Raw genomic sequence first — 102,066 nt, forward strand, 5'->3', positions numbered from 1 at the left:
ACAGATCAAATCCAGATGGTAGAGAAAAATCTTACAAGCAGCACATCTGTAAACAATGATTCCATTTATGCCAAGTGTACAAAAGGAAGATTTCACTCTCAGAATCATTGGATTGTGTGCGGCCATGAAAGAGACTGAGTGATAACATTCACATAGTGAAGTGTTATTGTTTCACTGAAAGATCACGTGACAGCGGCAGCCCAGGAACACAGGAAGCAAGAGCTGAATAGGTGTGTAGTTACTTGGGCAGAGTTCCTGTTACCAGATTTAAGAAAGCGCTAAACGAACCAAGGTGTACAGCAATGGCCTCTCTCAGCATTGTTTAAAATAACTATCACTAACGTGAAAAACAGGGCACTTAAATTTTTAATGAACATATATGTACATGTTTAGTAGTGCTAAAAATTGAAACATGCCCTAGAATAAATCATTATTTCTTTTTGTCAAGCTTTTTTTTTTTTTTTGTCAAGCGTTTTTTAAGCTGGGTCTAGTTGTACATTGGAGGCCAGAGGATTCAGCGTTACTCTGTCATAAAAAAGCAAAAAGGTGCTGGAGTGGTTAAGAGCAATTGTTGCTCTTCTAGAAGACTCGAATTTGATTCCCAAACTTGTGTTGAGCAGCTTAAAACCTTCTGAAACTCCAGATTCGGGCTCTCTGATGCCCTCTTCTAGCTTCTGCAAGCATCACTCCAGCCTCATGCAAATACACAAATAGAAAGCAACAAAAGAGCTAGGGATACAGCTCAGTGGTTAGCCTTGCAAGGCCTTTGGTCCAATCCCCAGTACTTACAAAAAGGAAAAAAATAAAAGGAAATATTACTGTAGGCTTAGATGTTTTCATGAATAGAACCACAATACTATGTCAAAATTCCTGAAGGAATGAATTTTAGACAGCATTTTCCAGTGAAGAGCTAAGTTTGTGGCAATAAACTTTTCAAGGAATCTAACCTTAATACCAAGTCCACAGACCAATGGGTATATGTAGACTATTGTGTTTTATATCCAGTCAGACAAGATAGAAACTTTCAGTTATAAGAGGATGATATATGATGTTAATGACAGGAATGCTCATAAATGAACTCAAGTGGATCAATATTAAACATTTTTTTGGGCTTTGTGGTTTTTGTAGAGTTTGTTTTCCAGATAAAGTCTTCTTGTGTGGAGTAGGTTGACCTTAGACTCACTCTAGAGCTGCCACTAACCTTGAGCTCCTAGTCTTTTTTATTCTACTCCCAAATGGTAATATTCCAGGTGTGTCTTAACATGCCTGGCTAAAGTGAAGATATTAAATTTTCAGATACAATCATTAGAGGTAACAGTTTCTAAAATTAAACCAAGCCAGGAATTCAATACTTTAAAGAGTTAAAGAAAATTCCAATTTGCATTATAAGCATTCTTTCCCTTGTCAAGTTTAAATGCAAACCTCAAAATTGCTCATCTAGTCTTCAAACCAGCTTTGCTATTTCATATAAAGAATACTTCCTTGGGAGTTTAGTGTGCACATCAAGCTATGACAAGGCAGATCAAGAGGATAGTATTTTTCACATTGTGATAAAATAATTTCCTTCAGGCTGAAAAGTTTTTACTGTGGCTCCAGACAATTTAGCACTTTCATATCCTGTAGTTCACATTCTGGTACCTGAAGAAATCTAGTTTGAGAGTATTATTTTTAGAAAACCTGGCAAAAATTTTTCTTGTGGTTCTGCAGCCTGAATACAGATGATTTGGGAACTGGAAATCTGCAGGTCTTTAGTTTCTATGTGACTGTCTAGAACATGCTGCATTATGCCAGTCTGAAAGGAAGCAAAAAATAGCTTAGGAAAGAAGAATTTAGTGTGGTTAGAGGAAAAGAGCAGAATATAAGTAAATGTTAGAGGTTGGCAAAGCACCCTATGGCAAAGGTGGCCCTTGGCAGATTTAATTTACAGAGTTGGCATTTAGGGTGTGAATAGTACAGACACTGACCAAAGCTGCATCAGCTGGGCATCCTTGCATAAGAACATCAACTGTTTTTCAACAACTAAAAGTCTGCAGTAGCCATACTTTCTCCCAGCTAACACATGTGCCATTTACTTGGCAATCATTGGAGGACACTGAATAAGGAAAAATGAGTGGAAAAACCTCTGGAAAATTAAAAAATGTAAAGAAAGGTCTCCTATCATGAATTTCTTTCTTGTAAGACATAGTCTCATTGCGTAGCCCTGACTGGCTTGAAGCTCACACTGATCTACCTATCACTACCTCCCAAGTGCTGGGATTATTGATTCCTCATGATCTCTCTCTCAAAAGGGTTTTTCTGTGTAATAGCCCTGGCTCTCCTGTACTCTGGCCAAGGCTGGCCTTAAACTCAGAGATCTTCCTGCCTCTGCCTGTTCTGTGATTAAAGGCATGAGCCACACACCTGATGAATTCTTTGTTTGTTTGTTTGTTTGTTTGTTTTTGAGACAGGGTTTTTCTGTGTAGCCTTGGCTGTCCTGGACTTGCTTTGTAGACCAGGCTGGCCTTGAACTCAAGACCAGCCTGGTCTACAAAGTGAGTCCAGGACAGCCAAGGCTACACAAAGAAACCCAGTCTTATAAAACCAAAAAAGTAAATATAGTATAGGGATAAGAGCTAGGCATGGAGGTCTGTGCCTCTAATCTCAGTGTTTGGGGCAGGAGGATCATAGGATGACTCTACTGGAAAGTCAGATCTGCAATTTTCTGTAAAAAGGCTTGCTTGCGAAGAAGATGAATGTTTTTATTGCTTTAAATGAATGTGCAAACTCAGTAATTTGTTCCCATGTCACTGAGTCAGTTATCACTCATTAAAAAAAACTACTCTTGTCAGTAATATAGACATGGGCTATTAACTCTTAGGAGAAATGCACGACTCTAACAAATGAAAATTAGTAAAGAATTGGTAGTAGTTGGCTGGTAAGTCCAACATAAACCTCCATTTGCTTGATTTCATTCTGTAATCTCATTGTCTGATACCAGATATTATTGCTCAGGGTTAGTTTCCTACCAAGCAACAGTGCAGGCGCCAAACATCCTATATCTACACAAAGTATTAACACAAAATGTACTCAGTGTTTATTAAATGTCTGCCATGTGCCAAGTAACGTTAAGCACAAGGAAATTAATACAGCATGGAATGTAAGAGATAGTAAGTGTGGAAAATGATTAGCACAATATGATAAATGTCATCAGAGAGGCAGATGTGCGCACAGCACAGCAGAATACAGTGGACAGAGTGCTCTGTTAGAAGTCAGGAAAGCTGAGGAAATGCTAAGGATGCAAGGAGTAAGTAGTGTAGAAAGAGAATATCCTGAGCGAAAGAAACTGGATCAAAATCTATGGAGGCCTCAGAAAGTGGGGCTTACATGCTGGAAATCATGAACTTCAAATGGCTAGAAGGGCGACAAGGTAGAGCTGGGCACAATCTTAGTGCATTTTAAATAGCTTGCCGAAGAGTCTGGACTTTATCTGGAAGTTAATGGCGTCATCGGAAGATTTTGAGTAATAGGGAGAGATCAGATATTTTTAGAATACCACTAAATCAACGAAGTAACTAAATCAAACTGTTGCAATTTTAACTTAGTAAACATGGAAGGAGAGGGAGCAGGACATTCAAGGTGCACTTTCCACCTTCTGAGCACTGGATTAAAGGCCGGTGCTACCTACCCTGCTGTGCTGGCTTTGGGTTGCTTTTATTCAGGGGATGGAGAGTTGCTTCCTGGAGAGCTAGTTTAGCATTTACAAGTCTAGGTTGGATCTCCAGCACTTCAAACAACTTACAACCTGTAACAGCCTCAGTAGGGCCAGGTGTGGTAGACCATAACCTTTAATGCTAGCACTCAGAATGCAGAGGCAAGCAGAGCTCTAGGAGTCCTGGGCTAACCAGTAGCTACATAGTTACACCTTGTCTTAAAAACAAACAAACTCAAAGGAGTGCAACATCATCCGATTTTAGCAGGAAGAAAAAGCATTCCATCCAAGTGTCCAGAGAAAAGTATCCCTTTCAGTTGAAAAGTCCTCAGTAGGAATGTACCTTGCTTCTCCACGCAACTCAAGTAACTTCCTTTTTACTATCTGATCACATTTTACTGACACTATCAGGATTGCAACAAATTGTTATCACAATGTATAAAAGGACAGGTGGGAAGAAACCCACTGAAACGAGCCAGTCAAAACTAAAAACTGCTTTCTTAGACTCATTTTTCTTTTTAAAACATTGGGGTCTGCAGAGTGCGAGATAAGCACTCAGATCTCTAGGATGGTTTTATGTTCAGGATGGTGCCTGAGATGCTATGGCTCCCAGACACTGTTTGAAGGACACATCACTGAAGGCAGCATGACGATGGCCTGTATGATGCCTTTGCAATACAGAGTGGGCGTGCCACACAGGGAGATAGAACCTTGTTTCTAGTGCAGAGAGTGCATAAACTCTTTTTGGGGGGAGTTCCAGGAACTATGATTGCATCAGTAGCAAAAGCAGCAATAGAAATGCTTCTGGTAGCACAGTTTCCATAGCTTTTATCAAAATGGAAAACTAGGTAAGATGGCTCAGTGGGTGAGAGCATTTACGAAAGAGCCTGTTAACCTGAGTTCTCTCCCTAGGATCCACATGATGGAAGAGAAAACAAACTCTGAGAGTCTCTCTCTGACCTCCACACACATGCTATTGTATGTGCATGCGTGCGTGCATGCACACTTACCCTTAAAAGACTTGAAGAGATGAGGGTGAGAGCCCTAGGCAGTAATTCAGATGCTCTCCAAATATTTTGAATTGTATTAAAATTTTAAAATATTTTAAATTACTTCATGATACTAGCGATTGAATCAAAGGCAGAGGCAAGCAGATCTTTAAAGTTTGAGGCCAGCCTTGTCTGCATAGTGGATTCTACGCTGGCTAAGTTTACACTGTGAGACCCTATCTCTAAAAAACAAACAAGAAAATGATTGGGATGTCCAGGCATGAGTAAGACTGTCCCCAAATACAATGCAAATGTACATAAGTAAAATATCTACTGACAAGGTATAATATCAATAGAATGTTTTCTTTGTGTGCCATTGGAACCCTGCACAGGGGAGTGAGGTCAAGATAATCTAACAAAGGACCAGACTCTAAAGAGTGTAAAAATTTCCCATCTCTGAGACAGACATTCCCAGTATTATAATGGAATGAAAAGAATAAAATTCTTTTCATGTGCTTTGACATTTTCAAGAGAGATCAGAAACTTGAGAAGAATAGAAAAAGATTCTCCCATAATGAAGTGTACTTTAAAAAAAAAAAAAAGGACTGAAGAACTGAATTGTAACTAAATACACTCCTGGTGAGAACTGTAAAGTATTTTTATTGCTTTGCTGAGAGCAGTCAAAGCATCTGTTAATTTGAATATTTGTGCTTTTAGTCTTTTCATTTAAAAAATATATAAAGCATTAAGTAGAAAAAAAGGGAAAGAAATGTCTATGTCATTTTCTAGTTTGGTAATGGAGTTTCCTATTATGCGTATAAGCTTATTGAAATAAGACCAGACCACTAATTTGGATGCTCTGCTAGGAGCCTTTCCTACTTTGTTTTCAGCAACTATAGCAATTACTTCTTAAATGACCCAAATCAAGTTAACTGTTTCCCATTACAGCTGCAGCCCCATGCTGGCCAATAGTTAAGCAGAGTTGTGTTCAGCACCATTTCTTCAATGCTTTCAGTCTCTATACATTTTCAACATGTTTTAACTTCTCTGTCCTTGTATACAAAAATACCAAATTCCACTTTCCTCCCGACCTCAATCAGAGATGATGCAGTACTTTCCTAGTAAATTACAGGGTCCCCAGATGTCACTCTTTGAGGACCCAAGTTCTAGAATATTTGCTGACTTCCAGGGAAGATTGACAAGCCTAGCTCTATTGAGACACTAAAATAGTTACACCATGTAACAGGATTCTAAGCCAGCTTTAATTACTCTCTCTTGGGTGACAACTCTATTTTTAGTCCACCCTTGCAAATGTTTATAAGGAAACACTGTGACCTTTGGCCTTCACTCTTGAGCAGACCCAGAGAGACCCAAACTGTGTGAGAATTATTCAGTCACCACAAAAATCAGTCACCAATGATGTCTTGTTACTTTATGATCTTAGAATACATGTTTTGAAAACCACATTTTAACCTTATGTTGAAAGTAGATCTGCGGTTTCATCAGGTTACATCATTAAGTGATAGGAAAGAGTTCTTGGGAACTTGTAGATTTGGAAAAATTTTGAATTTGAACAGTATGTATACTGACAAAGTCTGAATTTAACCAACATATGTAGCTATACCTTCTCATGTTTTGCAAATTATAGAACTGGTTAAATACAATTCTGGTGCACTCAGGATGACTCCTATGCAACTATTTACACCACAATTTCCAAGAACACTGATTTATGGCCTTAGAGACTAGCATAACAAAGACAAAAGATGCAAACTCTGTGAACTGAGCCGAGTCTATGTATCCCAGAATCCAAGCAGGTAATTTACCCATACAAATCCTCTGAGCTCTACCTGTATCTGTATGAAGTGAAAACACACCACCACACACAACCAGAAAAATTTTGAATAGAAAATGAAGTCTAGCCAGGCTATCCAGGACTACATAGTGGGACATTGCCACAAACAAAATGCAATAAAATAAAAAAGGTTGAGTGTTAGTGGCAAATGCTTTTAAACTCAGCACTCAAGAGGATCTTCTCAAGCTTAATGACAGCCTGTAATAGACTATCCAGGGCTGCATGATAAAACCTTGACTCCAGAAATCAATAACACTACATATTTTACTGGAATAAGGTAAAAAGTTAACAAAAAATGAAAAATGAAACACAAACAAATACTTTTTAAAATTAAATATTAGCTGGACAGGGTAGCCCATGCCTGTAATTCCAGCACTCAGGGAGACAGAGGCAGGCAGATCTCTGTGAGTTTGAGGCCAGCCTGGTGTACAAAGCAAGTCCAGGACAGCCAAGGCTACACAGAGAAACCCTGCCTCAAAACAAACAAGTGACTATTATTTAAAAGTAAATGTATATATAGTTGAATATTCAAGACCTTGGAAAGAGCTGTTTCACAGTTTCTAAGTCCTGCAATTTAAGATACTCTTTTGGCTATTTGGGGCCAGTTGGAATGGTTCACTCACCTCTCTGTGAAGGCCTTCTTTCTGCAGATTGGAGAAGAGAACCCTTTTCTGTACTGGCAGTTCCTCTCAGCTCTCCTAAATGATGTTCAGATCTCTTTCCAGCTCCTTTTATACTCCCAAGGACCTCCCCTGCCTGGGTAATCTTATTATCTCTGATAATTAAATCATCACAAATAGTTATAATCCATGAAGAGAAGCTGTACCAAAGAAAGCAATGTTTGGGACCTATGATACAGATGCCAAAAGAAAACACTGGATAGTTCATTATGATCCCCACTAATTAGAAAGTCTCATTTTAAAAAGTTTCTAAATCTTGTAAACAGTTCACCTCCCTTAACATAATTAAATCATTTTTTTTTAGACAGCGTTTCTCTGTGTAGCCTTGGCTGTCTTTGTACACCAGGCTGGCTCTGTAGTCTCAGAGATCCTCCTGCTTCTGCCTCCCAGGGATTAAAGGTGTGTACTATCACCTTTTTTTTTTATGTGCTATCACACCATATTTTTTTTTTATGGTTTTGTTTTTGCTTGTTTTTGTTTTGTTTTGGAGATAGCAATTCTTGGTATAGCATGGCTGTCCTGGAACTATCTCTGTAGAACAGAGCTGGCTCTCAACTCAGAGATCTGCCTGCCTTTGCATCCCAAGTGCTGGGATTAAAAGTTTTGATGACTCAATAAACCATTTCTCAATGTCTCCCATTACATTGGAAAACAACAACAACAAAATCAAAACCAAAAACCAGTCTCAACAACAAATAGGAAACCAGAGTAACCTGTAGAGTGACATCACAAATTGTGTGTTTATTGCTGGGCATCTAGAACAGGGCTGCCTTTTTGCTAAGCAAGTACTCTGACACTGATACACATTTGGAGCCCATTCTAAGGTTCCCCTCAAATACTTTCCTGGAGCAATGGAACAGTTTGTTTGTTTCTGTTTTTTTCCTTTGAGACTTTGTTACAGTAAGTAGCCTAGAACTTGATATGTAAACCAGGCTGGCCTCAGAATCACAGAGATTTCCTTGACTCCATCTACTGTATTAAGCTAAATTCATATGCTGCTACACCCAGCTCAGAGACATATTTTTGAAAGAAGTATGCTTATTTTCTAAATGAAAATCAGCTATCATCACTATCAGGGTTCTCTACAGAAACAGAACTTAGAGAATGAATATATATATATATCTACATATATATATATAAAGGGGACTTATTAGAATGATTTACAGGCTGCAGTCCAGCTAATCCAATGGTTTGCTATAACTACAAGAATCTGGAATTTTTCAGTTCACAGGCTGGGTGTCTTGGCTGGTCTTTCATAGAGAAGCTGGGATCCCAGTGAAGGAATGGACTTGCTAGCACTGCAAGGGTAAGCAAAGGGCAAAAGCTTCCTTCTTCCATGTCCTTGCTTCTAACAGAAGGTGGGACCTAGATTAGAGGTAGGTCTTCCTGCCTCAAGATATGGGATTAGAAGTAGAGATTTCTATGTCAGACTAAGCAAAAATTTCAAACATGTGCCTTTAATTTTTAGATTTTTGTTAATTTTAGATGTAATCAAGTTGACAACCAAGAATAGCCATCACAATCACTTTACTTCTTTTTTTTCTCCTGTTTGTTTTAAGAACTGGAGAGAGTTTCATTTTGGTCTCAAATTTCTGGGCTAAATGATTATACTGTCTCAGCTTCCAAAATGTTTGCTTGTTCTGTGTTTGAGGCGGTCTTCACTGTGTACCCAGGTGGCCTGGAACTTAGCCGTGTAGACCAAGTTTACATGGATCACTCAGAGATCTTCTCTCACCTCTGAAGATTTATGATGCTGGAGTTAAAGGTGCGTGTCACCATGCTCAACCTGTGGCCTTCAGAATAGCCGGGCATGTGGGCACATAGTAATGTATCTAGTAATTGAAACATAGAAATGTATTAATCTTTTTAAATTTTATTTTTGAGAGTTTTTTTTTTTCTTGATACAGGGTCTTACGATGTAGCTCTTGTTGACCTCAAACTCACCAAGATCTACCTGCCTTTTCCTTTTGACTGCTGAGATTAAAAGTTGGCACAACCATCAATCATACTCTGCCTTATTCTTAATATATATATGTATACATATATATATATATATATATACATACATACACACACGCACACACACACACACACACATACACACACATTTTACCCTCAAGACAAGGTTTCTCTGTGAAGCCCTGGCTGTCTTGGAATCTGATTTGTAGACAGTGCTATCCTCAACATTCAGAGTTCTGCCTGCCTTCTGAGGGCTGGCTGGTATTAAAGGCATAGACTACCATGACTGGCTGGGTATTTATATAATCTTAAAGTACTATCCCAGAGTCAATTATTAATGACAAAGAAAAAATAATTTTAGAGAATAAAGATTTGGTAGTTAAAGCCGGGCATGGTGGTGCTTAAATGCTCAGATCCCAGCTGTAACTTACTTGCATCTGGTTAAGTGAGCGTGACAGTGTATCGTATATAAATAGAGGTACGTGAAACCTGTCACTGGAAGCTAATAGCAGGGGAATCTAGGTGGAAAGTAGGTGGGAATCTTTTGTACTTTTCTTGCAACATAAATCTAAAATATCAATAATTCTTAAAACAACAACAACAACAACAACAAAATCCCCTTAAACAAGCCTATTGACATTGGACTTGGGATGGAAACAATTTCAATACCTTTTCATTTAAGTGGCTTAGGGTGTATAACACTTAGAGGATTCTTTTTTTTTGTGAAGTAGCTGGAGATTTCCAAGTAGTAGTAGTGGTGATTGGGAGGCTGGCAGGTTTCTGGGGAAGAGACTAGATAATTGAAATACAATAATAATAATAATAATAATAATAATAATAATAATAATATAAAAAGTAAAATAATAATAATTTAAACTCTAGACTTTTATTTTCACGTGTAAAGGACTTAACTTAGTCATCTAAAAAGTGGGTAACAAAGGACTGTTGCTGCCTGTGTATAAAAACAACATGGAGAGTGAAATGGGATCTACCTTGCTTGAGTATTTCAAAGAAGTCTGCTTTGTTTAGAACGCTGAGTGGTGCGAGAAATTAAGCGAGGTGGAGCCAGGCAGGAGAATGTAATTATTAGTCTCATTTTACTGGCAGCCATTGCCTGGCTCCCTGACATCTCTTGGGAAAGCTTTGGGGTCTTTTCCGTGTAAGTCTTGGGCTCTTGCTGGGGGGACCAGCCCACTGAGCAGGCACAGCGAGTAACATCTTTCTCAGGTTCCTAGGTCAAAACTGGCCTTTGTTGAATGGGCTGCTATTGTTGTTCCTGGCAGGTCCCGTTCACGGTGTGAGGTACATGGTGAATATGGTAGATAAGGTCGTTTATCATAGAGTTGATTTTTAGTGGGAAGATTAGACTGGAAACAAGGACCCAATTACTCTAATATGAAAATTCTGTCATCTAACAAATTCCAAGAAGTAAACACAGTATGACGGGGTCGGGGTGCAATCTGCAGTAGGAGCCCTATTTACTTTTAACATGCAAGTGGTCCGAAAAGAGAGTGGGACTGAGGGGTTCTCTGAGGGGTGAAACTTGCACTTCATATGCAGGATGTTCAGGCTAATGGAAACTAGCTACCACAGCAGATGAACGGTTCTCTCACTAATTTATGCTAGGGTAGGCTGGCCTTTAGCTTTCCATGTAGCCAAGAGTAACATCCTGATTCTTCTGCATTCACATCCCCATTGCTGGGATTGTAGGCATGTGCCATTGTGTTTGTTTTTAATGAGTTTCTGAGGACTGAACCCAGGGAGGTAAAGGCGGGAGAATCAGAGTCATTCTTAACTCCATTGAGAATTTGGTAAGGAATGGTAGCATGTCAGAGCAACAGGAAATAACCATCAAGTATTTGACTTTATATGTTACTTAAATTTGAAGGTAAAAGGAATTACTAAGAGATGCCTTTCTAGGGGACCCACATGGAGACTGTGCTGGCTATTGGCTACATCTGAGTAGGGGATCTAGGTCCTCTCCACGCATGGTCCTTGACTGGTGCATCAGTCTCTGCAGGCCTCTCTGAGCCCAGATTTGTTGGCTTTGTTGGTCTCCTGGTGCAGGCAGTCCTAATGAGATTTGATAGGCTGGGATCAGATGATAGGAGAGGAGGGCTCCCCCTTTCTGAGGAATAGGGGAGAGGGAAATAGAGGGGAGAGGGAGGAAGAGGGGGACTGGGAGGAGATGGGGAGAGGGCTACAGTCAGGATGCAAAGTGAATAAATTATAAAAAAATAAATTTGAATTTTAAAAAGGGGGAGATGCCTCTCTGATGGTGTCTAGCTGCTCAGTGTCAATTCAATAACTACAAGGTGCCGTGTAAGAAGAGGCTAGAAATACACACCCTGACATTTTGGCCTCGCCATCACTTGCGCTGGGTTCCTTTGTGTCTTGGATTTGAATCCACCAGTACAAATCAAAGGTTTGCAAAAGACTGCAAAAATTGCAAATCTGGAAAACTGTCAAAAGAAAATTTGATCAGTAAGTATTTCTGGGATACAGAGATGGGAGACAGGGATACGGATGGATGGAGAGCTGCCATGAAGGTGGCCGCAGTGTAGGATGTGCTATAGATTATTTTAAATGATATGGACTCAGGTGGGCTTTCTTGCACTCAGGCTGTGGCACGCTGTTCATCCATCTTTGACTGGTTTCTTTTTTGTTCTTTTTTTTATGTTCCTATTTCAAAACTTCCATTGCTTAATACTTTGCATAGTTGGTGTATATTGTAATTTGGAATACATTTTTGAAATTATACAAATGGTATTATGATAGGAGGCTTGTTTTGTATTTATTTATTTATTTATTTTTAAAGATAGGGTCTCTCTATTATGTAACTCTGGCTGTCCTAGAACTTGCTAAATAGACAAGGCTGGCTTCAAATCCTCAGAGAGCCACCTGCCTATGTCTTCCAAGTGCTGGACTTTAAAAGAATTTTAATTCTGAACATGGCTGCTCTGGCAAGAGATCATATTCAAAGACCTTCCAGATCTGTGTGATCCAGCTGGAATACAGACACACCTTTAATCCAGGAGACAGAGGCTAGGCTGTAATAGAACAAGTTTCAGGTAAAGAAAAGCTTAGGTCCAGGTGTGGTGGCATGCACCTTTAATCCCAAACAATGAAGGTAATGAAGGTAAAATTAGTTTATAGAAGGAAGCACCCATGCTTGAAAGTGATAATTAATTGAGTGGCAGAAAAAGTGATGAATCAGGGAAAGACTTGACAGAATAGGGTACGGTCAACTCTCACTGAGAACAGAGGAAAGTAAAGCTTTAAGGAAGTAACACAGAACGGGAGAGAGGTTAAGAGGACAAGCCAGACACAGGTGAAAACAGAACAAGCCTGAGAATGAGAAGGAGCCAGAAGATTAGAGCAGATTGCTGGAGTTAATTTGAGGCCAAGCAGATCAATTCAGAAGCCAAGAGAAAAGCCAGATTGAATAAGTCAGCTGGGAAAGGAGTTTGAGGCAGAAAAGCTGAGTTGAACCAGCCATCCCTGAGCTCAGAACCATAAAGTTTGGATTTATTCAGTAGTAAGTCTCAGAGGCTGTAAACATTCTAGGCCTAGATTAGATTGTATTGAGGCTAGAAGCTTCCAGGACTAGGCCTAGGTTAGCAGACAGAGGCATTAATCCTCCCAACAACTGAAACAGGTGAATAAAAGTTTCTTTTGTAGGTGAGTATTTCAGAACCATGACTGGATTTAAAAGGGGGGGGAAGAGGGACTGCCTCTGACATAATCTGATTGGCCTGCTCTTTGATCACCTCCCCCTGAGGGGGGAGCAGCCCTACCAGGCCACAGAAGATGACAATGCAACCACTCCTATGAGATCTGATAGACTAAGATCAGAAGGAAGGAGAGGAGGACCTCCCCTATCAGTGGACTTGGGGAGGGGCATACGTGAAGAAGGGGATGGGAGGATGGGATTGGGAGGGGAGGAGGGAGGGGCTTATGGGGGAATACAAAGTGAATAAAGTGTAATTAATAAAAATAAAAAAGGGGGGGTAAAAAGTCTTATGTTTTTGTATGAGTCTTGTTTCCTGCTTCCAACTGCTTGCCAGCTGGTAGCTCATCCATATTTTACTCATCCACTCACTAGTCATGGACATAAAATTTCTCTAACTTTCACTGTCATCTTCAAGAAAATAAAAAGTTGTGTGTGAAGGTGCATACTTTTATTCCAGCGCTTGAAAGGCAGAGTCAAGAGGATCTCTGTGAATTTGACTTAGCCTGCTGTACATAGTCAGTTGTAGGACAGTCATGTTTCATACAGAGACCTTGTCTCAAAACAAAATGAAACAAAACACAAAAAGCCCAACACCCACCTCCAAAAGAAAAATCCTTACAAATCACATTAAGCAAACACGGATTCAATGTCGGTGAAACATTTTTTTTTTGGGGGGGAGAACAGGACAACAATCTATAGCTATATCTACTTGAACAAGAAACTCTAGGTTTCTCTCTCTTTCTCTCTCTCTTTCTTTCTTTTCTTGTTTTTTGAGACAGAGTTTCCCTGTGTAGCCTTGGCTGTCCTGGACTTGCTTTGTAGACCAGGCTGGCCTCAAACTCGCAGAGATCTGTCTTCCTCTGCCTTCCTGAGTGCTGGGAGTAAAGGCCTTCTCCACGGAGCTAGGCTTCTAGGTTGTTTTCTAGAAGGTTGTGTAAATGGATCCTTCTACCAACAGGTGTGAATGTTCTGTAGCTTCCTTCTCCAACACTTGGCATTATACAACACCTCAACTGTTTACCACCCACACCTATAAAAACTTGTCCCTGTGATTACCAGGAAGTTTGAACATTCCTTCACGTAATATATTTGCTGACTCTTTGAATGTCTTTAGAACATTTCCTAGTTAGTCCTTTGACTACTATCTTTGAGATTTCCTGGTTCTTGTTCCTTGTAAATGCCAGAGCAGGGTAGAGATCATACATAAAAAAAAAAAAAAAAAAAAAAAAAAAAGACAGTGATTGCCACAGTTGTGGTTGGAAAAGGAGCTAAATCCCGAAAGGACATATAGGTGGCTACAAGCTCATTGGGACATGAAACTCTTCAAGTTAGGTAGTGAGTCAGTGGTATTCACGGAATTGTTCCTTGTTTTGTTGTAAATCTTATTAATTCTTTAATTTCAAATAGATTCTACATGCTAGAATATGCTCAGTCCTCTAAATCTGTTCTCACAGAGATGTTCACATAGTCTGGACACTAGCTTCTCAGGGAACTCGTGGCAAAATAATGTCTTCAGATGTCTGAGTTCATAGCTGTGGAAGAGGGAGTCTGGAGTCTGGTGTATTTAGCTTCTCAGACAACTCTGGCCAGCAAACATTTTTGAATTATTGTAGGAAAATATTCTTTAGCATATTTTCATTGTATCTAAAAATAATATTGTTGAACTGCCTTCCAAATACGTTCTCCATCTTTTGTTTTTTAATTGTGTTTGTTAGATACAGAGTTTCACATAGCCTAGCTGGCCTCTCACTGTGTACCTGAGAGTGACCTTGAGTCACTGTTCCTTCTGCTGGGCTCAAAGGTGTGTTCCGCCACAACAGCTCTTCATTTTTCACCCCACGCTGTGTCTTGTTTTCTGCAAGTATTTTATCTGTTTGGACCAAATTTCCAAATCCTATAAATTATTTGGTGTTGATACAAAACTGCCCTTAAATACTAGCACATGTAGTTTTACTGCTAAATTTCTTCAACTGAAGGTTTAATTTAACTTCTATTGCATTTTAATGGATATCCATCTTTTCTAATTCAGTTCCAATATTATTCAGCTTCATTTTTTTTCCCTTCATTTCTGTCCTTTTATTTTCATGGTGACTAGAAACCAATTAACAGTATTTGAGGGGTTTTGAAACAATTTATTGAAACCTTGAAGCTAAAGGAAGTGCAGGAACAGCTCTCCATTTTCCTCACTGATTTGGGCCTCTGACAGGAAACCTGGAAAACACCCTCTTTTTCCAGGAAACCTGGAAAACAACCTGCCTGACTAGCAGGGAACACCTCAGCTCAAATTCTGAAGAACTCTAAAGGTGATGATTAAGTGCTTGAAAATTTGCATGTGTATTTGTCAGCAAACATAAAAGTTTCCCTACTATTTTGCAAAATTATTCCGGAGATAATTTACATTTCTGTTTTACTGATCTCTATTTAGCTGAATAAGGTTAGTCCTGATGGAAGTGATATATGTTTATGACATAATTTTTGCCTTCCCTTTTTACAGTCCTTGTCTGGGCCTGCCTATATTCCAATGGTGGGGCTGGCCCACCCTCTCCTTCCTGCAGTTAAGATTCTCAGATTCTTTTTGACTACTGAAGTGTCCTCAAAGTGCAGAAAGTGCCCCTTCTTCCTCTTTTCTAAACAACCAGTAGTGAGGGTCTTTATTCCTTCAGGGGTTTAATCCATAGACAGAGCTATTAATGGACTTTAGTAGAATTAATTAACCTTCACTTTTGACTGAAAAAGAAATGAACTCCATCAGATTTAAAGGTGAGGGTGAATTAGCTTTGGAGCACAGCCAGTTGGCGTTCTTCTTTGGAGGTCCTCTAAGACAGTGGCTTTCCCCTGGAGATCACAGAAAACAGTATGTCAAGATGCCATTCCCCTGAGATTCTGATCGAATGGGCCTGAGCCTGGGAGTCATCGTCTTCCCCATGGTTGTCCTTGTCACCACCAAGTAAAATAATGGGTAGGCATTAGTTAGCGCAAGATACTAGCTTATTCATTCAAAAAACATTTACAAAGAGAAGTACTGCAGAGGAAAAACAAGGGCCATGGAAGCACTTCCTAGTAGGTAGAACCCATGACTCTGTGTGCGGGGCTCAGGAGAGACTTTCAGGTCTGGGTTGGGTTAGGGGGAATTTCATGTTACAATGAAGCTCTCAGATGTTAAGACTGTCAAGTAGTTGTATAAACACTGGCTGTTTCCTGAGGGAAACTGGATCTAGGGTTCCCTCAGATACCAAAGTCCGGATGTGCAAGGCTCATTATAAGTGGTGTATTTGTGTAGAACCTTCACAGATCCTATGCACTTTACCTTTAGCATTCTGAATCCAATGTAAATGCTTTGTAAATAGTTGCTATGCTGATGATTTAGGGAATAGAGACAAGGACAATGTTTTTATGTTTCAGTCCAGTTGTATGCAATTTTGATTCCATGATCGCAGGATCCTTCCATGGAAGGTTGACTGAGAACTCACAAACAGTAAATAACAACTAGGCTAGCCTTTCCCTATAGTGGGGCTTCCTTTCTGTAAAGTAGGAGTTGCTCCTGAGCATGTGTTATCCTTGAGATTAAAACTCAGTTAACACTAATGTTATAAAGGAGACTATAAATCAACCATTCACCTCTAGTCTGGATTAAATTATAGATAAAATGAGGAGGGCTCATTTTGTAAGAGGTCTGTGGGGTCAGATTTTTTTTAACATGATAGTTTTAATTCAGTCTTTTTATATAATGTACTCTTTGTGACATTAGTAAGATGTCCTTAAACCTTTGCGACTAGCTTTCAAGTGCCAGCAAAATGGAGTGATAACATGCCCCATGCCCCAAATAAACACGGTTATTGACTGTTAACTAGTCCAAATGTTCTGAGAGGCTGTCAGCTTTCTGATCTTTGATATACATGGGCACACTCCCTGTGACTAATTCATTTCAGGCTATTATGTTTTTGGGTTCCTCTAGGACTCATTTCTTAAAAAAACATTTCTATTTTGTTTGTATTACATTCAGTTTACCTTATAATTTCAACTGTGAAGAAATAATGGCATATACACAAGTGAAAAATGGCACTAATATTATAAATATAATTTCCTTACCCTTTAAGACAATAAGAAAATCACATTATTGTTCTGGTTTAAATACTACCAAGCCCTCCTTTACTCACAAGGACTATGTCTATATATCTTATTGCCTGAAAATTCTTTCTTTCTTTCTTTCTTTCTTTCTTTCTTTCTTTCTTTCTTTCTTTCTTCTTTTTCTTTTTGATTTCTGATTTCTGAGACAAGGTTTCTCTATATTGCCTTGGCTATCCTAGACTTGCTTTGTAGACCAGGCTGGCCTCAAACTCACAGAGATCTGCCTGCCTCTGCCTCTCTGAGGGCTGGAATTAAAGATGTGTGCCACCATGCCTGGCTTAAAAACTAGTTTCAATGTTACACATATAACTTAATACTTTAAAAAAATTTTTGAGATAAGTTCTTACTTGTAGCTTTGGCTAGCCTGGAACTTCTTATGTAGACTAGACTGGCCTTAAATACATAGATATTTACCTGTCTTTGCCTGCATAGTTCTGGGATTAAGAGCATATGCCATCACACCCAACTGTATATAAAAATGTTTTATTAGTACTGTGTGTATTGACTTTAACCAATCCCAGTTTCAAGATTGTGCATGTGTTAGGGTAGCTTCATTTATTTCCATTGCATGGAGATCTTTCTTAGATCTAGAAGCTCAGGGCCAGATGCCCTCTGAAGACCACTTTCTTCCGGCTCTGACCCTTGGCTTGGAAGAGACTGCTCAGCAGCATGGATACAGATTGTCTCCTCTGCATTTTCATTTCCATTGTCATCACCTCAGTTACAAACTGTAGCTTTTACCTCAGTTTACAAACTGTAGCTACAGTTTGTGCGGTTTACAAAACCCAATTGTGGTCCCCCTATACATTTATCAATAGAGTTGCTCTTCAGTCTGTTTAGGACAGGTCTTCCAGCTGTACAAGGTCCTTTACAATTTGAATCCAGCTCTAGAATGTAAGGCTCAGTTATTCTCCCTTGTTGTGCTTTGTAAACCATGCACTCCAGTCCATTAATCACACAAATGATAGAACTAGGAAACAGCCTCATAGCTAAGAAGAAACAACAAATTCCATAGTTTTGTTAGCACTCTCCTTGGGGAGGGGGGAACCCAGCATGAGACAAGGACATATTAGTGCCAAAATATGTATTTTCCTGTTTTCTTTTAATCGATAAAGTCATTTAAAGCAGAAAATTAATGACAATTATTTTGATGTCTCTTTCTTTTCTTCACCCTCTTCCTTCTCCCACCCTTTTCCCCTCCTTTTTCCTTTCTTTGTTTCCTTCCATGGCCTCACACTGTGATCCTTCTACCTACATCTCCTGATCTCTCTGTTATGGGCATAAGCCACCATATCTGTTTCACTAAGTCAGTTGGTCATTCAGTAGTTCTATAAAGACAGCATTGGTGATTTCTTTCATTAGTGCTTTGACACTCCCTGGTTCCACAGGAGATAGAAGGCACATACTAGACATACAATATACTAATTAATAGCAAACTATAGTTTCATCCTTCAAGGAAAAAAAATCTTATTTTACATTATCATATTCCCCCCCACCCCCCGAGAATTTGCTTTGGAGATAGAGGCTTGCTATGTAGGACAAGCTGGCCTTGACTTAGAGATGCTCCTCTCTTAGGCACCCAAGTGCTGGGGTCATAGGCATATGCCATCAATACTGGTTCCAGCTCCACTCAAGGATGTCTTTTTTAAAAAAAAAAAACAAATTTCAGGAATTACGATGTAAATATCTTTAATTTGTGGAAATCAGTGTGAGTCCTAGTGATCCAACTCAACTCATCAAACTTGGCCACAGGTGTGTTACTTTAGCAAGCAGACATTTGGGTCCAGGTGCGGGAGGCTTACAAGCTACCTGGAGCATCCGGGACTGTCCAGCTAAACTATAGACTTGGAAACAAAAGGCAGGCACACCTTTCCTGGATGTCTTCCAGGATCACTCTGTGAGTTCAATATTGAGCTTCTGGGCCTGTCTCTCAGGCTTGCTTTGTCTGTAGCTATGTCCCACGGTTCTCCTCTGACAAGGCTCCACTGCTACCTTTTCTTCACCTTGGGATAATTTGCTGACTCCGGTAGATGAAAAAGCATGTTAAGTAATTAACCTCGTGGCTGCTTTAATGATTGTGTTTCATCATTACATCATTTTGCATGGCTCCAGTGTGACTTCTCTCTGCCAGTTGTTTGGATTGATTTTTTTTTCCAATTTTTAGAAATCCATACTGTTATATTTGTGGAATCTCAAGAAACAGTTAATCTTCATGATGCTAATTTTCTTTTTTTTGTCAAAAAAATAAAACATTGCTCATAGTCCTATAAAAGGTACCAAAATTATAGTGAACTGCCAGATTACATAATAATTTAGACTAGCAAAATATCCCACCTCTCTAATGTGAAATACTGACTGCCGATGCCTCCCTTTTTATCTTTTTATCTCATCATGTAAGCCGTGGAACTTGCAGCAATTCTCCTGTCTCAGCCTCCTAAGTACTAGGTTTATAGGCACGAGCCAGGATGCCTGCTTTATATTTACAGTCAATTAATGTTTGGGCCTTTAGCAGTTCCAGCTCCTAATAAGTGTGTTTTTCTGACTTGAGATGGGGGTGGGTGGGAAGCAGCTCAGAAAAATTGAACCGAATATTCTGTTGTTAGAGTGACCTTGGGAAGCAACAAAATGGGTGACTCTTTCAGCCTCGGTTCACTAGAAATCTCATTTTCCGATTGTTTTTATTTTATGCAAACAGGTTAGGCTGTTCAAACAAAGCTTAGTAACTGAGGCAGCAAACGAATGACTTCGTCAAATTCTTCTCCACAAAGGGAAAGAAGGGGAGGAGAACTGGAGGAGAGAGGGGCAGAAAGGGAAGCTCAGATTGTCAACAAAAAGGTGGAAGAGAGGTGAAATAGGAAGGGGCTCAGTGGGGGAAGACAGGAAATGATTTGGCCAGTACTTTGGTTAAAAGTTTGGGCAATAACATTAACTTTAACTGATGAAGGAACTGCTTATTTATATCTTCGTTCTAATCCAGTATTTGTCTTGTAATCAGATGTCTTTTATGTATCATACAGCAAGAAGAAAGAGGTGAGAGATTATTATTTATCATCCCCAAAATTCAACCCAGGGCCTCACCAATGCTAGGCAAGTGCTCTACCATGCATCTCCAGCCTTCCTTTTTTTTTTTTTTTTTGAGTTTTGAGACAGGATCTCAGTAAGTTGCCCAGGTTACCCTTGGACTTGAAATCCTTCTGTCTCACTTTTTTTTTTTTAGCTGTGATTTACTACAGACCTGTAAGCCACAAAGCTTAATACTATCATTTAAACCCTAGAAAAAAAACCTCGATATCTGAAGTATATGAATGTTCTATAAAGTTGTTAATTTTTTTTAAATTATTATTATGAGCCATAGTCTGGGCCATAAATCATCTGTAGAGAGTGCCAGTAACACGGGTGTTTTCAGGGTGGGAGGAAGGGGAAGGGAGTGAGCCCCACCTACCTCTCACTTGCAGTCCTTCCTCCTCTGGTAGCCATGCTCCTGTTTGGGAAGAAGGGTGGGGAGAGATGCTTCAAGAGCCACAGTCCAAGCAACAGCCTTCAGGCTTGTTGTTTCCCTTTGTGACCCTTAGATCCTGTTCTAAATCCAGCCGACATCTGACTCCCTAGCGTGATCATCACACTCATGGCCAGAACTGCTGCACACAAGCTGGCACTGCCGCTGGGAATTGTGAGTCACCCCTTCGGGTTCTTCCTGGTGTGGAAGTGAGTCTCCGAAGGAGAAAAAGAGCAGTCTGTCAGGTGAGCTCATCTTTGTCATCATCACCAACTTCCCGAGAAGACCGTGCAGTGTCCGTGAAAAGAGCACCTGTCAGACTCCTGGAAAATCACTGTCTCACCATGTGACCGTGAGGTTAGTGAAGTTCTTAGAGCCTCAGTTTTGTCAGGGAAAGGTAAAAGTTATTCCCGAGGTAGCACTGGGATGCGCAACCTATAGGCAACGTTAGGCAGTGAGTGGTTAATTTGAAAACTCGACGTCCCCACAGCCCCATGAGTTAAATGCCTTAACCCTGAACTGGTTGTACTCTGAAACTATTTATTCGCTGAGAGGGGGTCTCCATCTGCCACTGCTTTGCAGGCGAGTGCTGGGATAAAGGCAGCTCGCCGCCATGCCGGGCTTCTGGCAGTGCTTTTGGGGGTTTGTGGAAACTTTAGGAGGCGGGGTTTTAGTTGGAGGGAATAAATCCATGGGGACATGCTGTGGAAGTCTGACTCTTACCTTCCCTCTTCCTTGTCTTCCGTTCCTGTTTCCTGTGGGATGAGAGCCTACGCATGTCCCGCCACTGTCATCTTCTTCCCGAGTGCGTAAGAGCAAGAAGCTGAACAGAAGCTGAAGCCCTGAGCTAAAAGCAGTGCCTGTCTAAGCTGTTTGCTGCTCAGCCTGCCATACGTTCTGCACATGGGATCAAGACAAAGTAAAAAATATTATTCGACACACTGTTTCCATCACAGAAGGCATTTTAGATGCTTATAGACCGTGTTTGTAGAAATGTTGGGCATAGCTACACCCTAACAAAAAGAAGGAACAGCTCAGGAAATAGATGTCCATTCATTGGGCCGTTTACCCACTCTCAAAAGTGAGTTAGTTGCAGTTCTATGAAAGTTCTGTGAGAAATAAAGGGGAGATGGCAGGATATGTGAGACACATAGTGTGTCCTCAAAGAGTTTATGACCCAGAAGGAAAGACTGTACCCAGGCAACGTTTAATGTAATATGTGTGCACAGAAGAAGTGCCATGGCCACTCGGAAGAGACTGGTCCTGCGGGTGGCCTAGGAGAGGGCAAGGCAAGCCAGTTCCAGGGTATATTGGGTCCCCAATGTGAGGCTGCTCTAGATATTTGCATATTCAACAAGGATCTGCAGACAGAAGAGGATGAGTCAAAGCAAAGAGGCGGGAGCTGGCTGATAAAGTGTGGATGGAAATAAACACTTCAAGTGTGAAAGAAGACGGGAGTCATTTTCAAGAAGTGCATAAGACAGGAGAGAATTCTACCACTGAACCACCAACGCTACCTGTAGCTAGGCCACAGAGGAGGACATGGCAGCCAGTCCTGAAGAGACCTGATAAGCGGGGGTCAGATGGAAAGGGAGGAGGACCTCCCCTATCAGTGGACTTAGAGAGGGGCAGGGAGGAGATGAGGGAGGAGGTTGGGATTGGGAGGGAATGAGGATGGGGGCTACAGCTGGGATACAAAGGAAATAAACTGTAATTAACATAAAAAAATAAAAATTTAATAAAAAAAGTGGGTAAGGATACCAATCATGGGTATTCTTATGTATAAAGCCAAAGCTCAATTCTTTTTCTCTTGCAGATAATTCATGCACTACATTCCATGGAAATCTTTAAGATGAACAAAAGTTTTTTTGAGGATTGTTTTCTTTGTTCTAAGTCTCATACATGAATTCTTTCTAAAAATGAGACTAGTTTTCTTTTAACCTCAAAACAAAACATAGAAACTTTCATTTTCTTTTTTTTCTCCATCTTCTTTCTTCATCTGTCATTTTCAACAATAAAATTTTAAACTTTGTAACAAGCTCATTTGGAACCTGAAGCTTTTAGAAAAACTTTAATGTCATAAAACACAGTGTTTGATGTTACAGCATCACACTTATTCACTGGTACCAAAGTACGAATTTGAACAATTGATAACTGAGGGAGACCATAGGGAAGTGTATCCCCAATCTCCCAAGCCACCAGCACTCAAAGAATTAGTTTCTGTCGTGTGTGTGTGTGTGTGTCTGTGTCTGTTACATCAATGATCTCAACACAGGGTTTACACGGAGGGTTAGTTATATATCTATGGGAGAACTGAAAGGGCACAGGAGCACCTACATAGAAAGAGGCAGGGAAGGAAACGGTCCCTCACACAGAGCAAGGTGTGTGAACCTAGCTGCCACTGTGAAGCTGGATATACTGCTTCCTCAGGAGGACGTGCCCCAGCGGAGCTGGAATCGAGACTTAGAAAACGCTGGTGCTCTGAGCCGCCATGCTGGCTGGCAGAGTTGGAAAGAAGTGGCATCCAGAACCAAGGGCTGTTAGGAGCAATCAGAACTTTGGGGGTGGAGACAAGTCGCTAGGTGGCACTTCTTGGACAGTAGGCACACCAGAGGGGCGCTGGCCTGTTCTGGCCCCTCCAGACGCTTTCCAGTCTCTCCCTAGTGTTGCTAGAATGCCTCATTGGCAGAAAATAGCCAAGGTCCCCAAGACAATGGCAGTGTGTCTGCAGATCCAGCCTCAGTATCTAGAGGGCTGAATAGACCCTGAAAGTGTAAATGGCCAGTACCACACACACACACACACACACACACACGATTCACCGGAAGTTACCTACAGTGCAGTTTCAGATCCACGTCTCAAATTCTCATTAGAAGTTTTTGAGGTGGGCACAGAAGCCTTAAAACCCAGAAAAGCAGCATCAAATAATCAAAGGTCTTCAAACACCTTTCAGATATGCTGTTCTTTCTGTCTCTCTCTGTGCCTGAATCTGCCTCTCTCTGTCTCCATCTCTCTGTCACTGTATCTCCTCTCCCCCCTCTCTACACACACATACACACACACACACACACACACACACACACACACACACACACTGGATGCCTATTTGTGCAGATGCCAGTAAACATGGAGGCCTGAGCTTGACCTGGGTATCTTCCTCAATCTCTCTCTATTTTATTTTCTGAGTGTCTGGGGCAGGTTCTCTCCCTGAAGCTGAAGCCTACACACAGATTTGCCCAGGTTATCTAGCAACCTTGCTAGAGAAAAGACTTTATCTTTTATAGGCAGACTACTGTGTGTGCTTGGCTTTTGTATGGGCACCAAGTCTCCCAACTGGGTCTCTACATTCACCTGGCAAGTTTTTTATTTACTGAACTGTTGTCTTAGGTCTATTCTGCTGTCTTTAGGCTGAGTCCTTGAATAAAGTTACAAGAGTTTGTGAGGAACTCAGGAGCTCAAACAGCCCCACGTGACACAGAAATTGTAACATTTGCTTGAAATGTGAACTCCAACACCCAGGAAGCTTACCATAGAGTACAGGGCAGCCTGGCTTATATGGTCAGTTGCAGGACAGTCAGGGCTCCATATCAGATAGCTGCTATTTCCCCCTTCAGCTGCACTTACTACAGTGCTTTAGTACTGTATGTAGAGGTCAGAGAACAGACCTCTAAAGGTCTGTTAATTCTCTCTTTCTCTGATGTGGGTCTTAAGGGTTGAACACAGGTTGGTGCTGAACACCAGGCTTGGTGGCAAGTGCCCTTGTTCACTGAGCTACCTTGTTGGTCCTACAATTATGTGTGTGTGTATGTATTTTATTTATACTGCTTTAAAAATCTGTATTAGGAACTTGGGATTCATAACAAGACATTATTTTTCTGAGAGTGGGTGATCACAGAAAAATTCTGGTATAAGCTGTCTTGTTTTAAGTAGGCTTATTGCAGAGAAATTCAATTATTTTTCTCTCTTACTGGACTTTAATTTGTAAGCAATATATTGTATGCAATATTCAAGAGAGCACTGAAACATTGAAAAGACGCCCAGGACACTTGCTTTATGACTGCTTTCTGATGATCCTTAAAAGTGCTTCTCTTTAACAAGGAAAATCGTCTATTGACTTTTGCATCTAAACCGTCTCCCATGGGAACTGCAATGGGCCCACTGAGCAGGATCTCTCTGTCCTCAGACAGGATTATGGTTTTGCTAACAGAACAGTCAACAGGAAATCCATGAGCCACTGTAGGCTGTGTGCTTTTAACTGACACAAATAGTGTAATTTAGGGCAATATACAACTTCCAGAGTCACTTTTTACCTCAAAGAGAAAGTGCTTCCTACTCACTTACTCATTCTGCTCCACCCCTTCTTGTCATGGATGGGCTCTTGGTGAGCATAGGGGTTGGTCTTGACCGTCAGCTTGATTGGACTGAGATGAACCCAGAGGATTAGTAAAGCACACGAGTTCCTTTCATTAAGTAAAATTACATTGTTTCTAATTAACTCACAGATAGCCTAAGGAAACTACTCTAACATGACTCGGTTTTAAGGCTATGCACTTAGAATAGCCATTCTGGCACAATCCAGGTTGGCTTAGAGTTTTACACCTGAACTATCAATTTACAAATTTTTTTAAAAAAATTAATTTTTTTTGAATTATATATGTGCTCATGTGTGTCCGTGTCTGTGCATTCCTGAGTTAAGGTACTGAAGAGGCTATTGGAATCCCTGGAGCTGGAGCTACAGGTGGCTGTGAATCAGCCAGTGTGAGTGCTGAGAACTGAACTTTGATTTTTTGCAAGAGAACAGTTGTGCTCTTAACTGTTGAGCAATCTGCCCAGCCCTTCAACTGCACTTTTTCATTTATTTGTCACATAAAGAAAAAAAAATGCTGATGGAGTTGAAACTAGAAGAAAAAATAGTTTTACATCCTTTTTTCATGACTCGTGTGTCTCTTTGTCTACCTGCGGTCCCCCTCATTTCCTAATATTACCCTTTCTTGGTCTTTTAAATTTCAAACTATACCCTGAATTATATGTGTTTACACGTATATGTGTTGTGTTTTAGTGTTTCCTTTTCTTTTCGTCGTCTTGACACAAGCTAGAGTCATTTGAGAAGAAGAAACCTCAGTTGAGAGAACACCCCACCAGACTAGCCTCCAGCTAAGCCTGTAGGGTACTTTCTTGATTGATAATTGATGTGGAAGGGCCTGGTCCATTGTGGGTGGTAGTAATCCCGGTCAGGCGGTCCTGGGCTATATAAGAAAGCATGTAGCGAGGGGTGTGAAACCAAAACAGGAGCCACACTGTCAAATGCTGTTATTAAATCTTCAAACTCCTTTGTCTCCTAAGCCATGTATCCTGCAAAGCATGTGTTTTCAACCTTATCTGAGCTTGTGACCCCATGATGTATGTCCACCCCTCTGCCTTGCTTAACTCCTGAACCTGTGATATATGATTACATGATTGCCGTACAAAAATGTCTCCCCAGGTACCTGGACAACTCCCCCTGCTACGCGACGTATTCCTGCACTCATCTGCTCCTCAGGCAGCCTCGCATCCAGAGTCCCACACTCTTCCACCCGCGTGATAACAACCAATTACCTCGACAGCTGTTTTCTATCAACCCTAACCCGTTCCGTAAAGGGGACTCAAGCCAGTGAGGGGCTGCTCTCTGAAACCTCAACTGGGAGTTGCTTTAATCAGACAACTGTGGAGTCGGTTGGTTTTATCCTCGGGTCTAACAGAGCATGCCTAACAGTGTTCTTCATGGTTGAGGCCTCTGCCTCAGTTCCTGCCTTCGGATTCCTGCTTTGGGTCCCGGCTCTAACTTCATCTCTCTGAGACTGATTTCGATCCTTTTCCTGCCCCAGGCTGCTTTTGGTCATGGTGTTTTGTCATAGCAGCAGAAACCTAAGACACACATAGACATTATAGGCTAGGACCTGCGCACGAGGGGGAATCGTGGCTTATTTATTTATTTATTTATTTATTTATTTATTTTTTCTGAGTTTCTGAGATAACTTTGTAAAAGCACATTCAGTGTGTGTCTGAGAGGGAAGTTGCAGAATTAGATTGCTGCTCATCCAGTGCTTTAGCCCATTGATAGGTCCATCCGGAGGGTAAACTGTGCGGGATGGAGCCCAGGGATGAGCCTCTGGGAAAGATGGTTCCGGTGTCTTCCTGTTCCTGTTTTCTCTTTCTGCTTCCTGGCTGCCATGAGTGAGAAACTTTACCTCTCCTGCCGTGATTCAGCCTTATTTACCACAGAGAAAAAAACGCAGCTGGCCAAACCAGGACTGAAACGTCTGAAAGGAAGCGCTCCAACAAATCCCTCGCCCTTCAAATAGGTTCTCTCAGGTTATCTGCTTACAAGGATGAAGGGTCTGACAGTGAGGGTGGCATTTAAGGACACCTTGACCTGTTTAATCCGTTGTGACTAAGCTTAACTAAAATTCTCAGAAGCGGTCTACTGTGGGGAATATTTGTCAGCCATCATCCGCTTTTCGATTTTCTTGCTAGAGTCTTCTCACCAGGTGTGTGCGTGCGATCCTACTTCCATTTTCATATAAGTTCTGGGGCTCCTATTCCTATAACTGTTCAAACTAACTAAAGTCAGAAGGCAGAAATACTTGTTGAAACTGGCAATAGAGCTTTTGAAATCTTTGGGAGGAATTGGTGTGCAAAACCTTACAAAATAAAAAGACATAAGCCTGCAGTGGTGGAAAAAGACCTCCGAGAGCCCATCTAGACATCTGGATCCAGCTGCCAGCTGAGAACTGGTCTACAGATGCAGTCAACGTATGAGTCACGATCTGAGGTGGATGGGAGAGAGCATCGGGGATGGAGGCAGAGGTTGAGTTCCGGTCTGGGCTGTGCCAGTATGAGTGAATAATCTCCAACAAACCAGCATTTAACAATGATTTTGTTTTAGTTGTGTCTGTGTGTGTGCACGCCTGAATGAATGGATGTGTAACACCTGTGTGCAAATGCCCATGGAGGTCAGATAAAGGCATCGGGTCCCCTGACACTAGTGTTATAGGTGGCTGTGAGCCACCATGTGCGTTCTGGGAACAGAACTCCGGTCCTCTGTAAGAGCAGCAAGTGCTCTTAACCACTGAGCCATCTCTCCAGCCTCCAAGTCAGCTCTCATTGGCTATCACCTGTGTCATCTGTGGAATGAGAGATGTGGATTCATGGATTTTATGTGTGAATGATTCCCATGGTTCTCATTTATCTAACACTTTAAGTGTTCTGTCAGTTATCCAAGCAAGTAAGATTTACTCATGTCAGGAAAAGTAGATTTTCAGATGGATGCTTATTTAGAATTTATTCTGTCTAAGAATGCCGGACAGAGCAATATCAGGGTTGAGACAGAAGTAGTTGTTTGGTCTTGGAAGATGGCTCAGTGATAGAAAGAACTGGACAAGTACAAAGATCTGAGTTCAAATCTCCAGAGCCCACATAGAAGTTGGGGCAAGGCTCAGTGGTTAAGTGTTCTTACTGCTTTTAGAGAGACAGACAGAGACAGACACACACACTCAAATAAAACATACAAAAGAAAGTGAGGTCAATTCTGATTGTTAATAAGCTCCTAGCATTGAGAGAAGTGTATTGAATCTGTTCACTTTGCAGTACATACAGGTCATGAAATAGACATTTTCTCTCTCCCTCCCCCAGATCTTTCTTTCTGTTTTTAAAGGTTCTTTGCTTCCAAACTATGCTCCTTTTATTTTATATACTGGCTAACAGTTATTATCCATCTATATCTTATACTTAAAATGTATGTACTTTGTATTTGTTTTGATGTAATTAGCTACTTGGGTAAATCCTACGTAAAAAGATATATCTCTTCAGGAGCTTCTGAAATAATTAAATTACGGGTAAAGTTGAATGATACCTGATTCTCTGTTTTTATTTTTTTGTTTTTTTTTTTTTTTTTTTTTTTGTGTGTGTGTGTGTGTATGTGTGTGCATTTATTTTGAGGCAGGGTCTCACTATGTAGCTCTGGGTGGCCTGGAACTTGTTATGTAACTAGATGTCCTTGAACTCAAAGATCTGCTTGCCTGGGTCTCCAGAGTGCTGGGATTACTTTTAAAGTGGTGTTGCAAGTTGCTACAGGGCTGCAACCTTTCCTTTTTCTTTTCTTTGTTTTGGATAATGACCAGAGCATGAATATGGTTTCCTTGGCATTTTGGCCAATCTTCTCTTCCTAGATTCTCTCCCTGCCATGTGGTTGCTCATGTGCCAAGTGGCTGAGCTGCCAGCTTAATGCCAATGGCATAGCTTTTAGATTTTCTTCATTTGCCTCCTTTGGGCTCACCTGGAATTTTTTTTTTTTAACTCTAATAAATTATCTTGAAACTTAAAAGTGATGTTGACTTATTTTATATTAGAATACGACAAGCCAGGCATATCTTGTGAAAAACATTAAGGATCATTTTACAATTTTACTTTTTTTTTGCTGGAATTTTAAAACTGATTACTGTGTTCGTGAGCTAACTTTAGCAGGTGAATCATCATGGCCTAAGTTCAATCCCCAGAACCCACAGTAGAAGGAAAGAACAAACTCTAAAAAGTTGTCCCCCACCCCTGTGAAATAGGATCTAATTAAATGGCTCATTTGTACCAGGGACAAGGCATCCACTTATAAGGAATAGTAGTAACTTTGTCCCAAAACATGTTGACAAGGCTATAATGAGCACAGGACACAGGTCCCAAGGTACTGTTTTCAGATGTGTAATTTCAGTTTCCGTGCTTTACTATTTTTCTTAGTTATTAAAAATACTAATCGATAATTTCCCCCAAAGCTGAGGCCAACATGCCTGAACATTTACAAACAAAAATCATGTAAATCAAACAGGAAAACTCTCAGATGTAGTCTGAAACAAGGGAAGACTGAAGACTGTAACCAGAGCTTGCTGCTTTATGGTTTCTTCTTTCTCCCACCTTTTCCACCTCTTTTCTTTCAACCCCCCCCCCCCCCGTCAACCCCCTAACAGTATATAAGAGAGAAAAAATATAGAGAGGAATGGAAAGAGATCCCTGCCTAAAGTCTAGGGTGAGAAAGGTGTCAACATTATTATTAAACTAATTCCTGCTGATTAGGGATGTTGAGTTCCTTGGGGCAAGTTTGATCTTACCCTCAGGGTATCTATTTTTTTCTTCTTGTCAGTTCTTCTTTGCTCACAGCACAACCAACCTTCCTGAGTGACCACCATCCACTAACCCCCTTCCCCTGCATTTTGGGGCGCTAGCATTTATATGCCCTCTGTAGCATCCCCAGAATTTCAAATGCCACACAACTGCAGAAGCTATCTGCAGCTGGCGAAACCGTGCCTCTGCTAGAGAATGAGGCAAGTCACAGTCAGCTGCTATGAAGCAGTACGCCCTTATCCCCACACCTGAGATGAAAAGGAGCACATATTCTTATAACATTTCTGTGAAATATTTTTTTTAAGAAACCAAAATTCTAGAATTCTCACTACGGATGATTTAAAAGAAGAAGAACACATACAGAAGAGGGCAGAAAATAATTGCTGCAGTGCCAAAGTGTAATGATGGAGGAGAACTGGTGGGTAATTTTTGTTTGACAATTATGAAAAGTATTTGTGGATTTATCTGTCAGATGTGGAGACTCTGAAACAGATCTCAGGTGGATTCCAATTAAACCATCCTACGGGTTTATCTGTTTTTATGTGTTGAATGTTTATTACATGTCCATTTGTTGTAGTGAACTGGTTGCACCTTGATGACATATCGACATCTGAGTTTCAGGAGCGAATAATCCAGTTACAGCATTTTCTAACTTTCTCCTTTGTTTTCAAGTTACGTATAAAAATTAGAAATTAACTATAGTTACAGCATTGATTAAGAGTTGTCATACGGGCAATTACTTAATGACAAACTTGGTTTTAGTAGACTGACCTGTATTTCACTTTCATGGCCTATTCTTTAGTTCAGTTGAATCGTATAATGGAACGAATTATGCCACGCAGCAGGAAATGCGTGTGTGCCAAGTAAGTGCGAGTGCAGACTCTTGAAAGTCAGTTCTGGTAAGGCAACAGGTTAGTCAGTTAGTTTAGCATTAGTGTCGCCCTCTCCTAGTGAGAAAGAACACAGCCTTACCTTCTGTTGTGAAATCCAAACAACCAGGAAAAGAGGAAGCAGGTTTGGAATTTCAAACCTGACCTAACCTTGCACAACTGAACTTAATGAGCTGTGGAAACTGTACTGAACTGACAGGTGAGTTTTATATTTTGTCAATGTTTGTATATTTCTGTGTTTATTTATCTCTTGTAGTATGGACAGAAATTTTGCTGATTTTGTTTTTGTTTTTGCTTTGTTTTGTTTGAAGATAGGGTTTTTCTGTGTAGCCCTAGCTGACCTGGAACTCCCTCTGCCTCAAGAGTGCTGGGATTAAAGGCATGTGCCACCACTACCTGGGTAAGTTATCAGTTTAAAGTGACTCTGTCGATATCTGGTGAGAAACTATATATTTGTTTATATACACAACACATGTGACAATAAAAGTCTTTGTTTTGAGCTTTTAGGTTGTATTCCCCTTTCTAAAACTGTTTAACATGTCTACAGTTATATTCTTGTAAGTTGAAATCATTAGAAGAGTCAAGTTAAAGAAACAAAAAAAACCCCACATACACACACCCCTTTATTTTCTATTTTAAAATTCTCATTACCGTTCAAATCCTTCACAGTGAGAACACTAGATAACTCTTGGTTCAGGGAGCATGTGGTTGCCATGGGGATGAGGAGCTATTCCAGGTCCATCTAACCTCTTTTCCTTTACTGCAGGTAATTTATTCTTACACCTTGTGCTGCCTAGTTTTATGTCAACTTGACACAAGCCAGAGTTGTTTGAAAGGAGGGAACTCCAATTGAGGATATGCCTTCGTACAATCGAGCTATCAGGCATTTTCTTAGTTAGTGACGGCACGAGGAGCCAGCCAGTGAGCAGCACCCCTCCGCAGCCTCTGCATTGGCTCCTGCTTTCAGGTTCCTGCCCTGCTTGAGTTCCAGCTCTTTCTTCCCTCCGTGGGACTTGTTACCTCAAAGTGTAAGCCAAATAAACTCTTTCCTCCCCACGCCTGATTAGTCCTGGTGTTTCACAACAGTGATAACTGAGACACACTTGAAGTTGCTATCCAGGACAGAGTATGCCTTTCTAATGTTTTAATGACACCGACCTGCAAAGGAAGTGGTATCTTATTCCAGTAACTATTTATCTCAGCTAACAGTGCTATACTACTAGTCACGTGAATCATCTCTTACATACTTACTGCATAGCTGATACAGGATCTCTCAAAGACTTTCTTTGGTGGGAGTGTTACAAATTAGGATTAGCTGACTGAGGGGGAGTTAAATTCTTCTACCTGACAAATTTGGTCAGTTTATTTATCTTTCCCATTTAAGCAGTCCAGAAGTCAGTTCAGGGTTTATGCCAAAGGATAAACCTCTGTCAGTTCCCCTGGCACTTGTGGCCTTTATTCCCAAAGCTATCTCAGGGACAAAGGAGGCTGTTGAGCTCCTGCCATTGTTCTATAATCTAGAAGAGGAAGACTGAGGACGTCACATCCTTACTTTAAGAACATTTCCCAGAAGTAGCAAATACCGTTTTCCCTCACATCCTGGACTCAGACAGATGGCTACATTTAGTTTTGAGTTTTCTCACAGTCATTCTTATGTGCAGTTAAATTTAAGGCCTTTGTTGCTAATGAAGGAAGGACAGTGGGTGTTGAATATCAAGTAGCAGTATATCTTTGAGTGTTATCACTGCTCTTCTCTTATGATGGGAAGATTGAGTCCTACAGGGTTAATTTGATTTGCTGAGAGATCAGAGCCAGGATTCAAACTCAGGTCAGCCCAGCTTCAGGGTCCTTTAAGCTATGCTTTGATGTGCTTCTCCCTTAAAACAGTTATTTCACTATATTCTAGCTTATCTACTAAATCAGTGGAAAGAAAACCTTCCCAAGTTGCTAGGTCAACCTTCAGAAACAATGGAGTTCTTTATTTCACCTGGCCTTGCTGGCAAAGGAAGCAGTGTGGGTACCCACTTATGCAATGAAGCCTTTACTTTTGCTGACCTTTTTCACAGGTGGATTCATAGAATTACCGACAGGGTTAGACAACTGGCTGGTGGACTGATTAAAGTCTTATTTTCAGCTTCTGCTTGTTGAGGGTTGCGACAAGTTTAAACTTCACTGGGGCTTGCCTGGCTATCCTCAGGAAACTTAAGATTTTACAGCAGATAATAAAAGGACAAAAGTTTTCTTAGGACCAATAAGAGTAAGTGGAAAATTAGCCTCACCAGACGTCACCAGAACCTTGTGATCTTTTTCTTCTAAGGATGTATTTTAAGGTGGCTTAAGGCATGGCTTCTAAGTTCTTTGAAAACTATTATTGTTGGTTAAAGAATGGGTCTCCACTATCATACCCGCATGAAAGTAAAATCCGTGTAACTCATCCTCATCAAAGCCAGCCTCCCTTATCTCCCTCCCTCTCTTTCTCCCTTGTCTCCCTCCCTCCCTTTCTCCTTTTCATCCCTCAAGGCTTACTTTTTAAATGTTGTGTTTTGGGGTACTGGGAACCGAACTGGGGCCTCACACACACACGCTCTGCCACTCAGCTACATCACCAGCCTCTCTTTCACTTGTTAAACACAGGGTCTCACTAAGTTAACCAGGCTTGCCTTAACCTCAGTCTGTAGCTCAGGTCAGCTTTCATTGGAAATCCCCCTGCCTCAGCCTCCAAGCAGCTGGATTACAGGCCTGCCTGCTCCTCCAGGCTGTTATCCTTAGCTTTAGTTCTGTCAGGTTCTTATGTCTGTGAGACTCTGAAGGGTTTTCAGCCTTTGCCTGCCTGCCTGTCTAACTCTTTGTTCTCTAGCAGCAAAGGAGGATTTGGTTGAATGTAACAACCAAATCATAAATGCCGTAAATTACACGTGTCACACCCGAGGTTAGTATTTTGCCTAAAATGTCTACCATTTAAAAAGGCATCTGAAAATGTATAAATACCATTCATAATATGATTAAGATAAGTGATACGTTTTAGTTTTCCCACGAGTTCTTCCTTCAATTAAATCACAAATAATACTGGGAACACAGAGGAATTAATGACAGGAAGTTGCATGATTTGATATTTTGTTATTGGATCAGTAGAGATTTTCAGTGTTGTGATCATTTGCAGAAAAAATTCTTTAAAGTGATGAGGCATAGGATAAGACAGAGGGAACTATGACACCGAAGATGCTGAGTCAGAGAGGTACAGCTCTTTGTCACTTTGCTCTGTGACTTTGGTCCTTCACAAACAGTGAGGAAGAAGAGGACCAGAGTCTAAAGGATAAGTCAGAAGAACTTGTGTACAACCCAGGACCACCTGCCCAGGATGGCAGCACCTATAGTGGGTTGGGCCCTTCCACACCAATCATTGATTACAATATGTCTGTAGATCATCTTGTAGAGACATTTTTCTCAACTGAGGTTCATATGCCCAGAAAACTTTTTAGCTTGTGTCAACTGGACCAAACCAAACCAAACCAAAACAAAAAAACCCCAAAACAACAACAACAACAACAACAACAACACAAAACCCAATCAGGACAAAGCTTTCCCACAAAAACCTGTTTTTTTTTATTAACCTGTATTTAGAACATTAACCTGTTTTTTGTTATTAACCTGTATTTAAATAACTAACCTATGAATATGAAACATTTTACTAAAATTTTAAGATTTCCACTTTAAGTTGTAAACATTTTTTGAATTATTTATTTATGTGTGTTCTGTGCATGAGTGTGCCATAGGTGTCTGTGCATGGAGCTCACAGAAAAATTCCCAGGAGTTGGTTTTTCTCATTCTATCATGTGGTTTCCAGAGACTGAACACAGGTCCTCAGGCTTGGTGGCACCTTTACTCACAGAGTCATCTCAGTTTAATTTAATTAATTCTGTTTAATTTAAATAAGTTAAAGAACTTGTGGTACTAAAGTTTTGAGGTCAAAAGCGTAGTAGAGATAGAGGACATAGGATATATATATATTTTTTTCTTTCACTTATCTTAATCTTTTGGTGCTGTAATATCTTTGAAATCATGTCTACTGATACATGAACATTTTACACGGATTATCTCAGTTACCCTTCCTGGCAACCCTTCATAGGAGTGCGCAATGATGTCTATCCAGATAAAAAGTGAGAAAGTTGTTTTAAAACCTCAACAATTTACTTAACTAGTACAATGTGATTTGATACTCCACCGGTGACTGTATTGATAAATGTTGTGAGAACCAAGTAAGAAACACATATACTAGGTGTCGTTTTGATTTGCACTTCCCTGATGACTAAAGAAGTTGAGCATTTCTTTAAGTGCTTCTTGGCTATTTGAGAGTCCTCTGTTGAGAATTCTCCGTTTATTTCTGTGCCCCATGTTTTAATTGGGTTATTTTGTTTATTGGCGTTTGCTTTCTTGAGTTCATTATATATTTTGGATATTGGTTTTTTGCTGGATGTAGGATTGGTGAAGATCTTTTCCAAATATGTGGCTTGTCTTTTCATTCTGTTGACAGTGTCCTTTGCCTTACAGAAGCTTTCCAGTTTCCTGAGGTCCCCTTTATTAATTGAGCCTGAGCTGTTGGTGTTCTGCTCAGGAACTTATCTCTTGTGCTGATAAGTTCAAGGCTCTTCCACACTTTCTCTTCTAATGGATTTAGTGTATCTGGTGTTATATTGAGGTTTTTGATCCACTTGAATTTGAGTTTTGTGCTGGGAGAGAAATATGGTTTTATTTGCATTTTCTGCATGTAGACATCCAGTTATACCAGCACCATTTGTTGAAGATATTGTCTTTTTTCCATTGTATGGTTTTCGCACCTTTGTAAAAAAATCAAGTATATGGGTTTATTTCTGGGTCTTTGATTCAATTCTGTTGATCAACCAGTCTATTTCTATGCCAGTACCATGTGGGTTTTTTCAAACTATTGCTTTGTGGTATAGCTTGAAGTTATGGATGGAGATACCCCCAGAAGTTCTTTTATTGTATAGGATTGTTTTAGCTATACTGGACCTTTTGCTTTTCCATATAAAGTTTAGAATTGTTATTTCAAGGTCTGTAAAGAATTGTGTTGGTGTTTTGATGATGATTGCATTGAATCTGTAGATTGCCTTTGTCAAGATGGCCATTTTTACTGTTAATCCTACTGATCCACAAGCACGGGAGATCTTTCCATCTTCTGATATTTTCTTCAATTTTTTTCTTCAGAGACTTGAAGTTCTTGTCATACAGGTCTTTCACTTGCTTGGTTAGAGTTACACCAAGATACTTTATATTATTTGTGGCTATTGTGAAGGGTGTAGGTTCCCTAATTTTTATCTCAGCCCATTTGTTGTTTGTGTACAGGAGGGTTACTGATTTTTTTTAAATTAATCTTGTATCCAGTCACTTTGCTGAAGCTGTCTATCAGCTGTAGAAGTTCTCTGGTGGAATTTTTGGGGTCGCTTACATTCACTATCATATCAGCAGCAAATAGTGATACATTGACTTCTTCCTTCCCAATTTGTATGTCCCTGATCTTCTTTAGTTGTCTTATTGCTTTAACTAGAACCTGAAGTACTATATTGAAGAGGTATGGAGAGAGTGGGCAGCTTCACCTTGTCCCTGATTTTTGTGGGCTTGCTTTGAGTTTCTCTCATTTAATTTGATGTTGGCAATTGGCTTTCTGGATATAGCCTTTATTATGTCCAGATATAGGCCTTTTATCCCTGATCTCTCCAAGACTTTCATGAGGAAGCGATGTTGGTTTAGACTAATTTTAAAAAAAGGAAAATTGTCAAACAGGCGAGCTAGCAACTAGAACTTTCCGAGAGGTTACTTTGACTTGTTTGTAATTTTTATCTTCTCCTGGGGACAGTCCCTTCGAAATCATGAGGTATTTGTGTAAATTGCTTAGGTCTACATGCCACAGAAGTGGGCTAAAGTACAGATGAGGTGGAACTCAAACACAGCCTGTCAAAACACACTGATGGAGAACAGTTGCCCCACACGCTGCCACGTACTCAGCCCTGGAAGCAGTGGAGGTGGCTTTGCTGCAAGGCAGTTGCCTCTGCCTCTGACTGTTAGTGCACCCACATAGTCGCTGGTTTTGTTTATTTCTTTCAAAACTTCAGAAAAAAAAATCTTCCTTAAGTTAATTTTTAACCCACCTCTTGTATGTTGTTATTTATGCCACAAACATCCTTCACCAATGCTACTGCTTTCTGCTAATGCTGACACGCCCGAGCTCTGGTGAGGAGAGGACTCTCTGTAGGAAAGTGGGCTTTGCTCTCCTGGCGGAGGCTGGCTGAAATAGAGCTGCTCCCTGACCCGCCACCTGGTCTGCAGCTGACTCATCCAGACCTTGGCCTGGCCACCTTGCCTGTCTGTTGCTTGGTTTCCACAGCTGTAAAACAGAGGCATGTGAGAGGCTCCCCTATGATGTCTCCTAGATCTGAAGTATGCAGCGTGACTGCAGCAAATCAAATGCCTGTGTTTATCACGGCTGAGGTGGGTTAGGGTTAATACTCACCCTATACATTCAGTCTATCACCTCACTCTTTAGAATAAGATTTAAGAGATATAAATTATATCATACATTTAAGCAAACACTCAGGGCTGGGCTGGGGATTCTTTCCATGAGCCCCTGGGCTTGAGCGCCACTACCATTACTAAAGCAATATATGTGTTTGTACGTATGCAGCGGTATAAAATAATAAACTGACAAGGTACTTCATTTTAACATGAAGTACATTTTTTATGTTGTGTTTTTACACATATACAACATGAATAGCACGACCAGGATTACATTACATATAGAAGGCTCTTTGCTTGTCTGGTTCTTTAATTCAAATAGATTTTTAAATTATCGTTGTCATGTGTGAGGATGCAGGCAGAGGTCAGAGGACAAGTTCTAGGAGCTGGTTCCTTTTTTATGGTATTGAACTTAGCCCTTTAGGCGTTTACAGGAAACAATCCCCTTGTGAGTCACCTGTTTATGTTTTTGAGACCCAGTCCTCCTACATAGCTTTGTCTCTGATCTCTAAGGCACAATGAAAAGCCCAAGCAATGCCTTATGTTTTGTTCCTCATATTCATAAATAATGTCTCGACAGTGTCATAAATTATGGGCAAATGCACAGTTCAGTTTTAGCTAATGGAGGAATTAGTGGTCCTCCAACCTGCCTGGGTAATGTATCATTTATGTGAATTATGTGGTTGCAAGAAACCAAAGTGTATTCTGCTTAACCTTAAACAATACAAAACAACAAACCCAAGAGGGATGGCGTGATGCTTCAGGGAGTACAGGCTCTTGCACAGGGGCAATATCAGAAGATCTGAATTTGATCCTCAAAAATCCACAAAGTGGCATGAGAAAACTGAGTCATGAGAGTTGTCCTCTGGCCTCTATACTTTGATTGTGGTACTTGTTTGCCTGCCTACACACACACACACACACACACACACACACACACACACACAAACCACAATTTAAAAAATGTTGAAGTCATGGACTTTTTGTTGGGCAGTGTTTTGAGTAGCAGAGATGATCCTTCAATCATAGAGTCCTCTGGCTTTGATATACCACATTTCTATGGTGTCTGGGCTCATGCTGGGCGCCCTGCAGGAACAACATTGAAAGATGGTCTTTGCAGGGTGCTTTTGCATTGACTTTCCCAGTTCCTTTCCTCCGAGCTAGCTTCTTTGGTATTCCAGAGAAACTTATAAAGTGGAACACATGTGAACTGGCACCTTGGGCTTTGCTTTGAGGAGACACAACCATGCTGAGAAGTTCACTGAAATATATTTGGGCAAACACAACTCCTAGATCAAATATACAGGCTGTGCCCGAGCCATGGTATATATCCAGGGGTAAATCAAACTCTTTATGAGCTGTTTGCCTTATTTGATAAAGAATGAAATGAGGCTTATCCAGATAATTTCTGATGACTTTCAATTATGTTACTAGTAGAAAATACCTCTACTAGTTTGGCCACGTGTAACATAACTAGGCTATTAATCAAAGACAGACAATGTCTGAGAATAGACTGGATTAAAAGAAATGTTTTATCAGCAAAGCAGGGAGAAGGAAGTTCATTCTCTTTGCCCCAAGAAAAGTTAATACTTAATCAAAGCTTTATTTTCTTTTCTCAGAACCCTTCCAAAGACTGTATTTGACTAGTTCTCATATGTGTGTTCTGTTAAGTACCTCCACATAGAGCGTGGGCACCACTCACATCTCTTCTGCTCACTGATAAGCCTGAAGTTAGACAATTGCTAAGTGTTTCATTTGGGTTAGCATTGGGCACAACTCCCATTAAGGGCTTTTGAGCTACCCCATGTGTCACTGAAAATAAAGGCACAGTTTCCTTTTAAAGAGATATGGCAAGCCTAGTGACCCTATTCCTTGGCTCCTCTTTATAATGCTTGGAAGAGATGGGCGAAGATATATTGATACAGGGGAAGAAACAGTTTCCACCAAGGAGATTGAAAATGTGGATGAGCTAGGTACTTTGGACGGGAAAGAGCAGAAAAGGAAAGAAAGGCAAGTGATGACAGGGCCAACTGCTAGTGTGGAAATGAACAGAGGATGTGTGAGAGAACACCTTCTCACCATGCCTGTTATGATTACCTGGCAGTAGGTAATAATCTGCCTTACAGATATCCCCAAGCTTTTCACCCTCTGCATTCTCAAATTAAGAAAAATCAATGATCTTTTCCAGTATATTAGTTGTCAGAGTTATCAAACAATGAAACGGCATTTCCCTGGCTTACAGAATGGTGTTTTTGTGTTTCTTTGTTTTGTTTTGTTTTTGGCTGAATTTCACCCATGCTGCACTCTGCAGAGCTTCAGGTTTTGACCTGGAGGGGTTGAAGAAAGGACAAGCACACAGACATTAATCCAGAAAAGCTGGGATGGTGTGGGTTGTACTCCATCTGATGCAGAGAAAGAACTGCAGCAACAGTGACCTTTAACAAGTGTAGTTGTCTTTACGCATAGAAATCAGTGGTTCTCAACCTGTCTGCCGAGACCCTTTTAGGGGGTCAAGGGAGATTGAATGACCTCTTCACAGGGATTGCTGGGCCCATCAGAAAACACAGATATTTACATGACAGTTCATAACAGTAGCAAAACTACAGTTATTAAATAGAGACAAAAATAATTTTATGGCTGGGGTCACCACCACATGCGGAGCTGTATTAAAGCGTTGCAGCATTAGGAAGGTTGAGGACCACTGATCTTGATTGAGGAGGCAGGTTTATGGTATACAGCTGAACAAGGAGGTAGGTTTTGCTCATCTCAGTGGGGGCGTCCCATAATGTCTCAGGCACCGTCACCTCCGAGGAGGAAGCTGGGTGTAATAGTTTTTGCACACACTGGTTGATCATTTGTAAACACTAATATTTAGAGCAGAGGAAGGTTTGTCACTATATGGGTCTGAGGATTGGGGTCCTTGGCACAGCTGTGCTAATGTTGACAATAAACATCCACCCAGAAGGGCTTGATCCTCTCCCTACAACCCCATGGCCCAGGCTGACGTAGAACTCGTGTTCCTCCTGCCGACTGTTCCGGATCTACAGTGTGGTCTTACAGGAGTGTTCTGCTGAATGGTTGTCCTGGCTAAGGCTTCCATTTCTGTGATAAAACACCATGACCAGAGCAGGTTGGGGAGAAAAGGCCTTACTTCATTTTGTACTCCCAGAGACAGCCCACTGCCGCAGGGGGTCAGGGCAGGACCTTGAGCAGGGTAGGAACACCAAGGCTTCTGTTACTTGCTTCATCCTCGTGGCTTGCTCAGCCTGCTTTCTCAAATACCCAGGATCCCCAGTGCAGCACTGTCTACGGTGATCTGGGACATCCACATCTACCATTAATCAAGATCATACTTCATAGACTTGCCCACAGGACAATCTGGTGGAGGCATTTTCTCAGTTAATATTCCCTCTTCCTGGATATGTCTAGGTTTGTATCAAGATCATAAAAACCAAGCAGGACAATTGTGAATTAATAGTAAGCAAGAACACTTATTAAAATGGGTAAGGGGATTTGAAACTTGTGAGTACTCAATGTGCATTTCCTTTTCCTAGCAACGCCACATTTCTGTTAGAGAAATTATGATATTCTTATTTTAGACCAGTGGTTCTCAACCTTCCTAATGCTGTGACCCTTTAATATAATTCTTCATCTTGAGGTGACCCCCAGCCATAAAATTATCTTGTTAGCCAGGCACAGTAGTGCACACCTATAATCCCAGCACTCAGAGAAACAGAGGGAGGCAGATCTCTGTGAGTTTGAGGCCAGACTGGTCTATAAAGCAAGTCCAGGATAGCCAAGGCTACACAGAGAAACCCTGTCTTGAAAACAAAAACAAAAACAAAAACAAGAAAAATTATTTTGTTGGTGCTTCGTAATTTTGCTTTATGAACTGTAATGTAAAACATGGGAGATGCAGGATATCTGGAATGCAGCCGCAGTGAAAGGATCATTCTACCCACATGCGGTCGTGACCCACAGGTTGAGAACTACTCATTTAGATTTAGCCAGCAGACTTACATTCAGAACCTCAGCACCTTTGCTACAGGTTGAAAACACAACTGAAGTTAAGCAAATCAGGAGTTTCAATCTTGGGTAGAGGGTTAGAAAAGAGAGGAAGCGGCAGAAATTAGGGCCTGGGTTTTTGTTAGCATAAAGCTGTCGCTATCACCGCAGATGATGAGCCACTGAGAACCACAGCTTGGTGCCTCTCAATTCCTTGTTCTTTAGCTTTACTTGTAGGTGGTGAGGCTTTTCATTTTTCAGTACACTTTTTTTTTGTAAATCACCTCAACTATTTCAGTTATTTTCATCCATTGGAGCCTGATTTCATTCAAAAGATGTTTCTAACCAATTAGGAAGATTAGAGGAGTCTTGCTGGGTTTGCTTAGCAAAGATCATCACAATGGGTTTTATTGGCTGTTTGCTGATGATCCATGGAAGGAGGATCATGGAGAAGGTCATGGGAGATCACCTCCTTACCAGTTCTTTTGTAATTTCTTAATTAAAAAGCATAAAACTTTTCTAGTTAAGTGTAGATGGAGTTGGGTACATGGAGATGACATGGCAAGACTACAGAGCTTGATTTGACTTGACCTTTCCCAGAAATGAGAACAGGATAGTGAGTTTAGCCACGTGACATCTAGTAGACTCAAAATTTCAGGTTCATTTATTTCTCCTTTTGAAGATTTAACAATATTGGTAAATTTTGTTTGGATTGGAAGAACCCTTGATGTTTTTAAAATGTATATTTTAAACTATGTTTATGTGCATGTGTCTGTGTGTATACATGTGAGTTTGAGGACACTTGAAGTGGCTAAGGAAGATGTTGGCCCCTTGGAGCTGGAGTTATAAACAGCTGTGAACCACCCGACATGGGTGCTGGAAATTGAACTCCATTCTTCTGGAAGAGCACAAATGAGCCTTTTCCAGCTCCTAATATATCATGGTCTTCAAAAGTTCTGGTTGTTGATCATACTCCATTTGTATCATTATCCTAAAGGATGACAAGGAATTATCTTTCCTATCAGCAACAGAGATTCAGGTATAGGAATCAAATAATCTTTCTCTTGCATTGCCAAAATGATAAACCAGAAAGCTAACACTTCTCCAGCTTCCAGCTGCCACCATTTTTGAGATAAGATCTTTCACTTAACTTGGAGCACCCTAATTCAGCTGGGCTTGGCTTGCCAGCATCCTTCAAGAATCCATCTATCTCTGTCTCCCTAACTCTCAGATTACAGGTGTGCACCACTAAGTCTAGTGGGTTTTGTTGGTTTGTTTTGTTTTGTTTTGTTTTTATGAGGTTTTTTTCTCTTTGTGGGTGTTGAGGATTAAGCTCAGATCCTTGTTCTTGTGAGGCAAGGACTTTACTGATGGACCCATCTCTCCAGCCTCCAGGACTGATCTTCTCATTAGGTTCTTTGAGAACAGGGTAGAGAGAATCTCTGCTACTTGCTAAGAGGGATATTGAGACAGTTGCTTAGCTTCTCTGAGCTGTAAACAGAAATAAAATAGAGATAAAATTAATATTTTGCATGAATGTGAGATTGAGTTATATAATCTATGTACACTACTATATCAAAGCTATGTTTGTTAGTATTTATATAAAAATGATACCATGCACACAACAGATATTATATGAAAAAGATTTATTGGATAGAGGTGGAGAGATAGAGATGAAATGGAAAGAGGGAGACATGGTGGGGAGAGTCCCAGGAAAGAAAGCAAGATGGACAGAGCAAGAGAGGAGAGCAAGAGAGGAGAGGAAGAGAGAGACAAAATGGAGGGTTGGCCCTTTAATAACTTGTGCTTGCACAGCTGAATAGTACCTGCCACACACCTGGTGAGCAACACCTGATGACATCATAGGTTACTAGGCAACCAGAAGCAGGCTGCCTATGCGCTAACAATATTTATGCGCTATAATTACAACAATGGAAATGAACAGGATATGTACATATATGAAGTTATCAAAGAATTAAAAAATAAAACTAAAAACTCTTAAATCTGCAGAATATCTTAAAAAAAAGCCAGCAGAGAGAAAGCAAAGCAAACATTTTTGTTTATGAAGTATTTTCTTTAAAAGTGGAGCAGAGTGATTTTTAAATTTTCTAAATGCTATGTCTCTTGAGAAATCGGATCATAGGCCATCCAGTAATTGGTGGGATGCCAATCCTCACAGCCTTTAAAATGTGATTATACAATTGCAATTAGAAATTTAAACCAGAGTGACAGAGACAAGTGTGCTAGACATGTTTCTCCATTTCCCTTCATTTCTCTGACACAGTTGCTCCTCATTGCAAATATCTGCACACACATTCATAGACACAAACAGAACACGGGTATTCTGCCTACCTACCCTGCTCTCTTCCTGATCCAAGAGTACCTAAGGTTAAAAAAAGAAATAATAAAAAAAACCTCATTTCTACTGGAAATTAAATCTACCTCTGAGAAGCAAATTTCATTCTATAAAGTCATTTGTTATAAAACTTGAGAAGTCATTCTCAGGGGCCACTTAGAAATGAGTCACCGAAGGAATGAACTTGAATCTGAAACAGTGATTATTCATGGGGCTCAGGCATGTCAGGCCAACAAGCCAGATTGCTTCACAAACACAGAGGGTAGGAAGAAGTGGCCTAGAGCCCCATGGTCAGTGTGAGCAAGGTCAAGAGAGGAGGCTCCCTTTTCAGGACAGGAGTTGCCTCCCTCAGTAAGAAAGACACGTGATCCTGCATATCACGAACCATTGTCGGGAATGACCTATGTGGTTTCACCCCTAGATTAAATGATGAAACAAAATTGTTAGGTTAAAATCCTGGAGCCTACTGCAGAGGTACTAACCCCAAACAGCCAGGTTGAATAAGGGATATATATATATATATTCCATCCAAACTGAAGAATTTGGAGAAAAGGGAAGAAAATGTGCATTGTAGCTTACGCACACTTCTGCATGTATGGTATAAAGTTGGTGAGAAATCTGTGCTCATCGCATTCTAAGCTTTTACATTTTCTGACACGTGAGTAGCTCTGTAATCAAAGTACCTTTCCATTTAATTTAAAATCTATCTGTGTCCTTGTGACCTCGATTTCCTGATAGTCATATTTCTATTGAAGTGACTAATAAAGTAGATGTTCAGGGAAAAGTGAGATAACAAATATATCCATTTTCTTATCAAGCTAGGATGAAGGGGCTTGGCAAGCGGAACAGACTGCAAAACCACCAAACCTTTTTATTTCCACGAATATAACCCAAAGCAGAGTATTCCAGAATATGTGGAGTTCAAAGCCAAATTAATACTGCAGGCAAAAATGACACTTTTTTTTTGGCTTTATGAGACCAAATCCTGAAACCTATAAAGCTCTGAACATTCACAGTGCAATAATTTCTCAGAAGCCCTTAGCCTGAAGTGTGGGTTAAGTTGTGTTTATATAGAAAACACAAGCCATTATGTCTGTGTGTTTGCTGAACTTTATACAGGTGTGTATTTACTTGGCAACCACTGACACTTTTTTTTTTTTCATGAGTACACACTGTTCTATGCCTGGAGAAAGTTTGTTACCTTCTTTGTGTGGCTGCTTTAAATGTCAGGGCTGCTGCCACCCCTTCTGGCTGGGCTAGAGTTATGTGCAAAATTTCTAGCCTTACACAAGAAATGTCTTAAGAAACAGAATAAGAACAGAACCTAAGCCCTGCCAGAAGTGTTTGCCTTGGTGCTTAGGTCACTCACACACAGCTTTAAACATGCATCAGCTGCTCGTGCAATTGCTGGGAGATACACCGTCACTGGGTAATTACTGTAGTTTTCAAAGGAATTAGCGTGTAGTTACTATGAACAACATGTTCTAGTTTGTGGAAACAATGCAATTAACTTGTCCTAGGCTAATAAATTAAAGGTAACCCAGGCTCATCTAACAGCTGCTGGGAGGAGGGGCTGGCTGGCACCACATCTACTGTGAGCTGTTTGAACTTATTAGCCTCTGTACTCAACGGGTGAGTCCTGCTTGGGAGAGTTCAGAACAAGCCTGCATTTACAAAGCGAGCATTAAAGGAAGTTTGAACATGCCCAGCTGGGAGAAAGTTAGAAGGAAAAGGGGGAAATCAGTGGAAATGATAAACCATGGCACGCTAATTTGTAGTTGAAACAGAATGGCAATGAGATACATGTGGATGTAGTCTGGGTCTACCCTAGCATATGGTCCTTGAGAAATCCATCACACCCTTACAGACCGCAATTAGGGAGACAGTCCTGTACATGCCCAGCGGTTAGCATACTTTTCAAAATCTATTTTATTTTGGTTTGGTTTCTTAATGCCTCTCCCTCCCTATCCTACTCCAGTCCCTTCAAATGCCCCAAAACTGGTAGGAGAGGAATGAGATTAGTGGGGAGATAGGGCATAATTCTCTTAGCTGCTTCCTGCTGGTGAGGGTTGTTGGGTTCCTTGGGGCATGTCCAATCCTTGTTTCAGGAGACCTCCACCTTCTTGTCGCATCACATCAACAGCAACTAGGAGCAGCAGGCATAGATATCAGCAGCCTTTTTTTCTTGGAGCTCCCCAACACTCTCTGGACTCACACAGATTCCTCAAAATTAAATATCTAGCTGGGAAAGAGCCCCTCTCGGGGCCCGAACGAGGCAAATAGTTTGCTGCAGTGGACAATCTGAATCAGTCCCACATTCTACACCTGGATCAAAACAAAGCTTTGTCTACATGCACATCATTTCTCCCTTTGTTTTTTTAAAAAAGGCTTTTCTTTTAATATGAATGAGACTTACTGTTGCCTTTAAAAATTTTTTTAATTTTAATTTTTTTCTTTACAATTTATTCATTATATATTCTGATTGAAGCCCCCTCCTTCAACTCCCCCCAGGCTCACCCTCCCTCTCTCTTCCCCTTATCCCCTTCCCCTGGTCCACTGAAACCGGGAGTTCTCCACTATTGCCATCTGCCTGTAGCTTGTTAAGTCTCAGCAGGACTGCTTGGATCCTCTTCCTCTGTGGTCTGGCAAGGCAGCGTCATCAGGGGCAAGTGATCAAAGAGCAGTCAGCTGAGTTCATGGTAGAGGCAGCCCCTGCTGCCCTCTCTTAGAGATCCACATGGAGACTGAGTTGCCAGTTGGCCACATCTGAGCAGGGTGTCTAGGTCCTCTCCATGCACGGTCCTCCGTTGGTGCATCAGTCTCTGCATGGCCTCCTGGGCTCAGATCTTTTAGTTTTGTTGGTCTCCTTGTGGGGCTCCTGCCCCCTCCATGTCCCTCTATTCCTACTCCTTTCTTCCTCCATAAGACTCCCTGCACTCTGCCCAAAGTTTGGCTCCGAGTCTCAGCTTCTTTAGGTCTGTAGATGGCTGTCCTATATTATACAGCTAATATTCTCTTATAAATGAGTATACACCATGCCTGTCTTTGTTTCTGGGTTACCTCACTCAGCATGATCTTTTCTAGATCCCACCATTTACCTGCAAATTTCATGATTTCCTTGTTTTTAATAGCTGGGTAGTATTGCATTTTGTAGATGTACCTCAATTTCTGTATCCACTCCTCCAATGAGGGACATCTGGGTTGTTTCCAGATTCTGGCTACTACAAATAAAGGTGCTATGAACATAGTTGAGCAGATGATCAAGGAACCAAGTGCTTCTTGGATCAGTAGTTTCTGGATAACCTGGATAGTCCTGGTTGCTCTTTTCTGGAATGGCTTGTACTTTTGCTGTTGAGCTTTGAGTTAGGACTCCAAAGATGTTTCCTAATGGCAAGAAGTTACCTTGTAAGTCTCCTTTGGATTTGCAGTCACTAGTCAAATGACCCCTTTTATCACGGCATATACAAACTCCAGGAAATTCAAACATTCTTGCTGAGAACCCTGTTCTGCCAGAAATGACTGGTTCGTTCCTCTGGCAGAAGGTACCCTACTTCTCAGAGTTAATGCACTGGCCATTTTGAGCTCTGAGGCTTTTAGTGGTTTGTTCACGATTTTTTTTTCAAGTGACCGAATTTACTGCAATTGAAGCACCGAGCATTTTGAAATCTTTTGAAGGCTTTTGGTGGCTACCAGGAAAAGTTAATGGTAGTAATTTCATAACCCAAGGCTGCTCCTCTGGCAGCTCAATTTGCTCAAGATTAACCTTTTCTCTTGAAGCGGGTTTTTTCTTTAACTCTTTCACCTAGTAAGGGCTTCCACTGCTTCAGGCTCCCCAGCCCACCTCAGGGGCTGTGAGAATTTGACTCAGAAAGTTTGTGGAGCAGGGCAGAGGCAGCAATGCTTGAAACTACCAGCTCTCAGTTACCAGGTCTGAAGCCTTTTGTGCTCCCTTTTCCAGCAGCGCTGTTCTTCGATTCACAAGGGCTTCTGTCTCCGCCCGAAAACTCTAGCTGCACTGCCAACTCTGTAATTCTTTCAAAACAAGTGAACCTGTTGATTTTTTTTATTTCATCCATTTTTGTTTCTCAAACCCCTGTTTATCCACTCACAGCTTTTCTAATTGATCAACCATTCTCACAACCTTCTTTAAAATGGAATGCAGGAAGATGAAGATGTAAAACTAGAGAATCCTTTCTGGGAGTAAAGCAGGAGAGAAACCAGCAGCAGAAGCTTTAGTAAACCTTTTCCTCATATCCCAAAAGAGTATATTCATTTCTCCATATCCATTTCTCTGCTGTCTCCTCTATGGCATTAGCCATTGTTCTAAGCCCAACATCTGGACACCACTTGAAGATGTTACTGTTTATGCTAGTTTATTTACCTTTCTTATGTCTCTTCTTCCCTTCTCCACCCCAATCCCTTCCAACACCCGAACATCAGGGCAGGAGAGAAAAAAAACCTTAGTAGGGAGAAGGGGCAGAGTTCTCTCAGCTGCTTCCTGCTGGTTAGGATCATCAGGTTTCTTGGAGCAAGTCCAATCTTTGTTTCAGGATGTCTTTGACTTCTCTTCAAACTGCATCAACAGCAACCAGGAGCGGCAGGGGGGAAAGCACAAGCAGCTTGCTTCTTTCTTGGAGTTTCCTTTCTCTCGATGGACCCTGGCATTTATTCCCTCTCCAGAGTCCTCAGATTTAAACTATCTGCAGCTGGCAGAGTCCCTCTCAGAGCCTGCATGAGGCAAATAGTGTGCTGCTATGGACAATCTGAAGCAGTCGCACTGGGGGGGAGGGGCAGAGGCAGATGAATCTCTGTGAGTTCAAGGCCAGCCTCCTCTACAGAGTGAGTTCCAAGGCAGCCAGGGATAAAACAGAGAAACCTTGTCTCAAAAGAAAAAAAATAATTTTATAGAGATAGAATATTCATTTGTTAGTTAAAATGGAAGATGGATTGATTTTGTAATTTTTTCTAAAATAATGATATTTTGTGTATATGTATGAGTATATGTGTGTTTGCATGTGTGCAAGTTTGTGGAACTGTGTGTGTGTGTGTGTACAGAAGCCAGAGGAAAACTTTAGGTGTCATGCCTTGGGCATCATTCCACTTTTTTTGTTGAGATGGAGACTTTCATTGCCCTACAGTTCACCAAGTAGGTTAGGCTGGCCAATAGTACTGCAGAGATTTGCCTGTTTCCATTACCCCAAGAATGTGTCACAATGCATGGATTTGTGTTTGTTTTACTGAAAAAAAAATCACACAGTCTATTTTATCACAATTTTGCCTCACCCAGATCTTCCTAAACACTCACTATTTCCCCATTTACCAAACTCTACACTTCTTTCCTCGCTCTTAAAAAACAGACAAATATTAACAAGAAACACACATTAAAAAAAACAAGAAAAAACCCAAAAAGATAAAAAAAAAAATGCCTCCCCAAAGCAAACAAAGATCTACAAATATACCACTGAGTTCACTTTGCACTGGTGAACAATTGGGCACAGGACCTTCCCTGAAGTGTGGCTAATGAGACTCCGCTGGAGAAAACTAAGTTCTCCATTGCAAGCAGGTACCAATTGTAGAGAGCTTCTTAGTCAGGAGTGTGAGCCATGTCCACGTCCTCCTCAGTGTTGGGATCTTGTCTGGCTTAAGGATGTGCAGGTAAGTGCTGCCACAGCAGCTGTGAGATCTTACCTGTATCAGCTCTGTTGGGTCTGGAAGATACTGTTTCTTTAGAGTCTCCCACCATCTCTGACTCTGTGTTAGTCCCCATCTACCGCAAGAGAGAGCCTCTCTGATGATGGATGAGCAAGGCATTGATCTACAGGTTTAACAAAATGTTATTTTATAATGGATGCATTTTTTTTTTTCCGAACATGGGCTTCGAGGATCAAAGTCAGTTTCTCTTGTTTTCAAGGCAAGCACTTTACACATGGAGCCATTTTTCTTTCTAGTAATGTTATATTTTAATAATATCAATGTTTATGGCCTGGGGAGATAGATCATCTGTTAGAAACGCATATTGGAGAGGCTGGGGGGAGTGTAGCGGTACATGCCTTTAATTCCAAGTAGGCAGATCTCTGAGGTCAAGGCCAGCCTGGTCTACAGAGCAAGTTCCAGGACAGCCAGGGCCACACAGAGAGATCCTGCATCAAAAATAGAACATAAGAGTGCCTATTGGTCTAGCAGATGGTCTGAATATACCTCTCAGCATCCATGTTGAGCAGTTCACAGTCGCTTGTAACTCTAGCTCCAGGGGATCTAGTGCTTCTGGCCTCTGTGGGATCATGCACTCATGTGAACAAGCCTCCACACATCCCCACCCTTAAGAATAATAAAACACATGAAGAATGTTTAGTATTCCATCAACATTATTTTAGTGGTCTTCAGTTAATACCGATTTCTGCTGTCTACTTGCTTGCTTGCCCAGAATTATTTCTAAGTGACTTTTCAAAAAGTTTGGTATAAGGTATGTCAATTATTTTGTCATGGTTCAACACCGGAATTTTCTTTTTGTTTATTTTCTTCTTGTGCATGTTTATGTGTGATTCCATGATGCTTGTATGTGCATTTGCATGTAAATGCTGCACATGCAACCTAGTTGTGATTATGTTTATACATATGTGTGTGTAAGTCAACATTTGGCATTGGACATCTTTTTCCATCACTTCCCACTTTGTTGTCTGGGTTTTCTCCTTTACCTGGTGCTTTCCAGTTTAGTCTAGCTAGCTGGTGTGCCTAGGGGATCCCTATCTTCACCTCTCAATTTCTGGGGTTACAGGCATATCAGTTTTATGTGGTACTGGGGATTTGAACACTGGTCCTCACACTTGTGGGGTAAACACATCACTCCCCAGATCCCAGTAATCTTAATTTTTCAATCACTTTATCTCTGTTACATAAGATTCAATTTTTATATAACAATGAAAGTTTACAAGCCTTAAGTCATATATATTTTATTTTTTTAGACATTATTTTAAAAAGAAAGCTTATGTAGGGCTTATTTGTTAAATAAGTAAAAGGGATGAACTGCATTTATGATAAATGCTGAAAGAAAGGCTGGGCAAAGAGGCTCTTGCAAAGGATCCCTTCTCATGAAGGCATGGAATGGAGCCTGGGGTTGTCTAGGAATGGGGGTGTCTATACTAAACTCCATTTTTTAAAAAGATTTATTTATTTATTATGTATACATTATTCTGCCAGCATGTACACCTGCACAACAGAAGAGAGCACCAGATCTCCTTATAGGTGGTTGTGAGCCACCATATGGTTGTTGGGAATTGAACTCAGGACCTTTGGAAGAGCAGCCAGTGTTCTTAGCCTCTGAGCCATCTCTCCAGCCCCTTAAACTCCATTTTTAGAAAAAATTGTCTGAAGCATGTTGGGTAAATTAGCTAGCAGCACTACCCTTGCCTTTTCTCACTTGCAGAAGGACTTTAGGCTCATCTGAAGCTAGCAACATCTAACTGAAAATATATATTTAGTAGGCATCATTTGTGGCAAAGGGTTTATATTCTCAACATCAAACTTCAAGCCACTTATTTCTCTTAGAAGCAATTATTCTCTGCACAGGTTACTTGTAAATATGGGTTTATCCTGTCAGAAAACAGCTGGATATTATTATTATGAAAAAGCCTTCCCTAGCGTGCAGAACTGCGTCACTGATTGTATGTTTTTAGCATTATAGCAGTAGATAAGAATATTTAAAACCAAACGCTGGAGTGAGAATTCTGTAATTTTCATTTCTTTAAAAACACAGAAATAATGCAGGCGAGGTGGCCAAATGGTTAAGGCGATGGACTGCTAAAAACACAGTAATATTATAAAAACATGTTTCATTTTAATCCCGGGTGTGGGGTTACAGGGCTGCTTTGGACTGTCCATAGCAACTAACTTTGCCTTGTGCTCTAGCAAAGCATGGTTTTGCCAGCTGCAGATAGTTGCTACAACTGTGTGATGTTTGGAATCCTGGGAACTTTTCAGAGGGTATGAAAATACTAGAGCCGCTAGGGTGAGGTGGGTGGTTGTTGGGTCCTCCAGAGGGGTTGGTTGTGGTTTGTTGGTAGACATTCTCAAAGAAGAAGCAAGAAGACAGAAATTAGATTCGAGGATCTCTATCTCTCTCCCCCCTCTATCCTTCTTTCTCTCCTAGGTAGTTATAGGGAGTAAAACCAGGGAGATGAAGTGTGGGAAAAGAAGGAACCCACAAAGTAGAAAAGATGAGCTACGGAATGGCATCAAAAGCAGTGGATTAAAAGAAAGTGTCCCTGACACCCATCTGTGTTCTCGAACAGAATTGCTGCATAAGACCTTGAGGACTGTGTCAGGCAGAACAAGTCAGCTAGAGGAAAAGTGACGTTAGGGCATGTGAATATGAGTCTTATCATGATAAAAATGACATAATTTTTGTCTGTGTAATATTTGCTTCAGTTTTCCCCCCATTCTTTCATTAGGATCATATCTCGTTATTTTAGAGATAGGTTCTCATGTAGCCTAGGCTGGCTTCAAAATTTCTATGTAAATGAGGGTGACCTTGAACTACTCCTGCCTGTGTGTCCTATGTGCTAAGAGTACATGCATGTGCCACATCTCTGAGCCCTATTTGGATCACATCTTAATGTTTACATAATGACAAGATGTCTGATGTTTAGTAGCACCTATGTATGTATGTATGTATGTATGTATGTATGTATGTATGTATCTGTCTATCTATCCTCTACCTACCTATCTATATCTACCACAGGGTCTTGCTATGCTGCTTAGGGTGTCCTTAAACTCATACTCTTATCATTTCTGTTGCTCCAGTCTTAGGATTATAGCATGCCCCCACCAAACCCTGCTGGCATCAGGTTCTTGCTGAATAAAACACATGAGTGAATCAGAAGGCCAATGGGCATGGGGATGACAACTATTCTTTAAGGTCACCTTTGGGCATGGTTCTTGTTAATAGACACTAAACTACTTGCGTCAATGATGAGTGTCTAATTAAAGCCACTAGCGTTTCCTGTGTCCCAACTGGTGTCAGGACTATTTTAAATTATCTCTGTGTCCCTTTTGTTAGTGCTTGGCAACCTGCCAATCTGCTGAGACGGCCTAGTGACTATAACTCAACAACTATTCTTTCAGTACAACCATAGCTGTAAACTGGTTCTTGGGATTTGGGGGATTCTTCAAGTGGTCAACCTGGGCCTGAATCTAGCTTTGAACGACATGGGGAAGGTCCCACTGTGAAGTTCAGCTCACAGTGGAATTACAGCTATCTTCTTAAAAAATAGTTCTCCTTCCATCTGGTTTTATATTTCTGGGGCTCCTTGCAAGATTTTGCTTGGGAAATGATACATCACAAAACTTGAAGTTTACGTTCATGTTGCTAAAAAGTATTAAATAAAAAGGTCTGTTCTTTGAAGTCCATAACAGAAGACAAGGTAGAGCCCTCTAATACCCAGGTTTAACTTTTGAGTCCCAGAGCAGAATACGTTAAAATGTAGTCTAGCTTTCCCAGATGGTTTTGAACGTAGAAGATTGACAGCTTTGTCTTAGGGCACTTGCAGAGCTGCTGTAGGGCAGGGAGCAGATTTACTTCCCCCTCTAAGATAATAAATTTCCTTCCCTTCCTTAATTGGAGGTAGTCCAGGGTTATAAAGATAGTATCTCTCTCTGAGTCAGAGGCAGACAGGCTTTCCAATTAGGGCAATAAAGGCGATGTTTCTATCGGGGTGAGTCGAGAGCTTTAACAGTGTCTCCTTTAAAAGAGGGGGTTTTTCGAAGCTTGGGGTTCTTTAGCTGTCAATCAACTGTAGCCCAGACCCTCTTGGGTGCAGCTCCTACTTTGGCTACATCTGATTCTTTTCTATTCTCTTTCAGGGCCCTAATGTTTATCATTAAGTTATTTATTTGAAGTCCTTGAACATCTGTTTTAGGATTACTTTCATTGTATCTCATAGGGTTTTTTTTTTTTAATTCACTGAAGAATTTTTAAATAGGGTTTTAAAAAAATTTTAAACTTGTTTTTAGAAATATTTTCATTTTATTTCTTCAAGGATCCATTCACTATTCAATAATGTGGTTAATCTCCATGAGTCTATTTGGTTTGTACTCTTATTCTGCTGTGATCAAACGGAAGTTGTAAAATTATTTGAATTTTTCTCTATTAATTAAGACTTGCTTTGTGTTCTAATATATCATCTTTTAAAGAGAAATTTCTACAGGCTCTGAGGAAAAAACTGTGTATTTCACTGTGTTCGAATGGGATGTTCTGTAGATGTTTGTTAAGTAAACTGATGAAAATAGGGTAATGAGATCATCCATTAATATTGTTTTTGGGGGTCACTCTGTAACTTTACTTCCAGTAATATTTGTTGTATAAAACGGAGTGTACCTGTGTTCAGGGCATGCAAACTAAGAACATAATGCTCTTTTGGTTGGTAGTTCTTTCAATCAGTGTGAACTGACTATACTTACCTTTGCTCATTAGTGTTGGTATGAAAGTTGTTTTTTTTTTCCAGATATTAGAAGAATGACATGTGCTTGTTTTAGGTGCATTTGCTTGGATACCATTTTCTATGCTTCAATCCCAAGATAACGTGTCTTTTCTTAAAGGCAACAGATAGATGGTCACTGCTTTTTGACCCAGACCACATTTCTGATATTTTTTGAGGGTAGGGGGATTGAGACCATTAGCATTCAGAGTCATTATTGAAAAATGTGTCTTGGTTCTTGTCATTTTGATGATTTTTATACTGTTTGGATTTTTTTTCCTCTTCATCCTTTCTTGCCTAACTACTATCTAGTGTGGTTTATTCTTTCCTGTGGCTTTGTGGAAATATTTTTTTTTTCCTCCTCAGTCCAAAGGATTCTTTTAAATATCTTTAGTAGTGGTTGTAAACTCCTTTAGTCCATTTTTAGCATGGAACATTTTTTTTTTCTCCTTTCCTTATAACCAATAGATTTGGGGAGTATAGCATTCTGAGTTGGCATGTTGTCTTTCAGAACGTGAGATAAGTCTTTCCACGTGCTCCTGACTCTCAAGTTTTAGTTGACAAACTAAAACTTATTACTGTTATTACTATGGGCCTCCCCGTATATGTGATGTGGGATTTCTCTTTGTTCTAGATATTTAGTGTTTCAATTATAATAGGATGAAAAAAGGCTTCTTCACTCTGTTAGGATTCTTTTGAAAAATTTTTCTATACCTTTTGAGTAACATTTTTCTTCTATCCCTATGATTCATAGATTTGGTCCTTTCAGTGCCTTGTATGTTATACAATTCCCACTGCTAGCTTATTATTTTATCTTTGTCCTTGTCGGATTGTTCCAATTCCTCCAGATTTTCTTCAAGTTCTGATAGTCTGTGAACTCTCCCTGACTGATTCAGTCTGTTTTTAAATTCAGTGTTTTCGTTTCTGTGTTGAATTCCTCCTTCATAGCTGCACTGTGGCACTTTCCCCAGCAGCCCTAGAAAGCGGGCTTGGCAGGGGTAGAGTCCACATCGGTTAGAGCCTCGGCAGCGGGTTATACTTTACATGCTACCACCTTACAGTAAGATTACTCTTTTATTTAATAAGTCATTTTGGACAATACCTAGGAGCTCCCAGGCTTGGAAAACAGAATTACCAGTGTGTTCGATAGATGTCTTCCTCTAGTAAATGGTCCTACTAACACATAGCCCAGATTTCGTTACTTACTAAGTACTTTTGGCTGTCTATCATGTGCTGAGGATTTTTTTTTCCCGTGGTCTTTATGTTGGGGAAATAGCAATTTGAATTAAAACTTCAAAGCCATGTGCTGTTTATATTTGGTGTGTGTTGATGTATGCAGAGTTAAAAATATGCTTAAGTAAACCTGTTATTTAGTATATTGAGTGAAAGGAGAAAGAAGAGAGAGTCTATCTGGGGCACAGGAGAATGAACAGCAATTCTACAAAAGGTGTCAGAAGAGCTCTCTGTAGAGGTAGCTTCATGCAGAGTCTGAATTGGTGCAGGGCGTGCTGATGCAGCCACACGCTTTCCAGATGGCACTTGAAGGAAAGGTTTTCCACCATACATGCTGGAGAGCGGCCACCAGACTGTCAGAACCTTCACAGACTGGCTCAGCTACAGAGAGCCTGTCACAGATATGCCAAACCTACAGACTCTTCCCCATGGGAAGTTAAACTTGGAGGTAGGAGGCCATCAAAAAAAGAGACAGAAATGGAAGTGGTTTTGATTTGAGTTAAAATGGACTTTAAGAAGCCAGTTTGGGATTTCTAGGGCTCTGAAGCCTGTGGATTTCCTCACTGATGAATTGTCAGGATGCTGCTCAGGTTGAAAGAGGAAAGATTTTTTTATTTTTTTTATTTTTTTATTTTTTTAAAAAGCTGGAGCCCAGCTGTCTGTTCTGGTGCTCAGCATCCTCTCCCCTCTTCTCTCTTCTAATCACAGTGGTCTTACACTTTTTCACATGGTCATATTTCAACATTCATGGTTCTGACAGGGAAAGGAGACAGCTTTGTCTGGACTTTGACAGCAATGGACCTATTAGGGCTCCAAGTGCTTACTGGCTACAAGAGATCATAGATGTTAATGATTGACAATAAGAAATATTCCTTTAGCCATACCCCATAAGGTAATGAGGAAATTTAATACCTTGAAACATGTCAAGGAGAATACAGCAACTATGCTACAAAGGGAAATAAATGCTAAGGTCAAGCTTTCCCTTTTCTTTTCTAGGCCACAGTAGTGATGGTATGTAGAAGAATTTGACACAACCCAACTTTTATGACTAAAAGTTTTCTGAACATCATAATAATGCTGAGCAATGATGGTCTTCTAAGCATCTGTTACTTTCCTTTCCTTTTTACTTTTTTTCTGTACCTGTCCCTTACCCCTGTACTTTGAAAACAGTTGTGGTGGTTTGAATGAAAAAGGTGACCATAGGCTCACAGGGATTGGCACAATCAGGAGGTGTGGCCTTTGGCCTTGCTGGATAGGTGTGGCCTTATTGGAGGAATTGTGTCACTGGGGGTGGGCTTTGAGGTTTCAGATGCTTAAGGCAGGCCCAGTGTCATTCTCTTCCTTCCTTCCTTTGGATTCAGATATAGAGCTTTCAGCTTCTTTTCCATCACCACATCTGTCTGTTTCTCACCATGCTTCCCACCATGATGATGATGGACTAAACCTCTGAAACTGTAAAGCAGCTCACAATGAAGTGTTTTCTTTTCTTCACAGCAATAGAGATCCTAACTAGGACAGAAGCTGGTACCAGGAATTGGTGTGTTGTTGTGATAGGCTGGACCATGTTTTTGTTTGGAGGGATGTAGACTTCGGTAATTCGGATTATACAAACAGCTAAACATTTTAAACAGAATGAGTAATGGACCATAATAGTAAAATCATGGCTCTGAGGGTGATTTGAACTGTGGGCCCTGTCTCAAGAGATTTCAGAGGAGAAAAATATTAGTATGGGACCTAGGGACTGTTCTTGTGATAGTTTTGTGAAGAATGTGACTGTTTTCTGCCCTTGTCCCCCCCAAAAAAAAATTGCCTGAGGCTAAATTGATGACTATGAATTAACTGCTTTAGCAGATGACATTCTAAAACCTAGCCCTGACTATGTTGCATGGTCATTAGTGGCCACTCTTCTGTGGATCTGTAATGAAAAGGAGCAAGCTGAGCAAGGAAAAATACAAAATGTACAGTTGGAGGAGAAAAGGAGCACCAGGAAATGTAAGCAGATTAAAGGAAAGCCCAGCCCGGTGACCTCAGAGCAAAACCCCATCCAGCTAAGCTTCTAACTTGTAAAAAGAAGGAAAAAAAAAAGTAAAAAGGAATTAAAGAAAAGCTTAGGGTCAGGCATGGTCATACATACCTTTAATCCCAGAGGCTGGCAGATCTCTGAGTTCAAGGCCAGCCTACTCTACAGTTTCAGAACAGCTAAGCTTAGGCAATGAAGGAAACTATCAAAGATAGAAAGCTAATGAACACAGAAATGAACTAGAGGACCATGTTTCAGCTCCTGAAAGCAGCAGAAGTTGGAAGCTTTGGCCATATGGTTTTGGATTTAGAGTCTAGAGTGCAAGAAGGGGCTTTTCCTTCTCTGTGACTAAGGAAAGCTGCTAAGGTCAGGCACATGTCGGGGGTGTCCTGTATGGAGGTGTAGGAGAGGCCATTATGTGATGCTGTGGAGGCGAAGCCTGGATTGTCTTGAAGACCTCAAAATGTTGGAGATGCCAGAGCTTTGGGATACCTGCTGAGGAGAGCTGCTACCAGGAAGCGGAGCCAGCCCGAGAGAAAGAAGTGGGCTGCAGGCAACAAAAGGAATTGGAGAGCTGAAGAGCGCTTTGCTATCAGACATGGAGATGCATTGTTTAGAGTGTGCCCAGCTAGTTTTGGTCTTGTTTTGGTCCAGTATTTCCTTATTATGGTTCCTTTCATCCCTTTTGGGACAGTAATGTATATTCTGTGCCATTGTATGTTGGAAGTATGTAATCTGCTTTTCAATTTTGATTGTACAGAGGATTACAGTTAAGAGATTTCATGAGGCTCAGAAGAGTCTTTGAATGCTGGACTTTAAAACAGGGCTCAGACTATTAGACTATGAAGATTTTTGAAGTTGGGCTGAATATATTTCTGTATTATGATATGGCTACAAGCCTGTGGGAACTGTGGGGTGGAATGTGGTGATTTGAATGAAAATAGCTGCCATAGGCTCATACTACCTACTGCTCTTAGGAGCTGTGGCCTTGTTGGAATAGGTGTGACCCTAATGGAAGAAGCATGTCACTGGAGGTTGGCTTTGAGGTTTCAGGTGCTCAAACAAGGCCCAGTGTCACTCCTCCTTCCTTCTTTTGGATCTTGATGTAGAAGTCTCAGCTACTTTTCCAGCACTATGTCTGCCTGCATGTTGCCATGAAGACGATGGACTAAATATTGGAACTATAAGCCAGCCCCCGATTAAATGTTTCTTTTATAAGCATTGCTGTGGTCATGGTGCCTCTTTAAAGCAATAGAAATCCTAACTAAGACAATAGTGGAACACCAGGATGCACCATGAATATTAAACCTGTCCTTGCAAACCCATTTCTCTTGGGGCCATGACTGGATGAAACATTTGTGTTAGCATTTCCTTGACCCACAAGGATTTTTTTTTGGTCAGGAGTAGACTCCAGACAGTCTTGAGGGGCATAAAGAGAGAGTAGCTATGAATTTTGGGAAAATGTGTTTTTTAGTGCTTTTGAGTTTGTGTTTTGTCAGCATTATTATTATTATTATTATTATTATTATTATTATTATTTTAGGAGTCTAGAAGCCTCACATCACAGCTGCTGTGCTTTCACAAAGACTGTAAAACGGGGAATAATCTCATGACAGGTAAAGCTAAACAAAAAGATAAATCAGGTCTTTGAAAAAGTAAGTTTTTTAAATGTAACTATTATTCAAGATTTTGTCTAATTGCTTCATTTGAGGACTAAAATTAAATTCTTGCCTATTTTGAGGCAGAGTGGAGATGATGGTCATCTACCTGCTCACGGGAAACCTGGTGGTGGGGAGGCTGAGAGCAGAGTACAGGGGAGAGATGGTCTGCCTGGTTACAATGATTACGTATGGTGCTGGTGAAACAGCATTAAAGCTCTGGATTGCTTTTGTGTCTTTGTTCCTTCTTACAACCCCACTATGATAGCATAACTGATTAGGACTGACAATTACCAAACAGGTAAGCATCCTAATAAATATGATAGGAAAAACAGTATCTTAGTTTCACCGCCCCCCCCAAAGAAAAAAACAAAAACAAAACCAACAACAATGGCCCATTAACAGTCCCCACCGTGCCTCCACAAGTCTCTGGCAGTCACCAGGCATCTTTCTGTCACTGGATTTGCCCATTGTCTATCACATATTAGAAAACTCTTTTTTTGCTTAATTGATTACTAGCTTTTCAGTTTTTGCTTTTCACTCCAAATTGTTCCTTTACTTTAATTTAAATGACTAGCTTCTAATTTAGGTAGGCTCAGTTCCATGAATTCCTACCGCAAAAGATACACAAAACTTCATCTGTAGATTTTCCTCTTTATTTTTTTTTTCCCTTTAGTATCAGTCCAGGCCAATGATACATAACAGTAAAGAGAGATAAAGAGTGCAAAAAGTAGGAGAAGGAGGAAGAAAAGGAGGGAGAAAAAAGAAGGGATAGAGGGACGAGGAGAATATGATAGTGTTATAGAGGAAGGACTGAAGAAGCAGCCACTGAATGATTCTACAAAGATCAGCACCCCAATTCCACAAACACAAAGGGTTGAAAAGCCAGAACTAGTTACTGCAGGATGCAAAGCATTTCTTAGGCTTTATAGAATAGAACAGGAACCAGTAAGGTGAATTTCAAAGAAACCCTCCATTTCCGCGTTAACCTTAATTTCTCTAACAAAGCATCTGGTTTGGGATAATGCCTTATTAGCCATGAGAAAAGAGAATACAGCAACTTGATCATTTTGGGAGAAACCAAGAACATCTCTGCAAAGCATAAGCGATCAGAAACACCTTTTAAAATAAGAACAAAGGAACAATTTGACAATGAGTTTCTATTAAACAGAGGCAATTCGAGATCAGCCAGGAACAGTAACGTAAAACCAGCAATACTAGCACAGCATGTACTGAGGGAGCCTGCTGCCTGTCCTGATTTTCAAGTTTAGGAAACACTGCTTTGTATTCTTCATGAAAGATTAACTGACATTCTATATATATAAGTTTAACTAAAAAAACAATAATAATGTTCCTTTTACAAACTGGATGAGAAATTCTCTCCTGACAGTAAAAGTTGCACACAAGTAAAGACATATGTAAATGAAAAGATGAATAAACAAAACATGCTTTGTCATATCTCTAGTCTTGACTATTGTGATGGTTCTCTTAAAAGCTTTAGTTTCAGAGTAAGGGATATCTATATGAGAATGTCTATGAGGACCAGTTAACGTAAGGAAGGCAATTACACAGGATTTATAAGGCCCTTGGGAGGTTTTGCCAGTGATGCAGTCAGTCGGGTGAGAAGTTCTTTGACAATCTTCACAGAGACACTGGGAGTCCATTTTCTTTTCTACTGAAGGCAGCCTGGATTTGACCCAGAACTTCCATGAATAAAGTTTGGCACAAGGGGTGCTCAGAGCCTTTCAGGGGCAGTCAAAGGCCTCTAAACCTCTTCCAGTTTTCTTGGAATGTTTGCACTCCAAGTTTTCCCTCTTGAGTAACCATGCATTGAGAACAGGCAGCCGTATCAGCAGCGTGCAGGTGTGTGGTTCTCACTGCCCCACCCATGTACTGCTGGCCAGGGCTCTTCAACACCAGTCCAGCAGAGTCTGCGGCCCCTAGGAGAGGCTTTGCAAGCTGCCCAAATAGGCGCTTAGCATCTCACACGGTAAGCAGACTAGAATGGCTGTGTCAACACTAAATACGTGGCTCTTTGTTACACCTCAGATTTAGTCTGGCTTTGATCAGACTCCTTTAACAACCCCGTCACAGCAGGCTTTGTGTGATGAAGTTGTGGCTCTGCAAGGACTGGAGAAGCCCCATCTGAAGACTTGGAATAAACAAGTGGTGTAATTATGGGTAGCACTATGACATCAAGGTGAACTGTTAATGATTTTGTTGCTTAGTGAAGAATCTCCTTAAGCTTCTGTTTTATGTCTTCGTCACATCTAACAGAACAGAAATTACATAATATTCCTTTATCTGCACTCTGCACTTGATCTAAGTTATGTCAGACCGAAAGGGCTGGCGTTCTACCTACTTGAACTTTGCTACCCACTCACTGCCCTTTCCCCCTTCCTGGGAAAGGCCTCTTTGATTACAACATTTCCCAGATTTCAGCAGCCTCTGCTCTTGGTTTGTTCTGGGGCAGTCTGTTCTGTGCATGACCTGCTGGCATTGAAGCTTGTGTGTGTTAAAATTCTGTTATTTGTTTTAAAGTTAGTTTTATTTATTTGATTTTAACTTAGCATAAAAACAATTGGATATTGAATTCTGTTCTGCTTAAAACAATTCTGACTTTTTATTTTTCTTGGGAGTGTTCAACTACTATTTGCCCAAATGTTAGAAATGTGTTTCTGACCTATCATTTGACTTTCACAAAAACATGTAATACTCACACAATAATAATAATAATAATTATAAAAATAAATAAAAATAGATACACATGGTACAGACACAACCTTTAAAATTGTTTTCCATTTTTAATTACTTTTTGAATTTAAAAATACTTATTTATGAGATTGCAGTATCATTATATCATTTTCCTACCCCCATTTTTCCCTCTAGTCCCTTCTATTTTCTAGTTTTCATTAGTTGTTGCTATATATATGAATGTATGTATATGAATGAGTAGATATCTTCTTAAATGTAGCTTACTCAACCTGTGTAATGTTACTTGTATGTATGTTTTTATGGCTGACCATTTGGTATGCGACAAACAACTGGTGTGCTCTTCCCTGGGGAAGACTATTTCTCCCTTACTTCCTGGGCTTTCTCTGGCCACTTTGGCATGTCTATTGTTATTATCCTTGTTTACCTCACATTTGGGCAGTCACGTTGGTGAAACTTTATGGGTGTATTTTCTGATATTACTAGGAGACATAGTTCCAGAGAAAACTCCCTTACTCCTGGCTCTTACAGTCTTTCTGCCTCCTCTTCTGTAATGTTCCCTGAGCATTAGGTTCAGTTGTTTTGTAGATGGGCCTGTTGGGACAGTTCTGCATGACTTATACATTTGCTTATAAAACTTACAAGCATGCTAATATTTAGGAGTCAGAAGATTTTTATTCAAAATCCAGCCTCTATAGAAAATCACACAATGTGACAAAATTTGGCTCAATTGTACATTCTCACATGGCAGCTAGTTCCAGATAATTTACTTCTTCTTTTGATGCTACCTGTGTTTTTCGGTTCAGCCCTTTTCTTTCCTCACCAGCTGGCAAAGCAAGTGTGGAAAACATTTATGCATTTATTGTTTTATTTTTGCCTACTGCTAGTCCCTTCTTTCCTTCCTTTCTCTTTTGTTTTCTTTCTTTCTTTCTGTTTGTTTTTTGGTTTGTTTGTTTTGTTTTGCTTTTATTTTTTTGAGACACAGTTTCTCTGGGTAGGCTTGGCTGTCCTGGGACTCGCTATGTAAACTAGGCTGGTATTGAACTCACAGAGATCCAATTGCCTCTGCCTCCTGAGTGCTGGGGTTAATGGTGCGTGCCACCATGTGCGGTTTCATTTTCTTTACATACAGAAGTGGTTTAGCCTCTGTTTTTAACCGATACGGATCTGGAGAGATGTCTCAGTGGTGAAGAGCACTTGCTGCTCAATCCCCAGCTCCTGCATTGCAGCTCACAACCAACCCTAACGTTAATTTCAGGCATCTGCCATCTTCTGGCCTTCACAGGCACTGCATGCCCATGGTACACACACACACACACACACACACACACACACACACACACACACACACAAGAAAACACTCATATACATAAAATCAAACAAATGAATGAACTTTAAAAATTATATAAGTGAAAGTATCTTTGGGCAATTGAAAATAGTCTTACCTTAGCTAATCAAAATGCAGAATTGTTTTTTGTTCTCAGAGGCCAGAAGTGGGCATCAGATCTGTTGGGACTGGAATTTTAGGCAGGTGTTAGCTGCCTCATGTGGGTTTTGAGAACCCAGCTTAGGTACCGTGGAAGAGCAGTGTGTGATCTTAATGACCAGACCATCTCTTTGCCCCTTCCTCCTGCACTAATGGGGAGAAAATTTCAAATCTTTAAAAAACAACTCAGAATTACACACACTTTATTGAGGACAGAAGAGACTTCTCTTTAAAAAAAAAAAAGTGAGTTAGATGTATCTCTACAGTTTAGTCCTTTGTTGGAACCTGAACCCTCTGAGGAGGCCACAACAGAGTCTGTTGAATCATGAAGGTGGCTTTGCTTGCCTCACCTCAGCACCAGGAGGTGAAGCCTGTCAAACACCACGCAATCACAGTCCATTTTGTGTTGAGGAGTCTTGGGGTCCAGTAACATTTTCCTCACCCCATGTCTCACTGCTGCTTTCAAACAAACTCTCAACTAATATAAACCCAAGTCCTTATCAGTCAAGTGAAGGTTGAAGGGGTTGGGGTTGGGACAGCAGTCCCTTGGATAGAGAACTAAAACAAGGCTTATTCATGGAAAACTACAATTGACATGTGTGTACTATCAAAAGCTGCAGAAGCTTCCAAATGCAAGGGCCTGAGTCAGAAAGGTTGCTGAGACAAGGAAGAAGTCTGAAGATTGGGAAGTTCTCAGCTGAGTTAGAGCTTGAGACAGAGAGACGGAGTACAATCCTGTATACAATTGGAGTGCTGGTTGTGGCGAGGGCTCTCTTCCCAGTGTGTATAAAGCCATTTCCTTTCTTTGTCTTCTCATGCCAGAGAAAGAATATATTTTTGCTGTTACTCTCCCGTATAAGGGCACTGATCTCACCATGAAGGCTTCTGCTCTCACGGATTCAGCTAAGCCTAATTACCTCCCTTAGGTCTCATTTCTAAGCATCACCACAATAGGGATTAGAGCTTCAGCATGGGAATCTGATGAATTCAGTTGATAACAGGTAGTAGGGTGAATGTAATGTTTTTATTCTGCTAAGCTGTTTGATGGATACTCAAGTGGCTACTGGGTCATCTGTGGTGAGTGCTTTCCCAGCATCTCCGAGGCATGTTCTCTGTTGTTCATATTGTTCACTGGATATGACCACAGTGTGAATGTATTTCACAGTAATACTGATCCTCTTCCAAGAAACAAACAAGCTGTTTAAGGGTTACAATTTATGGCTCATCAGAGTGAGGGGATAGATGTGGATAAACACGTTCAGTAAACTGGAGAAATTCATGCTTTTAGAAATTTACCCATTTTTTTTTCAGGTTAAAATAAAACATGAACATCAGTACAAAGTCCCAATTTATTTCTAATATCAGAGATCAGAGCTCTACTCTTGCCTGATGCGTCTAAAACAAAAAGGGGGAACTGTAGAGAGCTGCGGAATGCTATGCCTTAAAGATGGAGCTGGTTTCCGCCTTCCACCTTCCCGATGGTGAGTGCTCTCTGTCACGAACAATTCCACATTTGGCTAAGGCTGAGGATCTGGCTTGCTTCCATGTATGTGGACCTATCTGCATTGCCCACGTGGCACGCTGGGGCTGGCTACCCAGAGGCTATTTAAGCTGTGGGCTGGCTTTCCCCAGGGTCCGAGGATTGTTCAAGGTTCCTGAATAAACTGCATTGAAAAAAAAAAAAAACCAAAGTGAATAAATTGTAAAAATAAATAATAAATTAATTAACATTTTTTAAAAAGAAAAAAAAAACATGTTTACTGTTCATTTCTCAGAGTCACTGAGTCTTGGCTGGGGATAGGTTGCAATGGTAGAGCCCTTGCCTACCGCCCATGAGGACAAGACTTGCAACAAAGAATCCTATTTTCAGTAGTTAATTAGGAAAATCACCTCCTGTCTCAAGTCTTGAGTATTGGTAGTCATGTTCCATGAACTTTATTCTGGACATTGTATCTTTACTCTTATTTCCAGCAGTGGTCTAACATTGCTTTCCACACCCTGACCTGGTTCTTAGTAATGATCATTTGAAACTATTCTTCTGATGCCCATCACCAAGCCTTAAAATGTAATCAATGCTGAGAAATGGCAGCCTTTCTTTCCTACAGAGCACATCTGGACTTCTGAAGGCAGCAGCCAAGGTTGTCCCAGCTCTAGCATCTATGACCAGCTCAGGAACTTTCTTTCTAGACTCATCTTTACATTAACAGTACTCCATAAAAAAAATAAAATAAAATAAAAGACTGATTTGACATTTCAAATAATGAGTCCACTTGAGAATATGTTTTAGAATATTTTTAATAGTGAAACCTCTGCCACTAACTGTTATACACCGAATTAATATCCCCTCAAGTATACATTTGGAATCACTAACTTCTAATGTGAGTTTATTTGTAGACAGAACCTTTAAAGGGCAATTAAATATAAAAGAGATCACAAGGATAAGGTGCTACTTCAGAGGAGGCCAGAAACGAGGGGAGAAACCAGGCAGATGTGTACAGACAAGGTCATGTGAGGACAGAGGGCAGGTGATCATCTGTCAGCCAAGAGTGGCTTCAGGAGAACCCAACCATAGGGCACCTTGGTCCTGCATTTCCAGCCTTGGGGACTCTGAATCAACACGTTTCTATTGTCTTCATGAACAAGTATGTGATGTTTTATCATTGCGGACCTGTAAACTAACGTGTGGGTTATGTTTTCTTTCTGCTGTGAGCTCAGGAAACAGAGAACCAAATGTGAATTCAACACTAACCCCACACATTTGCAACGTTCCCATAATTCCTGCATTTTGATCTTTCTTTCTCTGTGACTCACTTCATTCTATTTTAATTTTATTAGGTCATTATTTGTTTTTATTGTTTACTGCTTCAGAGCCTTTGTAGAAAAGAAGCAGGACACAGAGAAATAAGTAACGACCTAAAGGAATGTTTTATAGTTGTAGGTTCTCTTATTTCAGGTCCACCTTTCCAGTCTGCTGTAATGGTTCTTTTCATTTCTTAGAGTCTTTAATGTTGAGGTACTGCAGGGCTCAGCCCTCATACATTTATTTATTTTTCTTATGTCAGCTCAATTATTGTTTGATCTCAGCCAGACTCATGGCTTTATATATTAGCTGTGGGGTGAGTGTAAATATACTGAATCTATCTATCTACCTGTCTGTCTGTCTGTCTGTCTATCTATCTCTCATTTGTCAACTGTATATTTTTCCATCCACCCATCCATCCATCATCTGTCAATCATAAGCTTTCTTCTCAATCTCTTTATTCATGATTATCTGGATGTTTAACAGGCATCTCATATTTAGGATATCTGAAAGGTAACCCCAAGTTCAACCTCTTCCTTCTCTTTTCTGATCTTCCCAGTCTTGGTAAACAGAACCTTGGTCTTCTCCAACTCAGTAGACATCAGATTTGTATTTATGGGCACATGGGCCTAAAATGCTGAAGCTGTTTTTGACCTTTTTAATTTCCAATTTTTCAAAAGCTTTTCACTGCCTTTTCCATCATATATCTAAAAGTTGACATTTTTTTTTTGTTTTTGTTTTTAAACATCTTCTTGCCATATCAGTGGAAACCACTCTCACTTATCCCTTGCTTGCTGTCTACCAAGTAAGCCTTCTATTTCTGTGTTTCCTCTTGTAAATCATTCTCCACAGCAGGCAGAACACTCCACAAAAATGCAAGTTTGATCAGGTTACCTCTCTGCCCAACATTTCCCTCCTAATAAAAGGCAGTCCTTATTACAGCTCATGAGAACATTATAGTCCAACTTTCTTTGCTCCTTTGACACCATGGATTCTTCTTTGTATCACCTCCTTCCAGAAGCAATGGCTCATGTTTTCTGTTTCTTCTACTTTCAACACAACATATTATCCTCCAGGATGTCAGCAAGGCTCATTTTTTTAGTCAAGTCTCTGTGATTTTATTAATCAAGATGTCCTTATTAGAGAAATTTACCTTGAGGTGTCTGGCACAACTTCAACAATTGGATCTCTCCCAAAACATAAATATACTTGAGTGTATATTATAACAAAATCTTAAGTTCAACCTGAATTGTTGACATTTTGTTCGTCATTTTTTTTTAGGATGTCAACCATTAACAATAAACTAGGTCATAGTTTGTTGCATTTGCCAAATTTCCTGGTTGTAAATGCTCTTTCCATGGTCAGCCCCAACGTAGTAAAATGTCACTGGAAGAGAAATAAAGAATAGGCGTGCGGTGGCAGAATGCCAGCACGCAGCGTATCCACCACGTAGACGGGAGCTATGTGAGACCACAAGAGCGCAGACGCAGTGCAGCGTGCACAATGTACCGCGACAACTAAATTTTTATTTAATAGTTCACTTCTTCATTTAGTGTGCATAAAGTCCACGCGCCCCAGTAAATGTGTGCATGTTAGAAAATAACTTGCGGGAGTCGTTTCTCTCCTCTTACCGTGTGTGTCTGGGGACTGAACACATGCTGTCAGGCTTGGCAGCAAGCACGTTTGCCCACTGAGCTATCTTACCAGCCCCATTAAGAAGTGTTAAATGTTTGTTACTTTCCGTTGAATAAAAATCGCTAAAGTTTGGATCTGGTACATCTACAAAAGGCTTTTACATTGGCCTTTGCCTTTTGGCCACCATCACGTGAGAAGCCTTCAGCTTTGCCAAAGGTCTAAAGCAAGAGGGTCAACTGACCAAAAATCGAAACCTCTGAAACTATGAGGCAAAACAAACCATGCTTAATTATAATTCAGTCGTTTAGTTATAATAACAGAAAACTGACTAACACAGGCTGTAAGTTTAAATAATTCCTGGGGCAGGAGAATGGGATCAGCTGTTAAGACCTCTTGCTGCTCTTTCGGAGGACCCAAGTTTAATTCTTAGCATTTGCACCAGATGGTTCACTATCACCTCTAACTCCAGGGGATATGACAGTTTCTTTTGGTTTCTATGACATTAAAGATGTGCAATTCCAGCTTCCCCATACATATGTGTGTGTGTGTGTATCCTCCCATATATATGCATATATAAAGATAAAATACATTTTAAAAATTTATTTATTTCTTAATTAATTACAGTTTATTCACTTTGTATCCCAGCTGTAGCCCCCTCTCTCGTCCCCTCCCAACCCCATCCTTCCTCCCTCTTCTTCTTCTATGCCCCTCTCCAGTCCACTGATAGGGGAGGTCCTCCTCCCCTTCCATCTGACTCTAGTCTATCAGCTCTCATCAGGAGTGGCTGCATTGTCCTCCTCTGTGGCCTGGTAAGTCTGCTCCCTCCTTAGGGGTTGGTTATCAAAGAGCCAGCCACTGAGTTCATGTCAGAGACAGCTCCTGTTTTCCTTAAGGAACCCTCTTGAGCACTGAGCTGCCATGGGCTACATCTGTGCAGGGGTTCTAGGTTATCTCCAAGCATGGTCCTTGGTTGGAGTATCAGTCTCAGAAAAGACCCCTGGGCCCAGATTTTTTGGTTCTGTTGTTCTCCTTGTGGAGCTCCTGTCCCCTCCAGGCCTTTCTATCTCTCCCTTCTTTCATAAGATTCCCTGAACACTGGCCAAAATTTGGCTATGAGTCTCAGCCTCTGTTTTGATACCCTGCTTGGTAGAGTCTTTCAGAGGCTCTCTGTGGTAGGCTCCTGTCTTGATGTTCATCATTTGCCTTTCTGAATGAAGATTGAGCATCTTACCTAGGGTCATCCCGTCCTCCTTGATTAGCTTCTTTAGGTATACAGATTTTAGTATGATTATCGTATATTATATGTGTAGTATAAGTGAGTATGTACCATGTGTGCCTTTCTGCTTCTGGGACACCTCACTCAGGATGATCTTTTCTAGGTCCCACCATTTGCCTGCACATTTCATGATTTTCTTGTTTTTAATTGCTGAGTAGTATTCTGTTGTGTAAATGTACCACAATTTTTGAATCCATGCCTCAACTGAGGGACATCTGGGTTGTTTCCATATTCTGGCTATTACAGATAAAGCTGCTGTGAACATGGTTAAAATACATTTTTTAAAAGTTTAACTAATTAAATTTTTAGTGATGACCATGTATAACTTTGGCTACTTCTTTGATCATTCTGCATGAAATAGCATTATATATAGAATTTATCTTACTATATTAACTCCATTAGTATCTAACAGTACATATAGTATGTATAACATAATATCTATCTTTGAAACATTATTTGTAACAATCGCTATATATATATGTTTTAAGGCAAGTTCTAAGCACAGGTGATTTAGTAGCAAACGAAATAACCAAAGGACCTCTCCCTGCTGAGTATACAAATCTACACATAGGTAAATGTAGTGTTTGTAGGTAAATGTAGTGTTTTTCACCGTAACTTAAGCTCAACAAGGTTGGTATTTGTTATTTTGTTTGCTGTCAAACCACTTGGTCTTAGAATGTGGCTTGCACATCATTTAAATGTTTACATATTGAAGAAATGAGTGAGTTTATTAACATTTTGCACAAAGTGGTATGAGCTTGTTTTATGGAGAAGGCAAACACTAGCAATCAGGACAGCATCTCCATGGAAGGTTCGTGCTGTACTGCACCAGCCTCGCTTACCTCATTTCCTTCACTTCTCAGAAAGGAGGAGCAATTTACTCTTGTTCTCATTTTACATACTGGAAACGGAGCACAGGCCTCTCCAATGACACATAGCAGACAAGGAACAAGGCCAGGATTCTTATCCCACCTTGTGGTTCCAGAAATCCCCTTTAAAAAACAACCCAACTTTCAAAAAGTATTGAAAAATTCCAAATGGTGTAAAATTGACACAGGAAATTGAACCCTGGATACCCATTATCTCTCTTGAACAATTATCAACCTCTGACTGATTTGTTTTCAATGATACTTACTTTTCCAGTTAGTTATTTTCTTTTTTCTCTTCTTTCTTTCTTTCTTTCTTTCTTTCTTTCTTTCTTTCTTTCTTTCTTTCATAGCAAATCTAAATCTCTATCTCCAAAGATAAAGATAAAAGGACTTCTTTTAGTTTTGGGTTCATCTGTTATTTTTTGGTTGGCTGGCCAACTATTTGGCATTTCTTAAACAAACTTTCCTCATCTACAAGATGGGTTGTAGAAAGTTTTTGTTAAATGAGACAGTGCACTTAAATACTTTGTTAAAGCCCTCCATAGGGCCTGGATTTTCAATTCCTATGCAAGTACCGACACTCTAACATTGACACAATTAAGGTCTCTATGTCAATGTCAGCTTTGTTTAAGTAAGCAGCTGTTTGCACCAGCAGCATGCTTCATGGATATGTCAGAGGTCTCACAGTCAGCTGTCATGTGGAATGTCTGAGCAGAACGAACAAAGTATTATAACTTAAAAAAAGTAAATTTTAATGGTAAGGAGGAAATGACAGCTGGGCATGGTGGTATACACCGATAATCCCAGTGTCTGGGAGGCGGAGGTAGGAGGTGATTTTCACAAGTCTGAGTCTAACCTGACCTGCATCATAGTCAGTTGGAGTTGGAGGAGAGACGCTGCCTCAGAGCATCATGTATACATGTTCATGAAAATTCTTCATAACTTTGTTGGTCCTTGGGAACAAGAGCAGTCTAACTTTTTTTTTCAAAAAATTTTTTTATTAATTACACTTTATTCACTTTGTATCCCCCTTAACATTCTTTTTAAAAGTTGATTCTAGTTTTTTCTTTCCTTTTTTTTAAAAAAATTTTTAACTTGATAAATACAAGATATGAAGAAAGTGATTTAGGTACCAAACTCCACCTAGATAGCAAAGACAGTATTTTCTTCAAGTTTGACAAATACAAATGAGCTAAGCATTTTGAATGCAGCCTTTACAGATAACTTCCCTCATTGTTTCATAACCGTTCTTACTGTATGTAGTTTATTATAAAGAAATAAAGTCTGTATGCAACAAAACAGTCACAACTGAAACATGATAAAAGAAAAGATCATTCTAGTTTTACAGAGCCTTATAGAAGATGAGAGCTTGAATTAGATGAAGAAGTAAGAGTCCATGACACAAGCTAGTGAGAACCTCCACTGTGATTTTTAGGTATAAAACATTCTTCCAAAGAATGACAGTGGGGCTAGCAGCACATACTTTTATGTCATATGAAATATATGTCAGGCATTCTGACAAATCCTTACAATATCAGCACATTTGATTTTCTCAACAATTACAAAGTTACAGCATGACTGTATGTCTTTGTAGAAGACGGGTGAACGGAAATACTGAGAGACTAAAAGGATTGTCAACATTACCCGTCTAGAAGTGAAAGCTTGTGATTTACACTTGGGTGTCTGGTTTTGGAGGTTGACTTCGGCAACCAGGTGTCTCTGCTACGAGAAAGAAAACAGTCAGTGCAACAGCTGTTCCCCAAACACTCAGATCCCGAAGGAATTCCTTCATAATTTCCACTTTTGGAAAAATATCCATGAAATCGGTGATTCAATTTTCTATATTTTTTTTCCTAAGATGTACCTGGATGTAAATCTATATTTACTAAAGTAAGAAATGTATTTATATGTATTTTATACCAGTCATGATTTCCTTGGACATGTTGAATTATGGTCCAGACTGGAAGAACAGAAATAAATTATTAAGATATGAGAATTTGCAGAGTTAAGTAGCAAGGTGAGAGGCTTAACCAGATCTGGGGCAGGAAATGGGTCAGAGACAGGAAATGTCAGCTCGGGTCTAGACAGGTAAACAGGTAGATGGTCGTTCAGGCAGTCGTGTAGGCCGTGTGAATAGCAGGACGCTGAGTCAAGTCTGGGAGTTCACAATCTAGCCTGCACATATTAGGTATCAGATGATAGGCTGGTGTAGAGCTGTAAAGACACAGTGTTAGGTGTCCATTTTACAGGTTCTTGGCGGGTGTGCCGGATAGTTTTATGTCCACTTGGCAAAAGCCAGGGTCACCTACTTGAAGGAAAGGAATGTCAATTGAGAAAATGGCTCTACTAGATCCTGCTGTAGGGCATTTTCTCAATAAGCGATTAATGGAGAAGGGACCGGCCCATTGTGAGTGGTGCCAGCCCTGGGCTGGTGTCCTGGGTTCTGTGAGAAAGCAGGCTGAGCAAGCCATGGGGGAGCAGTTAGTAAATAACACCCCTCCATGGCCTCTGCATCAGCTCCTGCCTCCAGGTTCCAGCCCTAGTTGAGTTCCTATCCTGACTTCCTTCAGTGGGCCTACAATGTGGAGGTGGAAGCCAAATAAACCCTTTCCTCCCCTACTTGATTTCGGTCATGATGTTTCATCAAAGCAATAGTAACCCTGGCTAAGAGAGTGAGGGAGTTACATCCTTCTCTTGGTTTGGTGTGTAGGATAGGTTCTTGGGCCTGGTTTCCCTGATATGATTTAAATGTGCTCATGTGTCCCCAAATTTTCAATTATCCCCAATAAAATTATAGTGTGTCTCTCTTTATAATCCCAGGAATTAGTCCTTTGTCAGTCTGGATGGGTGGTGCCATAGAGGAATTAAAATTCAGAATGTGGCTGCTCTGGCAAGAGAGCACATCTAAAGACCTAAGTCTGTGTCATCTGGTTGGAATACAGACATGTCTTTAATCCCAGGAGACAGAGGCAAGCAGATCTCTGAGTTGAAGGGCCAGCCTGATAAAGAGAAAGTTTCAGGTAAAGAAGAGTTTAGGTCTAGGCATGGTGGTACATGCCTTTAATGCCAGCACTCAGAGGACAAATGCATGTAGATCTCTAGGTTCTAGTCAGTCTGTTCAGACAGTTCGGTTGAGTCAGTTGAGAGGCAGTTCAGTTCATGGAATACAGAGGCAGTTTTACTGGGAGAGTTTTACAGAGACAGGTTGTAGTGAGAACAAGGCAGACACAGGTGAAGACAGAATGAGCCGGAGAATGAGAAGGGGCCAGAAAATTAGAGCAGGTTGCTATCATTAGTTTGAGGCTAAGCAAAGCTATTCAGTAAGAAACTGAGATAAGCCAGATTGAATCAATCAACTTGGAGAGGGATTTGAGCCTGAACAAACCAGCCAGAGCTCAGAAAGAACTAGAAAGGGTGAGCTTCTTCAGCAGTGATTCTCAGAGGCTGAAAACAACATTCTAGACCTAGATTGGATGGTATGGGGGCTGGAAGCGTCCAGGATCTGTGGTTCCGTGGTGAAGGAGAGAAGTTTGAAGGGAACTTCTTAGACAATGAAGGTTTGAAAACAAAAACCAAACCCAGGCTACGTATGTATCTGTAAATGGTATTAGTTGTGGATTTTTCTAGGAGTTATCTTCTGACACTAGGTTTACACTCTGAGGAAGGTGAGATCCTTGTTCTTAAGTACCTTGCAGTTGTGAAAAATACGGAGATGTAGATTCCCTAAATCAAAGTAAAGGGACAACGTCAGAGCACATGTGGCTAATTTGAAAAGGTCTGGTAAGAGAAAGGGAAGGAGAGAGGGCAGGAAAGAGGGAGAAAAGAAGGGAGGAGAACAAGGGGAGATATATTACAAAGGAAAGAAAGAGAAATACCCAATAGTAGTCAACTGTATACAGGAGGAAAAGATTCACGAACTTATTAATGCTATTTGCATAAATTATATGTGTAGTTTTTTTTTTTTTTCTGCCTCAATAGCTAGAGCTTCTTTGAGCATGTCCTAACCTTCTTGTGCAAGAGAGCTGACCTTAGGGACAGAACTGTTTATTCTAGGATTCAAACAGGTCTGGGCATGTCTCATGAAGCAGGCTTGTGGTCACCAAGATCCTAGTCTCCTGATACTGATGAGGGTAAATTGATGTTTCAGAAGCAGCTTGTTTGGAATAAAAATCACAGTACAGATGTCATATCTCAAGACTGGGGGCTCTGGAGGCTAGATTTTATTAGTCATTCGTGCTTTATTTTTACAATCATGTTTTCAGTAGTCAGGCGTGTGTATTTAGTTCATGCTATGTCCTGCAATGAGTTACTCCATACTGTATAAAAAGCGGGTTTTCAGATGGTGCCTTCCTCAGACAGACTCTATTTTACAAGCAGCTGTTTGGGGCAGAAGGATGACTGGGCCCCTGGATGGGCATGTGAACAACATAATACGTCTGGCATCATCCATGTAACACAAACTATCAGTAGCTTCTTTCTGGGATTATAAAAAGGGCTACTCTCTAAGTTTGTATGGGGCACATAGGTATGTTAAAATCGTAGCAGGGAAATTAGGCGCAAGAACATAGTGGGCAGGCCAGGCTGGGGAAAGGTACAGCTCCCTCACCTACACCTCGTACAAAGATGGATTTTCTAACACGGGGATGGCCCAACCGCACACCAGCTCATCATCTGATAGCTGGTGTGTCATGAAGGCCTGATGGGCAGAGAACTCCCTTAATTGTTTCTGGGACTTCAGCTCATTTTGGTCCCAGCTGTTGATGTGGCCTCCTTGCCTTGCTGTCTGTCTGTTCATCTGTTTGTCCACCTGGACCTGCATCAACCATTTCCTATTCAAATCAGGTTCGGGCATCCCCTCTTTCCAGCCGACTGTGTCTTTGCTCTGAAGCACCTCTCACCCATCCCTGCTTTTTACAGCAGTAGCTTCCCTGTGGGTCTGGGTTTGGTACCTTATCTTAACTCCTCTCAGCCCTGTCTGGAAATCTCTCAAACCCTGGTATATTTATTCTGTACAACAGATGCACATACACAGATAGATTTACTGTGTGTTACATAATAGAGTTAATATTCGAGATTAAGGTTGGACTGGCAGAACCTGTGTTTCTCTTAGCCAGATCACCCGAGTAGGAAGGATTTTCAGCAGATTGCTGCTGTTGAAGCTGCTACACCTTTTGAATTGGTTGTCAGTTAATACATTTGGACACTATGGAAAGGAACAAACATGTTCATCTATATTTCTGGCAAAGCCTATTCATGACAGTACTGTGCATGTATGTATATGTGAATGTTCATATGGACACCAGAGGTATACCCAATGTCCTCCTCAATCATTCTCCACTTTAGTTTTGAGATAGCATCTCTCACTGAACCCCGAGTTTACCGGTTGGCTAGTTGGGTTAGCAAGTGAGCCCCTGGGATGCGACTGTTTCCTTAGTGCAGGCTTCACAGGCACATGCTACTGTGACAGGCTTTTTATGTGGGTTCTGGGGCTCCGAACTAAGGTCCATATGTTTACACAGCAAGTCATTTCCCCACTGAGCACCACCCCCACCCCAGCCCTGGTAGGAATTTTGAAAGTCACATATTTTGTTTGTGAATGAAGTATGACTTTTCATTTTTCAAAAACTGCATGAAAAACAGAATTTTCACAAAACATTTAACATAAGTTAGCATTTTTTTTTCTCATGGAGGCCGTATTAGTGTAGCCAATTTAAGCAAATATAAATCTATCATAGCAACATGGGTGGAACTGGAGCACAAGCTGTTAAATAAAACAAGGCAGACACAGGATGGTGAACACCACATGTGTCTTACTACGATGTGGAAGTTAGGAAGGTTGATGTTTCCAGAACAGAATACAATAGTGATTACCAGAGCTGAGGAAGGATGAGCAGTGGGCAAATATATTGATATGGGTAAAAAGTACTCTCCGAATTACATTCATTTTGGGGTAAATAGAACACCTTAACCCAAGCAAGTTAAGGAAGGGAGCAGTAATTCTGGCCCAAGGTTCAAAGGTGCAGGCTATCATGGTGGGTCTCATGTCACAGCAGCAGCCACTGAGACAGCTGGTCGCATTTCATCCACATTCAAGAAGCAGAGAGATGAATGCTCACTTTTTCCTTCTCTTAGAGTCCGAGATCCTAGGGGAGGGAATGGTGACATCCATAGTGGGCAGGTCTTCCCATCTTAATTAACCGAATCAAGGTAATCCCCAACAGGTATGGCAAGAGGCCTATCTCCCAGGTGTACAGCCCTACTGAAAACAGTCTAATACTCTTGCAAAAAGGTTAACAGCACAATCAAGAGATTACGCTCAAAGATAATGCCTCATCAGACACAGCAGCACATGAAGTGTTTATGTGTTATTTCATGAATTACAGCTCCTTAGTTATATTAAATATGAGTTTTTCTAAATCAACTTGGGAATTTTTGTCACAGTTTAATGTTTTTTTAAAATATTTTTTTAATTAATTACACTTTATTCACTTTGTATCCCCCTATAAGCCCCTCCCTCCACCCCTCCCGATCGAACAAAATAATTGGATATATTTATGGGGTATGTTGTGATAATTTGATTTTCATACAAGGTACAATGATTAAATCTGGATAATTAACATTTCTCCCTACTTAAATATCAGTTTTTTGTTTTTTTTTTGTATAGAGAAACTTTAAACTATAACTATTATCACACTACTGTGCTTTGAGACACTAGGATTTCCCTGTTTTCTAACTGGGACTTTTATTTTTCTAGTGTTTGTGATGGTTGCTGTCAACTGATGACTTGATGCCCTTTGGAAACATAGGTTCGGATGGGAGCAGCTCACCAGGGATGGACCAGGGCAGAACAGGGAAAGTGGCTGGAGTTCTCGGGAAGACAGATACCGCTTTAGCAGTAGAAGGGGTAGAGTAGAAGAATCCTCCAAATGGAAAGGAGCCGCGGCTGGTACTATTGAGCTTGGAGAAGTGGGAAGGTTGAAGTGCGTCAACAAAATTACAGTTAAAGATTTTGAGGTGTTACATTGGGCTCAAGGACAGATCTTTATTTAATTTCTCAGTATATCATTGTAGAAGCAACACATGTGGAATACTGGCAAGGGGCTAAAGAAAAGCATGTTTCCTTTTTGCCGGAAAACCACGGTATGTTTTTGGGTGATACCCGAGGAAGACAATAGAGCTAAATACAAAAAGAGAAGCTCAGGAGTTGGCGGATTAAATGAAACGTAGAGAATGTAGACATCGGAAGCAGGAGAAGACAGGGAACGGGACAGGAACCCACCACAGAGGCCTCTGAAAGACTCGGCTGTTCGACTTATCGAAGTAGAGGCTGAGACTCACAGCCAAACTTTGGGCAGAGCGCATGGAATTTTATGAAAGAAGGGGATATAGAAAGACCTGGAGGGGACAAGAGCTCCAAAAGGAGATCAATAGAACCAAAACAAACAAACAAACAAAAACAAAAACAAAAAAACTCTGGGCTCTGGGGGTCCTGCAAAGACTGATACTCCAGCCAAGGACAGTGCATGGAGAGGACTTAAAACTCTGGCTCAGATGTAGCCCATAGACTCAGTAAGGGGAGCAGGGGCTGTCTCTGACATGAACTTAGTGGCTGGCTCTCTGATCACCTCCCCCTGGGAGGGGGGCAGCCTTGCCAGGACACAGAGGAAGACAATGCAGCCAGTCCTGATGAGACCAGATAGATTAGGGTCAGATAGAAGAAGAAGAGGTCTTCCCCTATCAGTGGACTAGGGGAGGGGTATGGGAGGAGAAGAGGGAAGGAGGGAGGGTGGGATTGGGAGGAAATGAGGGAGGGGGCTACAGGTGGGATACAAAGCGAATACATTGTAATAAATAATAATAAATAAAAAAGAAATAGGAAAAAATGTAAAGAATGAAAAGCTTCCATTTAGATGCACAAGTAGAGGGAGGACTCAGCCATGGAAAGGGCCCGGAAGGAGATAGGATCAAAGATTCTTGCACAATGAAGGGTGTGGACTCAGGTAACTTGGACGTGGGTCATCAAATCCCTGAATTCCAGCATTATTAGATAATCACTAAAGCTTTCCCAAATAATTTAAAATAAGAAAGGAAAAGCCTACTTTATAAAACAAGGTAGCCTGTCACGGTGGCACATGCCTGTGATGCCAGGAGAAGGCAGCAGCAGGATGGCCAGGAGTGAAAGGTCATCCACATAGTTAGAAGTCAAAATAGACTACATGAGACCTTGACTAGAAGGGAAAGGGAGCAGACATATATAGATTCACCCGTATGAACAAGCTGTAAATCTAGCATACAATTTAAAACTCAGAACTGTGTCAATTTATAACTTAATTTGCTAAACCTTTGGACAGCTAGAGTATTTTCCAAAGCTTTATATATTAACACTACAAAAACAACAACAACAACAAAAACAACAAAGATGGTCACCCCTGGCGGCAGAAAGAGGTATGTTTTTCATCTTTTGAGAGAAGTAAAATGATTTGACATTTCTCTGCCTCGTAAAAAGGCAGTGGCTGGATTTTAGAACGTGAGCCTTGATTTCTGACTTCCATTTTAGGTCAGCCTGGAGGAGTGGTGTGTATAATTGCCAAAAGCACTGTTGACATTTTGAATTATAGTTTTTAACACCTGGGACAATAGCATGAGCTCCTACATGACAAAGCCTGTGACCTAAAGCTGCTTATTCTGGGGGCATTGTCGGAATTGAGTCTGAGAGCAACTTGTTAACTAATTCTTGATGCACTATTTTATACAGTGAATAAGAGAGAGGCACCCACACAACGCCAATGCCCCACTGTGAGCTTTACATAATAGTAGCAGGAAAGTGAGCTTAATTAGTCTCTTCCAGCAAAAGTATTTGAAAAATTTTCCATTGCCCAATACCATCCCATAATGGAAAATACACTGCATGGGAAGGATGTGTAAATATTTGAGTCGAGTTTAACTGATTTCAGTGTCACACACAACCCATCAATCATTAACACTTCAAAAAAAAAAAAATCTGGCTTGATGTTGCCAAGGCACATTCTCTCGCTGAAGACTTTTCAGACTCTCACAGAATTCCGCAGGTCCCTGGTAAGCACCTGGCCTAATCTTTTATTGTCACAGGTGACAAAACAGAGCCTAGGAATGTCTGGGGAACTTTACGTCCCAGGGCCTCAGCTGGTTCCCAAGCGCTTCAGGTTCAAAAGTTCAGCTTCCTTCCAAGACCCTAAGCACACTTACTTCTCACCTCCTGTTCTGCAGGAAGTGCCTCAGAGTACAGTGACGTCGGCAGAGCTGTAGTGATGGGAGTGAAACAGTCTGGAAAACTATAGGCACAGGCATCGTTTCTGAGGCTACTTTCTGTGGTCCTTCACAACACAGAACGACAGCGTCCACTGGGTAGAAGGTAGAGGCAGATGCACTGAGACGTAGTTCTACGTCAATCTAGACTGTAGATAGACATCTTGTCTAAAATGCTAACGCCAATGCTGGGCACAGTGCCTCAGGCCTACAATCCCAGCGCTTGGGAGGCTGAGGTGTGAATGAGGCTTACTGTGAGTTGCAGGCCAGTGTGGGCTATACAGTGAATTTCAGGCCAGCCTAGATGACGTAGCAAGGCCTTGGATTGAAAGAGGAAGGGAGCGAGAGAGAAAGAGAGAGAGAGAGAACTTAGAACTTAATCCACTGGAGACCAAACCAAGCCAAATCCTTAAATCTTTCTATCCTCTAGAGAAAGAACTATGACACCATTAGCTTGGTGTTACATTACCATGACATTGAATAAGGTTACCACACTAGTGGGTGGCCTGTGGCATCTGGAAAAAATCACTACTGAGTGGCATTTGACATTCTTTAAGCTCTAGATAGCAAACAGCCTAGGTCATTAAATTTCTAGCCTATATATTTTTTCTTTAGAAAACAATTATACATCTATCAGATGATGAATTTGGTTTAAATGAACTCAGTCAACCCAAGTCTTTGGATATGTGTGGTCAAAGCCCCAACCTTTAGGCATTTGAAATATCATGGATTCTGGCTGACAGGTTGAGAGAGTAGACAGCAAACTTCATACACACTTCAGAGGCGCCCACTGCAGTGGCCTGGAGCTTCAGCTAACAGGACTGCAGTTACCTTTCTCCCTCTCTTTTTCAACAGTTCCAGCTCCTTGCTTTTTAGCCAGTGCTACGGCTGAGGCCTCATCATGTTTTCAATCTCTGAACATCAGAGTCAATGTGGAGTGACAGCCCACAGCCCACACATCGGGGACCTTGCAACAGAATGGGATCAGGCCAGTGAGCACGTGCAGAGGGCACTGTTCAGTCTTGCCCTCTTCACAAGCGGATCCCTGAGCTTGGCTCATGCTGTTGCTGGAGATGTTGTGGCCCACTCCCTTAAAATATAAAAACGTTCAGCTCAGAGCTTGGCTTGATGCTTGCTATCTGCCAACCTCTAAATTATTAACTGAGTTAAATAGAAACGGACAGACAGACAACAGAAACACAAGTGGTTCAAGATAGGTGTCTGTAGACAAGTGATAACTGGTTTAAAAATCATTTCTTCCCCTTCCCTTTCCTTAAGAAAAATATATTGAAATTAAAAATCTTTCAATCAATATTTCAATTTTTTCTCATGTAACATTTTAAAGCTCTGGGCTACGGATATGGCTTAATTGTAAAAAAAAAAAAAAGAAAAATAGAAAAGAAAAAAGCACCTGCTGGGAAGGTATGACTATCTGAACCCATGTAAAAGTCAGACATAGCACGGGCACCAATGATGCCAGAGTTGCTTTTCTTTGTTTGGAGGAAGACAGGGCACGTGAAGACAGAAGGACCCACAGAAGCCCTCAAGCCAGCTAGCTGGGTCTGTGTAGCAGAAAATTAATAAAAAGACCTTGCCTCAAACAAGGTGGAAGGAATAACTCACAGGCAAGGTTTTCCTCTGACCCCCACACATGCACTCAGATTGCACACACACACACACACACACAATCTTTTTATAAAGTCTTATTTGGTTGCTTGATAGTAATGGCAAGAAATACACATTAATTTGGCCATTTTATTTACTTTATGTGGCAAATAGTAAATAATGAAAATTAGCATTGAAAATATTAAATTTCTGTTGGGAACCAGCATGAAGATAATAAGACTTAGAGCTTTGGAAGCCAGCACCAGACAGGGCAAATGTGCTGTTTTCTCACATGGTAATTAGGGCTAATAATAGGACCTAGTTCATAGAGTTGCTTTGAAAATTAAATACAGTGACACATGCTGGTAATAACAGAAATCAGTTGTGATGCAGACACTTTAAAAATTTGATGCAATTATATCAACACCAGAGAGCTCAATTTATGAGGGAGAAAGAAAGGCTTTATGCATCTACAAAGGTTTAAATTAATATGGAAAACTTAATAACTCCCAAATGTATATGCACCTAAAAACAGAGCTTCCAAATACCCAAAGAAGACATGAAAAGCAGATCTTTAGCCTGCTTTCTTGGGAATGAACAGGTATGTGGAAAATCAGTAAGAGATCAACATAAAACCACAATAATAGTATAAAAATAGCTTACCCACTGATTGGGGCCATAGTTCAGTGGTTCTCACGTGATACGCAGAGGGCCTCAACAACCATAGTCAAAATCCAACCTGACCTAGTCACAGAGAGCTCCATTAGAGACACCTGATTATAGAAGTTGAGACATTTTAGAATGTATTCCTCAAAACAAATCTCAGAGAAACGTGACGGAAACAAAGTCACATAAAGTACACTTTCTGGCCAAAAATATAAATAAAAATAAAACCAGAGATATGCAAAAACCTCCAAATGTTTGAAAATTAAACTATATATTCCAGATAAAACGTGGACCAAAAAAGAGAGCATAACTGAAATTATGAAATATTTTGCATCGGTTAAAACGGAAGCAGCACACGACATGGGTACAGCTCCATTAGTAGTGGGAAATTTACATCATCACATGCTTATGTTAGGAAAGGAGAGAGCTCGCATTAGAGATTCAAGGTTCAATTTTAAAAAAGTAGATGCACAAGAGCCTAAAGCAACTGCACAGAAGGAAATGATAAAAACAGGAGAAGAAATCAATGAAGTAGAAAGCAGAAAATATGTCCCCAGATTCTGTCATTACTTCTTTGCAAAGTTCAATAAATTTGGTAAGCTTGGAGAGTAAAAGACAGAGATGTTGGTAGAGTTGGGGAGAGAAAATGTTATAGTAACATTAATGATGAAATAAGGGATACCACTGCGGTAGATAGTTTAAAAAAATGGACTAACGGGACTAAGGGGATGGCTCTGAAGGCAAAATGCTTGTTGTATAAGTTTAAGGACAAGAGTTTTACACTTCTGGTCCATCTCCAGCACTGACATAAAAGCTAGGCACAGCAGTCTGTGACTGGAATTCCAGCAGTGGGATGGGAAGGCGAAGACAGGTCCATCTTGGGGATCCACTGTCAAGCCAGTCTAGCGCAAACAGTTAGCTCCAGTGACACTGAGATACCCTGTCTCCAAACAAAGAAAAAAGTAACTAACTAAATAACACAGAATGTTACCAAGGACTGCAGAGGACCTCTGATGTTGACCTCTGGTCTCCTCTGTCTGTCTGTCTCTCACACACACTCATGTGCATGCACACTAAAAAAATGCCATGTATAATTTTATTCCAATAAATTTAAAAGTTAGACGAGCTATTAAAATGCCTTTGAACTCACGAGCTACAAAGGTTTGCCCAAGAAGAGACAGGCAACTTTGACTAGACTATTAACATCTGTGAGAGTCAGCAAAGTGTATTCCCACTCCCCCATCCCAAACCTGGACAGCTTCCCCAGTCAGGCTACCAGACTTGTGGTCTGCAGAGAAAGGCCGCTTCCACACAGACTTCCGGAAAACCAAAGCGTGAACGCATCAGAACTCATTTGGACATTAGAAGCAAAATACAACAACCAGAACAACAACAAAAACAACAACAGCAACAACCACCCCAAACTCCAAAAATTCTCAACAATTATGCATTTTTTTTTTTTTACAAAACAGAAAATAAATACACCATAAGGACGAGTTTAATCCCCTGAATTCTAAATCTATCACATTATTCATTATATTCATCTGTGATGGTTGCAGCTAATGTGTTACATATACAAGAATACTTCTGAATGTTACCTTTTCCACTTGTCTTTTAAAAAAAAGAAACAACTCATCTTTATTTTTAAAATTTTTATCTGAATGGGTGTTTTGCCTGAATGTACGTCTGTGTCCTGCTTGTGTATCTGGTGCCCACAGAAGCCAGAAAAGCGTGTAGGACCTGGGGCTATAGATCGGTGTGAGCTGTCAGGTGGATGCTGGGAATCAAATCCCAGGTCCTGTGCAAGACCAACAAGTGCTCTAAACCACTGAAGCCATTTCTTCACCCCTACTTATTTTATCTTATTTGTTTATTGAATGTGGTGGCACAAGCCTTTAATGCCAGTACTTGGGAGGCAGTGGAAGGCAGATCTCTGTGAGTCTGGGGTCTACAGAGTGAGTTCTATGCTATCTGGGATTACATAGTAAGACCTTGTCTAAACAAAACAAAACAAAAAGTCAAAATTAAACAAAAGTAACTTTATTTTAATTGTGAATATATTTCGAGCAATATTACTAGTTCTACAAAAAAAAAAAAGGCAGTAACCTTTTCCCTTTGATTTGCCTTACGCTTAGTTCTTGTATTCACAAGACAGCAGCCAACATTATTTCCCTTCCTGCACGCAGAAAGCGCACTTGCCAAGGTTTTTTGACAGCAGTAGTTTTCAGGTTGCATTATCAGCCTCTTAAGGTGGGCTTCATTCTCCTCACACTGTCCTGAGTGCCCATTCAGAGAATGTGTTCCTGAGGACCTCATATTCCTTGCAAGGGGTAATGTCACTTTCAGCTCAGTCTGTGGGGTGTTTATGTCAGGACTAGTTACAGCCTTCCGGCTGTGCTGTGCTCCGCTCCCCCAAACCCTCCGCTCTTCTCAGAGTGAACATTTTGTTCCAGCGGATCTCTATGATTCAATTACTAATTCCTCTTCAAATATTTCCTATGGACTGAAAATTCAAGGCATGGATAGGTTCAGACATCAGGGATTTTATTTTCCTGGTCCAGTTTGGACAAGCACTTTCTTGGAATTCTGAACAACTGCCATCTTGGATTTCTAAGATGGTAACTCCAGATGTTACCTTTTATTGTCCTTTGTTTTTACAGTTTTTTTTTTTTCTCTCTCCCTAGATGGCTCTCCTATTCTCTGTTCTTGTGGGGCTTTCCACTTAAAATTTCATAGTTATCAATTTATAGGTATCTGGGGTTCAAGCCAATGTAAAAATAAGAATTTTATCAGCATGTACTAGAGTCTAGTAAGTAGGGTAATATTTCAAATTTGACAGCCGAGTTGGCTAGTTTTATGTCAGCTGTGCACAATCTATAGTTATTTGAGAAGAGGGGCTCCCAGTTGAGAAGATGTCTCTCTAAGACCCTGCTATAGGCAAGCCTATAGGGTATTTTCTTAGTTAGGGGTTGATGTAGAAGGACCCAGCCCACTGTGGGTGGTGCTAGCCCTGGGCTGGTCATCCTGGGTTGTGTCAGACAGCAGGCTGATCAAGCCAGTGAGCAGTAGTCCTCCATGCTGTCTGCATCAGCTCCTGCTTGAGTGCCTGCCTAAGCTTTACTCAAGGAACTGCAGATGATCCAGGATATGGAAGCCACATAAACCCTTTCCTCCCCAAACTATGTTTTGTCCTGGTGTTTTATCATTTCAACCCATCTAAAACAAAAACTTTTAATATATTTGAATGGAAGTAGCCTAGGAAGTTGTCCCTGTGGCTCATGCTGCAAATATTTTATAAAGTGCTTCAACTCCTCCATGGAAGCTTTAGAATGAAAGCCAGAAAGATTTAGGCATAAGCTAAATCTTCGTTTTTCAAAAAGTCAGCATCACTCATTCTCTGATTCAAGAAAGCAAGACGTCCAGTCTTCCTTTTGTACACAGTGATCCTTTTAAGTTTTCTTTTCCTTAGTACAGCAAGATTATTTAGGACATTGTGAAATAACAGTGAGATAGTGATCATCAAATTGGCACAGTGTCTTCTATATAGAAAGCCTGCCAGTGCCTAGCAACTTGAAGAGACTGTTGTTCGTATTGAAAAATGTATTTCTCAAATGTGACTTTACCACCCAAGGTAATATTTTAATGAAAGAGGCTCCTTTTAGTGAACTGTGAAAGTCCAAGGACTGTGGCTTGCTAGAGTCTTTCTTGTAGACTATTGTCTACATCATTTCTACTGGACAGCCGAATTGGATTTCCTGGCTTGCCTTATGGATACGAGCCATCGCTTAGCTATATATAGCTAGAACATTCACACTCTGGTATCAGCATTCGTAATGTGACTCTAGAGGGAGTTCCTTGAAGACTTCCCAAAGGTTAAAGGTATAAATAAAGAAAGAAACAAATAAAAGAATTGGACGTAAAATTAACTTGAATATTTATAGTTTCTAAAGGGACTAAAAATATGCTGAAGAATGAAAACAAGCCATGAGTTGTTTGACTCCTCAGGGCCATTAATACAAATGAACAAGGAAATAAGCTTAAGAATAATATAAATATTGCACTTAACAGGATAGTACATTTTATCAGATGTAATTTCTCATTTCTATGAAAGCATTCAAGATAATCTTTTTTTTTAAATTCTTTTTTATTACTTTATTTTTTTTATTTATCAGTTACATTTTGTTAACTCTGTATCCCAGCCGTGTCCCCATCCCTCATTCCCTCCCAGTCCCTCCCTCCCTCCCTCATCTCCACCATGCCCCTTTCCAAGTCCACTGATAGGGGGGACCTCCTCCCCATTCATCTGATCCTGTTTTATCAGGTATCTTCAGGACTGGCTGCAAAGCCCTCCTCTGTGGCCTAACAGGACTGCTCCTCCCTTCGGGGGTGGGGAGACCAAAGAGCCAGTCATTGAGTTCCTGTTAGAAATAGTCCTTGTTCCCCTCAAGATAATCATTTTATACACATTTCTGACTTTTAGAAATTGCAAACCATCTAGAGAACACCAGGCCGGGAAAGGCTGCAGATCCAAATTCCTTATGTTGTAGGCTAGTGTTTAAATTCCAAATACAATGTCACTGTTTACTTGGCATCCAGAGTTCTCCACTCAGCCCAAACCCGCAGCTGAGAACCAGAACATAAGCAGAACGCCTTCTCCCAGTGCTCGTGGTCCACGTGAGGAAGACAGAGCTTTGTTGGTGGTAGAGACAGCCGGCCTTCATGCCCAGCAGATACTCCATTGCACAACTGTTTATAATAACAGAAAGGCTGCTTTATTAGGCAAAGTCTGGTTGGTGCTGTTAAATGGAAAAGTGAACCTTTCTGAACTTTATTTTCTTCGGTATTCTGAGTTTTTCCATGGGCCAAATAAAACCTACCACAGCACTTTAAAATTCAGCATTAATCGAGAAGCCCAAAAGTATCTTAGAACTGGGTTAGAACTGGGAGAGTGGATAAGGATTTTCATAACAGAAGGCAATTCATTCATTGAGCAAATGTTTTCTTAGGTCCATACCAAGCTTTCTAAGAGGATGGAGCAGTGAAAAAAAAAAATCTGTGTCTTTGTGAAAATTGTGTCATGGCAGAAAGTAGCAGGAAATAAAGATAGTAAGTGAATCGCTGTAATGTCAGAAATCAGTGCATAGAAGGAGGGAAGAAGAGAGTAAAGAGACACAGGACCAACTCTGGGGTGAGTGTTGTGCTTGCTGGCTGGAGTGGGAGGAAACCACAGTACCATAGCCAAATGCTGATGAGGTCAGACAGGGGCATTGGGGACCTTCTCAAGCACTCTCTGACTTATTCCTTTGAGTCAAGGTCTCTCCCTGAACTTGGGGCTTACAGTTGCTAGGCGAGCATCCAGTGAGCTTCAGTGATCCACCCTCCAGTGCTGGAAGACCTAGTCCAGCTGTTGTGTGGGTTCTGGCACCAGAATGAAGGTCCTCATGGTATGCTGCAAACATTCTTAGCTGCAGAGCCTTTTCTCCAGCCCCCACATCTATTCTTATATGAAATAGAAGACCATGGGTTGGCTATACAGTGCTCCCTTAGAACAGCTGTCAGGAGTGACTGTCTTCTGTGAGGAAGCAGGTCAGGAGGAGCATGCCTTTAAAAGGTATGCTTTACTCTAGCCTTCCATTTCTTCTTTTCCCTCTCCTTCCCAACCCTTCTTCCCATTCTTTTTCCTTCTCCTCTCAGGCCCAAAGCAGTGAACTTGGCCAGTCTTGGCTAGCTACTTCTGAAACCATGAGCCACAAAAACCCGTTTCCCCTCTGAGTTGATTTCACTCAGGTATTTTGTCACAGTGACGAAAGCAGGCTACCACAAGTAATCACCCCATGCGCTGGCTTCTCACCTAACGTGTGCCAACGAGACTGTCAGAGCTGCCAAAGCACTTTTCCAGGGAAGTGACTTGAGGCTAGCCCTTGAGTTGAGGTAGAGTCTGTCACCGAACCCAAAGCCCACCAATTTGGCTTATCTGGCTAGCCAGCTTGCTTTGGGGATCTCCTGCCTCAGACTAACAAGTGGTGGGGTTATAGGCATGTATCAGTGCACCCAGCTGAAATCAGCTATTTTTCTTTACTCTCTTTTTTTTCAGTAAGGGTAAAATTATATCTTCTGCTTTCCCAAAATTGGATGAGTAATTTTCTTCTTTTAAAAGAGGAATTCAAACAGTTGACATGAAACAATTGTATACATTGATGTATACAATATGATTTGATAAGTATATATAGTATGTAATGATAAAATCATTACAATTGGCATTTATATATCCTCAAACATTTATTTGTTTGGGTTAGGAAATTTCCAACACCTCTCTCCTAGTTACTTTGAAATATACAATAATTTTTTGTACTCTGTGGTCATTCCACTATACAGCACCAGAAAATGTCCCTTACTCAATCCTGATATTCCTTATCTAGCCTCCTTCTATCTCACTTTCCTCTACTTTGTCTAGCTTCTAGTCTTCAGCATTCTACCTCTTCTGTGACAACAGTTTTTCTTTTGTTTTTGGATATCAAAGAGGACATGCAGTACATGTCTGGGGCTGACATTTCTTTACATATTTATCTTTAGTTCTACCGATGTCTCCACAAACCAGAACAAAGCACCTCCCACAAAAACAGGTCATGTTCCCCTGTGCACACCCACTCTTCCCACATGCATTCACTTGTCCTGGGATGCCTTATTGACCCTACAACCTTGGTAACTAGTGTGACAACAAACACACAAGGACGCAAGTTCTCTGACATACTCCTACCATTTTCTTTGACTCTATAGCTAGCAGAGGGGCTACGGTCAAAGCCTTGACGAACATCCACTTATCCCGTGCCATCTCCAGTGGTTCTGCTTTTAATCACTGTAATAACAGCAATTTTGTAAACCAGACCTTGTTTGCTACGACAGACACCTAAGACAAACAGGTTAAAGGGAGAGACGTTAATTTTGGCTCACGACTTCAGTTCAGAGTTGGCTGGATCTATTGTCCTCAGCTGAAGCCGTGCCTTCGACACAGGAGCCTTTGGGGATTTCTCATATTTGAACCAGAATGGTACCCTCTGGGTCAAATGACATTTTGGCTTTGGATTTTATTTTCGACATTTAGCCTTTAAACATCTTCCTTTATGAAAATGTCTGTTCCAGATCAACCCACTTTCAGTCATTTTTTTTATGTTGAATATCTTATGTAGTTTGAATATTAGCACCTTATTGGATGAATCTTTTCTGAATATTTTCTCCAGGTGTGCAGACAGTCTTTTTACTTTCACTGGACACAATGCTACTTGTCTGATACTACTTTTATTGTCTTATCCAAGGAAAAACCACTCCAGTGTCTTGAAGTGCTTTTCATGTGTTCTCTCCTAATATTTTCTTATTTAGGTCTTTATAGTGTATGTGAGAGAGAGAGAGAGAGAGAGAGAGAGAGAGAGAGAGATAGAGACAGACAGACAGACAGACAGAGGCTTGTCAGAAATGGGAGTCTAGTTTCATTTTTTTTTTTTTTTTTTGCATTTTGGCCATCCAATTTATACAGAAGTATTTGTTGAAAAGCTGTAACTTCCCTTAAAATGTGTGATTATTTGATATCACTGATGAAAGTTAATTGTCTATAAGTATACGTATTTATTTCTTGGTGTTCCATTCTGTTCTATTCATCAGCATATCAGTTATAGGAGAGTATTGTGTCCTTTTGTTATTATGACTGCAATGTGTTTTGATTGTAGGTACTGTAATATCTTCAAGTTTGCTTCTGTGCTCAGGTTTGCACAAAATATCAGGGGATAGTAAAGAGAGGGAGCAGGAGATTGGTAGGAAAGGAAGCAGATAGAGAGAAGTTGGAAGCACAAGTGCTGGGGATAGGAAAAGAATTGGAAGAGAGTAAATGCGGAGTGGGTTCAATCAAAGTCTACTCATGTCTGAACAAAATCCTTTAGAAGAAATGTTAGGGGGGTCTTTCCTAGTTCTGTAAAGAATGCCATTGGTATTTTGATGGGGATTGCACTGAACGAGGATACTGCATTGGGTGCCTGGACACACTAACAGCAGAAACTCTTCCAACCCATAAGAAACTACCCTCCTAGCTCTTTACCTTTGGTAAATTTTTTTGGATGCATTTTATGCAACTACTGAGAAATGTCATGCAGCTTCATGTTTTATTTTACTTACATATTAGACATTAATTTGCATGCGTTGAGTGTTTTTGGAATTCCTGGGTTCAAGTTCGTCTTTCTCTCTCTCTCTCTCCTGCTATGTGTCTGTAGTTTGGGTATTGGAGCAATGTTGGTTCCCTAAAGTGACTTACTATTATTATTATTATTTTATAAGACTAAAGACAATGTTTTCTAAGAATTGTTTCAGTAATAGACTTGTTTTTTTATAATATGAACAACACTTATTTGGGCCTAATATGTATTTTTTTATTTTAAAAATATGTTATTTATGTGTGTGTGTGTCTACTTGAGTATAAGTGCACACATGTGTGTGTGCAAAAAGAGAGACTAGAAGAGGGTGTTAGATCCTTTGGAGCTAGAGTTATAAGAGAAAAATCATGCAGCTTCATCCATTTTACTTACATATTAGACATTAATTTGCATGCACCGAGTGTTTCTTGGTTTATTGCTTGTTACATACATGCTGTAACTCTAACTCCAGTCCTCATGATTGAACAGCAAGTACTTTAACCAGAGTCATCTCTCCATCCTCCTGAACCAAATACATATTTTATTGGAAACCTACTAATTCTCTAACCTTACTACCTTCAACTTGCTTCAACCATCTTCTCCTTGCTCCCGCTCTTCTGGCCATCCTAGCTTTTCTTTATCTAAAACACTGCAAGCATCTTTCTACTTTAGAATTTCTTTGTTCTTGTTTCTGGGATGTGCCTTCCAGAGATCTTTGTAAGATTGGTTTCTTTTTGTCACACAAATAAGTCATTGCTACTCAGAGTCCCTATACTCACTCAGCTTGACTCAGTTTACCCAGTCAACTTCAGCTCTACCCACTTGCATCCCCAGAATCTCCTTTACTTCCTAAGATCTAATGCCATTTGATTTTTTCTTGCATGGGCTAATTAATTTCTAATAAGATCTCCCATAATTAGCTGATTTGTGTGTTGATAAATTTTTAAGTCTTAACTTCTACAACAATATGCTGTTTAACTTCAGCATTTTATCTCAGTGTTAACAGCTGAGATCGACATACAATAGACCATTAACATTTCACATGTAAACAGATATCAGCTAAATGAATGAATGAATGAATGAATAAATAAATAAAATTGTGTTCTCTAATGGCCTTCTATGTTTTAAGGTTCTGGAATTATTGATGATTCTTCGCTGGGTATGGGCCAGCCCTCTCTTTTACTCTCTGCTAATCCTGAGCCTTGTTATAGGGGAAATGGTTGTCATTGTTTTCTTTCTTTTAATAACAGGTCCCTAGATGGCACAGTGGCACACACCTGTAACCCCAGCACTCCGGGAGGCAGAGGAAGGTGAATCTCTCTGAGTTTAAGGCCAGCCTGGTCTACAAAGCAAGTCTGGGACAGCCAAGGATACACAGAGAAACTCTGTCTTAAAAAACCAAAATAAATAAACAAACAAATACATAATAATAAAAATTTAAAAAACAAAAATAAAGTAGAATAAAAGTAAAAACAGAGTCTTGGTAGAGCTAATCCTGGGAAAGTGGGATGGACAACGTGAGCCAGAACACTTGTAATTGAAGTGGTCCAGTTTATTTGTTTTTAAAACAGTTGGTTTTGATGTACTGCCTTGCTAATAAACCAACATGAGGTAACTTCTTTGAAAAATAAAAGACATCATCATGTTCTCTCTTAAAATCTGAAATGAATTGCATATACTATAAAATTAAATATATTTTAGGTGATATTAAAAATTCACATATGTTTAATTAAAACTCTTACCTAGATTTATAGAGTAAAAAATGTTGGTAAGTAGATTGGGTTTGTTGCTAAAGAAGACTTTAATATAGTTGGAGAATTCTTCTGAGATGGGGTCTCATATATCTTACACTGTCTTTGAACCCTCTGGCCAAAGGGGTATGACCTTAAATTCCTGATCCTTCAGTCTCTATTTCTCAAGGGCTAGAATTTTAGGTGTGAGATACCATCCTGGCTGAGTGTAATAACTATTAAGTCACAGGATCTTAAACATCTAAAGGCTCAGGTAGATTATAGGAAAGGCTTTGCCAACAACAGCCTTCAAAGTGGAACTTTATGGTGGAACAGTCTTGCCTCAGGAATTCCTTCAAACCTTCCTCAGGGTGAGGCAAGATGGGCACGCATGAACTCCCCCTGAACTCTTTTCTGTATAATGAGCTGCTGGTTGAAGCCTCATCTGGCTGAAAACATCTTTTGTTGCGATTAGTAGACGGAGTCTAGACAGCAATCATGAGGGAGAGGTGTGAATGTGTGCTTGTGTGTGTGTGTGTGTGTATATATTTTCAATTAAAAGAGACCTAGGGCAAAACCAAATAATACTCATCTAAAAAAAAATGTAGCCATAAAAATTATTCCTAATGATATTCTGGGAAACTCATAGATTTGTACCTTATTCAACCATCGTTAGAGAAGCTTCCTCCTACAGCAGCCGGGAGCAAACACAGAGTCCCGGAGCCAGACATTTTACAGAGAGTGGGAGACCTTGGGACACTGAGCCCTAAATGGGGCTCCACCCCAGGATGTCTTAAGACTCTCAGGTATACTGCTTCCTGTTTCATACTGTTGGACTGCTCTGCTCCGCTGTTCATTCCTGGTCCACCTACCCTTCTGCCCCCCGAGAGCGTATTTAACTGTGACCACATGTTAGGTCCTGTCCGCGGTCTGCAGCTGTGGCGGTGAGAACGATGAAGCACACGTTCCCACTGAGCTTACGCTCTGTCTGCCGGCGGGGAGGGGGAGGAAAACGGCAAACGGGTATATGACATTTCATTTGATAACAGCTTTGAAGAAAAAAAATCACGTTAGGGTAAAGGCCAAGGGAGTGACGATCGTGTCTCATGTATTGCGTGGCCAGGGGAATTCTGTCTGGGAATGTGACATTTGAACCAGAGGAAAATGACATCCAACCTTTTTGGACATCTGAGGATAGATTTTTTTTTTTTGGATTTCTGGGGGAAATGCCACTTCTGGGGGCACAAGGACACAAGGTTAGCAGTTGGCTGGAATTTAGCATGCCAAAGGACAGGGGTGAGGGTGAAATCAGGAAGGAAGGTAGAGGTCATGGAGAATCTAAAATGTTTTGAACAATGACTCAATATAAGGAATGTTCTTTAACTTATAAACACATGTACAGATTTAAATGGAAACACAAAACATTTATTATTTAAATTTGCTACACACTGTAGTATTTGCTATTTTGTGTGATTATAAATTAAACATCTGCTGTAATTTAATTTTAAGAAGATACTGAATATGACTTTCTGAACAGATTTTATGATAAACAAGTGAGCTACAGTGCCCAGTAGGGGGAAATCTGGTAGGGCTTTGTCATGTTTCTAGGTCCTGGATTTTATTGTAACTTAAGTGGGAAATCAGCAGAGAATTATAGGTAAAAGGAAAAAAAAAAAAACAAAAACAAAAACAAACAAACAACAAAATCTTCCATCTGACTTAAATTCTCAAACCAGCACATTGGCTTCTTCTGGCGAGAGACTTCGTGTCGCGCATGCATATGGCATTTGGTCTTTGCTGTAATACATAGTCACATGTCATCATTGGAGTTCATGAGCACATCACTGGAGTTCACACCTGGTACAGATGGGTAAAGAGCAAAGGGGTTTAGAGGGGAAGTGTCATAGGCAGTGTGTTCAAATGTAAACTTTGGTATGAATTGTTTTTCTGTAAACTCCATTTTTTTTTATCCTTAAGAGTACTCTAGCATACCAGGTCTTACCTGGAACCCAGTCCCGTTCTCTGTGGAGCTAGTTGGCCTTGTGCTATGTTCCTCTAGTGTCACCTCTATCTTACATGATCTCTCTCAGGATCCACTGGACTGGTTTCGGCTGGTAGATCAGGGAGTTTTGGGCACAGATCAATGGCTCCATGTCTAGGTTAACTTTGTTGCTGTTGATACAGAGTAAACATGATCTCAGTACATCCTGTTCGTTAAAACATGTAGCTCATACATGGAGGAAGTTCTCTTTCAGGAAGAGTTTCTTAGATTGGCAAAGAATAGTCACCAGAGGCCATCTCCAAGGGACCCAAAAACCTCCCCCCTGAGGATTAGCTTTTATGGTAGCAAAAGGTATCGTGTAAGCTTCCAAAGAAAGGAAACAAAGCAGCTATCATATCTGTGCACCACAATGACCATCATGGCACAGTAACCCTAAGGGTGCCTTAGTGGTATACATATGTTGGTGGTAACCAACGGTTCTCAAATTGGACTCAAAAAGAAGAAAATCATGCCTGGTACAAGAAACCTAGCTAATTACCTGTGGCTAGTGAAGTCATGGATCTAGGTAGCTAACTTACAACTCCCCACTTTAGCAAATCAGCACCATCCCTCATTATACCCTAAATATTTATCCTGATACCTACAGGTAAGTGTGATTTTCATTCCTCATCAAGGAAACTTCTCTTTGCAACAGATGGTGATCTTTGCAGAAAGCCCAAACTGATCAAAATGCAGATTTGTGGCGCCCAATCCCAACTGGTAGATCTACAACACAACTCCTGCATCTAAGATTCAGGTGCCTTTGTAGAAGAGGCCACAGAAAGTTTTTAAGAGCTGGAGGAACAAGTAGTTTGCTGTGAGAGTGTAGCTTTCTTAGAAATGCCAGAGAAGATGCACCTGTGAGGTCTTACCAACATGGCTGCCGAAGCAAGAACTGAAGAGGGGCCTCACCCACCAATAGACATGTCTAACAGGGAAGGGGAAAGCCCATGAGATGTTTACAGCAGACTTCAGTTTCTGTGTCTCGGTGACTACTTCCTCTTGCTTGGCTGAAGGCTGACTTTAATGGAGAAACCACAGGCACCTCTGCCTGCTCTGGTTTCAAATGTCTGATGAGCCATGTTCATAAAAATGGAAGAGGTTTTCGAGATTATTTCTCAGGGTTAGTCTTTGCTGGGTTCCATGGAGTGATCATGGCCCTCTCATGATAATCATTAATACTGAAGGGAAGTCTTATGTGTGAACTTGCTCTTTCCTTTCTGGGTTTTAGCAGCCTTCTCAAGCCATAGGGCGATGATGGCGCCTAGTTATTCTCAGACCCAGGAGCTATACAAGCCATTGGTTTCTCCTAACAGAACAGATTTGTTCTTCTGTAGAAAATGGTTTGTTACACTTCCCATCCATGTCTTGTTTGCTTCCTGTTAGTCTCTTGACTAGATAAGTACACTCAGCTTTGCAGGTAAAGCTGAGTGGGAAAATAATCTTTTCTACTGAAAACACTTAAAGCTGTTTAAACATCACAGGAAATTTTGTCTCCGAGTAGAGCACCCTCAATTTCAGTTCATTTATTACCACCAGGACTTGAGCACTCACGGCCTGTGGGAGCTGGCATTGACAAAGTGATTTTGAGGATTGAGTGCTTTTATTGAATATTATGTAGGTATGTGTGTGCTCCTTTCAGAACCCATGATAACTAGGCAGAAGAATGCTCTGCTTACTCACTCCTTTCAGTTGGAAGAGGCAGTACTTGCAGATGATGAAGTCAGAGATTTATAGTTGTGGGACAGTTTCTGTGAGGATCGCAGCCATTTGGAGAAAAAGTCACTGGTCAGAGACAGTGTGATATAGGACTTGGAGCACAACATTGGGATCTGATCCTCCTGTTCAAATCTTTCCTTTGTTATTTAATAGTTGAGTATCTTTGGGTATATTACTTCATGTCCTAATGCTTCAGTGCTCCCACCTAGGAACTTCCTAGATGTGGGACTTCCTAGATGCTAAGAAGCCACTGCTGAAGAAACCACACACATAAGTTGTAGGATGTAGAGGCATCAAGCTGGAATTGATCTAAAAACTTCCTCTCTGTTGGCTAGTTTTCACGGTGCTAGAAAATGGTCTACAGTTCACTGGCAGAATGTATGAGTTACTTTTTCATTGCTGTGATAAAATACTGTCTTAGTCACCATTGCTGTGAAGAGACACCATGACCAAGGCGACTTTTAGTTGTAGGCTTGTTTACACCTTTAGAGGCTTACTCCATTATCATCATGGCAGAAGAAAGTATGGCGGCAGGCAGGCATGGTGCTGGCGAAGCAGCTGAGAGCTACATCCTGATCTGCAAGCAGAGGGGGGGGAAGCCGACTGGGTGTGGTGTGGGTTTTTGAAACCTCAAAGTCATCCCCATTAACACACTTCCTTCAACAAGACACCTCTTAATCCTTTCAAACATCTCTACTTCTTGGTGACTAAACATTCAAATAAACGAACCATTGGAGGCCATTCTTTTTTGTTTTTGTTTTTTTTTGAGATAGGGTTTCTCTTTGTAGCCTTGGCTATCCTGGACTCTATTTATAGACTAGGCTGGCCTTGAACTCACAGAGATATGCCTGCCTCTGCCTCCCTGAGTACTGGAATTAAAGGCATCCACCACTGTGCCTGGAGGAGGCTCTTAGACAAACTACCACAAATACCATGGCCAAAGGCAAATTAAGGAAGAGTTTATTTGGGTTTATTGTTCCAGAGGCTTAAAGTCAATAATGTCGGGGAAGGCATGACAACAACTGGTAGGAAGTTAAGAGATAGCATCTTATCTGCACAGACAGGAAGCTAATAGATGAAATTAGAAGTGTGGTGAGGCTATAAACTCTCAAAGCCTAGGGATGTACCCCCTCCAGAATCTTAAAAGTTACGTACAGTTTCCATACACCAAGTCGTCTCATTGATACGGATCAAGTGTTCAAACACATGAGCCTCTAGGGAACATTTCTCATTTAGATTACCATGGAGAGCATATCTCTCAGTGGTATGACCAAGAACTAAACTCTGCAGGCTAGAGCAGTGACCTGGCAGGTAAGATGTGCCCACTGGAGCAATAGTGGCATAAAGGTTATGGGAACAGCCAATCACTTTCTGATTGTATTTGATGCCTTCTTCACAGGCCAAAATTCGTGCCTGGTACTGGCTGGGCAGGTCAAAGGCCAGTGTGTGTGTGTGTGTGTGTGTGTGAGACTAACCGCTGTTGTTTTGCTAAATGGACGTGTTGTCAAGCTGCTTTCTAAATGTTTATGTTCATAGACTAGTTCTGCCCTCAACCTTGGCTAGAGAAGCAGTGGTGAGCAGTTAATGCAGAGACTATAACTGGCTACAGTGCTGAGAGCATGAAACTACGGAAGACTTCATCTTAAATGGGACAACTTTAACACCCTATCGCTAGGCACAGGGAATGTTGCAGAAAAAGGGACAGAAAGAACATAAGAGCTGAAGAATGCAGAGTAATGCGGTGAAATTCTGTCTTCTGAACATGACACAGCAATTGTGGTTACTTGCACGGAACTTACACAAGAGACAGGAACCTATCAGGGCTGCCTGGGAGAAGTGGGAAGGAAGAGTTGGAGTGGGTATGGCCCAGCTATCCTGTTTACACACGTGAAAATATCAATAAATAATATTATATCAAAAATAAAAAGTAGTAGTTATAGTAAGCATCCTATGGTGAGAAATAAACTCGCAATTGTTCGATAGCTCTGTAGTCTGCAATATCCTGAAAGAAGAGAGGAAGTTTCTGGCAAGGGTCTGGTTGTTAATGCCACAGTGGTAACTTCACTGCTGTCCTTCCTTTTCAGTCAAGTGTCTGTGGGTTTTGATCCCTGGAGGGGGTGGCGGTGGTGGAATGACCCTTTTACAGGGTCAGATAGCCTGCACATCAGATATATACATTAAAATTCACAACACTAGCAAAACTACAGCTAAGAAGTAGTAACAAAATGATGTTATGGTTGGAGGTCACATCAGCACGAGGAACTGTATTAGACTTTTGCGGCATTAGGAAGGTTGAGAGCCATTGGTCTACGGTGATGAAATGAGGCCTGTACATGTGTGTGATTGAGAAGAAGAGGGGACAGCCCTGCAGGTGAGGAGTCCCTGAGGTAGACTCTCCTGCTGAACTCTGACCTCTCTGGTAGTGTCAGTCTAGCTCTGCAGCCTGTTCCAGGACTTCCGCCCCTGACCCTTGAGTTTAGGGAACTGGAAAATCTGAAAGAAGACGCCTGTCCTCTTCCACAGGTGCTAGCCACCCTGTGTGCTTTGACCGGTCCTTATCTTAGAAGCAATGCTGGCCAAAGCTGGGCTCTGGAGGGCAGGGTTTGAAGTCAGACAGCCTGACTTGGATTTCTAGTTCTATCACTTAATGATAGCATGACCCTAAGCGAGGTGGGTGGTTGTCCTCTATGAACTTCGGATGAAATGAGAGGCTCTTGTGTGACTCATAGGGATCTTTGTAAGGTCCAAGTGGGACGCTGTAAGTGCAGGCGCTTGGTATACTACAAGGCTTTCCAGAAGAGCAAGGTATTATTATTTGCTCATTAGCAGACATGTATTTGGCCTGAAACCCAGTCAAAAGCAATAAAAAAAGTGACTAAGACATGATCACTCAGGTTACTTTTAAATATTCTTCATTATGGTTCATAAATCAAGTAGACAAGGTTAGGACCTACCACACTGATTTTTCTCTCCCTTTCTTCATCTTCCCTTTCTCTCTAACAGAGTCTCACTTTGTAACCCATGCTGGATGGGAACTTGTGGCAATCCTCCTGCCTCAGCCGCCATAGGCATAAACCTCTATGGCTGGCTTCTGAGTTTTCTCTAATGCCATCCTTCATTTATCCTGGACACCACAGACCTGATCAAAGCTTTGTAATTCGTCCAAACTAGCATGTTCAAGTCACTTCATTCTAAGTCGATAGAACACAGGAAGAAATTGCTCCTGGGCATTTCTGAGACGTTTTTGCCTTCTTTTTTGCTGCTGCTATTGGTGGTGGTATTTGTTGTTTTTTTTTCCTGATACAGTAGTTCCTCATATCAGCCAGGCTGCTTTTAAACTCATGATCCTCATACCTCAGCCTTCCATGTGCTAGGATTAAAGGTGTGAGGCACAGCTCCTGGCAATTTTTGGCTTTATTGATAAAAGTGGTCCAGTGTGAACTACAGTCCTTGTATTCTTCATTCTGTTCTTTCCCTGAATTAAGCATGTGATGGCCAGGCTCACAACCGTGCGACAACATGAGGATGAAAGACAACAGGCTGTGGATGCTGGGATAGCGTCTTAGGAGCCTGGGTTCTGGGTGGGCTCCCTGAGCACCCGATCAGCTCTCACAGTCTCCGTCTCCAGACTTCTTGTTGCTTTCTGCAGCATTTCAGCCTTTGTCCTTCAGCTGTTCTAATCCTTCCGTGTTATTAGCGACAAATCTGTCATAAGTACTGTTCAGAATTGCTGGAAATAAATAAAAGCTGTCTTTAAAAAATTACCCGCCGATGGCTCAGCGGGTAGAAACTGTCAGTGTGCAAGCCTCAAAACCTGAGTTCAGTATCTGGAATCCACAGTGATAGAACACACGCTTAAAGCAGTGCTCTGATTCCATGAATGCACACACACACACACACACACACACACACACACACACACAGTGATGCTATTAATAATAAACCTCACAATATTAGTATTCAAAGGGTCTAATGATTTCATGATTGAAGAAGTAAATATAGAGCAACTGGACTCATACAGTTCCAAAATTTTCGAAAGGGAGCCATATCCAAATGACATATTTTACTAGTTTTTCCACTTGTAATTCTTGCTTTTTTGGTTTGTTTTCATGGACTTTTTCCTTAGTTTTATGATGTGTGTGTGCTTGTGTGTGCAGCTACATGTGAAGGCCTGAGAACAACCTTGAGTGTCATTTCTCTGGCACTGTCCACCATTTTGAAAAACAATTGGGAGACAAAGTCTTTCAGAGTCTTGAAACTCACCATTTAGCTTAGGCCGGCACACCCATGAGCAAGAGAGACCTTACAAGTGACAGGCAAGCACTCTAGAGAAAGAGCTTTCTTCCCAACCCCATTTTTATGTTTCTTGACAAAAGGTCTCACGTAGCCTGGCTTGGTTTAGAATCTGCTAAATGTATCTGAAGGTGGTCCTGTACTCCTGATCTTTCTGCCTTCACCTCCCATGTTATGGAAGTGCAAGCACAGGCCGTCATGCCAGACTTAACTCCTGCTTACAAATATTTTCACACTACAGGCTCAGCACTAGTGACACAGGTTATATCTTGATAACTTCTTAATTCTTGAGGCCGCATATGATACCTACCAGGGAGTAGCTTTCGAATCACTTCTAAATTTAATTTTACTACTTTATATGTATGAGTGTATGTAGCTGCATACATGCTTGTAGAGCTCATGGAAGCCAGAAGATGTCAGATTCCCTAGAATTGGGGTTACAGACAATCATGAGCCACCATGTAGGTGCTGGGAATTGAACCCAGGTCCTCTGGAAGAGCAGCCAGTGCTCTTAACCACTGAGCCATCAAGAAAAATCAATTTTCTTGCCTTTGAACAAAACTGTCTAGATATACTTAAGTGAATTAGAACTTTTGGTGAGGCTAGCCAACGCTTTGCTGAAAAGCAGCCTCAAGCAAAGCCTTTCAGACAGCATCCCATCCTATGAGGACTGAAGCACCCACCAGCAGCTCATTTCTCCATGTGAGCGAATGTTGTAGGAAGTCAGCTTGACTGAGAGCGAGTGAACAGCAACAGCAGTTTGCAGATCTGGGTCACAAGACTGTCAATCTAAAAGTTGTTCCTTATGCTATTTGTGGACATTCTATTTAGAAGAACTATGCCTCTATTCACTCATTTGTCCACTCCTGTAGACAAATACCTCACACTCAAGCCACAGAACCAAAAACAGATTTTCTTAGTTACAAAGGGATTCTAACCAAACACAAGCAAGGGTTCACTGGAGGGGGAAGGTGGGTGGGTGGTGGGTGCTTTATTTTTCAAACATTTTATTTTGGTATAAAAGGTCTTATTAATAGTAGTGTTTGGTTTAAAACCAAACAAACACCTAGAGAAATGGAGTGCTGCTCCCAGGGTGAGGAGAAGCCCCAGGACAGCCACTCTATTTTTAATGACTTGTTTACCTCTGTTATGAAACCATAGAATGTTTTCTAATAACTCACATCTGTCATAGTCTCCCATCACGTACTGAATTAAAGACGTCCACTCTAGGCATTTATTATCCCATTTTCTTGAACGCTGGGATACATAATTAGGAGTCAGCTTTTATTTCTTAACACTATCTTGAAGAAAATAGCTCTTCAGTATCAATTTTAATTTTATTTGAAGGGATTGTCTTAAATTTCATCTCTTCATTACATTTTAGGTTGGTTTTTAGATGTGAGCTGAGACTTGGCCATTTGAGTAGGTTAACAATTCCCTATAATCTGGTCATAAGAAGACAGCATCTCTTTTTATAATTATTTTAGGCAAGGTACCCACAAGGAGAAAAACACATTTATAATAATTTGGGAACAAGAGTCTTTTGGATCACTAGGTAAGGGATTAGAGAATGCAATAGCAAAGACTTAGGCTAGCCAACTACTATAACCTATTTCATCTTCCAAACATTTCAAATTAGTACATTAAAAACTTGAGAATCTGCACAAGCAAGTTGTCTCAGGGGGTAAAGGCATCTGCCATCTAACCCTGACAACCCGAGTTTGATCCCTGGAACCTAAAGTGGAAAAGAAGAACCAACTCCAAAAAGTTGTTCTCTGACCTTCACAGGTGTATCATGGCACAAGTGTGACACACACACACACACACACACACACACACAAGTGTAAAAGGAAAACAAATTATTTGAATTGAGAATGTGTTGAGGCCCTTTAAATTGAAAAGGAAAATCAGAAATGGCCTCAACTTCCCTTTTTTTTTTTTTGCAATTAGCTTTTGCTTAAGATTTCAACTTCTCTCCATGCGGCTCCCTCCCTCCCCCGTGTGTCCGTGTGTGTCTGTGTGTAAGTTTTTAGTAAAACAATGTTTATGGTATTTATTAATATAGAGGCACAAAAGGAAAACATCAAACTCTCAGGGTAAGGGGGAAGCTCTGTGAATTCTCGCTGTTAGGTAATTCTTTTAGGACCCGGAGTCCTATCTAAACACCAAAGGGTGTAATCACAGTCATATCCAGCACTGCCAGCAACATAAGGCAAGACATGTATGTGTGTGAAAATGTATAGTGTGTGTGTGTGTGTGTGTTAGAAGGGGTGACTTGCTCCCAGAGCAGGAGTGGGCACTGTGGGTGGTCATTCTTGGGTTGGGATGCTGTGTTTTCTGCTTGGTTGGTTAAGTATGGCAGCTGTAACCTTTTTGTCTTGGTATGGTACCCTGTCTTGCTTCTTTGGCTAGAACTCATTGGGATTCAGTTGATGGTGTCTTCAGCTTTAAGCCCACCACACACGAAACAAAAACAAACCAACCAGGAGCCTTCGCACTGGGATGATCCTCAGTCCTAAGTTACACAGCAGGCTGTTCTTTCTACCTCCCAAAAGTTTTTTATTTGTTTTTTTATTTACATATAATATTGATGGGGTCTAGTTGTAATTAAAGTAAAATATAAGAAAAGGTGTGTGTTCCATCATCCATAGGGGAAGGGACCTTGTTTTGCATTTTTAAAATACTAATACTAATAAAACAATAATTGTGAGGCAGAATTTCACATAGTAGCCCAGGCTGGCCTTAACCTCCTGGTGACTATCCTGCCTTGGACCCCTCAGTGAAGAAAGGTTTTCACCAGCACAACCTACTTAAAGCTTAGGCTTTCTGTTTAACCAAATATTAAAATGAAGTGGAGGAGGCTAGAGCGATGGCTCAGTGTGTAAAGGCATAGGCTACTCTTCCAGAAGACCCTGGAATTCAGATCTTGCCACCTACA

At 40.7% G+C, this 102,066-nt stretch overlaps 1 long non-coding RNA gene across 2 annotated transcripts; it reads left to right on the plus strand.

The window, feature by feature from the left end:
* The first annotated feature begins 30,582 nt into the window (after positions 1 to 30,582).
* On the plus strand, positions 30,583 to 90,818 carry LOC132648242 (uncharacterized). Of its 2 annotated transcripts, XR_009586613.1 has the most exons (5): positions 30,583 to 30,761; positions 30,874 to 30,962; positions 31,329 to 31,590; positions 64,344 to 64,513; positions 90,596 to 90,818. It is a non-coding gene; the product is annotated as an uncharacterized LOC132648242 (long non-coding RNA). The 2 variants fall into 2 exon arrangements; XR_009586614.1 differs by lacking the exon at positions 64,344 to 64,513.
* The last annotated feature ends 11,248 nt before the right edge of the window (positions 90,819 to 102,066 follow it).

Source organism: Meriones unguiculatus, chromosome 16, assembly GCF_030254825.1.
Source record: "Meriones unguiculatus strain TT.TT164.6M chromosome 16, Bangor_MerUng_6.1, whole genome shotgun sequence".
In the NCBI taxonomy this organism is placed as follows: domain Eukaryota; kingdom Metazoa; phylum Chordata; class Mammalia; order Rodentia; family Muridae; genus Meriones; species Meriones unguiculatus.